This window comes from Trachurus trachurus (assembly GCF_905171665.1).
Source record: "Trachurus trachurus genome assembly, chromosome: 13".
NCBI lineage: Eukaryota > Metazoa > Chordata > Actinopteri > Carangiformes > Carangidae > Trachurus > Trachurus trachurus.
The window spans coordinates 31478930-31623108 of record NC_139892.1 but is presented as its reverse complement, the minus strand read 5'-3'; the positions used below and the strand labels follow the sequence as shown (position 1 = coordinate 31623108).

At 40.4% G+C, this 144179-nt stretch overlaps 3 protein-coding genes across 9 annotated transcripts; 2 read left to right on the top strand and 1 right to left on the bottom strand.

Annotated features, from left to right (window-relative positions):
* Positions 1–8698: 8698 nt before the first annotated feature.
* aadac (arylacetamide deacetylase) lies at positions 8699–22300 on the top strand. Its single transcript, XM_083984716.1, has 5 exons — positions 8699–9014; positions 10722–10950; positions 11520–11589; positions 16789–16960; positions 19894–22300. Exons 1-5 carry the CDS (start codon positions 8874–8876, stop codon positions 20518–20520), a joined length of 1239 nt encoding a protein of 412 aa, XP_083840842.1. The 5' UTR covers positions 8699–8873; the 3' UTR covers positions 20521–22300.
* A 3037-nt stretch (positions 22301–25337) lies between these two features.
* LOC310996355 (succinate receptor 1-like) lies at positions 25338–33384 on the bottom strand (the record flags this gene model as incomplete). The annotated part of the gene is made up of 2 exons (XM_083985731.1): positions 25338–26279; positions 33370–33384. The coding sequence occupies 2 exons, from the start codon at positions 33382–33384 to the stop codon at positions 25338–25340; spliced, it is 957 nt and encodes a 318-aa protein (XP_083841857.1).
* A 17455-nt stretch (positions 33385–50839) lies between these two features.
* LOC310995909 (muscleblind-like protein 1) lies at positions 50840–123756 on the top strand. 7 transcript variants are annotated; one of them, XM_083985111.1, is made up of 10 exons: positions 50840–50954; positions 71059–72114; positions 99718–99888; positions 107448–107666; positions 110847–111086; positions 113971–114121; positions 115930–115965; positions 117992–118083; positions 118424–118497; positions 120020–123756. In XM_083985111.1, the coding sequence occupies exons 2-9, from the start codon at positions 71941–71943 to the stop codon at positions 118478–118480; spliced, it is 1140 nt and encodes a 379-aa protein (XP_083841237.1). In that variant the 5' UTR covers positions 50840–50954; positions 71059–71940; the 3' UTR covers positions 118481–118497; positions 120020–123756. The 7 variants fall into 7 exon arrangements, with proteins under 7 accessions (XP_083841237.1, XP_083841239.1, XP_083841236.1 ...); XM_083985113.1 differs by lacking the exon at positions 50840–50954 and adding an exon at positions 56263–56475 and having other exon boundaries at positions 114004–114121; XM_083985110.1 differs by lacking the exon at positions 50840–50954 and adding an exon at positions 56263–56475.
* Positions 123757–144179: the final 20423 nt, after the last annotated feature.

Here is a 144179-nt window from a genome sequence, read left to right as displayed (position 1 = left end):
TGAGCTAGTTAAACCCTGAGGTTTTGTCATAGTACAATTTGAATGCATTTACTCAAGTTGGGAATCCTGGATGTATCAAAATAGCAGTTTTAGGACCGTAGATGCAATATACAGTACTGTGTTTACCATGTTGCCAATTCCGTGAAATGTTTTATAAAAACTGAAATAACCTGATAATATCAGAAAGACCAACAAGCCAAGAATACTATGTCATCAATAGCTAATAGTTGTGCTACATACAGTATGTAGGTGTGTCTGCTCCGATTAGTCTCAGCTCTCCAGTATCATGACTCTGTTTTTCCATCTGCTCCATTCAGACAGAGAACCAGACTGTGGAAGTTCAGCTACTGAATAGGAAGCAACATTTGAACTGAACATTCAAAGGTGACTCACAAGTGTCAAGGGGGAAAGCTATATGTTACATGGTATACTCATTATTGGGCACCAGTCTGAGTCAGTGCTTCTTTACTGCATATTTTCACCATTAAACATACTACAGGCCATCTGTTTTTCTAGATTTATTGGGAACCAATTCCTGACCTTTCATGTATTTATTTTTCTCTGCTTATGCTGATTACTGACCTACATCTGTTTGTTTATTGATTTATTTATCTGAATACTATTATTTCTTTACATTGTCCATCTCCGGGAAAGTAATTCAGTTCATGTACTGTAAACACCCATGAGTATAAACTGCCATTTTATACATTTGGTTACAGTAATTTGGAAGAGCCCTAGTTAATTGCCTGCCGCAGTATCAATGTACACTTAAGGCATACCTGCCAGTGACCGTTATCATAGTTTTACTGCTGCCAGGATTTTTCTGACATCTTAGTGTGTGTGTGTGTGTGTGTGTGTGTGTGTGTGTGTGTGTGTGTGTGTGTGTGCGCAGAGTGCAGTAGCACAGTGACGAGTAAGCTGTAGTGCGTGGGGCAGGTTTTCACAGTTTTGACCTTTCACCTCCAGGGGTCAGCAAAGGAACACATCATGACACCTCAGGGATCATCAGAGGTCACTGTAACAAAGGGAAACAACAGACCATCAAGTCTGGGAGAGGTGGGATAATAAGGGAGGACAGATATAAATTAGATAATTGTGGAAAGTAAATATTGGAAATATACAGTGATCAGGTGAAAACATATCATATGATGTGTGGCCACTGGGTGGCCTTGTTTATCCAGCATGTGTCTCAATGGAGTGAGGACAAAAGAGGCAGATCTATTATCTAGACCAGTCTGCGCCCTGGAGGCTGGATATGTAGTTTCTGGGCATATCCCATTCAAACACAAATAGTTCAAATGTTAAATTATGATAACAATGAACATGATACATGTATCATGTTCATTGAACATCATGAACATGATACATGTATCATGTTCATTGTGCAGTTGGTGCCAGTTACTTGTCTCTCCTCTGACCAGTTTACAAAAACAACACATGCAGTACAAAGTCACTGTTGATGATGGTTTGATGATTTCATGCTCAAGAAATTTTCTCCTCATCTCAGGCTTATCAATGATATCTGACACCTCTTTGTTGTTGTTGTTGTTGTTGTTGTTGTTGTTGTTGTTGTTGTGAGCCCTTAAATAGTGTACATTTTTTAGACACAGGCATGAAACAGTTGGTTTTGGTTTAGGTCATAGCACCATCTGCTGGACAAAAAAGTAACAATAACCCTAGAGGGACCGACTAGTTCATTTGTACTTAATTTGAAATCATACTTTTTACCTCAACATGTACTTAAAGTTAGTACCAATGCACTGCAATTTCCCTGGTAGATGACAATCAGTAGAAATCAGTAGAAGCTCTGCTTCTATTGTTAGTTGTCTACCCCTTTCAGTAAAAACAAATATGATGTACTGGAATAATAATTTGACATTTGCTTTTTGAGCAAGTTGCCCAGCTTGTTTTTCATGAATGTGAAGTAACAGAATAGTATGTTAGTCATAGATAGTCATTCACTGGCAGGCCTGTTAAAAAAAAAAAGAAAAAAAGAAAAAGAAACAGGTTTGGGAGGTAGATTTAAAAACATGGACTAGCTGACTGTACAAAACTAAATGGACAAACTGGCAAAGCGCCAGTAAAAATAAATAAATAAAAACATAAATAACCAGATCTTTGAACTTTGAAAGAACTACACTGAAAAGCATTACGGATGTTGTGGATGTGGGAACCTATGAACAAAATGTTGCTAGCTGACTTTTCAGTCAGAACAAGATAATGTGATAATGTAAGCAATGTATATAAATCACCATTACTAAAATACAAAATGGCTGCGGCTACTAGCGGTGTGGCATGAATGGCAGTGTTTCACAGTCTGCCACTTTGGTTAACACTACAATATTACAGACAGGTATTGGATAGATTGTTGTGTAATGTGTTACAGATATGTTTTGTTGACTGTGTTTGTTGACAGCATATTGGCTTGCTGACTTTATCATGTATCGTAATTCACTGCTTGTGCCTAAGTACAGCCTGATAAAGTTGATCATGAGTAAGCCTTTTTCTGTTATGTTTTTGTTATGATCCTAAGCTATAGCTAATCATAGCACCATACATTTTTAGAAACTGTTTATTTGCCTAAAATATGAATGAGTCGTCTTGTCAGCCTGTAGCCAAATGCAGAATACCCTCTGTTATCCTCGTATCTAGTGATAACACAGAAGAAATTCACATGGAATGGGGTGAGAGGCCAACATTCCTTATGACAGAAGTGTTGCATAGGCGTCTCTTGATAAAGAGCTTATCCACTGCTGTTTCCTACACCCAGTCCCATGATCATGAGGCACAGTGTGGAAATAATAAACCTCAAAATCCTTACAGCTGCTTTGGTTACTAGTCACGTAGGGAAGATCTGGTGAAGAAGGGTGATGAAAATGAACGTTGAACACGTACATAACATTCATGAAAGTACATGGACTGTATGGTCTGTGTGTTGGTTAATGGTTTTGCAGGTAAGAACGTTACAGGTATATAAAAAATGAATATGGCAGACAATAACAACTGTATTTAACAAAAGAAATCACATAGGCATTTTTGGCATTGTCTGAACAGTTTCTAATGCCATGCAGTTTTGCATTTCTCTCCCATGAAAAACATTTCTTTAAATATTTTGTGATGTGATTTATCATGTAAAATGGGAATGGTGGTAGCTGACAGATGGCAATTTAGAGGGTAATGTTCAAACTATCCTACATTTTGTTATTGTCCGCAAACCCCCTGAAAAGACCAAAATATATATTTTTCTCTGAATAATACTTCATATTCTGCTACAGTGTGGCACTCAGGGCCAAGTGCATTTGTTTCTTCTAAGAACATAAATATTTAAAAATGGATCACAAATATATATTTAAAAAAGGTTCAGCATTTTCCTGAACAAATGCAGTGTTGAGGCCGGTTTTCAGCCCTGGATTAATATACATTTGTTGTGCAGCAGTATTGTACATGTAGGATTGTCTCATAATAAACTGCAGTTCTCATATTCATTGTAATGAAGAAACACAACAATGTGTTTCATTCATGGAACACTTTGTATCTTCATGGAGCCATTTGTAAGTTTCCCTACAGCTTCATAGCCAGTGTGAGCACTAACAGCAATAACTTACCTTTCTTATCAAGAGCTTTAGCCGTGGTTTACCGGTAATTTACAATACAACAATACGCCCTGTGATCAGCACTTCTTTTGCCATATTGTATTTCTGTTGCTATGGACAGGTTGACTGTAGAAGTGATTTGCCCTTCTGGGACTAATGAAAGAATCTGAATCTAAATCTGAACTTCTTCTCGGAAAGTGACGAGATTGTACAGTAGTTTGCTGTAGCTAGTTGCCATTCATGTTAACTTCAGCAGAAGAAAAGATGTCATAAATAAAAGCAAAACTAGAGGGTTGCTTTCTTCCACTGGAAACGACTTTGAAGTACAGAAGTAGAAAAGGATACTGAACTAAACAGCTGCTAATGCTCTTTTGTCTCCAGGAAACATCTGTTGTTTTGCATTTTATAGACAATCTTAGTTTCATATGCTGCTTTAAAAGAAGGATATGACGGCAACAGATCATTCTCAAAACAGAACAAAATGGTGATTTTGAAAAATGAGTTTAGTTTGGCTTGTAAGCTGTGATATTTTCCCTCTCTTTCTCTAATCTGAAAAGCTGCTGCATCCTGGCTCCTCACTACCCTTGATAGAGTGTGCTGTGCAAGCAACTAACACTGTCTTATTAACTTAAAAGGTTGGTTGCAGATTGAATATCTTACTCCTCTTCACTGCCAAATACCGTCCTCCATTGCCCTAGGTTAATCATACGGACGTGCTGACTTTCAGTTGTGTACATAATGACATCATTTGCTCACAAGGGAAAACTATGTAACAGGATGCTTTGGGGATAAACATGTTTCTATCAAGCACACTGGCAAGTCCCATACTCTTTTGGTGCAGTTGTTGACACATCTTTAACAGGATACAACAACTAAAAGTGTTTACTGAGTGGTACAAACTTACATGATTGCATTCGTTAAGTAAGGATAAGAGAACAACTAAGATAGTGAAAAACAATCAGGAGGCTCAGAACATGCCTGTCATTGAGATGCACCATTGCGCAGTGTTTTGGTTGGCTTAGTGACAGGAGGATGGACCAACAGCACAAGGCACTCTGCCAGGCTCATAATGCCAGTTGATTTACCCTGTTCAGTCACAGAGGATTACTGTAAATAAATACAATGCACGACAAGTTTGTACTGTAGGTGTATTGTGTTCTGTTTAGCCGAATAGATGACGAAGAAAGGAAACTGTTTATCTTCCATCCCCCTATCGTAGCTTGCATAATCTGACGCTGTAAGTGATATTCAGAGTAACTGCCAGCATCTGATATACATCTTCTCCACTGTATTTCTTGTTCAGCCTACATTCAGTTTTTTGTATTACCCAGAGTTATTATATAAACATGATATTAGCACCTTTAATAATTTAGCACTGGACTTGCTTATATCGCACTCACAGAGTCTTAAGTTTATATGTTTGGAAACTGATTTGTTTACATACTGCTGAACTGAACTCTTTAGAGATTTGATTTTATATCGTTGGATGTTGGACTTTTAACCATGTAGATGGTGCATGTGCCTCATAGTCTAGATACCAGATATTGACTATATGCATATTTGACTTTGTTCATTGTGGGATTTATACTGTATTTGCGGGAATCATTATATGCCTTATTCTAAGTTATCTGTGTAACGATCAGGAGGACCCACAAAGCAGGGGCACAGACAGATGAGTGGCAAGTGGGCAAGTCAGTTGAAACCAGAAGGTCAGTCCAAACACAGGCAGAGGTATCAAAATCCCTAGGCTAAACTCGTTGTCAGACTAAACTGGGTCAAAATCTCAAAAGTCAAGGAATCACACGAAGAAAGGCTGGAAACGCTCACTGAAACAGACGAGACGATCTGGCACAGAAGGGAGGGAGCTAGGAGAGCACAGCTTACGTAAAAACACAAGGGGTTGGGAGACAATGACACACAGGTGAAAGACGTCAAGATAATCACAAACAGGAAACTGGACAAGAGGGGAATGACATACAGTAGACAAAATAAAACAGGAAATAAACAAGAGACATAACATAACATAACATAACATAACATAACATAACATAACATAACATAACATAACATAACATAACATAACATAACATAAAGGGTCCTGACAGTCTGGAGCATTTAGGTTGATGTCAATGAAACGTGTGTCAGAAGCTGCCTCCATCAGCTCTTAACATTTCCATGTAACCCACATTCTTTGTTATAAACTGTTTTCTTGTCTGTAACAACATCTATTGCACGTCTGCCCGTCCTGGGTGTTGCTCACCCTGAGGTTTCTCCGATTTTTCCCTGTTAAAAGGGTTTTCCATGGAGTTTTTCCTCAGTGGATGTGAGGGTCTAAGGACAGAGGATGTTGTTATGATGCCATGTAAAGCCCTTTGAGACAAACTGTTTGTAAAAATGGGCTATACAAATAAAATCGCCTTGCCTTGCCATCTTACTGTATGAAGTCAAAACACTCACTCCAACATCATAACTATAAAATAAACTAAAGAATAAATGTGTTTGTATACTAATATGCATTTACAAAAATTGCTGTAAGTGACACATTTACTTAGATTAGAATGGGATAGAATGAATAAAAGCTGCACATACTATACATATATATCCACATACATTCATGTCTGTTTCTCACTATACAGAAACAAAGCTAGTGTTAACAGCTTGTTTACAGGCTTCAAAGAAAATAAAGTGATTTAAACATATGTACTGTAGGAGACAGATGGTATTTTTTAACAGGACTTTTGCATGCACAGAGTTAGTCCATGTATAATACTGTATTATATTTGCAAATGTCAAGTAAATGAGGTTGTTAGCACATTAAGTACAGATTTTCAATTTATTGATAAACTTTTTAAATGAAAGTCGTGTTCAACATTAGTCGGACAGAGTTAGCAATGCACTCAAGCCCATTTCTTGGTTATTTTAATCAAAAAATGTTCCCTCCACTCATCTCAGCTTGAACTCAGAATAGAGTGCCTTCAGATGCCTCTTGTCATGCAGCCCATCCACTCTGCCTCACCAGGGGCTCTGTGAATTAAAGTTACAGCTCATACTTATAATTGGCAGAGGAAGTCTGGATTGGGTTCTTTAATTATAAGAATTTGATATGCCTCTGTAGGGGCGTTAAACTCAAGAATGTGCATGCACCAAAGAATTAAATGTGGCCTATGTGTATGCACACATACAGGCATGTGGGCTTTCACTGGCTTACACGGGAGAACACTCAGTGCATCAACACATGATCACACTTCAGTACTCAAACTCCTTGTTTGAGTCAGTGCAGACACAAAGTCACATCTGCTTGAGCTACCCCCACATGCAGCAGGGTGTTTGGCAGCCACGTGGCACAGTACTGCACAGCATGGTTCTACGTAGATGAAGACAACATCCCCACCCACGCACCCTCTGACACCCGTCCTCCCCACTTACAAGATGCAAAGAGTGAAGCAAGCTCCATGAAAGATTTACCAACCAACTGAGGTGGTCTCCCTTAGAAGCTGAGTGGAGGCCGGTGGTTGGAGGCGAAAAGGAGGGAGGGAATTCCAGGGAGAATCCCTGAGTATCTGATGTGTGATTTTGTATTCAGAGAAGAGATTAAGTATTCTACTGCTCAGCAGTGATCAGTCTCACAGAGGCTTTCACCAAGCCTCCGTCACACGCTGGATTCTGCAGATTGCATCTTAATAGAGTTGGATGGCTGATAGAAGGAGACACTTGCCTGCTTCTGAACACAAATTCCAAATTCCTACTTCACTGAGAAAAAGTTTGAAAGGGTCATAACAGAGGTTAGTACAAAGTCACGTGTAGGCATGTGGCTCATGTTTCTTAGAAGAGAACTCTAAGTACTGTAAAACACACAGAACTAATTGCATTGAAAGCAGAGAATGTACAAAAGCACAACAAGAGCCCTCACTTTGGCCAAGACTGGGATTTAATCTCTGAAATACTCCTATGTGTAAAAACATGAGTGCCTGAAGTTAATTTGGAGGGTTTAAGCCATCTCTTGTTTAAATTGCCTTTTTTCAGTGAAACCCTACACTCTTCCATTCTTCATCTTGTGAACTGTGTGAAATGGCTTTGAGGGGAAACTCCAGGATAGCTAAAGTCTGCAGCAAAGCAAATCCCACTTATGTCATGAACCTGTCATTTGAGAATGTGTTTAAATTTGTTGTAAGAAGCTTTTCCTTTGTAAACTTTAATATGTGATTTTCCTGTATGCTCTAGCCAAAGCTGCCCCTGAGGGACTTCAGTAGGCTATTACTTGAAATAATAAGATTCACTCTTGTGCAGACCTGTTTAACTGCTTGCCACATAATGTCAGCATTGCTGATCCTCTTGCATGATAAGGTGGGTGTAATATTGTCATTACACTAAACAAAATAATGTGCTGCCATAAAGAGAGGAAAATAGCTCTCATAAACAACTTCTTTGTTGAACTCCTCCAGCTCTAAATCAGTTCCTCGTGCATGAACCTTTCAAAACGTGAGTGCATGAGAGTCATATTGCCTTGCCACTCATCCCTGCCAGGAAACGAGACATCTCATCTGGCTGTGTCACAAATAATATTATTAGCTTAGGCTGCCTTGCAACCATAGCTGCACTACTTGTTTTTTTTTCATTTTGTTGCGGCCACAACCTTAGGAGTCACATCGAGACTGGCGGCTTCTCCCGTTGAAAAGCGAGAACTTACACCCGAGAATCTCAGGAGATCTATCGCGAGGGGCTCACAGCGGACACTTGAGCAGGATTGTGGAGTGACTTCTCTGTAAGAAATCAATACAGGCCTGATTTTTCTGACCTGAAATATGACTTCTCGTTAAAACTGTTCAGTTTCATGCACGAGCGACTGCTGCATTTCAAAGCTGTGCATCAGTCGCATCTTGGCCTAAAGTTTCGTCGCACGTCCCGTGTAAGCGCGTGTACGTTCAGCAGGCACCTGAGGAATTTGCGGTGCGGGCCAACGTGGGACCGTGTCTGCCTCGTGAGTAGACGGCGTGCGCGCTCCTGTCTCCATATCACTGACACTTCAATTAATTCCACGGCTCCACGAGACGGACATGCATTTCGGCACGCGCACGAGCAGCAAAGAAAAGCTCCGAACATGCACGCCGATAACCATCAAATGACACCAGACACGTGTTGTCATATTTAGCTGGTCTGGATCCAAAATTAATTCCGAAGCTCAAGCCTGGTCGCGCACCGGAGTGACTTGTTAACAAGCGCAGCTAACAGCCTGGTTGTGTTTGCACCCTGCAGTCAGTTGCTGGGGACGCACGTTGGAAAATGAGGTTGGGAAGCATCATTTTATTCGTCGCTCTTTGCTCTTTCACCGCTTATTATATTTATGAGCCCATTCCCGAGGAGATAGAAGAGAGATGGAAACTCATGCTGACCAACTCCTTCTTCAGAAGTCTCAGCCACCTGGTAAGGAAAAACTGTGTTGTTGCAACATCGCTTGGTCTTCTCATACTCACAGTTACTTTGGAATTAAATCCCTAAATGCTATCTAGTAGGCTACCGTGGGTTAATATGGGCTACATGTATTGCTTATCTCACTTTACGACACACGTATTTAGTTCGCAGATTCTCTTGCTTTAGTTTGTGCTCAGAGAGGATAAGGTTGCACGTTAAACATTTATTGTATTTTGCTGATGTAGATATACATGCTGGTTACACCAGATTATGTCAGATGATAATCCATGTGTTGTATAGTCCTACTCACCTGTTCTAATAATAGACCCTATTAAGGAAACTGGACACTGTTTATGGCCGGTAGACGCCTGCGGTTTACTGTAGCCCACTGTGGTGTGGTTAATGCAAACAAGTAATGGGTTTCAAACATACAGTAGTATGGTAGTGCATACATGGTTGTAACATTAGTTTGAGAATGAATAGTCGCTTTATTATGCCAGACCTTTGTCACTATTAAAAGCTTATACCTCATACATACTGTATATGAATCAATATATCATTTAGAGTCTGTTGAAAAAATGCAAGTGCAGATTAGTCCCTCTTAATAGGCTATAGGAAACTGTTATTTGTGCAATGCTCTTTAGTAATTAAATATGATTTAAGGAAAGCTGTGAAGAACATTATAAATGATAAATTCTGTTGGTTGTCATCATATAGTGACATAATAACATATAATATATACATTGTTGCCCATAAAGTTAGAATACCCTATATTGTTTTTACCTCTTATCATGAAATTATTGCAACAATGTAATTCATTCCTAAAAGATAAAATGTGTATCTTCTCAAAACGTTATTGATCAATCTCTTTCAAACATATCACTGGGAAAAATAAACCACAATTAACCTTTATAGTAAAAATAAAAAGTAAAATGTGTCTGAAAACAAAATTATTCCAACTTAATGGGCAACAGTGCATATTACTGTAGTTAACAGTAGCCATATTTATATGCTCACCAGGAATTCTTTGCATTACCTTTTGTATTCATGGTGTTTAAATCAGTCAGTCTTGAAGAATGTGTACATGGATAGCAAATTACAGATATATCCTTTGTGTACTTTTTTTTTTTTTTTACTGTCCATTCAATTCTCATTTGACTATATTTTTATGAGATTTTACTGAAACCTGTTCCATTAGACTTTTTCTATTTGTATTTCAGCCAGTGTTGTCTTTAGGGAGATAGAATGCCTCAGTATTTCCCTTTTTTCCAGAGCTCAGAGTGGATGTCTGTTTGATGTCTTTGTTGTGCTCACAGTAGAAATGCATCAGCTGATAAGCCTCATGTCAGCCAGTGACTGTCTACCTCATAAGACATAATGGACCATGAGTCATGCATTTATAACTTTTTTTAAATATCATTTATGAAAAATGTATGACCTCTCAAAACAAATAACTGTAAGTGGCTGTTGACATTTTACCATACAACATTCACACGACTAAAGTCTCTCTCTGTTATATGGCCATAGAGTTTGGTATCTTAGCTCTTTCTGTTTTGAATATTATGAGCTTTGGTCAAGGTAGGTGTTTACGTAGGATAAACAGGCTATCAATAGCTTCATTATATGTACAAAATAATGATAATGGCTCAGGTTTGATTATTTTTTTTATTATGACTGTCTGTACTTCACATCTCATACTGTCTCTTTGCTTCTTTTCAGGCAGACCTCAGTGAGTTACTGGGGCTGAAAGACTACATGGGGGTAATGTACTTCATTACTCTGGCTGAAAGGGTAGTGCCTGTATCTGATGAGCATGTCAAGGTGACAGAGGAGAGGTTTGATGGAGTGGAGGTGGTGCTTTACCAGCCAAAACAACGGGGCAGTGACACTGAACTCAGAAGAGCTGTCATATACCTACATGGTGGAGGATGGTGTCTGGGGAGTTCCCGTAAGTTGATGGGTTGGACTGTCATCTCTTTTATCACACATAATTATGACTATGACATTTAAGGTTGGAGATAAGATGGATGAATGGGAAATACATGTTCTTGTGACGTATTCATCACTCAGTAATCCAACTGTTACTCTGAGAAAGTATTTTAAAAATTCATAATTTGATTGATGTTACAAATTACTTTACAGCTTTATACAGACTCCCTATGACAGCTTTTGTGACAGGATCATAAATAATAAGCAAACTGTCAACTACAAGCCACAAAGCTTTCACAGTTGTTCGAGAAATAACATGCCGTCTGCTGGAGTGGTGGGGACCTCAGAGGGTGGTTACCCCTGCTAATCCAAAATGTGTGAAATGATGTACAGTGTGACACATGTCATGCTGTTATTGCAATCTGTTGAGTGCTTGTAACAATTACAGTAACATGGATTTTTCCAAGAAGTACCAGGTTCTACACAAGTTCCACTACTACCGTTACGTAAGGTGATGGATGATGTCAGGAATTGGTGGATGTCAAATCTCTGTACTGATTCTTGTCTGTCTTCTCTTTATTTATGCAGGAATGAGTCCATATGATCTCCTGGCCAGAAGGATTGTTACCGAGCTAAATGCAGTTGTTCTTTCTGTGGAGTAAGTATTTTTTTAATTTATAGCTACAGTATATACATACTGTAGATATAATAGTGCACAGCCTGTTGTGTAATTTTTTATTATTTATTAACACATTTTAAATAAGATATTAAAAGTGTTCCAAGGGCAGGATGGGCACATCTTATAAAGCTACCATAGTTTTAATTTTTATCATCAATAGTGAAAAATGCTCCTTCTCTTTGACTCTCACACACAGTTTTCTTTTGCCATATATGCCTGTCCTCCTGATTAATCACAGGCTAGATGGACGTGCCAACTGGTTTTTACTGCTAGACTCACTGTTGTTTTTTTGGCACTTCCAACTCCAACTCTGTCTCTCAGTTCTGTAACTTTCTTTTGCCTGTACTCTCTCTATCTTTAAATTCACGACCCGTAGTTTTTGATCTCTTGCATTTAACAGTGAGGTGACACACTAATACTCAGCCATTAAGTGATGTACTTTCTTTCATGTAAAGTGGTTGTGCTTGTTGATATACTGTACTGTCGTTGACAGTGGGAGCTGGGTGTATAAGGGCATTGCCTTATCTGATCTGAATTCCTGTCTGCAATTTGTTAAAGGTTGAATGAGCAATTCCACCATTTCACAATCCCAGAGTCAGCCATGTGTGACAGTTTATAGATTAAAACATTTGTAGAGATGAGACCAACAGGGCAACAGGTCAGTACAATTCCGAGTGAATTTATTTAATGTCTCATTTAAGAAATGCAGGTGTGATTAGCAACAGTTGCAACAGTTGAAGCCAGAAACTTTTGAGGTACTTATTTGAAATGAATATGAAATAACATCAGTGTGACTTCAGAGCTTAAGATCATTTAACTAAAAAGTTATGTCTCTTTATTTCACCACATTCCTTTCATTCCACACCTGTGCTAAAATATATTACACTATTGCAAACACTGGAATGGCAAGTAATGAAATTTCTTGAAAGCAAAGATATAATCATTCATCCAAACAGTGTTGCAGCATGCCATACTCTTCCTCGTCTGAACATTAAAACAAAACCGGCAATAGTGGTTCGCTTTGAACCGAAAGCATAAAATTGACCAATTGAGACAAGCAAAGTATCTGAAATGAACGGGTGTGTACATAAATGAACATCTAACGAAAAAGAATGCTGAAATCGCCAGACAGGCACGGTTTTTGAGAAAACTGAACAAAATTCATGCAACATGGACAAGAAACTGTAAAGTAATGATCTGGCTGAAGGGAACACCAGAGGAAGCAAAGGTGATTGTGATAAGAGAACTAAAAGAATTTGAACAATATAAATGAGAACATGCTGAGGTCACTATCCAGGGAGTATCATTGCCAGAGTTCTAACTGTGTTTGATACAGTAATGATACTTACACTGAAACATGGTCACTTGTGTTAGCTTAGTAGAGGATTTAGATGATAAGATATACAACATAGATAGGGACACAGACCACAACTATTCAGTCCTAGACAGCAACAAATGTGATTATTACACTGAGAACCAATTTATGGATAAGATAATGATAAAGGGAAACCTATCTATCATTCACTTTAACAGCAGAAGTTTAAATAGTAACTTACCCAAAATAAAAGACTACTTAAAACAGTTCAAAGAAAACTTTACTATAATTGCTGTGTCTGAAACATGGATAAAGAATGATGAGTTGGATGAACTTCAGATTGAAGGATATGACTTATATAATGTAAATAGAAGAAATAAAAGAGGTGGGTGGGTAGCTTTGTATGTCAACTCGTCCTTGAGGTGTAAAGTCTGGACACTCACTCATGCAACAAACTCCAACGTATCATAAAAAAAGCATCCTTAATCACAAACACTCCTCTCCCATCACTTGACTCACTTTACCATAAACACACAATAACAAGAGCATAAAAATAATCTCTGATCCAACACACCCAGCCAACCACCTGTTTCAAAGCAAATTCTGCCGACTTGTTGTGCAGTCCTTAATAAATGAATTGAATTGAATTGAAGTTGTTAGTAATATGACAGCAATGGTTGATAACATAATGGAAATTATAACTGTGGAAATAGTAAATGAGAAATCAAAAAATGTATTTGTGAGCTATGTCTATTGAGTCCCAGGAACCAGTGTAGAGTCATTTACTGATATTATAACTGCTGTTTGATCAAAACCATACTAAAGAAGTGTTTTTTTGTGGTGATTTCAACATTGATATGGATAATCCTGGTGGACTTAACTCTTTATATGATTTTTTCAAATGCAATGTATGGTCTGGGTCTATTTCCAATTATATCTAAACCAACAAGAATCACTTCTCAGAGTAAAACTGTAATTGACAATATATTTACAAACATAATCAATGGAAAAGTAGTGAGTGGGATCTTAATTACTGATGTGAGTGATCATTTACCTGTTTTTGCTATACATGGAAATTATTGCTATAATGTCAAGGAAACAACCACAAAAAAAGCATTAGAGGCACTAAAAGAAGACCTTAAAAACCAAAATTGGGATGGAATATATGTTAATGATGTCAATGAAGCATATGATTTATTTATGAAAACATTCTCTGTGCTGTATGACAAAAATTGTAAACTGATGAATTCTACCAAGAAGGATGCTATTGACAAACCATGGATGACTAAAGGGTTGAGAAATGCCTGCAAAAAGAAGAACTATTTATACAGTATAAATGTTACTTAAAATCAAGGACACAAGAAGCTGAGGATAGATATAAGAAGTATAAAAATAAACTAGTAGAAATAATAAAAAAGCATAAAAAGGAGTACTATGGTAAATTACTCGATGAAAATAGAGAAAACACAAGAGCAACATGGAGAGTATTAATAATGTAATAAAAAAACACAAAAATAAACAAATTATTCCAAATTATTTTGAGAAAGAAAATGTATGCATTCAAGATAATACTAAAATTGTGAACAGTTTTAATGACTTTTTTGTAAATGTGGGCCCTAATTTAGCTGCTAACATTCCAAAAACAAACGGTGACACTACAGATGGAACCAGTCTAATCATGGATAATGTAAATAGCATCTTTCTTGGAAAGGTTGAAAAGGAGGAAATACTGAATATTAAAGGTTGTGCAAGCAAGGGATCAACTGACTGTGATGATCTAGACATGATTCTAGTGAAGAACATAAATGAATCTGTCATTGTACCTTTCACTTATATGTAATCTGTCCTTTTCAACAGGAACTTTTCCTAATAGTATGAAAACAGCGAAAGTAATTCCTCTTTATAAAAATGGGGATAAACATGTTTTTTTCCAATCACAGACCAATTTCCTTTCTTCCTCAATTTTCCAAGGTACCAGAGAAATTATTTGTAGATCAGTTGGATGAATTTCTTGACAAATGTAACATTTTAAGCAATAGTCAGTATAGTTTTTGAACCAATCACTCTACAGCAATGGCAATCATAGAAGTAACAGAAGAAATATCCACTGCAATAGACAAGAAGGATTACTTTGTGAGCGTTTTTGTGGATTTAAAAAAAGCCTTTGATACCATTGATCATACTATACTTCTTAAAAAATTGAGCAAATACGGAATCAGAGGGGTTGCACACAAATGGGTATCAAGCTATCTAGACAACAGCAGACAGTTTGTACAGATAAATGATGTCAAATCTGAATTATTAAATATAACCAGGGGTCGGTCCTTGAACCAAAATTGTTTATACTGTATCAATGATATTGTTAATGTATCCAAGTCAGATATTAAATTGTATACAGTTTGCAGATGATACCACTTTTTTCTACTCTGGTAAAAATATAGAACATGTGTTGAGTGTAGTTAAACAAGAATTTGAAGGAATAAAAACTTGGCTTGATATTAATAAATTATCACTTGACTTTGATAAAACAAACTTTATGATATTTAGCAATAGAGAAAAAAGTATACATGCTCCAATTATTATAGATGGTGTAGAAATTAAAAGAGTCAGAGAAACAACATTTTTAGGTGTCATGGTTGATGAGAACTTGAGTTGGAAATCACATATCAACTATACAAAGAAGAAATTATCAAACATTATTGCTCTGCTATGTACACAAGACAAAAGAGTTGTTAGATGAGAAAAGATTGTACTGTTCTACATGTGACCTACTGTATTGAAATATGTGGAAATGCCTGCAAATCATTTACACATTCAGTTTTCATTTTTACAAAAAAGAGCCATAAGGATAATTAGTAGGAAGCATTATACATATATAACACACAAATCCAATATTCCTTCAGTTACATCTGATGAAATTTCAGGATCTGGTTGACTACAGTATACTCCAAATAATGTTTAAGGCTCACAAAAAAATGTTGCCAACTAACATCCAGAAAAAATTTGAAAAAAGAGAAAGTCAATATAATTTAAAAGGAACAGAGATATTTAAAGCAGAAGTAAGCGATCCGGTGGTTTTGGCTAATGCTGCGTTCCAGGCAGGCTTTTGAAACCGTAAATTACAGCTTCAAGTCACGACTTATGACTTTGTAGCGTTCCAGGCAACCCACTCGTGTTTTTCCGACCTGTTTTACCTGTGAAAGTCACTATAACGGCCACTCGTAACTTCTGACCTGTGAACTCGTACCAGATCGAACTGGTACGACTTCACAGGTCGGAAAAACATGAGTTACGAGTTTCCTTGAATGCACCATAACAGTCCTCGTCCCTACATAACCACATTCACGCGCATCCCTTGGCTGCACACACAGAGAGGACCGCCCCTTTATGCCGTTCTCTCTCCTCATTGGATAAAACTTGTAGGATACGAGAAAAGTTTTCTCCTCGGCTCAGAGCAGAGCAGAATGACTGACAGACCCGTGTTTCAGACCAAACACTCTATATAAGTGATTGCTGTCGGAAGATATAACTATTTAAGACTTATATTAACACAAAAATATCACTTACTTCTGCTTTAACAAACCGCCGCGCGCGAGGCGCAAGTTTGATTTCAAACGACTGGATCGCTTACTTCTGCTTTAAGATATATCTATATGTTTTTAATGGAACTGTAATTGAATGTCAGACACTTGGGTAAATAGTATGACAAATGTATATCAAGTTGACAACTTTTCCAGTGTGATTTCTACTTTCCAATGACAATGCGTAGATTTTCCTTGGCTCAAAATATTGTCTGTGACGTTGCCTTCAAACCTCATGTTTATTTATAATGTAGCTTTAATCTGTACCTTTCTGTTTTTCAGGTACCGTCTTGCCCCTGCTCACCACTTTCCTGTCCCATACGAGGATGTATACCGTGTGGTCAAACATTTCTTCCAGAAGGGGGTGCTGGCCCAGTACTCTGTGGACCCAGGACGCGTTGCTGTGTCTGGGGATAGTGCTGGGGGGAACCTGGCAGCTGCAGTCTCTCAACAGGTAGGCCTACTGAATCTGTTTTTTTCTCAGCTCGGTTTTTGTGGTACACATTGGGAAAAAAGAACCATAGGAAGGGATGACATAAGACACGTTTAGTGAGCCACTTAAAATATTGAACCATGCAGAGTAATAGTGACATTTAAGTTGAGTTCAAAATACTACTGTTTGTGTACAAAGATACAAAGAATGCACGCATTGCAATAATTTTGCATCCACGCACATTGGAGTTTGCATGCATGCACTGAGCCAACATGGCCAGATTCAGCACTGGGGAGCTGGCAGTATGAAGACAGCAGTCACCCAAGTCTTCCAATGCTTTTCTTCAGCAACTGTGACGTGAGTCTCAGAGCCAAGAATGGCTTTACAGGACTCTGCATGACTTTCCCTTTCATGGCATGTACAGTACTGTATCAGCATATTATTGGCCCTGCACCAGGTGCCCATTGCTGCTGGCATGACAATGTTAGCAATGGTGAGGATCAAGTCCTCTGTTTCCTGCACCTCAGTTAATCGAGAGGATAATCATGGAGATCTATGATTGCACATGAAGAAACAGGACACAAACAAGAGGGAGAGTTATCTCCTAGTTTCTAGGAAAACCAGTAATGCTAGAAACATCTTTTACCTACAGTATGTTGACTGACTGCGTTTACATGCACTTCAGTACCCCGGTTTTAATCGGGTTTTTTAAGTACCCCGTTTTTTGATCAAATTCGGGGTATGGTGTTTACATGAACTTAGAGAAACCCGGTTATTCAGTATCCCTGTATACATGATAAATACAGTATCCCGGTTTCTGATTACTGCGTCTTACGTGCGTATGTGTGTTTCATTCATGTTTATTATTTACAACAGGAAGCGCAACTACTAGGAAATATAGGTCCGAAAATTTACAAATTAAAAATGCTGCCATGTTATATAACTTAATAAAAGAAAGGTAAATTCAATGCAGACTGATCGGTTCATTGTAAAACATGCTTTTATTGATGTAAAAGTGGTGATTTCTGTACACACGTTAGGCTACAGAGCCTCCAGGCAGCGCTGCTCCTCCAATACACACATGAAGCTTCACTTTTCATTCAAACAAACTAAGGCAACTGCCACAATTATTAGATTTCATCAATGAGACTAGCATTTATCTCCTAAAAATAATATAACCAGCCGGCAGTAAACATCTAAAAACCTACGGGTAAGTTAATTAACGACCGTCTTCTCTCCCGAGGTGACGGAGTAGTCTGGCCGGCGAGCACGTCAGGAGACGGGGCTGCTGTCTCTGTGATGTCCCGGTCACAGCTCACACACAGGGAGCTTCACTCCTCCGAAAAACGTCGTAGCAAACTTGTACACAGCCGTCATCTGGATAAACCGGCCGCACATTGGGGATCTAAACAGTTACTTTCTCGCATGAAAAAAACTAACAAAAAAACGTAACGTTGTCGCCGCCATTTTGTACGTAACGTATCTATGGTAACAGTTACGTCAGCTGGCTGAGCAGCTTTCAGATATCGGGGTACTGTGTTTACATGCTCCAGTATCCTGATTTCTTTCGGAGTTCTCCGGGCAGCAAAATCGGGTTTCTCAAAATCGGGATATGAGCTTATCCCGATTTCTGGAATCGGGAAATGGTGTTTACATGCGCAAACACAAATTCGGGGTACTTAAAAAATCCGATTGAAATCGGGGTACTGAAGTGCATGTAAACGCAGTGAAAGCCTGTCAGACACATACAGTTCCATATACCTGTACATTAAAGACTGATGTCTACTTCCGTGTTTCATGTTCCCAGACACAGGAAATTCACCTTTGTTTTGCATTGCTTTTCAAGAGCTGGCTTTTAACACACCTCTAGAACTACTGTATTGCAACAAAGAGGGTTGGGAATTTTACTTGTTCAGTAAAATAATATAATCTGTGGATAATCATTCTGACTCATTTGCATGTGTGTGTTACATTTACGTATATTGTATACATTCTTGGTGTACGTGTTCAGTACGAGAGAAATGGTGTAGTAAACCAAATGAGAAGAGCATGTAAGAAGTAACTGTAAATATAAGTAAGTCAGGTAATGGGAATCATTTTTAGTACAGTACAGTACAAACAAACCACTTTATTGGTGAAATAAATGTGAAAGGAATTTAATTCAGTATATCATATAAAGGGATGGCACAGTCAAGACAAGATATGGAATGCCTCAACAATAATTTCTGTCTGTGCTCTGCTAGAGGATCATTTATGACAGTACTGTGGTGAAATGTATACCAAAGAAAGGTTCCTAACAGGATATTGGACTAGTCAGCTTACTTATACAAGTTTACAGTGTATGTAGGGAAGTCCAATAATATCGGCCAACTGATAATATCAGCCGGATATTAGCAGAAAAATGTAATGTCTGCAGTGGCCGATGGTTTAGTCCATCAGTCAGAGCGCTTTGTGTGTGTGTGTGTGTGTCTGTCTTTCTTTCCATCTGTGTGTCTGTCTGTTTGTCTGTCTGTCTGTCTTATTACACAAGTGATGTTTCTATCTCTTGCATTTTTAAGGCCCTGAATTATGCTCTTGTAAAAAAAGATACTAAGAAGTTTTTTGGCAAATGGGTAGGGCAAGTTTTGGTGGTTTGTTGGTCAGAAGTACAGGCATACCAATTTAGTTACCTCACTATATCCATGAGGTAAGCCACTTGTAGGTTAGGAGACAGTTGCTATGCATCACTAAAATTCATGGCTTTGATTTTACTGAACTGAATCAACAGCACTGTGAAGAAACGGATAAACATGGAGTTGATGTAATTCTTCCTGTAAACAACAGTGACTGGTACATTTGATCAGATGATATTTGTGTATTAAAAAACTTTCAGTTCATATTTTATCTCATTACGAAATATCCTACTTTTTGAGTTTTCTTTGAATACATACCAAACTCTCTGTCTCTCTTCACAGTTACAAAAAGAGTCTGGAAAGAAAATTCAGTTGAAGGCCCAAGCACTGATCTACCCAGTCCTGCAGGCTCTGGACCTTAACACTCCCTCATATCAGCAGAATCAGGACATGCCTATTCTGCCCCGCACCTTAATGGTGCGTTTCTGGAGTGAGTACTTCACCAGTGACAAGGCCCTTTTCAGAGCCATGATGGCTAACACCCACAACAACCCTGAGTCTTCCAGCTTGCTGAAATTTGTCAACTGGAGCGCCTTTCTGCCAGAAACATATCATAGAAAATACAACTACAGTGCTCCTGCTGTGGTGCAGGGAGTTGGGGTGGAGGCAGTTGGGATGGAAGGACCGACTCGATCTTTTGCCGACCCAAGGGCATCACCCCTGCTGGTTCCAGACACAGCCTTGCGCTCTCTTCCCAAGGCATACATTATAACATGTGAGTATGATGTTCTCCGAGATGATGGCATCATGTATGTCACACGGCTCCGTGCTGCTGGCGTTGAGGTGACACATGAACACTATGACACGGGATTTCATGGAGCGCTGATGTTCACTGTATGGCCAACTGACTTCCTGATTGCACGTCGCATGACAGACAACTATATCAAATGGCTAAAAGAAAACTTGTAAAAACTCTTTACTATCAACATTCATTCCAGTTTTTCAAAGTGCACCAATGTCTGTTTTTTTCCCACCTGATGTTCAACATTTTCTCCCTCTTTGTTGATACTATTGTTCTGTAAATATATTGAGGACTATATTAATTTCATTTATTTCCCACTCATGCATTTTATTACATTAATTACCAGTACAAGAAACAGGACTTAGTTTAGTATAGTTAAGATTTGTTCACATATGGTGGTTTGAGTACAATGCCATTTATATGATGTTATCACTCATGCACACTAGTGGTATTGTGTTTATTGTCCAACAAATATAATAATATTCGATCTGATGTGAAAAACCTGCAGTATTATTAAAGTTTTATTGTAGATGGTTAGTATTGTCTTTCAGCTGGTCAGCTGGCCCTGTGTGGTGCTGTCTATCCTTATTTCATACCCCAGGACCTAACACCTGATTTGATGTCCTCTGCATCATTGTCAATGCTATTTATTAGCAATGCATACCATTAACAATGTGAACATAACCCATTAGAAGTTTTAAGAATCCAGTATTAGTCTTGACAAAGTAGAATAGGATTTTCACAACAAAAGATTGTATTTGTTTTAGCCAAAATTAACATTTATCACAGAGGGCAGCTAAGAATGAAACCTGGGATTTTTTTTTTAAGTGTTTGCAAAACCATAACTCACATGATGACATTACATCAATACTGATAAGTACTAGTAGTATCTTTATATACAGAAACACTGTGTTTCACCAGGACAGAATCATCCCTTAGTTGTATAACCATTCATGCGAATGTATGCGATTGTATGGTAAATGATTTAAATGGCATCTTCACTAGCACAGCATCCTCTTGCATCCAGTCATGTTTCCACCTACATTCATAAGAATAACAAAGAAAAAGATTTGCTTCTTTGTACTGGTCGTACCTTGACTCCACATTCCATACAGAGTATCAGTATTTAAAAGTAAAAAGCCATGCTATAACAATGTGCATACCTCTAAATATTCTTTACACCATGCATACACACATATTTGTGAGCTCAACTGAATGTTATTTAGTAATTTGGCAAAGAGAAGAATAATGGCCAAGAAGGAACATGGGTAACACTTTAATTTGTCTTGATCTTTACAACATCAGTCTCTGAAACCCAAGAGCTATAATAAAATTTATACTGTAGGTGTGTGTGTATATTCTATTCCCTTCTTTTTTAAAGCATGATTGTGTTGTAATTTGAGGATACAGTGTTGTGTCTCATAATCAAAAAAGTGCAGTCATTTGCACAAGGATAAAGCTCCTTGAATCATAAATTTGACCCACTACATGCTGCAATAAATAAGAAAATGCAGACTTTGCCTCTGTAAGAGGAAGTTGCTAGTGCAAGACCTATTGCCAATTTAATGAGGAAATTGGTATCGTGGAACAGTGTGTAAACAGGAGACTATATAAAGACTGGCAAAAAGACTGTGTGCATACTGTATCTCTGATCTGTGCATGTATGACTGTGGTTTGTTGCAGTCAATTTTTATTTATGCAGTCTTTTTTTAATCCTTCTGTCTGTGGCTGACATTACCTTGTGACTTCTCTGCACATGGGACAGCTATCTTAAAGACATCATTGAGGTTATCAAAAAATAATCCTTGACTGCCTCTGGCTAACACTGTTCTTAAGCTTTACTGCTGAAAAAGAGTTATTGTATTACAAAACAGCTGAAAGTCACAGTGTTTGTTTGAATGTCTTTTTTTTTTAAAAACATGTTTCTCTTTTTTATATACTGTACACTATCACATAAGTATGTAACTTTTTGAACAAGTGACAGCTTTATAGAGAAACCTGGCTCTTTTACTTAAGCACTGCTACATTCTTAGTTGTAAATATGACCTTCTATTTTTGTTTTAGGTTCCCTCTTTGAGAGCATATGATGTGCACCATTTTTAATTTAAATGTTATCTGGCAATAAATTCACTTGACCTGTCACTACTGATTAATTGTACTGTGTGCAATCATGTTTTGAGTAATGAAGAGAAGGACAAAATAGTATACTAAAATAGAGAGAAAAACAAGTAGTAAAAGTGGATGATTTGGTGAGAAAGATATTCTGTGTAGACCGACTGATACGTTAAACCCACTTGGCGCCACTTAGGTGAAGCATTCCCTGTTTGGATCTGTTGAGGCTTCATATAGCTGAGGGAGAGAGTACAGTTGATCTTGTTTTTCTCTGAATAGCAAAGAGGATGATGCATGAGTGTGAACAATCCATTTGTACAAAGGGATGATTCACATAGGTCAAAGTGGTTCATCAGGACACTTAAAAAGAAACACCCTACGCCTTTTGGGTGTCAAGATTATTTCTGTGCTACACTGTCATATTCGACTGTACTGTATGCTGGCCTTGTGTGCAGGTGTGGATGCAGGTACTTTATGCACTTATGTATCCCTAAGTATGTGGAATAGTGGGACTGTTCCCTCAGTGCTATGGAGGGCTAATAACAGTAACGTGAAATGGATTATAGCAGGTGATTCCTTAAAACCTTTGTACAGTGGTTTTGTACAGATTATGCCTTTATACAGTATAGAATTTGCACAAGTACTTGCTCTGTTCACATGGAATGTGACTACACATGAGTAAGCAACCATGCATACTTCCCATGCAAATATGGGCTTTGTGCACATACCCTTTGTACCACACTTAATGTAAATACTACACTCTTCATATGGATTAAAAAGTGTTTTCAAAGGTTGAATTCTAAAAAAACAGAAGCAAAGCCTGTTGAGATACTTTCTTCATTCATTTTTACTTTCAAACTAAATTTGATAACTCGCATTGCATGCATGCATTCTTACACCTTTTATTTTATATATAGCCTATATGTAAAAAAAAAAAAAAAGTTTTAACACCTCCTTAAATTCTGTACAAAGACCATGTGCCCTATTAAGCCATTGTTACATCACTGGCCTTAACGGTCTGTAATGCAATATTGAGTTATCTTTCAAAAGCATTATTGCATTAGAATATTACATTATACGTAATATCGAGCTTCAAGTTTTGTATTTATCCTCACACGTACCTTTCTGCTGTCTTTTCCTCTTTGGCTCTGGCATCGTACCATTCCTCAAGCTGTTATAATGAAACTTGAAACTCTCACATGGCCCAATATTTCATCCTTGCTTCTTTTCTTTCCTCATTCCAGGATAGATGCCAATGTAAATGAGATGATGGATCAAGCATGGTGTGAATAGTAATGACTGAGAGAAAGCACCTGATCCTGTCTGTTGTCTTAACGCTCTAAGAAGTAAAGTGTGTGTAAAGTGAGGATTCAGGACTTAAGTAAACAAATACATACTGTATATATTACAGTGATTAAAAAACATCAGGGGGTTTTGGTTGACCAAACAACACTAAAGATGAGATTTATCGTGAAAGATAGATATTGTATCAAAACATGGGCCTGACTCTCAAAACATTTCCAAACTGCAATATTTTCACAGCAGCTGGAGTTTGTATTTTTGTGTCTAGGAATTCAAAAAAACAGCTCTAGACTGACATTATAATGCATACTTTGCAACTACACACATTCACACAGATAAAACCAAGTCTATTGTACATACTTTCTGATGCAGTGACAGTGATGTACTACTTACACATCTGACAAATCCAAAACTGTCAATTCTCTGTACTCAATCCTCTGTCACCCATGTAAAAATGCTCTTAAATCTCTGACTCTTCTCACAAAATTGTACAATAAACCATTTTTGGAAAAACAAGGGGCTTCTTGAAAATAAAATCCCTGCTTATGTCAGTCTAAAAGGTCACAGTCTAAGGTGCTGCATAACTCAGCAAGCTTAGATCAGATAACTCCAGGAAAAACAAAAATAATAGAGATCAAATAAGGTATCTGTTTTCCTTGGATGATTTTCAAGATGGTAAATGTGTAAATAGTAACAAATATGCTTTTTTGACTTGTAGATGTTTGACATGTTTCAAAACATAGATAAAGTTCTTAAACGGTTCTGAGAAATATACAAGTTCATCAAAACCGTGTTAGTCAGTCCAGATGGGGATCCTTTGTATTTGAGAAATACCAGTACTGATAATGATCAAAAGGAAAAGTTCAGTCAACCAACCCTAATGTGAATGCAATGTAGTTGATATGGCATCCAGGCCCCTAACTTTCCATTGGTATTATGAGAAGAACCCAATTATAGTAATAGTAGTAATACAGTAGTTATAGTAAAAGTAATAATCATTACATTTTATTTAATTGACTAAAAAAAACAAAAAACAATGACAAAACAGGACACCTTCAGTTTCTTCCGATGACAATGTTAGTAACTGTGCATTTTCAGCAAATCCAAATAAAAACAGCAATACAATATGTGCAGGTACGTTTAGATACTTAAAACAAAGCAGGCTATGGCTTCTAGTTTACACTGTCAATAGGAAATGTAACTCTGCCTTAGTTCCTCTTCATGGTTGTCGTGTCATGTTTGTTTTTTAACACGCAAAATACATAATGGTGTGTTTTCACTACAATGAAATATCCACATCATTAATTGGCATGACCTATACAGCATGTTCTGCTAAGACCAACAATGTCATATGGTGTTAATAATACCAGATCATTTGACAATATCCAAAAGGACAACCATTCTATCATTCTATCAGTGAATATATAGAACAATTAAACACAAGTTAAACAAGGAAAGCTTATCAACAAAACGTTTAACAAAGTACAATATGCAAAGACAGTTCTGATTTACAGGTGTTGATATACTATGTTGATGGGTGTCTCTTGTGTAGGGATAATGTTGAATTTTTTCAGGTTGGTTGTCTTTGTTGCTCTGTCCGTCTGACCAGCTTTCTGAGCTTAGCTACCAATAGCTCTCTGAACTTGTCACCCATTAAGAAGTAGAAGACAGGGTTGATGACACTGTGCAGGAAAGCCAATGGTCGGGTCAGGATGTACATGCCCTGTATGTACATCTTTGGACACTCTTCAAGTCCTTCCCAGGCATGTCGAGATGCTATTGAGACATTTCGCATCACATGATAGGGAGTGTAGAGAACCAGAAATATAGCTGCAGCTGATGCCACAACTCTGAGAGGCCGCTTGAATGATGTCCCGCGCTGCAGGGCCCTTTCTTGGACACGGAGGAGATGTGCAATTTGGTAGGAAAAACCACAAAGTGCAATCAGAGGAATAATGTAACCAGTTAAGGTTAGCCCCAGGCTGTAACCTAATAGATTAACATCACCTTTTAGGCTGGAGAAATCCTTGCAAAGACTTCCATTCTCCATGTCCTGAACCATCAGTGCTATCATTGGAGCAACTTCCACGTTGACAGCTAGCCAGCTCAGCCCTGTCACAATCAGGGCTGTCTGTTGCTTCAACATGTAGTGGTCCCGTGTTGGATGTTTCACAAGCAGGAAGCGATCCATGGAAAGCCAAACCATAAAGAGGATGGAAGAGTAAAGATTGACATGCAGGATGTAGCGGTTGATAATGCAAGCAAGGGGACTGGTTTTTGAATCGGCGTTTGCATAAAGGTAGGTGAGGCGTGGCAGTGTACAGAGGAAAATAAGGTCAGATACTGCCAGGTTGAAGAGGTAAATATTCCAGCTCTGCCAGGTTGGCAAACAAAATATGTAACCAATTACAACCAAAAGGTTGCCAGGGAAACCAATGCAGAACTCAATGGCATAAAATGGTGACAAATAGTACCTCTCCAGCATGTCAACTACCACTGTACAATTGAGGGCCTACATACAGAAAAGAGGAGGGGAGGAGAGGAGAGGAGGCCGCAGAGGAGGAGAAGTTAGAGGAAAAGAGAAGAAAGAAAAAGAGGGAAGAAGGGGAGAATAAATGGTTGAGTAATGATAAAAACAAAGTCTTATGATTTGGAGCCATCAGTAACACACGTGCCACAAAAAATGACTGTATGTTGAGAGCTAACCACAATCATCACAACATTGATATTGTGTGTGTTATACTTACCATTGTGTAGACGGTCTAGTAGTTGCTGGTATCCTGAATGGAGAGTGAGACTGCGAACAGGTGCAGCCTCTTTCCGTACACGGCAAACAGTAAACACTAATGCTGAGGGTACTGGTGCCTCTACAAGGACATGGCTGGAAAAACCAACAACAATAGATTACAGCACTTTTACAAGCACTTTGAGTGACATTGCATTTGCATATATGGTATGGGAACTAAACTGTATTACTGTAATATTCTTTGTAACTGCATATTTATGTTTTGTTTTGACCATAAAGTCCAGGAGTACAGATCAGCCCTCACACAAAATTACACACTGGATATGACTAGATACCATCTGTAATCATGGAAATTTCAGTGAGACAAGGGCCACAAATTAACTAAAATTATGTCTAAAAAGTGTTGATTTGGGCTCCGACTTAAACCAAGTCATGGACTTTCATCAATGTACTTCACTACCATCTTTCATGTGAACATTTTGATGCAAATACAGAATAGTAATTAGCTGACCATGCCTCACCTAAATTTACAGTTAAAAGCCATATACATTAAGGATGCGAATTTGAATGATAAATAAGAATAAGTGATTTATCAATCACTCCCTGAACTTTATTGTACTTACAGTTTTTGAAGAGCTGAAGAATGTGGCTAAAGCACACATGGAGTATTGTATCACTGACTATAGCGAGGCTAAACAACTAATTTGATAGCTTTATTTTTTCTCAAGGCTAGTTGTTCACCCCATGCAGTGTGTCTCTTTTTCCAATTCAATTTCTCTGCTACATCTGAATTTTTAGTCTGATCACTTCTTAGAATTTTGTGTGTCTAGAATCTTACCTTCTTGTTCCTATTTCCTATTAATTTCTGATGGTTCTGATGTGGTTTTGTTTCAGTCACACTTTTATTTCCTGTATTGGCATGACAGTTTCTGTAATTAATTTTGTAATTTACTGTTGCAGTAAATGAAACAGTGTAGATAGCACAATCCATCATGTCCTTCTCTTTTTCAATTTTGTCCTACTTTTAGATCATGTTTCATTGGCCCTACTGTGTTTGTTGTGCATCTGGTGTTGTGTTTATGTTGTCTGATGTTTCTGTGCTCTTTGTTGGCTGTATGATTTTTTTTGACCTGGTGGTAAATAGTTTCCCCATGCAGGATCAATTTTCATTTTCATTTCATTTATTGTTTATTTGAACAGGACAGTGCATACTAATGTACAATTTGTGTTTCCATCCGTAGTCCTCACATTAAAAGACGGACAGACATACCATACAAAAAGACAACAATAGGAAGCTTCCTGCATAAGTATGGAGAAACATAATATTAGCAGCAGTTACAACAATAAGAAAACAGATAGCAACCTGCATAAATATAGGAGAGGACAGAGTACTAGCAGCATTTATATTAGTAAAATATATGAAATAAGAAAACAGATAACAATGCCGTGCAGCGCTGCACGGCATTGTTATCTGCATAAATGTTAGAAGAAAAAAAAAAAACAGAATATAATAAAGCTTACCTTACCTTACCTTACCTTACCTTACCTTACCTTACCTTACCTTACCTTACCTAACCTAACCTAACCTAACCTAACCTAACCTAACAGTGCTTTCTAATGAACTAGCTGGTGTGACATTTTTGTGGTGCACAAAAAACCTACACTCTGTGGTCTTTAATCCAAAATATATAGTTAAATATGAAAAAGTATCTAAAAAACAATGTGCAATGCAGTAATTAAAGGTAGAGTCTGTCGGATTTTCCTAAAAAATAAAATATATAGACTTATGCAAAATAAATCCTGCTATATCATAATCTAAATGCTTCTACCTGTACACATGTCAGGTGGTGACTGTGTCCCTGTATTTTGATGTTGACTATACAGTACCAAAACATCAAAATACAAGCAGCGGCGGGGGTGGGGGGTGTTTGTGGGCGCAGAGTGTGTTTTCCGCGCAGGTGAAGTTGGGCGTGTGGATAGCAGTTGGCCCAAATAGAATGTTGTGTTTAAAAACTGCAACAAACTTTAAAGTTGTGTTTGGGCAATGGCAGCCATTAAAAAAATTATGTCTGAAATTGTCAGAAAGCTTTGAAATTCAGCATTGTGTAATTTACATTTAAAGATCATTATATGTTTCTTGTAACATAGTAATAGTAATAATCCTTACCTTTGGCAAACACCTGCTGAGATCCACCAGAAAGATTCCAAAGTAACTTACAGTTCTCATCAAGTTCAGTTGAAGTGTGTAAAGTACAGTGCTGTCAACATTATCAGTTGCTTTACCTAAGTCAACAAACTTAGGTCAACAAACTGAGTAGTACAGTAGCACACACATTCTTAACAATGAGTAAGTAATGTGAATGTGTTTCAAAGTAAAATGTTCAGCAAAACTGGAGAAACATTTGGAATTGGGCTAAAATTATTGATCCGATGTTTTTTCCTCACCTGGTGATGCTAATTATGCACCTTTTTAAACTGTAAGTCATCTAAAGATATGGTTGAGTTGTTTAAAGTTAAATTGAGCTGTGTTTTTAGACCTATGGGTGAAGGTCATGAGCTCCAGGTTTGATAAGATCCTGAGAAGTATTAAGAGGAGGGAACGTAACACAAATTGACTAAATGCACCACTTTGGGACTGGGACTGTAAGGGTGGGGTTGAACAACTTGTATGGTTATACAGACCCATGTGCTCATAGGCTCATATGAATTTGTTCATAACAAACATCTGGCTTTCTTAACCAATGCAATTACTCAACACTTGACAGTGTGGGACTAGGTGTAGACCATCCTCATCCAAATCTGATCATCCTCTTGAACATTTTTGAGCAATTTGGCATCTTCAATTTTGTGTAAACTATTTAGATAATTTAAAATAGCTAAAGTGGTGGAGTTTAAAGTGAATTAAACTCCACCTGTTTGTAAATTGAAAGCTCTGATTATGTGGAAATGATGTCAAGTAGGACTAATTCATTCACCTTGCTTTGGAACATAGATAATAAACCAAAACCACAGTGCTGATTTTTAAATTATCAATCTGTTGCGTCAAGCACCTTTCCTGTGGTTGCACAACAGGCCCTGATCTTGACGATGTTGATTCTGAGAGGGAGCCCACAGTATATTTTGGCAACAAAGCTTACAATGTTGGCCAGCCTTTAGAAAGCACATGACCTACCGCTGAGGAACATGTGAGGCAAGGTTATTTTTTTCTTACCTTGGCCTGCAGTGAAAGTAAGCAAGGTATAACAGAATGGGTATGTCCTCAAAAAACCCTGCCTGGATTGACAGTGGTTTGTTTGGTTTCGGGACAATGGGATCAAGCGTAATCTTTCAGCATTCTTGCACTTTAGTAATGTTGGGCTTTGGCCAAAAGTGTGGGAGTGACCTCTGTCTGTGTAGCATGGAAAGTGGCTATTTTAGGTTGAAGTAATGTACAGTTAATACACATTTTAAAGGATGTGTGATCATCTGTGAATGAAAACAATTGCTCCAGAATTTTCATTCAATTTTCACTATGAAAAGTGTTGCTCATTCTACAGTGACCAACACTTGGTGCTCTCCTGATTTTGTCTTCAATAATTTCATACAGCAGGATTTATGTTATGCAGGTACTGTGCCGGTCATCTGTGAAATGCTGTAAAAAGGATTATTAAAGACAAAGATGCAAAATGTTGCTTTTTTCTGTGAGTATCTAAGTGTTTAATGTAGTCCTAAAGTATAATTTACTTAACTCTCAAATTACCTTGTTTACATTGTGATATACACTATGCAATTTGTATTTCCTATTTTATATATAACGAGAGTGCCCTCTGGTGGCAGGCCACAGCAAGCAAAGTATCAGAGTCTTCACTGCACCAAGTTTTGTTAAAAGGTTGTTGTTTCATACATGAACGTTTCCTTTGACCGATTGTTATCTTTGTGAGAGGAGTCATTTTTCAGTTTTATTGCACATCTTTAAAACCTTTTTTAAGAGTCCAAATTGACTGGTTTCTGAACGATATGTTATGTAGTTATACAGAGAAACTAGTTTTTTGATGATTGTAGGTCAAATATGTTACATGAGCAGAAACACATGCACATTTAGCAAATTGAAAATGATCAAGACTGACTAAGAGTAAATCAGCACTCAGCTCAGTATATACTGGAGTTAGATGAAAAAAAGGTTTTATAATACCATGTATTCCTGGTCAGCAAAGCCTGTTTTTCTCCTCACATTTTTCCCATGACCTCTCTGGGATATATAATGAGTCTGCTTAGTTTAGTTTAGTTTAATAAGTTTATTTGTATCAGGGACAATGTACAAAATAACATTAGTCTTGAAATGAGAAGAGATGCCTTGTACCGGATTTAGCTTAGCTACTTTCCATCTGTAGTCCCTGGGCAGGTGAATAAGAACAGGGTAAGAATTATCAATTTACATAGCGTTCTAAACATCCATACACATGTGCATAATACACCCTCTCAAACAAACACTCAAGACATATTTCATATCAGAAAGAAACATACAGTACAGTTATTGAAATACTTCACACTTTGCCAAGGTTAAAAATAATTTAGGCTCATGATTAATGCTGACATGACTGGTTTGTTTGACTTCCCGGGAAAAAACATTGAAGTCTGTACAAAGTTTCATATTAGTTGGAAGATTGTTCCATGATTTGACAGATTCTATCTGCTAGGCATGGTCCACTGAACGCTGATCTTATCACCATCTACTGCTGTGGTCAGGCTCTCTCTGGAGCATTCACCTTGTGGGGTGCAACAAAAGCCAGGCTGCACTGCTGGAGAAAGTGCAAAAAAGGGCTCTCAGGATTATCTCCAGAGTCCAGGCTCCATCACCAGAAGAACTTGCTTCTCTTCAGAGTACGAGAGAACAGGCAGCCATCCAGCTGGTCAAAGAAATGAGCCATGTGCAACATTCACTCCATGATCTGCTTCAACAGACTAGAGTGGACAACACACACAGATGGCTACAGGATGCCGACCACTTTTCACAGTTCTTCTGCAGAACAAACAGGCTGATAGCTGGGACCTTGCCCACAGGCGTCAGGCTCTACAATTAACATTTTGTAGACACAAAGGATGGCGTCTCACCAGTGTGGGTGTGGCTTATCAGTAAAAACACAAACACAAAGATTTGTTTTCTCATTTTCACTTTTTAACTAGTGTGCGTGTGTGTGTTAATTTGTGTTTCTTAAGCCATCTTCATATCTTTATATGTAAATTACGCTTTTATTCAGTTGTTTTGAGCATGAATAAACTCAAACTCAAAAAATCGGACCAGTTCAGGTAAAGATATTTTTTTCTTGGTTTAATTTTTATACCTTTTAGTGCTGTGACAGTGGAAGTGACATTACCAAGTCATGTGCAAGACAAAACACAAACTGTGGACACGTTTGACAAAACAAAAGTACTTGTTAAAGATCGAATGACTCGAAATCTAACCTTCCCTGAGAATGGAGTTACCATAACACACAACAACCTCTTGTCTACCTGTGTGTTTATGTATCTGTGTGAGAAGAAACATGCACAGGCCCAAACAGACATTGTGTTATACTGTACCAATGTCATCCAGCAGAGGACAGTATTAGCCCAACTCTCTGACAGAAGGTTAAAACTCCAGTGGCGCCCTGTCGTGCGTTTGTGGAAAATTACATCGGTGGAACCATGTAGTAATAACTAAAGATTTGAATAATAAAAAAAATAGATCTAATAAAATAAATTGGAATAATGTATGAAAATTATGAATCAATCAAATGGATTAAAGAGGGACAATACATGTGAGCAAGTCTTGATTGTTAAATAAAGCTGCAAGAGAGGAGACAGAAAAAGGAAAGTGAGACAGAGAAGAAAAAGATAACAGAGTGGATCTGTGCCAATCAGTATGTCACAGTGCCCTCATACAGTAGCTTCTGTGTGTGTGTGTGTGTGTGCGTGCGTGTGTGTGTGTGTGTGTGTGTGTGTGTGTGTGTGTGTGTGTGTGTGTGTGTGTGTGTGTGTGAAATGAGGAAATGAAAAGGTGATGGACTGAATCTGTTACTTTTGCTCGTGCTCATTCTTCCCTCTCCTGAGATGAGCAATTTGTCCCAAATACACACACACATACACACACACACACACGCACACACAACCACAGCAAAGTGAACAACACTTGTTGACATAATAATTCTAACTTTAACTTTACCTTTATCCTCAAACAGCTCTTTGAAATTGTGTAGACTGGTCAGAATGTCCTCACAATGTAGCAATGTCCTCATTACAGTGGTTTTGAGCTAAACTCTCCACACAAAAATAGACAGAGAGAGAGAGAGAGAGAGAGAGAGAGAGAGAGAGAGAGAGAGAGAGAGAGAGAAAGAGAGAAAGAGAGACAAATTAAACACTAAAGATCAATTCTGCTTATAAAATAAGTATACATTATTTAGCCCGACAACAGTGCATGTATGTATTTTAAGACGAAGCGAGAGGTGAATGTGTGTGTATTTAATGCAGGCCCATTGTGAGTGTGTGTCCCCATTAGCCCCTGTAGCTTACGCTGTCCCAGTTCTGGAAGGTGACACACTTAGAGCTTTATCACCACAACTCTGCACTAATTATCAACATGCTTCACATTTGACAGTGAGTTAATTGGATCAAAACCTGATGTAGAACGTGGACTTGTGAGGGTCGGGGTATCGCATGAGATCGGGGCAGAGAAAGCCAGAGATGTGATGGGAGGCAGAGCTTCTTTAAACACATGTTTGTTGAGCTGCATCCAAAAGTTGTCTTCTCGCTCTGTGCTCTCTGCGTGACCCCTCTCCTCTGCTCCTCTGAGTCCTTACCTCCGTCTTTGTAGAATCTTCCCCCTCTCATACTTTCCTACCTTCCCCATCATCATTTCGACCCTGTCTCTCAATCTCTTCCAGTCCTGTCTCCCTTTATTTTCTTCTTAACTTGAAATTCCAACATCTTCTCATAGTCTGGAGTCAGAGGGGGCTTCAATAATTCATTCAGTGTTTGTCTGAGCAGCAGCATGCTCAGGCAAGGGTGAGACTGAGGGCTTCACCTCCTTTCATCCAATTCCTTTTTGTGGTCACAAGCAGGATTGATTATGCAAACTGGTTTAAAATGTCCTCAAAAGCTCCCAAACAGTCCTTGTTTTCATGTTCTTATTGTGTGTGGTCATTCTGACTCAGTGAAATATGATCATTAGCTGTGAAAATACACAGCTGGACTATTGCGTTTGGGCCAATTTACAGTTTCACTTCAGTGAAAGAACCAGTTAGGCTGATGCAGTTTTAACTGTGTCAGAGATACTGTCAAATTAATTCCCCCCTTCCTCTTCCTCCTGACTGCGGCAGAAAGAAAATAAAACTCCACACTAACAAAGAAAGTAATTGCCAGACTTTGGCATGAAGCAGCTTTTTTCTTTTTTGGGGGGAGGATATCTTTTCACTGAAAATGCAGGAGACCTTATAAACCACAAACTTTCATTCAGGTGTATTATAAATCACAGCATCTCAGATTATCTGCAACACAATTATTATGAAAAAGAACAACTACGCTTTGCCTCCTCCACATTACAGTATCACTATTATTATTCTGACCTTCCTGTGTTTGTCTACAGTCGGTCATGTGCACAGCATGTTAGATCTGCAGGTCTTTGCACTTGGACATGTTGGAAAGTTTTCAGGAGGAAAACCATCTACTTTGGGGTTGTGATGAAGACTGACAAGGTGATAAAACCGAGCCATGTCAGGGCATTCATTTTGACAGTTCATCAATTAAATAGCCAGCACGCCTCCCCCCTCCCCTACAGTGTCTCATACCCCTACGTTGTACTATGTGTAACAGGACGTCTGGGACCCTCTCAGCTTAGACCTTGTTCCTGCTGCAGTTCTCTCTGTATTATTTTCCCCTGCTCTGGATCTATTTCATTTCCAGTCACGGCAGCTCCAGAGGCTTGTTTTACACACGCTGGTGGTGTATGCTGTGTCAGGCTTTCTCAGCGTTATTGATATGATTGCCTCTGCTGTCCACTGGGATGTATAAATTCAAAACCACCGTCAGGTCAGCTAACTGTCAGCTAATCGCTACGCTAGTCACAGGACACGTTTGCGGGACTAAGGCTTTCTGGCCTCAGCAGGGGCTAATACCAAACCTTGCCATGTTTTCACTTCACAAATCTGTGTTTGCCAGCTCTCAGGGTCAGTCAAGCACAGCTAATGTCACGCCGTGGTTATATCCAGATAGTTTACATTTGTATGTGTAGCTCATACGAAATCTCTCCTTTATAATTCTGCCTTTGTGTATTTAGCCCAAAGCAAATTTTAAGATAATGCTCGGTTAGTGGATGCATACATTTTCCAAAATGAAAGTCAAAAATGCAGCAGCTGTCTGCTTTTGATTTTCCTAAATAGTAGCTTGGGTAAGCCTGTGTGGATTTTTCACAGGCTATGACAGCGCATTAAACTGGCAGCTGCTGTGACACAGGGTACGCTCCGAACAGCAACATCTGTGTGCGATTTGCCTGTTGCGTCCTTGTCAGACTGAGTTCACGTGAATCGCTATCATTCATTTCAGCAGGTGGCATTGGTTTTCTGTAGAGAAATTGTTTTCCAAATGTGCACACACACACACACACACACACGCGTACAGAACACACACCTCAGGGCCTTTTCAAAGTCTTCTCTTGTTTCATTACCGGCATCACCAGGTTTTACAGATGTGAACATTACCGCACCGCACAGAAAATAATGGCCCTCCTGTTCTGTGTCTTGACTTGATGACATCATACTGCTGCTGTTGGGGAACTTGGGAGCTGTGAAACAGGTTATATTATGTAAAACACATTGTAATGGTTTAGCAGAGTTAGTGAGCGTCTTGTAAGCTTCTGTGGTGATTGTAAAAATACTCATACATTAGTCTTATCAGCAGGGGGGGGGGTACCATTTATTTCACAGATTTCTAGGTACTCTAACAGCATGTCAGCGCTCTTGTCATTCAATTTCTGTGAGGTCTGAGTCGGCAGCTTTGTCAGCTGACAGTCAAGTGAGGGCTGACGACAGAAAATTTCCCTTTGCAACCCTGACATCAGCCGTTCTTCACTCCCTTTCAGCTTTAACTCAATTCCACCTCCCCCCCCCGCCCCCCCTTTTGTCAGGGTTCTTCCTATCCCATCATTGTAATTCTCTTGACTTGTCTCAGTTTTGCTCCCTCACTTCTCACTATAATATCACACACAAAGAAACACAGCTAGAGAGGATTTTCTCTTTGTCAGTTACAGCGTGTGGACCAATGGCTTGTCATATCCACAGCCTCCTAATTGGTGTCACACGGTGTCAGGGGACCGGGAAATCTCATAGCACTACGGAGGACATCACTGAAATCTGTCTCCACACTTAACAAAAGAGAGCTTGTGATAGGCGCTCAGAGGAAAACAATACGCTGCGTGCAGTGACATAATCTGGATGTATTTCACTGCGGATTTGTCAGGATATAAACTGCGATTATGAACTACGTCTAACCTCCGACTGCTCCAAATCGAAATATCTCTCTGTGTCAAAGGTGGAGAATGATGAATATTCTCTGTGGGGTCTTTGACTTCCTGAGTTGTATGTGTTGGCACCAAATGACGGGACACGCTCTGCCAGCCATTGTCAAAGTGGTCAACAGTTCCCCTAAATAACACACCCACAGGAATTTGTCTCAGTCTGCTTGGTTTTAAGAAAATAAAGAGAGGAAATACGGAGAAACCATGTTTGGTGTTCACAAGACTAGAGAAAGAGAACTGCTAACATTCTAAACGTTTGTGCCTTATCCCTGTTTATTTGGATCCATAGATAAATGTTCTGTCATGCACCTGATGCTTTACAAAATACTGCTCTTCTTCCTTTTTTCCATCTTTGTCTTTTCTCATTGGTCAGTAGCTCTTCCTTCACCCCCCCCTACTACTCCCTGTCTGCTGATTATGAGTGGCATTATACTAATGGCTCAACTTTGTGCTCTGCTGCACACAGACAAGGAAAAAAAACAAGAAAAACCCTGAATGAGGGAAGCAGTCTCTCCCATATTCAGCCTCTGTCCTGCTCCCTCTCTCATTGCCTCTCTCGGCAGGTAGACGGGGCAGAGGTCTTGGCCCTGTGACATCACAGCTCTTTTCTTGTCTCATGGTGGCTCGGATTTCAGCACCACAGATTAGATTAGGCTCATATTGGCTGTCTGACTCACTGTCCTTGAGTTTTGTTGAGCTGTGAAGGGAAGGCTGCATGGGTGTGTCAGGGAGGGGTAGATCTTTATTGGATTTTTGCTCAGATGGAGATAAATCTAAAACAAACCTGCAGAGATTCTCTATTCTCCACCCTTTCTGCAGTTTCTCATTTACTTTGTAATTCAGAGCACTGCCTTGTCTTTCATAAAAGTCTCACCTACTTAATGCCTCTGCTTTAATTTATCATATTTCCACATTTTTAGCTGCATTTTTTTTTTTTAGCAGTACTGTATGGCTGTAGGAATAGTAATGTCGGCCAGTCTAGCACATGGTCCAGACTGAAATATCTCAACTGACTGGACGGATTGCCATGAAATGTCCCCCTCAGGATAAACTGTAATAACTGAGGTTATTCCACAACTTTTCGTTTCACACCATCATCAGGTCAAAATAGGAATTTGTCCAACACTTTGGTTTATGACCACATAGCAGGGAACCTATGACACTCCCACCAGCCTCAGCTTTTGTCTCTAGTGGAAATAGGCAAATGTTACTGTTCCTGAGATGCTAAACTGGTGATGGTGAATGTGTTAAATGATCTGCTTGACATCAATATGCTAGCATTGCTAACCATGCCTCTTTTACAAAACAGTGATTCTTGAAATTCTCTCACTCCCTCTCATACAACCTTTCAAGTCAAGTCAAGTCAGTTTTATTTATATAGAGCCAATTCACAACACAAGTTACCTCGTGGCACTTTACAAACAGAGAAGGTCTAGACCCCATCTTCATAATAGTATTTACAGTGACCCAACACATCCCACCAAGAACAAGTGCAAAGCAACAATGGTAGGAAAAACCTCCTCTTAAAGGCAGAAACCTCAAGCAGAACCAAACACAGGTGGGCGTCGGTATACCTAGACTGGATGGGTTAGAGGGAGAGAGAGAGACAGACAGAGGTACAACAGACAAATAAGGTACCATAGAGCTTTGCAGCAGGTACTATTCCTTTCATATCTTCAGTCAAATTAACTTTTTTTTTTAATACCAACATCCTGATGCCACCACCATGATACTACACTTCCTCTTTGCCACTGAATTAACCCCTATGACCCATATTCCATATATACCTGTGTAGAGCAGAGCTCACATGTCCTGAAGCATTTTTCTATTTAAAACTTAAAAGCTTTAAATATCAGCAGAGTTGCCATGACTTTTTTTCCCGATAATACAAAGTAATTCTCATTGAAACATTTTTGGAGTTTATCTGTGTTATTGGCCCTTAGTGACTGAGACATTGAGAATTTGGATAAGGTATGATCTTTTACACACACACACACACACACACACACACACACACACACACACACACACACACACACACACACACACACACACACACACACACACACACACACACACACACACACACACACACACACACACACACACACACACACACACATCTGGCTTGGATATGCGAGTATAAAAATCTGCTCAGGAACCACAGTGATGTGTGAAACAGATGTGCTACTGATAGGTAGCAGGACACAAAGAGGATGAGTGCACAGTGCAGTGGAGATGAGAACGGGTAGAAATGGTGCATATGGGCAAGAGGGGCTTTGATCCAGTTCTAATGAGAGCTTCCCAGATTTCATGAGCTGCATTCTTATGGAGAGTGTAAAACTCTCCTCAATGGGCAAACCGCCCGAGAGTTCTCTTTATGGATACCATTCTCCTCTTTTATTCCCATTCCTCCTGTTTTCTTTCTTTTCTCCATTTTTCCAATCACTGTTTTTGGCAGAGCTCCAACACCTAAGCCTTTTCACCGGCCTAGTCTCCACAAACAGTTTTACAGCATTCCTGAGAACAAATCATGTCTCCTCCTCACCTTTGTGTACACACTACACCTTGCCCCTCAAAATCTCCGATACCCTTTACAAAGACCTCCCAGAAACATCCCTGCCCTCGTGTTGCTTCATTCCTGTTCTGTATTTAACCACAAGCCCCACAGATTGCAGCCTTACCTCCTGCCCCGGTTATATTTCTTTATCTGCTCTGTGTAAACACTGCGTACACATACAAGTGTGCACACGGTCAGCCCAATTCTGTGTTTATACGAGCGAGGATGGAGGCATGCCGGTGGTTTAAGCACTGTAAACACGTCTTAAACGGATGTCTGCTGCACAGTGTGGGTGATGTCATCCTGTGTGCTGCCTGAGCCAAGTTCAGCATTCTGCACATGCAAGCCGGCGAAGAGGGTCGTCGCACACAGGAAAACATATGACCAAAAAAAGGCAATCCAGCATTGGCTGCGGCATCGGTAGTCTGGAGCAAACATCATTAAGCTAAGAACTGTGACTAGCAGAGCAAAGAATTGAGTTAGCTCAGACAGTCAGCTTTCATCTACACTCATTAGGTTACAGCTCATTCTTAGGCCTGACACACAACTGCCTCTTTTTTTTTTTTTTTTAGCCTTCCTTTCCCCTTGATGCCTTTGTAGCTTCCTCCTTGCCTCCATGTGTGTACATTGTTTTCTATGTCTGCCTCTCAAACAAGGAGAAAAGGAAAACACAATATTGACTCTGCATAGTAGAATGATTACTTATAAGCTGATGCTGTGGCAGGCTGCAGTCTGTTTTCAAGTCAGTGACTCACTGTGAGCAATGGGTAACGGCTGCAAGATGGAGTCAAGAAGCAGAGTGGTTGGCAAGCTGGCTAACAGGGGCTGGGAGGAAACAAGACAAGTCCTCTTCTGGTAATACTGGTAGTACTCTGCCTTAGAAGGATGTGGTTTTTTGTTGTTTTTTTGCTCATGCTTTATTTATTGAATGTTTTCATCATATACACAATAAAAGATAAGGCAATTGAGGGAGAACTATTCCAAAGTTAAAATTAAACATTGCAGTACAGTAACAGTTCCCTTACCCGTAATCACCTGCTACTTCCACAGACAATGGAGATAGTTACAACATATTATATGACCCTATAATAAACAGATAAACAAGCAGCAGAAATTCAAAAACAAAAACAGCAACAGAGAAAAAAACTAAACAAAACAAAAATAAGCAGACCACAGAAAAATAACAGCAAAAGGCGAGTGGGGAGTCTCACATAATTAAGTCAAGGCAGCAGAAAGGGAGACTCCAGAGCAGATAGATAAGGAAATTCACATTCATATGCCACAAAGTGATGTACAGTTATGATTACAGTCAGGTGGTTGTAAGTCAAGGCTTTGCACATATAAAAGAAAGGGCTGCCATTTCATTACATATACATACAGAGTCTCTCATTGAGTGTCAGACCTTTTCCTGATTTGAAAACATTAATACATCCACAATGAATGCAAAGGTGTTGTGATTTCCAGTGTCTCAAAATTAGACGACCAGCAATCAAACAAAGAAAAGCAACAAAATCTGCTTTGGGTTTTGATAATAATTAATTAATGGAGTATGGTGAGACACCGAATAGGACTATGAGTTGACATGACTCCATTGTTTTTTGTAATACATCAGAAAGAGTAGAAAATAGGGACCCAGTATGCATGCAGGGATGGACATGTCCAAAACATATGAACAAGTGTACCAAAATCTTGTCGACATTTATCACACAATGAGTCAATGTTGGAATAAATACGGGGCAGCAGGGGCTTTGTCCATGCATGATGTAGATGAAGCTTGCATTAAATAACCCCATGTCTGGCACATACTGTACTATACAGAGGATGAGTGAAGTCCAGGAGGTTGTGTTTTTTTTCTCAAATCTTTTTTGTTTGTGGCTGTGCAGGAACATACAACATGCTTATAACAGCACATACATACATTATAGAACACGCACACACTCAAACACATACATAAATTGCCTTTACATAAGCAAACAACCAACGCCTGTCAGCCTGTCCGCTCTGTCTGTAAATGAATAATTCAGGAACAATGCAGCAAACTCCAAACACACCAGAACGCTGCTGTGAATTCTAATCTGAAACATTATGTTACAGTTTTTCTCATTTGCTTTGGCTCATTTCTCGAATCAGTGTTGACATTCTCAAGGCTGTAGGTGCATTTGTCAAAACAGCTTATATGGTGCCTGCACAACACGGTAGCTCACCTGCAAAAGGTCATAACTCACACAGAACATTTAAGTCATTCTTCAAAACAAAGTTTTTGTCCTGTGTAAAAAGTGCCAGACAATTTCCTTTGACACTGTGTAAACAGTGATGGTCTGAATGTTTAGAGGGTTTTGCTGTATGGAAGCAGACCTTGGAAATTTTCCTTATAAATTTCACATTTCAATCTTGTCCCATTTTTGACACAGTTTACCAAACAAGAATGCTATTTTGTTGACATAACCAAACGCTACTGTGTATGAAACTGAACAATATTCAAATGCAGATTTCAAAAGTAACAAAAAATAATGTTCAACTTAACATTGTAACATAAAGCTTCCTCACATCTGATACTTCCCTGTGCAATGCAACTCAATTCCTGCATATCACAACCCATCCCTTGCAATGTTCTGCTGTGATGGTGTCACAGTGTTGCATTTCATTGCAGTATGCAGAGACATTTGGTCTTGAGATCATTGATCTACATCTTCCACCTATGAGCAGACACTAATTCATTCAGTAAGTCTCAGAAATGGAGAATACGGTGGAAGGAACACCATCAACATCCAACATAATCTAACATAATTAGAATGTTTGCAGAGGGAATATGTGTATATCCACACTACTAATACTGCAGCACAGTGGCCCACCCTCTTGTGGCTTGGTGGCCTGTAACATTTTGACCATGTCTCCTGCCTTTGGCTGGATTCACACCAGACTCACATAGAAACACATTGGAGCAAATCATACACTTACATATAAGAAAAATTGTTCTGTGTTCTCCTCTGTAATGTCAAGTACGTCAAGGAAAACTCACAATATTCTAGTGCAAGAGCTACTTTACCTGTACATAGTGCAGGGCCTTCACTCGGTCACAGTTTCTCTCTCATGGTCATCTCATGTCTTTTCAACAGTCTATCTATTGCAGAGATGCTTACAGAGCTCATATTTTGAAAGACACAATTGCCCTCTGAAGTTGCACTTTGGATCGGGAGCATTCAAAGATACCACCCTGTTGAACACCCATTGGTGTAAAAACTTTTTGTGTTTTCTTTCTGCCACCAGCAAAAGGTCGACTGGTCTGTCACATTGGAACTCATAAGTAGATGATAATACTGCAATGTATTTCTTACAGAATTTAAGGAATGCACTGATTTTTATTCAGACTTTTATTGACTTAAAGGTAGGGTTGGGGATCCTGGAAAAACGGCTAGTGCAGGCCACATTTGAAAATACACACGCCAAAAGTCCAAACCCTTTTCCTTAGACTTCTCTCTGAAGCCATGCCTCCAGAACCCATACACGCACCACTTGCTCAGCGTTTGGTTCACATCAAGTTGAAGCCGCGAAGGTGTCGTGCTCGTGGTGCGACCCAATGTAATCCCATGTGACGCTGCTGTTCCCGATACTGTCGCGTGTCTCTGCGCTAACTTTCCTCCAGCTTTTTCTAGTGATTCATTCATGTGAAAGAAAACACCTAACATCAAGCTTAGAGCTACATTGCCACCTACCAGACTGGAGTGTGGTACATTGTATCACTGATGTGGTCCTTTTTGTAGATGTTACGGTGAAGACTCTGATTGCGCACGCTGCGATAGAGCGGTACGCGCAGAGGAGGGAGGGAGAAGGACGGCAGTTTACTTGACTGACACATCACGATCCAATTGACTTTAACGTAGCGTTCCCAATGATTGGTTGCTGTTTTTACAGGATGGTCCGTCCCACAGGTGCCTTTTTCATTTTTGTGAAAAAGCATTTAATTAATTGGTTGCAATTGGAGTGTGAAGAGGATTTCAAACAATTTTTCAAAAAGTGCTCCAGAATAGGATCTCCAACCCTACCTTTAAAGGGGAATGATGCAAGATTTTTTACCTTAATTTAACAGCTTCAGAGATCAGTGCCTCTGACCTGTTGTCCCAGATCTCATCTTGCAAAAACATGGACCGCTTTATGGCACCACGACACAAACGCCACCTTGAACTTTCCTTCTGACTTCTCCTTCTCTAACTCAACCAAGGAGTTCCCTCTGCTCATTATCTACAGTACCTGGCCAGCTCCTTCATATTCAGAAATTATTTTTTAGTGTGGCCAAGCTCCATTAATGTTGCTTGGAAAAATCCATACTCATTTGTATTAAAAATAGTAACTTCCCATTTATTAGTGACGCTCAACTTATCCCTGACAGGCAATTTACTGATTTATCAGACGGTACAAAAGAAATCGACATTACAGTAATAATATTCTTATATGCCTGACAGATTTGACAGTTGGAAGGATTATTGTGCATGTGATGACTAGTTTAGGAGGAGAAAGAGAAATTCAGATCTGTTGTTAACAAGTGCACAGTTGGTTGGTGTTTTGCGTATGTTTTAAAGATAGTTAAAGCCTTCATTTTATGTTGCTGTTTGCTCTTCTAAACCTTCTTTAATATATATATTTTTAAAATCATCTTTTATAATCTGTACTGTCTCACATAAATAAACAGAAGAAGCAGCACACAGTGAAGACACTTATACAACATCAGCCGACAAATGGAAAAGCCCCATTTAAATATCAGAAAATGTCTGTCTAAAAAAATGAAAAATATACTGTATGTGGCTGTACATTACATTTTAATACTAATACCTGAATAAATCATGCTAAATGACTCATGATGTAGTAGTAATTAGTTAAGGCATAAGAAATCAATACAACACTTCTGAACTTTAATCAGTGAAGCCTGACTAATTGACTTTCTTTGAAATGATTAATTATCTGTTGGGTAAACAAGACAGAGTCTTAAAGGCAGTCTTGCACATCTGTGAGGCTGTAATTTGTAACGCAAGTTCATCATATTGATGTGTAGGTATAATGTTTACAATGGTCAGTATCAGTTTAGTGTGTTAGAATGCAAACATTTGCTAATTAACACAAAGCAGGGAATTTTCCTTAATCTTTCAGGTATTTAGCTGCAAACAAATGTTTTGGACAATTAAAACATTAAACTTCATGACACTGACAATGTCAAGTGACTGTGCAAGTCATTTAGCTTCATAGATTCTAGCTATTGAGATATTTCAGTGGTGATTCATAACTGTATCTCAGTATCTCTATGACAATACCGATAAAGTATTACGCCTGGTCCTCTTTATTCAATCTTTGTTTTAATTTACTTTAATCAGTAATGAGCTGAGTAACATGCATGGATTTCCTGAGGCAGTATGGGTAGCGTAGTCCCTCAGAGTGTCTTTCTCAGTGTAGGTCTGAGCTCTGTGCTCCCTGTCGGGGTACTAAGGGGATTGGATATGCTCTGCTAATGCTATTAGTGCTGCAGCTGGGGATTACTGTCTCAAAAGGAAAGGGGAAAAGGGCGTGAAAGTGAAAAATCATTGCGTCAGGGAGTATGTGTGTGACAGATATTTGCATGGTGTACATGTATTTGAGAAAAAAAGAGAATAAAAAAGGGATATTGCACACCAACAAAAATACTAAGTCGCTGGCTCTACATGTAAAGTATTGTGTGGGGCTGTTACAGTACTCCTGGGATTTGACTTAATTAGGCTATTAAACTGGCTAGCGCCTCTTAGAGACGGACGTATTTTTAGCTAAAGGAGAGATAGATGTCATGATAATTATTGTTTCACAAGGGCCAAAGTTTAAATTGATACAGAAGCAGGGGGTTGATCTGTTTGACCCGTCTTGTGACAGAATAGCCCATTAAAGAATCATGTGATGTGGACAACACAAAATTAAAGTAAAAAAAAAAAGAAAGAAAGAAAAAAAAAAAAAGTGCTGACAACATTGTTTCCAGAACAAATAAGACATGTTCACATTTCTTCTTGTCAGTGTAAGGGATATTACTGAGCCGAAAGGAGATCTTTGTATTGGATAGCAGACGTAGTGTACAGCATGTACAATGCTTGAGATCAATACAGAAGGAAAATGAGAGTCATCCTCATCTAAAATAAGCTACATTGTCCACCACTCAGAATACCTCCCTCCCTCCCTGACATCAGGCAGTTTCAGAAGGTCAGCATCTTGTTTTCTTGCAGGAACGATATAGTATCTTTCTCAGAAGGCTAAGGTAAAGGTAGCCTTACAGTATATGTCACCACCATAAAAAACACATGGAAGACAAGCAGAGGATCATGATGCACTGTATACTATAGTGCTGTATATGAGTGGACATATCAGGGCTTCCTCGCAGCTAGCCTTCTTGATCTGCTCTGTGAATTGTGCATCTCTAACCAGCTACTGATGAAGAGTATGTGTCCTAGGGGAAAGATATTCTGACTTGAATTAGACTTTGAATTATAAATAAGAAACAAGAAATTAAAAAAATGGAGAAGTATTCTAAATCATTAAATACCATGCACTGCGTTTGGTGAATAAGATATCCTAATGAATATGTAGTGTGTGTGTTGAGGATTAAACATTCACTGCTGGCAATATTATTTCATGCGGCATTTGTTTTTCCAATCAAACAGAAAATCTGGATTTCATATAGCCCGGGGAGCTGCCGCAGGTGATTTCTTAAAAAAGAAAAAAGTAACAGTCAGATTGCTGGAGTGAAAACTCTTGAGTCATTTACAATATAGTTGGAATCTCTCAACATCTTACCATCATCTGGACTTTACATTCAACCCTGTTATCACAAACCGTGATGCAGATATGTTTATGTATCCCCCAACAATTTTGTTAATGTGTCTCAAATCAACTATGAACATCCACATGAGCAAAGAACAGTTGTATGCTGCAATAATTGCCCATAAGTTTCAAAAAGTATCTTTTAGACCTCAGCAAAACCAGTAATGAAACCAATGTTCTGTTTTCCCCCTGTTATCCTTCAGCCCTCGTGTCTCTGTCTCAGCATCTGTTCTCTTTCTCAGCACACTCTCCAATATTCATTATCTCCTTGTATCTTTTCCCTCCGTCTCACACATTTACACATCTCTCTGCTAGTTGTGATGAGTCTGGAGATGGTCCTTATGAATATTTACCAACAGTAGGGGCAATCTTCAGAGATTTGTTCACTCTTACCCGGATTCATGTGTATGCATGTGTATGTCTGTCGGCCTCTGACTGCATGTGTATATTATTTCTCAGTTTCCCGTTCCTTCTCTAGTCAGGGCCAATCAAACCTCAGAGTGACCTATGAGAGATGTCAGCACCTCTCCCTGACCTGCTGCACATCATAATGGAGGCTGCTTTAGAGTTCTCTGATTTTCACAGGTTTTTGAAAGGGAAATTCATTTTGGCATCAGTATTCCTCATGTCTGCATTTGATGTACAGTACAAGCTCTTTTCTCTGCATTGATATGCAATTGGCTGTATCTTCAACACTTCAGTGTAGAGCATGTTGCATTGGCTTAGTTGTAATCATGAAATATATGTTGCATTCTGCACCCAACAACAAAACATGGCCACAGACAGGCAAGGTTGCAGCTACATTGCACCATTTTGTCTGAGTGGCGTTAACAAGGATTTTTTTTTCTATTTTTCTATCCAACACTTTTCAACAATTCACATTATTGTCCCAACAATGCAGTGGCATTCATCTGTGGAACGCAGTCAGGGGCAGCGGTGCTGAACTGGTTGTCAAGCTGACAGCCAGAGGACGATCTAACTCGGTAAGCAGATTTGATTGAATGCCTTTTAATTAGAACAAATTGGGGTTATGTATAATGTATATTGAATGCTTAACTTTCCAGTTGTATATTTCATATATTGCTTTTACGCGGACTTCTCAACATTTCAGTTTATGACATATCATTTCTTAAAAAAAAATTAAAAATAAAATGACTGAGCTGAACATGTTTCATTTATTTATGATGATATCCTGCTCTTGTTTTTAATGAATTTTAATGAAGTTTTTGTTGCCAAGTCAGTGCAATATAATTGTAAGCCTTGGCATTTCAAGGTGATAGCTCATTTAGAATACACTACATGAGTCCTTTAGTTTTTTAATAATTAAATGTTACACCTAGCTTTATGTCAAGGTATATCTTGGATGTGTTGTTTGTATGAGGTTTTACTGAGCTGCTGAGTTGGTGTTGAGAATATTCTGACTCTTGCCAAACTCTTGAGATTTGTTGCCTCTTGCTTCTGTGACTTCTCTGGTCATCACAAAGGCTGCACTTGGAATTTCATTGGCGCTGTGTGGTGAATGCTTTTCAGCTTATTCTCAACTTTAAATTTAAGTCTGACAAAACTTTTTGACAATCTCCTCTTGGCATGAACCTCATCAGCAATCAGATCAGTACATGCTGCTCGTCAGGCTCCTCTTTTAGCAGGTTTTTGCATTTCTTTTGTTTTTGTTTGTCACAGAGATTAAGAAAGATTTGTTTTATTGATGTTGTCTCACTGGCCAGGTACAGGTGGTATTGTTGTGTTAAGAGAAAAGAATGATGCTTTATTTTATTGGGCATGACTAAGGCCTATATTGTTGGTGGCATGTCATCCCCCCCCCTCAGACATTGAGCCCCTCACCCATCTGTACTCCATCTCATAGACACAGATTAGGGAAGATGTATTTAAAAATAAATGGGTAAATATTTTTTTGCTGTCAAATGCGCTATTTGAAAAACCTGTCCAACTTGACACCAGCAGCTGTAACTCAAGCCTTAAATACTGCAGTTGTGATTACACCCAGGAACACCGTGTTTAAATTGTGGCTTGAAATGCAGTGGTGTTTAGATGCTCAGTGGTACTGAGCCTTTAGAGATGTTTCTGCCTCAAGCAATTCTAGATAATAAGACAATAGTTAAATGAAAAGCTTTGAAACTTTCTCGGATATCTACTGTATCTGCATATGTATCATGAACAGAAAACCAATGGTATTCACAGCACAGATGAATTCCTTTGTTCAAACCTTCCTTTGTTGTGCATACAGTACAATATGATACAGAAGCTTAAAGATCATATGAGTGATACCGCCTATATACTGTAAGCTCACAACTGCTCCATTCAAACTTAGATAGATTGTAGAAGCTACACAAAGAAAAAAACTACCTTACTTTATTATATACAGCAAGAGGTGGAAGTCGAAGGATAGTTTCTATACTTCAACCACCGCAACAGTAAATGCAATGACCACTTATCTTTCACAGATTAAATTACAGGTGCAATGCAAATATTTCAAACAGCTACTTTCCAGATCTGTCTCGGCTGATTTGATCGCGGAACAAAAATGTGTTAAGCAAACAATCTAAAACTGTCTTTTGTGTGTGGACCTCCTCATGACTGTGCCCAAAGTTCAAATTTGATGAACTCTGACCCAAGTTGCACTGACCTCTGCAAGCTCAGCCAGTAGCTGGAGGATACTGGTGGTGCTGAGAATAAGGAGAATGAAATAACAAGGAACAGCTCTGAACGTTTTTCATATAATATCAAGTCATCACCATATTTAAATGACACAAAACTAAGTATTTACTGAGAGAAATAAAAACGCAAAACTAAAATAAAAGTCTCTGTTGTGAGGTAACTATACTGTTGGCAGTATTCGTATTTTAGTCTGTGTGCCTTTGAAATTGAAACCCGCTGATCACAGTGGATTATGGTACATAGAAAAGTCAAAAATTAAAGTTATTTCATTTACAAATTAATATTAAGCAATAACTTAATTCTGCAGACTCACTGTTTCACACCCACACTGAGAACAGCAGCATGTGCAGCTTTCTCTGTTCTGCTGTGAATATGATTTACTGTAAGTGTTACTCTCCTTTAACGCAGCATCCACACATTACTGCTGTATGGAGGCTCGATGCCTATACAGCTCACATGTGCTGCAAAAAAAAAAAAAAAATCTAAACTGAGATGAACAAAAGTCTGAGGGCAGTAATAATTACACCGGCAGTCCCGCCACCATCATTATGCATAAGCCTAATCAATGGTCATTGCGCTTAAGGGGAGCTGCGACATTGTTAATGAATGGTTCCAATGAGCAGTGAGCTCTGTGTGTGTGTGTGTGTATGTGCGCGAGTGGTTAGTGTTAATGTCTCTAATGAATAGATGTGGCACAGGGAGCCCGTGGACACCTGCTGTTGCCATTAGTCCCAAAGAGCAGACTAATCACCCTGCCTTTCAAATCTGAGCAGGTTATTCAGTGTCCCTCAAACTCAAGGACCCTTCATTACTTGGTCTACATGAGTGTTCAGTGATAATGCCAGTCTGTTCAGATATACTGTATGCTTCTTCCAGACACAGGAAACGCTACGGAGAAGCCCCTGTTGTTGACTTACTGCAGTTTTCTCTCCTGCACACCACTTAGTGCCTGGAGGAGTAAGCTATAACTTCGTGGCACATCCTGCACGCACCTAAAGAATAAAGTAGAGCAGCACATATCCTGGCACCTTTACGCTCACTACCACCTGTTGCCTCCCACTTTGTCTATACCTTCCTCTGCTCCCTTTTGCCAAGCTGACTGATAACATTTCAACCATCAGTGCTCAGTGGATCCCAGTTCCTACCTGTTCCCATGGCTACTGGGAAGACAGAGAACAGGTGTGTGGGAGATGTAGTTTTGTTTTTCTTAACTGGTTGACTAGCTATTTCTCTTTCTAGCTCCAGTGACATCGTGGCATCTTATCTAAATGTATGAGTGTGAACATGCACATGTTTTGGTGACAGAGGATTCTGGCAGGTCAGGTTGGATTTGGAGCATGACAGGACAGAGCAGCGAGACGGTGACGGCAACTGCGAGAAAAACAAACAAACAAAAAAAACAAAAACAGACGGAGAGCCAGGCCAGGCGTTGAAAGACTGAGCATCAGGGGTTGCCAGTGCAATGGCTGCTCTGCAGGACTCTGCTGTGAGCTGCTGATTTACAGGGCCTGAAGGACAGCCACGGCCTTCCACCCACTCTGTCGCCATGGGAGACAGCGGAGAGGAGGTCTAGTCTCCTTTACTTCCTCACCTTCATTCTCTCTCCTTTGCAGTAATTGTCCCTCCATTTCTCTTTCTCTCCCTCCGTCTGTCTGTTCCTTCCCTGTCCGTTAACCTTCCCCTCCTTGATAACCCACTGGTCTCCAATACAGTAGCTAGTGTGAATCAGCGCACTAAATAACAGCTAAGTCCAGGAGGGTTAATAATGGTGAAAATTGAAATGATTACACCAGAGGGCCCGCTCAGTCTTCCTATGTATCTTTCTGCCTGCACGTGTGTGTGCATACGAGCCTTTCATTGCATTGGTCAGTGGAGCTGTACTTCCCTTGTTGGTAATGTGACTGAAATGTGTGTTATCAAAGGGCTGCAGGCCTTGCTGCACTGGCAGAAACAATGGAGAAATGGAAAGAGACCACAAATAGGAACTACAGTCTATTTCCAGGAAACCACCAGATCAACCCACTCACTCAACACACACACACACACACACACACACACACATTAGATTAAAGACATACAGTGAGGTCCAAAAGTGTGAGGCCACTTTCTCATCCACTTGCATTGCGCATGTGCATTTATACAAACATTAGCATCTGTCTGTCTTTATTCCCTCTGACTACACACCACCCCTCTCTTTATCTCACAAGGCAGAAGCAACAGTTATCGATCACATGACCTCATGAGTCTCTCCTCATGTCTGTGTTACCAGCTACTTAGCTTAAAGGCTCTGAGTAAATATTAAATGGCAGAAGCAGGAGAGGGAGATAGAATGAGTGCAGTTGGTGAAACGCTGTTTTTTTTTTTTGTTGCCCTCTATCTCACTATTTAAACAGAATACACCGAGGGGGAGCCAGTAGAGCTACAAGAGCAGGAGAGGGGTGGAGGGAGAGAGGGAGGCTGTTGCCACAGCAACCACAGCCGCGGCGGTCGTCATCATGAGGCTTCTTCTGCATTGTGTGTGTGAGCGTGTGTGTCTGTGTGTGTGGACAAGAGCGTGTGTGAGTTCACCCTCCTCTCTCCAGACAGGAGGCGAGGACATCCCCCTCTAACACTGTGCCAACAGAGAGAGGAAGAGAGAGAGAGACACACACACACAGCGGAGAGAGAGAGAGAGAGAGAGAGAGAGAGAGAGAGAGAGAGAGAGAGAGACTGAAACCCCATAATGCACTGCACGCTGCAGGGCTGAAGTCGTGCAGATTCATCAGTTCCTGTTCGTGGGGACTGTGTGTTAGTGCACACACACTTCTACACCCAGACCGAGTGCAAGAGAACCACACTGACAACCAGGCAGGTAAGACAGCTCTTCTCTGACCAAGCCGACAGCTACGGGCTTCATGAGACGCTCGCTTCATCTGTCTTTATCCATCTGCCTTTTGAGAGGAGGAGAGGGGAGAGTTGCTCGACACAGGCGACAGGGTGTCATTAATATTTGACATGTTATGATTCAGACAACTTCCCTGCCTGTTGCTAGAGATTGCTGCTTGATTTCTTTCCTACTTGGAAATATATATATTTTTTTTTTCCAAAAGCGAGGATATATCTTAGAGAGGAGATTTTGAAATAGCTGATAGGCATGTGGAATATTTGTCAGCTTTTTCTATTACTGGGTTTGTTTTTGCATAGTTTTTCCACCTTCCCGCTTGCAGATACTCTGTAGCTGTAGCTGATTTGAATATGCTGGGGAGGTTTTGCATGCTGATATTTTGAGAGTGCTGGTAAACACTGTAACTTTTAGGAAAGGATAACTTCAAGACTCTTTAACTTTTCATGTTCATGTTTGTAATGTTTACTTTTAAAATAACAAGTCAATATTAAACGACTTTGTTTGATATGTTTCATGTAGCACTAATGTAGGACTAATTATGCCATATGTAATGTAAGCCTAAAGTGCTCAGTCAAAAACAACTTAAACCAGTGACACTTCACCACGAGGGGTTTCCAAAGCTTTTAGTAATTTGAAATGAACTAACAATAGCTCAAATACAAAAAAGCAGTGCCTGTTTCTGAGTTATCCTCATATTGTGTCAAATGACTGCAGTGCAAGCTGATGGGTGGGTAGAAGTGTGACTCCTCCATTACGGGTCATTTTGTGGTTTAACGGCCACTGAGGCTTGTGACCATATCTGTTGCACCAGAAGCCCAGACAGACTGGGAAGCGCGACTGCGTGCAGCAGCTTAGGGAAGAGACTCTTAAACTTTATTACCTCAGGTCTCAAATGGGAAATTTCAGTCCTCCACCCTGGTAGCCTATTGTGAAATCATGTTTCAACACTGTCATATGGAGACACACAGGAAGGTCGAAATTAGGGCTTAGAGAAGGAAACAGATTTCAAATGAAACTCTGAATTTCTAAATGAGACATTATCTAGATCATTTAAAGTCAGACATCCTGTATATTGACACCGCGTATAAAACGGTGTAAGTTTCTCTTACCACTACAAGGTCATTTTATTTATGTAATCGTGTATCACGTGAAAGGCCTCTGGAGCTTTAAGACCGTTTAACTTGTATGTCATGTTTGACAGTGTGTGTTATGTGGACGTTGGAGGCTGAACATGCAAAACGCTGTAACAGACAAGGCAAGAGCATTTGTGGCTGAAACATAAAATGCAAAAAAGCCATAATGCAGATCGGATGAGAACTCTTTTGAATATTCAGTTTGTCTCCATTTAGCAGACATCTGTTCTCCCCCTGCAGAAATCCACCTGTCAGGAGCTCAAAATGGAGAGGCTCCTCCTTTTGATTTCATTTCATTATGGTTGCTTTCATTAAGAGCTCCCCATCACTCTCTGTGACGTCACGTGTCAGCATTATCCACACGACCCCTCTGTGATAGCAGTCTCTGCAATTCAGCTCTCATCAAACTGTACATGTGTGCGTATACATAGTTGTATGAGTGTATCATGTGATCTTGGAAGTGTGTGCAGTTGAGTGTGCTTGAGAAGAAGCTGAGAGATATTGTAAGTGGCTGTTTTTTTAATGCTGGCTCAAGCCGATCACAAGAGTAAATCCAGCAGAGTAAATCCAGCAGGGCTCTGTGAAACAGTGGTCATACCACAGCTCTTTCAGTGGGGAGTTTCAGAGTTTAGCAGTTTTTTTTTAACAATGGTAATTCATTTATTCCACTACTAGTCTGTTATAGAGCTCTGTGTTGACATTAGTCGCACATTTTCCACTGAGGTCACATCTTGGGGCCCCAGAATAATATTGGTACCTGAATAGGGAACTGTTCAGGCTGGGGAGAAAGGTGCAGAGGCTCTGCAAGGTCGTGGCTGTTTCAAGGGATTGAAATAGCTGCTGTTGTTTGAAGATGATCCTCTTAATGATTTGACCTTAGATACTCAACAATAGAGCAGTGGTCTTGTCCTGAATGCAAAAAGCTCTCAGACACACACTAGGTTGTTGCCCTGCTGGATTTTCCATTCCATCATAAGATGCTTGAGGTTCTCCAGTAGATATTCTTTTGCTCTCTGTCCAACTCTGGCCGTGCGAAGCAGCATGGATCAGTGGTGATATATAGATCCAGATCTCCTTGTCCAACTTCAACTCCTCCTGTCTCTGTTTTTTTTCCTCACCCCCCCATCCCCACCTCCCCACACCTCCCTACTTCTGGTCTCGACAGGAACACAAGGGACACATGTTCATGGATGTGTGGCCTTGTTTCAATGTGATCACAATGAGCACGGATGTGAGGGGAGATGGCTCATGTTAGAAAGCAGTGGCTCAGAAGTCCTTTCCATTTTCTCATCTGTACACAGACATCAACAGAGCAGTGCGCAGGAACCTTAGTGTGCATTAAATTATCTGCAGTTGCAGCAGTTATTTGCAAGTCCAAAACCTTTCACTGCGCTGTTTCTACTTTCCACTGGAAAGTGTATTTACTCCAATACTGTTCTCAAGTATAATCATGTAGCAAGTACTTTGCTTTGCACTTTACTAGGCTTTACTAGTACCTCACTTTGTGAACTGTTATAGTAAATTGAACTACAACAGTGTATAAGCTAGTTAAATGTTTTGACCAGCTACAACATTACAACAATTAGTGATACTGAAGTAATATTATCTAATACTGTGTAACACTGCCTCTGTAGTGAGTAGGCTACTTTTTCTTTTGATACTAAACATATTTAACTCTTGATCAAATGTAATATGTCACTGGCATTGCTCAGAGCATTTTAACTTCTTTTTGTGGCATGTAACTTTATTGTTCTGGTTCACTCTCAACATCACCCTTGCTGCTCTTCATGTGGAAACATCTCTAAAAACACAAAGACACTGTGCACTTCCAATCCACCACTACAGGGCAGACAGACAAAGCTTAGCGAACACAGCAGAACATGTTACAGCTGAAGAGACATTTTACTCTGGGAGTAGGTTGAGACCAAAGTAGAGGTTAAAGCAGAGTGAATAATGGACAGACATGACTCCAAATGAATGATACTCTGTATCTGATGGATGTTTAAATTGGCAACTGTTTAATTCACCATTATAACTTTATAATGTGATAATATGTCAGGGTTTTGTGTACAACTCATTCTCAACAAGATTTTTTATTTATAATGGAGTAGTTTACTACTATGTTGGCAAATGTAGGACAGCAGATGACCTGCTGAAGTCCACAAGCATGATACCAAATCTGTATCTGGCATCTGTGTTCTAAATAGGGCATGTGAAAAAACATTTCCTTAAAGAGTATAACTCACTACTTTATAACAAACTACATGCTTATGTATGTCAGCATGTATTCTAGATGATCACAATACAACATGTACAGTAAGAGCTTGGAGGCGCCTCATCCCGTTCCCAATTCAGTGTAATACTGCAAGACAACTGCAGGGCCTTTTTTGGGCACAGCGACTTGCCAGTGCTAAAATCAAAGTTCCATATTACGGGTGTCTGTAGTGTGTTGCTTTGTCTCTGTGCGCGGATTGATAAATATTTATAGAAGCTGGAGCTAAACATTAACACTTAGAGCAGCACAGAGATCCATCAGAGATGCTTTTGAGGGCCGGCTGCTGTTCAATCAACACCTTTCCCTTAAGCTTGTACACACACACACACACACACACACACACACACACACATACATGTGTGTATGCACACGTCAATACAGTGATAAATTCCAAACATCCTGATATATTGCAGCCACAAGTCAGTGATGTGGCTCTGAGTCACTTGGTAACACCCACCTGACACATACACACACACCTACACACCTACACACACACACACACACACACACACACACACACACACACACACACACACACACACACACACACACACACACACACACACACACACACACACACACACACACACACACACCTACACACACACACACACACACACACACACACACACACACACACACACACACACACACACACACACACACACACACACACACACACACACACACAGACCATTCATGCACACATGCTCACATAGACACGTATGCACCTGACGTAGTGTTTGATGGAGTCAGACACCATGGCAACAGAGCTGTGACTGTTGCTGTCCTGTGAGTGGACTGAAGCTGTGGAGGAGGGAGGAGGGAGGAGGAAGGAGAAAGCTATCAGCTAGCACTGCTACTCAAGTGCAGCTATTATTATTCCCAACCTCTCTTTCTCCCTATTGTCTTTTTCTTCACCACAACTGCATTCTGCATTTCTGTTTTTGTCTTTCTTTCAAGAACAATATAAAGGCTGTGGATGGAGAAAAAAAAAACTCAACCAGAGGAAACAGAAGAGATGGAAGTGGGGTTAGCAGGCGTGTGTGTTTAAAGCCATCGATTGTACAAATCCTGACAGATGATCAGAGGGAATTCAGCTGATTCTTGCAGCTGCAAGCAGGCAGAACTCCAGGTGGCATCTTTATTTGTTGACATATTATTTTTATCTCACCCTCCTTTGCAGTCTCACTCGCTGCATCTCTCTGCTCCAATCACAAACAAAAAGGTTTAACTCCTCCTTAAAAAAGAAGAAGAAGAAAAAAAATCAGCCTTGCAGTTTTCTCTTCTCTCCCTGCTCCTGACAGTCATGCTTTATAGAGGTAGTAGTGCAGATAAGGAGAGAGGAGGGAGGTGTAGAGAAAGAGGCTGTGCAGGTGGACAGGTCTCACAAACAGCATCTGTATGAGATTTACTGTCTGCAGGTACAGATGGTCCAGAGACAGGGCGGAGGAGAAGAGGGAGGGGGAGGCGTTAGAACTGTGCAGGTGAATTGCATTTTGGTCTCCGGTAGCATTTTCACGGTCTGATTGTCAGCATTTGTTAACATACACACATGCACGTAACCACACACACACACACTCACGCAGTGTGAAATTGTGAGAACGTGGCTGTTGACAGTAGAAGTTAGTCTGAGTTAAGTTCCCCTGCGTTGCCCTCCCTCCTTCCTCTCCCCTCCTCTCCTCTCCTCCCTTTTTTGCATAGGATCCAAGCGCGAGCTGTGAAAGGTGAACTTGCAGCCTGCTGTGGATAAATTATGTGTGACATGTTTAGCTGTGCTGCCTTTTATGGAGACTGGTGTATCTGAATACAGTAGGGCTCTGCCAAGAGGGAAGGAGAGGGAGCGAGGGAGTGAAGGACAGGGAGGGAAGGAGGAAGAGGAGGAGGAGGAGAAGGAGGAGGAGGAGGAGGAGGAGGAGGAAGGAAAAGAGGCAGGGGAGGGAGAAAGCAAAGGAAAAAAGGAGGTAGGAGGGGGCAGTGACGGAGGGAGTGAAAGAGAGGAGTGCCGCGAAGCAAGCATGAGGTTTTCACTTTCCATTCTCCCCTCAGCAGCAGTCAGATGAGTCCTTGCAGAGATACAGTAAGTCTTTGCTGTTTACTCTGTGTGTGTGTGTGTGTGTGTGTGTTTGGTGTGTGTTACTTTACATTTGTTTAGACACAAGGCAGTGTTGTCACTTCTTACGTTTACTGCTTTATTCTGCCATATCGCTCTGGAATTTTTAGTTGCCATCTGGATGTTGAGTGTGATGTGTTGATGATGCCTCTGTAATATATTATGTGTGTGTGCCTGTCTGCGTGTGTGTGTGTGTGTGTGTGTCTGCGTGTGTGTGTACACATATAGATGGCCATCGTGACTGACTTTTAATGTGTGGTGGTTTGAGGCAGGACAGTTTTAATGTGGAAAAGAGCTGAGCGGACAAAAGAATGGTTAACGTTAGTGTTTAATGTTCCACAGAGTAGTTAACACACACACACGCCCCCCCCCCCCCCCCCCCCCCCCCCACACACACACACACACACACAGACACACAAACGCACACTGACACACATTCTCTTTTTCTGGCAGATTACACTCTGTCTCTTTCTCACTTGGACTACACTGAAATCCCTGTTGTGTGACTCCTACTGTTACCACTAAAGCTAAATATGCTCTCACGTTTATGGATGAATGAATGAAAACAAAAACACACACACACACACACCGACTCGCCTAGACACACACTGACACATATGAACAGCCCCTACACTCCTCCTGTGTAATGACAGCACTACTGGTGTTTACACTACAGCTGCCCTCAGGAAATGATTAAACTCCCGCTTCACCCGGGCTGTCTGCCACTCAGACACACAAAGGTGTTTACACACACATACAAGTGCACACACAACCTAATCACAGAAATCTGCATTTCATATAAATGTCAAAAAATGTTAGCATAATTTAGACAAAATGGCTTAATATTCTTTAATAAGTTTTGTGTAGCCATTAAGAAGTAAATGGGTAAATGAGCGTAGCTGTGTGTATAGGTGAGGTTCTGTTTCTGCCATGTGACAGATTGTGAATGATGCTGACTGGTGATACAGTAGGATGGAACAAACTAAAAATAATGGGTTCATATCTGTGTCATAGTGATGGACATTAGAATAGACACAACCATTGTTTTATGTTTTAGAGCCCTTTTGTTTGTTCACTGAAATAGATTGAAAGTGTCTGACGATGAGGGTATAAATACGTTTCATTTGCACAAGTCATTTGCTACTTTTCCAAATGTTTTTCTCACCTGCTCAGTGCTGGTGATTTTGCACAGTTACCAAATGTGACTTCATCCTCTCTTTCATGTCACTTTTGCCATGTTCAAAACTGACTATGTGACAAAAAGAGAAACATACCTATATGAAGTCCTTTTTAAATACTTGCAATGGCACCTAACCTAACCTAACCTAACCATTTTGACCAAAGCATCACTGTCTCTAGCTACTTACTTCACAATAAAGGCCTTTTAGCGGTTTGCAGGTGAACAACTTTTAATTTGAAACTGTAACTGAAAGTGAAATGGATAACTCAAAGAAGGGAAAGTGAGAACCTTATGTTTGAACACTTTGAAACCTCGATATTACTTTGATAATTTACCAGACTGATGCTGCGACACACACTTCATATACCTGTGTTTTCCTACTATTTTGTGTGCACACCCTCTTCCCACCCACTAATCTCAACACCTCTCTCTCTTTCACAGTTTTCACTTCCTCAGCCCCCTGTCTCTCTCTCTCTGTCCCTCTCTCCTCTTTGTCTCTCTTCTTTCTTATGGCTCACTCTGTGTTTCTCGTTCGGTGTCTGACTCTCAGTGGGTTGAAAAAGCTTCTCTGCAGATCAGAGCAGGCAGATCTACAAGGTCATTAGAGTATAGAACAGGGAGAGAACAGAGGCACTCCGATACATACTGAATTTCACAGCACACCCGACTGACTAAACAACTGTATGTGAGAAAGAAAGACTTTAACAGGGGGGAGAGTGAGGGTGAGAGGATGCTTGGTTACCTGAGTTTGACTGGGTTCATTTTTTTCTTTAAACGAGGAATGAGGTTTTTCTATGACTTTGTGTTCTTTTCTTTTCCTCCCCCACCTTCTCGTTTCATCCCTCGACTAATCTGTCCTTTAGAAGTGATGTCATCTTCCTGCTGTCCTCAGCAGACACGGGGCAGTCTGTCGAATGCAGATGAGCAGCGTGTTTGTGTGAGAAAATTTGTGTGTATGTGCATAATGGCACGAGCACACCCATACCCTGATTTACATGATTCAATTATCGAGATAAAAAAAAAAAAAAAAAAAAATGAGGTGGATGCTGTGATCAAGGTGACAGCAGGAGAATGTGAGTGGAAATGACTTTGAGTCCCCAAGCCTCAGAAATCCAACACAGGGCATTTATCTGGCAGATAGATGGTCAGTCACTCAGACAAATGGTTGGGGGAGTCCTACGAGGCCATTTGGTGAGTGGCGAAATCACAGTGAGTCAGTCAGTGGTGTATGATTGCTGTTTTCCCTGCAGTCTGCAGACCTGTCACTGGACTAATGCACACTAGTGGAAGATGTAATCTATAGTAAATACAGTTGGCTCCATGGAGGAGCCCTCTGTGATTTCCGCAGATTAAGGTGTCAAACTGAATCACTGGTCATAGACAGCTGAAGAGTACAGATTATCCCTGTTTGGCCAAATGCTGCACTGATGACAAGTCAGGGATTCTGCACTTCAGTATCCGTGTGTGTGGCTGCGATTTGGAAAACTGATATTTTCTTTTGGGGAGCATCCATTGCTTTGGTATTTCCTGATGTGATCAAAAATACCAGACTGTGGAATGTGAAGAATTCACACAGGGATAAATCATTAGTGTTACTCATCTTCAACTATTTCACTTCATAATCTATACAACTACTTTACTGTTAAGCTTTACACCTATTCAGCCTGTAATCATCTTGCTGTATAACTGAACAGTCTCCTGTCAAGGATTTTCCACTGCCCAAGTTTGTCATAAATTATTCTTATCTTGCTGCACTTATTGTATCTCCTTGCCTGAAACCCCTCTCTCACTCTGTTCCCATCTCATTACATGCTGAATATCTCCACTCCACAATCTGAGGCCATACAACCTGCACCTCTCCTCTGTCTAACCTGTCTGTCCATCTGTCTGCCAGCCTGTCTTTCTCCCTTTCTTGTTTTTTTTTTATCATCCTGTTTCACCTGTCTGCGTGCACTGTCTCTGCAACTTGGCACTAGTCTGTATGCGTAAAAGTAAAAAGTGAAAGACTGTGTGTGTGTGTACTTTTTGTTACCTTGTCTGATAACGGCTCCTGTGCTTGAAATGCCACATGCGGAGGTGGTAAATTTACACATGGGAGCTTTTTTTTCAAAGTGGGCAGACTACTTTTTCACTGGCACCTGTCTGCCTCCCTCCTGCATTACATCTATATCACTTGGACATTACTCTCTGTCTCTGTATTTCCCTGTCCGTCCATCTGTCTATCACCCTGTCTCTGTGACTCTTCCCCTTCTCTCTTCCTGTTTTCCAACGTCTTTCGATCTACCCCCCCATCCACCCACGCATTCTCTCTATCACACACATATTCTCATGCACACACACCTCCTCCCATTGCTATTCCTGAGACGAGCAGACTGGTCTGGCAGTGGGTTGGTTTATGTCCATGAACTCAATGACACCCTCGCTGCCACTGCATTACACCACACTGGCACACAACCACAGCCAGGTAGTCCACACTGCAGAGAAGATATGAGTAAGGACTAGTTGTACCGATGAACAAAACGTACGCATATATACACGACACATGTAATCCCGCTCCCCCCCTGTCTACCCCAACACACAAACAAACACACGACCATGTATTTAAACACATATTATCTCACATCTCCATTCATGTGGGTGTCAACTCTAACAGCCTTGTGCCCCGTCCCTGTGCGTGTCAGGCTGTTTAAACACTTGCACTGATATCACTGTTCAGACGACAGCTTGCACACGTGCCACTTGACTGCTCTCGTCGCCTCCCCTCCCCTCTGTTTGTCTTACAGCTGAACGAGGGAGCCATAGATTGTGCGCGTTTATGTGTGTGTGCGAGATGGAGTGAGTGCGGGCGGGACAGAGAGAGTTGATGGTGTGCATATGCGAACATATTACTCATATGACTGTGTCCTGAATATCAATGCAACTGACTGACCTTCCATTCATTTCTGTAGTTGTGTACCCTCTGTGCGTGATACAGATCTGCTGTCTCACGGTTTGTGGTCAATACTAATGTGTGTGTGTTTCACGAGCTAGGGAAATGGACTCAAGTCTAAGATTACCCTGATGGTACAATCTGTGGAAATATCGTGGTAATAGAGTATCATTTCAGAATGACCAGCACTCAGCTGGAGACTGTCAGATCAAATCTCAAGCTTGGGAAGGGACCGAGCTTTTCTGTAGCAGGATTCTTGCGCGAAGCTGATTGAGTCTGTCATCCCCACAGCAAGGGTTTTGAGCTCATTAATGTCACAAAGATGTCCGTCACCCAACAGTTTGGAGAATTTTAAATTGTTGTTGTTGTTATACAAATAGATTTAGGTAGACAATGCTATCATGTGGATATTATGTAAATCTTATAAATCTTAAATATTCTTCTATCATTTTAGTTTTTGAGGACAAGAGCTAGCTATATAGCTGAAAGTACCACAGGAACCATGTGTTTTATGGAGAAATTTTCTTGCCTTTTGAAACTTGTTATATTGGATATTCTGCTACAACACATAAGCCAACTCACAACTTTTGAGACAACTTGAAAGAATCATCATCCCCATATTAACTGAGCTAAACAGCTGTTATTAGCATATTTTTACACCAACTTAATATGTAATTATACCAAAGCAAATAATAAAGTACAAAATTTCTTGGCATAAATAAAATGTAGTGTTACGAATATGTGTAGTCAGCTGTTTTTATTCATATTCAAATGCGTACACTAGACAAAGTGAACTGGCTAGCTGTTATGCCCCCTGCATTAGTATTACTACCCATTTGTAACCTACAGCAGTAGTATTGCTGGATAGTTGAGTACTGTATCAATTTACAGTAATATGTTCGATAATGTGGAATAATGTGGGTCACAACAAATTATGATAAACTGAGTTTTGTTATGTCTGTCAGACAATTTCTTATCTACTGTGACATTATGTGCTTGGCTCTGGTATTTTCTTTTGATCTTTGGTCATCTCTATGTTAATCCTAGAGTCACTCCCACTACTTGTCTATAAACATGAAATATAACACTTGATTATCTTGCATTAATGTCAGCTTATCTTTTAAGAAACGTCTGTTTGCTGCTCTGCCTGTTTCTGTGGTTGGTTGCAGCTGTTTTGCTGCTGTCTTCTTGTCTAAATCTCATTGGGATTGTAGAGGAATTTAGTCCATAAATCAGTTGTCTTTTCTTTCCAATAAACAGTGACATTTGGTAAAATTATTGGCAGAAACATGACGTGACTGAAATGAAAGAAGCTGCTTAGTTTTGCAATGGGTCAAGCACCTAAGACGATCTCTGAGACAGTTCAGGGCTGTGAAAGATATGTTTTACACATCAGGAGCGTTTCAGTGTGTGTTGCTGCAAATTTTGGAATAAAACAATTATTCAATTGTTTTTGTTGTTCATTCATCAACAAAATGTACCTAACCTAGTCTTAATTGTTTTGTATCCTCTCATTCTACATTAGCCATTTCTCTGTCATAGAGAAGGGAAAGTTAATATTTATTGTCATAGTTTTGTTGACCAGCCTGACTGATCTGAGCTCATACAAGGCAGAACTTGTGCCAATTTGAGAAAACATGGCTCAAGTGTGAAGTTGGACAATATGGGTGAGGGATGATATCGAGCAGCCAGCAAAATGGCAGGGTCAAGCTCTGTTGACAGAGCACTGTGAGATATCTCTATGTCAGATCCTCTCATCTTCCTGAGTGCAGTTGGGCACAGGTTGAATTGTCATTCAGGGAGGTTGTTGATGTTTCTATCGCTGTGCGGTCACATCAGTGTGCAGGCACCAGTTTGACTGTTGAACCAGTACACGATCGTGACATTGCACAAATTGTAACCTAACTCCTCACATTTTGTGACATCACAAAGTAATTTCAGATGTTATAATAATAATAAAAATAATAATGATGATAATGATAATAATAATACATTTTATTTGTTAAACAAAACATCCAAGGTCACCTTATAGATAAAAAACAAAAGCAAAAAAATACATACAAAAATGACAAAAAATACATATAGACTAAACGAATAAGAGCATTAGGGGCCGTGTCCCCTAGACGTGCTTTTAGCGCTCTGAGCACCCACGACCAACGGCCGTGTCCACCAAACACGCTCTCTATCTCTCTTAGAAGGCTGCAGTAACCAGGTTATAAAAACAAGCCGTCTCACGTCCGAGCCGCTTGACGAGCGGCGTGCTGTTCCAAAGGTTGAACAGATCTCAACTCTGAGCGCTCTGAGCGCCGCGACAAAAATGGAAGGGCCCAGAGCGTTTTTTCCACCAAGGGCGCTGAGCGCTGTGAGCGCCGAACTCCATAGGATCTGAATGGAAAGTAGACGCCCAGACCGCTGAAAGCGCGTCCGGTGGACACGGCCCCTTAAACAGGTGGGATACGTGGTGCAATAGGGAGTAAGTAACTTGTCATGAGGTGAGACTTGAAAATAATAATTGAGTCCATAATACGGGTGTGTAGTGGGAGTGAGTTCCAGAGTCTAAGTGCCGAGCAGCTGAAAGCTCGAGCACCCATTGCACTGAGTTTAAATGGAGGTTTGGAAAGCAGAGCAGCAGATGATGAACGGAGTGAACGGGATGGGATATATGGGAAACACATATCAGAGAGATATGGGGGAGCCAGGTTAAGGAGAGCTTTGAATGTTACCAGGAGGAGCTTCTATTGTATCTGTTGCTGGACAGGGAGCCATTGGAGCTGAATGAGGACTGGTGTGATGTGATCAGAGGACTTGGTAAAAGTGATCATTCTGGCAGCAGAGGTCTGGATGAATTGTAAACAGTGAATGAGGTGTAATGTCAGGTTTAGTGGTAATGTAGATTTGAGTGTCATCGGGGCAACAATGACAGTGGATACCAATATAACAAAAAATATTGCCAAGAGGAAGGATATGGATGATAAACAGTAGAGGACCTAGGACTGAACCTTGTGGAACACTGTGAGTGAGTAGTAAAGGTGACGATCCGGTATTTTGTCCTTGGATGTACTATGAGCGGTTAGACACGTATGAATGGAACCAGTGGCAGAGACTCCAGTGCCATCCAAACAATGTAGGAGGATGGTGTGAGACTTTTAAGGTGAAGGATTTGTTATTTTGCGCTGATAAAGGTAACATTTCTCACCAATTTTAGAGTAAGTGATAAGACGTAGGGGATCGGCATTGTATTAAACTAACTTGTCCCCGAACATGTGTTTAGGTTCAGGTTCAGGCTACTCTATTGTATCCGTAGGTAAACTTGTTCTGTAGTTAAACCAACACTAAGGATCTTTTCAACCTTCATATAATATTTTCATAACTTTTGTGATGATACATCGACTTACAACAAGTTGAATGACACCTCTGTCATGGCCTGAGGGGGTCTGTATCGCCTTCACTGGCACTAAGCAACTTTGAGGTGGATGGTAGGAACCCGGCTCTCACTTAAGTTTCACTTTCACTTTCACAAGCCACGACGAGGAGGGAGCAGGCAATGCCTCACGTTCCTGTCGGATTGTGTATGTGTGTTTACTGTGAAATGATCCGCTGGAAACAGAAACTTAGTTTGGACGTCTTCTGTTAATTTCCATGCACCAGGAGATCAGAATGTTTACGGCGCTACGCGCTAGTGCTCATGGGAAATGGAGTCTTCCTTCAGGCAAATCACTACCGCTTTGGTCCACTGGTGCCGCCAAGCTCAACCAAAACTGAAAGTTCTTTAGTACTGCTTTAAAGTGTAAAGAGTCCACTTCAGTCAGCCTCAAACAGGACATAAGATAATAAAATCAAACATTCAAAACAATGAAGACCAGTCAAAACAGCCAAGACAATTAATGCAATTAAGACAAATAAATTATAAGTTAAAATTCAATTAAAATGAAATCATATTGTAGCGACCCTGCAGTAATGTTACCGTTATAATGTGTTCTGTGTTCTAAAGTTCTGTGATTTCTGACTGTCAGTGAACGTGTTTGGTATAGACAGGTACTGTATGTGGTTGGATGAGTAAGCAAGGGGGCGGGGTGAGTGTAGGAAGTGAGTGTGTGTTTGCATAGGAGAGTGAGTGAGCGGAAAATGAAGGAGAGCTGTAAGACAAACTCGGCGCTGTTGTTATTTTGGCGTAGTTACGGCCGACAGTAACTGTTGCGTTTCTAATAATAAAGAAAGGTGAGACCAACTCCTCGTCATTCTTCTGACGTCCGGTCGGGCGCTACAATATTAAAAGTGCTTCTGTGCTAATCAAGATGCTAAAATACCCAATAAATACTGATAAAAAAGCATTTTAAAAAACAATAAATAAATAAGCCGCCAATAGATACATAATTAAAAAGTCAAACAAAGGTTTTTGTGAGTTGTGCAGTGTTTTTGAGCTTATAGGTTGTTCATCAGTATAGCAGCTGTAACAAAGCTATTTTTTTTTTTTCAAAAACTTAACTTTTTTTGTGCAAAGGGTGCAGACTGTCATTTAAAATAGAATTGGCTAGTGTTGTCTCTGGCTAGTGTTGTCGCACCACTTTAGCTTCTCATTCTAGCCTCATTAGCGCACCGTCTCTGAGTTTAATGGGCAATGCTGCTCAGATTTTTTATAGGGCATTTGAAACCTTTCATATAATTTTAACCATTCTGGTATGATATCAGGTGGGACCTGACACCATCATCCACTTTATCCTTGCTTTAAGCATGTTTTCTTTTTCAGTTGCCGTGGCGATGATGACCTTGCAGCACATTACTGTGGCACTGCAGCATAAGGTGTTGTGTGAACAAGGAAAGAGAGGGGAGACAGAGAAGGAGAGATAGAGGGGGCCGAGACAGTGGGCGAATAAAATGAGGACAGCTACTATTAAAAGACGTTCACAAAGTTGTTTATGTCACATGATACTCGGAGTGCGACTTAGTGGAAGGCGAGCAGATTTCTAAGAAGAGGAGAGATTTGGGGAGAGAAGAAGCAGAAAACACTGGAGCACGTGTGTGAGGGGAAACAGAAAAGGAGAACAGGTGTGGATCAGAGAAAGATAAATGAAGAGAGATGAGAAATGTCAAGATGGTATCACAGTGGAGCGCCAGCAGTGCTTTGAAATGGAACAAAAGCCTGCTTTTCCCCTCCCCGCTCTTCCCTCTGATTCCTCCTCTTTTATACCTGCCAGTGCTCACCTTGTTTTCCCCTCTCACTACCAGACACCCACCTCTGCCTCTTACCAACTTGTACTAATTACCCCTGTTTGCTTCCCATCACTCTTTCTCTAGCCTCTATCCTTTCACTGTCACCACCTTTGGTCTCCTTTACTCTATTTGTCCCTCACAGCCCTCCCCCCTCCCTTCTCCCTGATGCTCCTATCAGTATAAAGGGCAGCTCAGGTCATATATAGATGATATCCTGGTCAGCCGGTGATGCGGTGTAATATGAAACGGCGAGCATCTGCTTTTTGCTGCTGCAGTCAGCGCCCTTTAACCTCTCACATTACTGAATTTCCCCTCCCTTCCTTCCCTTTTTCTCCCTTTTGCTTTGTGGAACGTGCGGCCACTTACACCACTGACTTCTGACCGGTTGTATAAACTTGCTGCATAATTACATTTCAGCTGAATTATTTCAATGCCCTCTAAATCAGCTATATTTCCCAACATCCCCAGGGAGAGAGCATACAAATCTGATTCTGATCCCTTTACTGAATTTGTAACACTTAAGGAATGTCTGAGCCGTCAACTCGCCGCCTAAACAAACAAGACCTTTTGATTGCTGGACAGCTGCTCCAAAGACACTTCACCAGATCAGAGTTTACACTCTGACCCTGTTGGAAATGTTTTGCTTTGTAGCAAATTATTTCCTATTGCTGTCCACAAAGTTGTGACCATCACTCTTTCTGCTTCTTGGGCTATTATTTTTCAAAGGTCAGCCATGGGAAATCAAACATGCAGGAACCAGCTTTCTTTCATTTTTTCTCTTCACCTTTCCCTGCTTTTTCTTCTTCTCTGGAAGTCATTCAAGGTGAATAAATGACTCCTAACCGTGGCGCTCGCTCACTCCATTCTTCCTCATTCTTTCTACCTGTGTGTTGATCTCAGACGCAGGGCTGACTGTGGCTTGTGTAACAGTGTAATTCCATGTGGCTTACACTAAGCACTACATTAATTTGTGAAGAAAAAAAAAGAAAAAAAATTGTGCTGGCTTGGCACTGTAAAAAAAAAAACTCAAGTATAATTATTATTTATAGCCATGCTAGAGATGCTAATATTGCTCCTTCAGTCAGAGTCTACTTTGGTCTTGACTATCAAAACAATTAAAATATTATTTATTCATTATATAATAGATTCCCATGACATTTTACATGGACATTAATGGCACCCACAGGATGGATCTCACTGACTTTGTTTGCCTGACTTTTCTAACAACAACATTTGTCATTTAGACCAAAATGTCTCAACAATTATTGGAGGGATTACCATGAAAGCTGGTCCAAACATTTACGTCCCTCTCAAGGAGAATTTCAGTTTGCCCGATTCTTCGCTTTCTGAGTATAAAATTCAATCAAAACTTTCACAGCAGCCTCACTGTTTCCACAAACATGAACATCCTGAGTATTGTACCCGTTTAACATCAGCACATCAGCGTGTTAACGCATTGATGTTAGCATTTAGCTCAAAGCACCACTGTGCCTGAATACAGTGTCTCAAAGCTTTTAACATAGCTGAAACTCCTAATCCTGTTTATTGATTAAGGATGATGAACAAAATCCAGTTTTTGCTGTGAACAATTTGAAATCCATGTAGTATATGTGAAAATTATGAAACTCCCGAGTGTGTGTAATAGTCAGTATTTCAGCAGCTGTGGTGTCACTGGAGGCTAAAACTATTTTATTTTTTCCGTGGTGAGTTGTAATAGACATGAAATAATCCAGAGTTCGGCTAAACGAGTGGCACCAATTTAGCAGGAGGATTAGCACCGGATCAGGTGGCTTTCTTTAAAGGAGATACATGAACCCCAGTGACACTTGGCATTACACTCCGCATTGTGTGGACCACATGCCAACACCTGACGCTGGTCAAGCGTGAGTGGAAATGTTTAGGCAAGATTTATTCTTTATACTTTTAATATGTGTGAGTGTGTCTGCTGTTTTTGTGTGTTGAGGGAGTTGGGCGTTAGGCAATTGGGGGGGGGGGGTGCGTAATATCCCCAGCCTTCTCCACCCCCCCCTCTCCTCTCCAACTTATTACCTTGATCTGATGGTGTAATAATATCTCCTGCCTCTGGCTACGGGAAATGGCCACATGCATTATTCACACATGCTAAGATACTTATTGATGACTCCTTTATTTATATATTTCCTCAACGGCAGAGACATTTCTCACATTTTCTACCCCTTAGTTTTAATCCTGTTTTGACGTGAGCCTAGTCCCACTCACTCTTGGCTTTAAAATGTGTTTAATACTTTGGTATTCATTCCGTTGAAGATTTTGGCACGAGATATATCGGTGTTATAATACATGTAGGTGGAGCCCAATTTATTAAATCTACTTTATTTGATATTAAACATCATGGATCATTTTATCATAGCTCTTTCCAACAGGGGTATTATGCAAGAACTGTATGAAAAGCCACAGAAAACATTACTCCCTTGAGAAAACTAGCATGACATTGCCTTAGGACTCTAGGGCAAGTTTGTCTAATCTAATTTGCGTACATTCTCCTGCTATTTGCTTCCTTTTCATTCATGCAGTCATTTTAAATTGAGCATATTCTTTTTTATGTGCATGCCAAAGTGCAGCACTACTGGGTATTTAGTGGGTTTTCTCTCTGAACTCACATTTCCTCGGTGGCAGCGTGTGCACAATATCTCTGGCCAAAAACGGGAACTTCAGGTGTCCAATATAGATAGATAGATACAATACATTAATGCAGTGTGGTAATCTGGCACATTTCAGCAAAACAAAAGATTCTCCGTGTAATTTGCTACAAATTTCTTGGACAGACTTGAAGACAAGTGTTCATTAAATGGAGTTTTATTTGGAACGCTTTAGAGTTGTGTTTCCTGAACAGGCGGTGAGAGTAAAGTCTTACCAAAGTGAAAATTACACCTTACAGCATGTTAGCAGACTTCAGCCTTTGTAGGGTGGGGTTTAAAATTAGACATATACTGATTCAACATTTTCCTCTCCAACACACTTCCCAGTACTTCAGCTCTGCCGGTACCACTTCCTGATTTAACAATATTTTTGTTCCCGTCTTTATTGAGATTTGTCACAGCAGCGTATACTGTAAGTAGTCCACTTGAGTCAATGTAACTGATTTATATATGACGATGACAAATAACCTGTTCATCTGACCAATAAGGTCACTCGGTGAGCAGGTCAGTAAGCAACAGTGTTGCATTGGATCAGTGAATCCCTAATTGAAGTGTATTTATGAAGTTAGACACACATTAATAAACACACACCTTAAAAACACGCATAGAAACGATCCAAGTTGAAAAACAACATTGGAAAAAAATAAAAATAAACTAAACATTTTGTGAAATTTTTTATGTAGGTGGTCCTTCCTTTTTTTGGGTACAGGAAATGCCACTGACCATGTGGGATTTTGAGATGCAATTGAGAGAAAAAGACAAAGTGACAGCAGAGGTCAGGTTGTGAGAAAGGCCAGCCATGCAGAGGACGGATTCTGCCACTCCATATTTAATGCACTGGTAATAGTAACCCTGTCTGTATTCTCTCCCTTACCACAATCTTCCTGCCAGATACAGTGGGCTGCCCTGGCCTGTTGCTCGTGTCCATAAACACACACACACGCACACATGCACACAGTCACACACACAAACACTGCCCAAAATATCAGCTTTGGCCTGAAAATGTAGTTTGGGTCAGTGACTGGCCTAAATAGGAGACCGGAGTATGACACATAAGCAATCAATGTTTGACCAAAGGAGTATTTTTATTTCTTCCTTCTTCTCTCATGTTCCTCCTTTTTTGACCTCACTTTTCTTCAAGCCAGTTTTTTTGTAGCATTGGACATTTCATATCAGGACAAAATCAGTGCTTTCATGCTCTATCAGTGTTAATCATAATCAGTCTGTAATGCTCAGTAGGTTTCACTGTTATTTTGTGACAAGTAGCTTTTGTGGAAAAGCTCACCCTCTTCCGATCTGCATTTTTGACTCATGACTGTTAGTGGAGCTATGAACACACATCTGCCCCCAACTATAACACAGTAGATCAGAAGTTAGGTGGAGGTAGATATTAGATGTTATGTATTCTTGCATATTTAGGTACAGCACTACTGTGTGAATAACAAATACGTTATACCATAAATAAGGTCCTTTTAAAGTTGCCCACAATCTTCTGTCTGGATCCCTGCTTTATAAAAAGATGAGTTCAGCGCTGCATATTCACACAAAAAACATCACTGTACATCTGTTAGAGTGTGGGGGACCTGAGAGTGATGTAACTGCATGGGCGACGTAGGTTTGAGGGCACTTACTGTGAGTGTAGCAGCTGTAGGAGTCTGTTCTTTCAACATCCGGATGTGAGCAAAGAGGTCAGAGAGAGTTTTGGATGAGAGGATTTAAGGAGAATCCAGCAATAAAAAAGAGAAAAGATTTGTCACATTCTTTCTCTCCTCCATAGTGACCTCATCTCATCAGTATCTCTCTTGTCTTACCTGGCCACCTGCCAGCACCGATGCTGGAGCTATCCAGCCAGCAGATTGGCCATTTCCAATCTCACCAGGGATGGAGCGGATTGATAACTCACTGATCGATAGTCTGATCCTCTAACATTTGTTAATTTGCAATGTTCTCTTTCACAACACAGGCCCTCTTGTTTTTTTCTTAACACTGGAGAGGATTAATTGCAGCTGTTTTGAAATTATGGCTTATGTATCCATTAGAGAGATGAAGAGTTTTCTATGAAAGCCAAAGTGTGTGTGTAATGGTTTGATTTCATGCACTTTGTTATTTTTGTCCTGTTAAATATGATTTGTAATAAAGTTTTAAAAGTTGATTATCTCTAATTATATCTTTTGTGAGTAAAATTAATATTTAATTAATATTGTTACATAAAACACCCACACACATGTAACCAACAAACAAACAAACACTTTCTGTCCTTCTGTCACATTCTTTTACTCTCTCACTGCCTTCCTTTGAAATAAATTGTCCGCGCCTGAATGCGTGAGCTTTACAGTTAGCGATATGGTATTTGATTTGATTTTCCAGCTGAGAGCCTGGCAGTCTCTGTTAGGGCCGCTCTGAGGGAGAAAGAGCGAGGGAATGAATGGGAAAACATGTTCGAATGAAGCTGTGTGTATGAATCCAAATGTGTGTGCCTGAGTTGTGTGCGTGTGTGTGTGTGTGTTTGTGTGTTGACCCCTCCACTGACACTCTTCCCTCCTTCTCCACAGAGAGAAGTGCCTTGTTTCGCTGACCCCTGTGGCTGTTTGGCTCCACTGAAGCCACCTCTGCCTCTGTGCCTGTCCATGTCTGCTGGAGTTGCCAGCCACACGAGGATCCCCAGGACTGCCAGGACTGCCAACCTCATCCACTGAGCCACTGACACCTCCCCGCCTCCCTCCATCCATCCTCTGCTCTCTCCGCCAGCCAGACCTGTCTACATCCATGCCATCCAGCCCTCCTGTGTGGAAGTCGACCACTCCCCACCCCTCTGCGGACAGAGCCTGATACTGAAGACAGGCGGCTTTTATCGGCTCCTGTGAGCAGACGGAGATCGTCTCTTCGCTGTCCCCCCCTCCTCCGCCACAGCCAACTCCACCTCATCCTTCTCAGCCTCTTCCTCTTCCTCCTCCTTCCTCCTTTACTCCAGCCCTGCATCTTTTCATCATGGGCCAACTCAATCGATAATGTGTTTTGCCATTCATCTCATCTGACAGTTCAGCTGTGGAGCGAGGCGATAGAGAGAACTGGAGAGAGAGAGAGAGAGTGTGTGAGTGTGTGTTAGAGAGAGAAAGCAAGGGATTGCCAAGCAAACCTCTGTGGCCGTCACCAGCCTAGGCCCTGGGTGACAGGCGCTGGAGGATTCCTGTTACAGCCCCGAACAGACTCTTAGGATGGACTGCAGGTGGTAGGCAAGACCCAGGCCTCACAGGCTTCACCTCAGAATCAGAGCTGCAGGACAAAAAAACCCTTAAAACTGGCTGTTTCCCCATGTCATTTACTTATTCATTCTTCTCATCCATCCAAGTGTCATTAGAAACATACAGACGCACACATAACTGCATTTGCTGGATATCCGTTCCCCTCAATCGCCCCCTTCTGCCTGGTTCAAAATGGCGGTGAATATGACACCGATCCGGGACACAAAGTGGCTGACGCTGGAGGTTTGTCGGGAATTCCAGAGAGGAACATGTTCACGACCGGACAGCGAATGCAAGTTCGCCCACCCTGCCAAGAGCTGTCAAGTGGAAAATGGCAGAGTCATTGCCTGTTTTGACTCACTCAAGGTGAGTATGACAAACACCTGTGATATTCATTCATCCCCTTCTTTTTCTTTTTTTTTCCTTCCTCTAGCTCGCAGGGTTGGCGAGCATTGTCTCACAATGTTGTAAGCTTTTCTTTGGGCTTTTACCAGACTCAGGCCCTGATGCAGAAAAGATCAGGGAAACCTATGTCACTAGTTGCGACCCTACTCCTCAGAGAACAATAATCTTTCTTCAGTTGCAAGCAAACAGCAGTGGTTTTACTACTGAGACATAGTTTCTTAAGAGCAGCATGAAGTTAAGCGATGGGAAGGGGATAAATACATACAATATCTGTTATGATACCTTTTAGAGAGAGTGTGTGTGTGTGTGTGTTGGTAAGCTGAGACGTGGCCATAATCACATTAACATCTGTGAATCAGACTCAGAGTTTCCTTAACTTGCACACAACCTTTAGCGCTGAAGTGTCTGTTTGCACATTGTGAAAGTTTCTGGGTGATGGTCAAGTCAACAGGCTGACTGGGAAATATGGAAGTAGGACAGCATACAGTGCATTTCATGTTTATATGTGAGTCTGTGAGTGTATGTCTGTGTGTGTGTTATTTTGAGGTCATGCAGCACAGTGGGGTGTTCTCAGAAGGCTCTGTAATTTACTGTCTATTTTTGCCCTGGCACTGAGACAACACACTCCCACTATGCAGCTCCTCTCTTTCTCTCAGTGGGTGGTGCCGGTGCTGGTGGTGGGGTGGGATCAAACAGAAGAAAGGATGAAAAAAAAGGAGGGAAATAGAAAGGATCAGGCCTTGAAGTTGTGACAGAAAACAAAAATATTGTGTCAAGGGATTCAGAACAGAACGATACATATTCATCGTGGCAATAACAGTTCACCTGATGCTTAGAATCACAGCTGAGTAGAGGCTTTAAAGTGTCAACAGACTGTAAATAGTGCTTGATTTTAGCTTGGTCAAAATATCAATCATTATTCATACTGAGTTAGATTTTTGTGTCATTCATTTTTGAAACATTATTGCAGCTTGGAGTCTGTTTTTGTCTGTCCAGGAAGAGCGATATTTCTTTACTGCACCCAAGTCATTGGAAAGTGTTGTGGTTGATGAGCTTGACACTGGAGACTGGGGTTTGCGTCTTGAGTCTCACGTGTTTTCAGGCCTAGGCGACAAACAAACTTTAATTAGACTTGGAGACAACAGCAGCTCTGCGATGATGTTCTTAATGTCAGACATTATGTTTACCAGTCTTCCTATCTTACCTTTGGGCATTAGCATGCAAACATCAGCAGCTAAACACAAAATATGGCTCAGCCTCATGGAAATGTCAATAACTTTGCAGATATTTTGTCATAAACTTAAATATTCAACACAATTGACTTTTTAAAAACTGTATACAAGATCCCTTTACTTACTTTAATGATCAGAATCAGAAATACTTTATCAATCCCCAGCAGGAAATTGTTATGTAACTGTTCTTCATTTCACAAATACTGTAGTTCTCGGATAGAAGCCAGGCTTTTATTTGCTTCAACTGCTGAACTGAACTGGCTTATGGGACAGGCTTTTAATTCATTTTATTTATTTGTAAGTTTAATCGGCATCGACTTGTTCTTGGGTCGGTCAGAGTTCTCAACAGGCCTGACCAACCTGACCAACCTGACCGGATGCACTGGTTCGGACCGGGTTCAGGTTGAAAATATATACAAATAACTCGGGTCGTACCATGGGCTTAAATGAGCAAATAAATAAGTAAGCAGCTTAGACACTGTTAAAACGTGTGATAATGGGCTTTGAGAGATTTTATACAAGAACAGAAAATAGAAATAGACCCGGCTTCTTATTGAGACAAACCTGTAGCCAGACCTGGCCAGTGAAGGGGACCAGCGTCTATTGAGACTCGACTTTTATTTGAGAATTTATGGTAAAAAATAATGACATGACCTCTCTACATTCAAAATATAAATATGAAAATATAATTCGTCAACAATAAACAATATGTAATATGTCACAGTGTGAATTATATACAGTATATAATATTTTGATAAAATTGTTGCTCAGGTGATTGCGGAAATAGAGGAAGAAAACTGTCCAGGGAAGTGATATTAGAAGATTAAGAAGATATTGTAAAAAAAAAAAAAAGAAATATATCATAACTGAAACAACATTTCTTGCAAATATATACTTTTTAGTATATACAGTACGGTAAACAAAGTCAGAAGTCCTCTTCAACTAAAAAGAGACGATAAGGCAAGAAAGAAAACCAATGGAAAACAATTAACACATTATCCCTCATAAAGATGCCCAACACAAATTACACAGATGCCCAGACACTGAGTACACATCAGTTCGCACGTTAAATTTACCAACAATAGTGAGAGAGTGAGGAAAAGGTCATGAAGACAAGTGCATGCGCATGTACATACAGTATGCAGGATGACACACACACACACACACACACTCAGCATACACACACACACACTGCACAGACCTCACACTGCAGTACTTCCACCTGCTATCTCATTATTCCAGATACTGTAAATGTGTTGGACACAGCGATATCAGAGAAGTCAATCTGGGTATTTTGGCTCAAGTGGGCGCAATGATTCTGGATCCTAGTCCTCTGTCTGCTGTGTTGTGCACATGTCCTGTAATTTGTCTCCTATCTGATTGGCAAGCATGGTGTTATCCAGTGTAACTGGAGACCAGGGCTGGAAGTCAGTCAAGCCAGCCCAGGCCACAGCTTCACCTTTACTGGTGAGCTGTGGGGTTATAACCAGTGGGGTAAGGGAGGGATTTCTTGTTAAACCAGGCACTGTGTTATTACAGTTATGGGCTGCTTGGTTCGGATTGCTGGGGCAGGTTGGGTTGGTACAGGTAAGACAGGAATGGATAAGGGGGCCTGCTGGGGCACTGCATGGATCATGAAAATAGACGAGCAGACTGAGCCGGAGAGGGTGCAGCAGGGAATGTGCGAGGAAGCGTAGCACTATGCTTAGAGCCCTTCCCTGCTCTCGGTGCCAGGGCATTCCACAGTCTACCTCCCTTCCCTGCCTCCATGACAGAATGATAGATCTGCTTTATCTGCAGATGAATTCATAACACATAGCTAGGCATGGAGAGAGGGGCAAGGGGATAGGGAAGGACAGGCTGCAGGATGTGGAGAGGGGAAAAAAAGGGAGTAAAGGGATGGATTGTGGTACACGTGGCTTTGCACTCCTGGACAATTTGTCATACCACCCGGCCTTCATTCCTTTTCAATGCAGCCTGGCAAAGGAGGGGTCGGGGAGTCTGTATAGCAGGAGGAATAGAAAGGCACATGAGTAGCTTTCTTGCCTTTTTCCATCTCTCTCTTTGCATTCAAATGCCTTTCTCAGATTTAATAAATGCTCTTTGTTCCTTATCTGTTTCATTCTTAAACCGCAGCCTCAAGTGTTCTTGCCAGTATGCCTGTTCACACGGACGTCTTTATTGTCCCATTTCTCTCATAAACTTCATTCAGTCATTCAGCGTTATCTCAGAAAAGGCGTTAGTGGAAAGTTCCATTTGATGGGTGGCGTAACAGGGGATGGAGTGATAGAGGCGACCAGGAAACGAGTCAGAGGCTGCCTCTGTAGGATTGGCCGACATTGCAGGAAAACTGACCCTTCCAGCCTGGAAGCAAACGGTTAAAAAAAGAAAATCAACCTTGCACACATGTGAGGACACAGTCGAGGCGCAAATTTAAGATCATAAAAACAGAGAATTCATTTTTTCATTTTCAGTCAGCAGGAATGCAGCTAAAGATTTTTTTGTTGGTGTTGCTGATCAAACTGAATTGGCTCAGCTCTGATAGTTCAACCTCTGCATTGCTTCTTTGTTCAAACTCTTAAAGCTCGATTTTTTTTTATTTTCCTGAAAAGTAACTTTTGGCTGCCGAAAGGTGTGTTTAGACAAAACTCTAAATCTCAAAGCTCATTTTTCCCCTCAAGTTATTTGCATGAATTCGACTGCTCCACTGTGACTTAGTGGTTGTTCACTACAAACAACTAATAGTGTATGTTCACAAACTGTTGCTAAGCTAGGTACGTTCGTGTCAAGCTTGTGTGTGAAGCGAGCTTGTGCCAGAGCTCACCAGGAATTCCCTTTTCTGTTATTTTCCGACAGCCTCTCTTTTTTCCTTTTAGTCTCGGTACATTTATTAAGTGGATTCAGAAAAGATATTTCACCTCAGTCGCACATGCCTTTGTCTCAGTTCACCTTCCTACGTTCAGAAATTCTCCTCATGCTTTTTCTGGTCTCACCTTAAGAATAATGACTACTAATGATTTGCAGTTCTCAGTAGTGCATTGCTAATATATATAGAGTGGGGTGGGTGCATAAACTCCCGAATGCCTCCGTACCATTGAATGTGCAAGTCTCTGACAAACAACAGTTGCTTGTTCTTCAAGCTCCTTCCACAGGAATTCAGCAGGTTGTTGCTATTAGCAGCTGGAGACAAAGCTGGTTTCATTGTAAGTGAATATAAAGCAAATCTGGAGGGGATTTCGGTTGACTAAGTAAAATAAACTCACCATTGAGCTGTGATGGGAAACAGGTGAGAGTGAGCCAAAAAGCCACAGGGCCTCCACTACAGTGTGATGGACTGGCCGATGATGGCTGGGCTGAAATTGTCTGACAGTGGGTTGGCTATCTCATTAAGATTTTCATCCTTTTCTAAGGACATTTTGATATTTTTGCCCTGCCGTAAAATCTCGTCATTATTGAAATCCATTATAACTGTCCAAAGCCGCTGTCTGCTGTGAAACGAATAAAACTGGCATCTTACTAACAGCCATATTTCAATCCCACAGGGCTTGTATTAAATACTGAAAAGATTTTGGGTGGGTTATGGCGATGGTGAAACAGCTGACAAATTTGTAGATTGTAGAAGTTTACAGAATTGACAAAAGTTACTAATTTGCTTATTAATTTAGTCTATGGGGAATGTATTCTTTTAGAAATAGATAAAGGAGATTTGATTCCAGTTTCGAGGAGTGTGGTTGGTGCAATTTCTGCTCTTCTATTTACAATGATCCTCTTCCTCTTGTGCTGATTATATTTAAACCCTGAATGAGGTTTGTTACTGTATGTTTACATGAAGTGTAACAAGCCCGCTGAGGATTTACCAATTTACTTGTTTCCCAGAAAACAACATTACATGAAAATCATCAAAGTGGTCTGGGATATAGATTTGTAGTGATTACTTCATGTGTGTAAGGGGGATGCTCGGGGACAAGGCTGGCATTGAAGGAGCTATATACATTGAGGATGTATTTCTCTCTCTTGTTTCTCCCTCTTCTTCTAGGTTGGTGCACAAACTATTTATTTAGATCTTTTACATAAAATAATTGGAGTGGCAGTTTTTTAATTTAACCACTATTCAAACTCTGTGTCCTCCAGCCCATAATCAAGACCACATGTTGGCAAATATTTGATTCAGTTATCACAATGATTTAAATTGCAGATACGAGGTGAAAAATGTTCCCACTACAAAATTAATTTGAAGAAACTCCTACAAGAGACGTTTGCCACCACCTCATCATCTGATCTGTGAGAATGCAAACTCCCCATGTATACTGTTATGCTTGAATTCAAAGAGAAAATATTATCAACACTAAAACTAATTGTAACTAACTGTAATTAAATATTAGGCTACTTTATTTCAATGAAAAATCATACATGTGTTGTTAACCATCAGCTGTTAATTTATGCTAATTACCTAATCAGACAGCAGAGGAACTAGAAAGTTTATATTCTGACTCTTTGTATAGAGCCAGTGCAACATGCAGCTAATGAGAAATGTCTTTGATAATGAGGCGCTGGTCGGGTATAATTTGATTAGCATGGTTGCCAGAACAGCAAAGATCGACAAAGAAGCTCTACAAACACCCCTTGTATTTGAAGTACTGAAATTGGCCAGTGAGACGTCCGACTGCTGCTGAAGCCAAACTTGACTTATATTTGGTGCTCCAGGGTTTTAATTTCACACTGCTGCAGTGGTTTAACGGTGTCATATGGAGATTGGATCAGCAAATTGGATAATGTGCGGCTGACCAGACAGGTGCTGTTTCAGGCGTCTTGGCCATTTAGCAAAACACTTTGTCACATCGTTGTCACAGATGCTGGTCAGCTCTAGAAAAGCTGGACTATAAAATTGTTGTTATTGCCTGAGTGTAGTGACAACGTGTTGCTATGCATGTACAGCACTGTGCAAAAGTTTTAGGCACTTCATATGTTTAGATTCCTATCCATTATGCAATACCATCTGAGAGGCCTCTGATCAACCTGCAGCATGACAATGACCCAAATATTACAGCCAGTGTCAAAAATAACTATTTTAATTGACAAGAAGAACATGAGCCCTGCAACAGATGGTATATTCCCCCCACAGAGTCCAGATGAAAGCCTAAATCCACACAGGAACTATGGCTCCAAGGTGCCTGAACAACCTGCCAGTCAAGTACCTTGAAAAACTGGAAGGAGAACTAGTGCTGATTAAAAGAGAAAATGTGGTCACACCAATTTATGATTTGATTTAGATTTCTTCTCATGACTGAACTTCAAGTTAATCGATAAATAAAGACACTTGATTGCATTATTTTTGAAAGCATCGTCACTTTACTTGTACTGCCTAAAACCTTTGCACAGTACTGTATATCAAATGAGTTTTGGAAACATTATTTTAAGGTCGAAAAACGACACGGTGGGGCCTTACAGTAATACTGTTTTTGTGGTGATGCTGCTTGTCTATTCAGCACCTGTAATCCCTTTAAACAGCTTGTTCACGTGCATAATCTCTTTTAAAATGGAGCCAGTGCTGTGTTTGTGTTTTTTTAAGATTTTGAATAGTTGTGTATGAAGCACAATAATAGCACCAAAGAAAAACACACTTTCTTCGAAGGGTCGTCATGGCTGGAGAGTGGCTTTCATCCATACCAAGGTTTTCTCTCAACAAAGTTCCTATTGTCTAATGACTTACACACATACACACACATACTGCCCTACAAAGCAAAAAGGCAGTAACTGCATTTTTGGTCGAAAATTAGTTATTATCATTTTCATGACATTCAAGGCATCCTTTGTTATGTGACAAAATATCTTATCTCAAATGTGTGTCGTTTTGGAGAAAAAGGGTAGTCGTTTTTACAGCAACTGCAAAAAGCCCTAAACAAAGCAAGAAGGCAGTAACTACCGTTACTCTGTCAGTAACTGTACTTTTGCTTTGTTTTACTTAACATAAAAACAACCGTGTTGCCGCAGAGTGAAGTTACTGTTTCCATGTTTCCCATACCCCGGTTTCCTCTTCTGAATATAAAAATATATTTATGATTTCCAATATTTCCTCATTATCATTACTCAATCAGAATCATTTAGTTCTGCCCTGTTGAATTGGAGTTAGCCTAACTTGCCTCTATTGCTTCAAAGTGAAGTTGACAGTGCTTTAAAGTTAATGTGATTTGTTGTAGATATAGGCGATACATTAGATAAACACACCCAGATACACATTAATCTAATATTCACACATAAGAATGTGGTACTATTCGAAATAAATTGTCCTAATTTGGGCCTTGATACAGCTTAGGAATGTGAGACACTTTAAGCAGCAATTTCAGCACCAGAATTTCCGGGTGGAAAATATTGGCCTAAAATGGTCAGACTACTTTGGGTTTGGTATATCCATGTTCAGGGAAACAAATGTTTCCAATTAGTCCAAATACAGTGTATCTAACACACCTAGAGCACAAGTTGTGACAGAATAGTTTTTGAAGAATCTGCAGTTACTGCCTTTTTGCTTGGTATGGTGCCACATTTTTGGCAAGTAATACAAAGCAAGAATACAGTAACTGCAAAATAGGGGTAAAACATCAAATCAAATATGAGAATTAATATGTACAAAGAATAAGCTAATACAAAGTATCAAAACTGCCTCATGTCCAATAATCTACCTACAACTACTTAGGCTGGACAACAGGATAACTTTAAAGTCATTTTTCTCAGTTCGGAACTCTGCGTATTTTTGCTTTGTAGGGCAGCATACTGTACATACATATTTATACATAGAAAAAACAATGCTTGTCAGGACATTATTAGAACAGTACTGTAAGATAAAGATACAATATTTTTTATATCTGTTCAAGATTTCCCAAAGTTCCCTGTGTAAATTCAAATTATTACAGTAAAAAAGAAAAAGAAAAAGTCTACTCCAGCGTTTGTAAATTCAGCCTCTGAAGCCCTAGCATTGACTCAGTTTACAGTAATGTGCTACATGTGTTGAATCAATGTGGTATGTTTAGAAATATGTTTGTAACATATGTTCATGTTTCCCACTGCTTTGTGTGAATTATGAGTGGCATTCCTTCTCTCTGTCTCAATGATCAATGATCACAGGCTGTATCTGAGAGAGCAGCGCTCACATATGTACACCATGCTCTAAATTTCCACATTGCACAAACACAGCCACTCAGATATGAGCGCAGCAACACTGGGAATGTATGGTGACCTATATGTATGCTTAGAAAGACACTGAAAATATATGAGAGTATGTGAGGGTGAGCTGAGAGAGAGTGTGTGAGAGAGGAAAGCAAAGAGAACAGATAACAGGAGAATAGGTAAGGCAATATGTATTGAGATGAGAACCCAGTTGAAAACAGAGGCAGAGCTGCGTGATGTGTGTGTGTGAGTGTGTGAGAGAGAGTGTGTGTGTATGCAGTGCAAAGAGGGATGCAGTATATTGGATAAAAAATCTTTGAAAGGGAAACGTACTTCAGCAGTGTTAATCACACACACACACACACACACCTTTTCATTTCCATTTCACACACAGTGATTTTTACATATACTGTAGCCTATATTTCATTTCAGACGTTTCATCACATTTTGGGGAGACATTTGTTTGTCTCAATCTTTTTTTCTTTTCTTTTCTTTTACTACGGCCAACCATTTGAAGAGATGAATCATAACTCCATGGAGGACACTTCCTACTTGTCTCCTTAATTGCGTCTCATTGGACGTTTTAGGCTGTTGTGTCTGAGCAGTCTTAGCTTCATTGTTCTCATTTTCCCTGGCCGCACAAAAATGTTACAACACAGTTTTTGCATTTATCCCTTGGCTTTTGGTCATCCAACAATCATATTTGAGAGGTGATATTGTGATGCGTTACTTGACATGAAATAAGTCATAATATAATAAAGGTTTACATCAGCTTTCACAAACACCACTGATGTAAAAACCCTTTAACAAGGTCAGATTGTTAGAGGACACACTATCAAATTCATGGTGCGCTATTAACAGGAGCACGTCACACTGTGTTGCTCATGAACGCTGATACAAGAAGCCGTCGCCCACACTTTTTCAACAAGCCCACATAGCGTTGCCCCTCGTCTGTCTGTCCCTCACACCATGCAACATTTGGTAACACCTATAGTGCAGCTATCTCCTATTCTACTCAGCAAGTGGATGCTAGTTAGCCTAGCTTGCTAGCGTTGGTCACTGGTGAGCACTTAGGTAAAGAGAAATAAACAATATCTTAATGCCAACCAAATGAGTCAAAAGAAACAACCAATTTATTGATCCCCCAGCTTTAAACAATTCTGATTTCAGCTTGTTTTGTAAATTGATTACTGAATGATAGCAGTTTCCATACTTCCGGCCTTTGTTTTCTTTGAATTTGAAAATTGTGCCTTTAAATTAGTGTGTGGACATGTACTGTTTTGTGAAGCAGTGTTACTGGATAGTCAAAAATATTAATGTTACCATGTGGGTGTACTCTAACTGTTATCATCTCTGCAGATCCATTTATAGAATATATTTTTGGGCCTAACTCAACAGGATACAGTATACCCTGATCTGATCTCTCACAACTCAGTGTATGCAGGACATTCTGAAGAGGATTTTTATTAGCACACTGCCGTGAAGTAAGCTGTGAACACACAGCCAGCAGCTATTAACTTTGTCTGGCTCTTGTTGCGCGAGTCCTCCCTTGAAAAGTCTCCTCTAAATGTCTCTCTGTCCTCAGAGAGGCCACCATTTCTTCATCCATCTGTGGATACGCTGTCTCAGCATAGACACACACACACACACACACACACACACACACACACACACACGCGCGTGCGCACACACAAACACAAACAGACACACACATCCATCTTTAAACATGCTGCATCAGCATGGAGACATGACACAACAGCATCAGAGCCAAAATACATACAAGGGCATTCAGGAATAGCCTTCAACCGCATGCAATGGTCTCGCTTTCACCTTTTGGCACATTTCATTCTTAACCTTTTAATCTTAATGTTACCTCAAACTACAGCTCTCTTCACATATGACCGAGAAAGTTCTCGAGCATTGCGTATGTGTTTTCGTACGTGAATGGAGGGCCCTGGACATTTAGACAGTCTGAAGGTAATATCAGCATCTCTGCGTGCTGAGTCGTGATGTCCCGATGCTATTGCTGCTCCTGCTGTTGTGAACAGAATATCTAATCAGTTATGCCCTGATCAATTCCGGTTAGTCTGCCTCCCTCCCCCTCCCCACCTCTCTAAACTATCCCCCTGTCTTTCTCCAAGTACACCAAACACCCCTCCTCTTCCTCTCCCTCCTCCCAACGTCCTCAACTTCCCCATCGCACGACCGCTCTTAAAGCACGCCATTTGTAATTCTTTGAGAGTGATGCGATAAAACAAACATTTAAATTAGACTGCGGACAAGTAAGGTGTATGGGGGTGGAAGGAGAAGTAGATGGAGAGTGGGAGGAACGGAACATTAATTCACTCCAGGACAGCGAGGCGTCTGCCAGCTTGTCCTCCTGCTTTTGTCGTTCTGCAGCGCTGTAAGTCTGTCTGCCCGTGCCCTACCTTCCCTCCATCTCCTCCTCTCCGTCACTGACCCCTCTGCTCTCCATCTGATCTCAGGAGTTCGGGTGCTTTGCGGTTGCACTTCCGAGTGTGTAATCCTTCACTTTCAACCCCGAACACAAACAGCAAACGAGGGCTTACTCTTTACCGCAGTCACCCACACGCACAGCGACACACACACACTCACTGATCTCAGTAAAGCAGAAAGAGTCCTCTGAAATCATGAGCTATCACCTCAGGTAGATAATCACGTTAGAGTGGCTTTGATGCCTGCTTAATATTACAGGCTGCAGCAGGCAGGGAGTTGGAGGCTGGGACAGTCTCTCTCTACTATGTTGTTGGACATTTTGAAATGATTAAATATTTGTGTGTCGTGTGTGGAGGCCATTGCATGATAGCTCTCAAACCATGATGTAATAAAAGAAAGACATTTAAATGGGACAGGAGGAGAGAGTTTGGATGACCAAATTGGAAACAAAGGGTGGATCTGTTATAATTTTGGACTGAACCTACTATATGGGTTAGCAAGACAATGCAGTGGTTAACTCTGTCTCTTTGTAGTGTTTGAATCCAAAATTGACTGCATGAGACGTCTGTGTGGAGTCTGCGTGATCTCTTCACACCTCCATGTGTTTCAAAGACATAAGCAACAACAGCTTCATTAGCGACAACAAAGCCATAGATGTTACTGTGAGTGTTAATTGTTTTTGTATGTGTGCAAGCTCTCTGAGAAAATGGTGAACGGTAACCTTCCACTCAATGAGTAATGTTTTAGGATTCTGCCACCCCTGCGGCTGACGGAGCCCGTAGCGAGGGTGCCAACTCTTTGACTTGTTTATGGTTGGGTTTAGAGACTCACTGCAAAGGATGGTTGGGATTAGAAAATCATCAGAGCCATGGTTAAATATTGAAAAAGTACAAAGTGACATGAAATACAAGGCACAACCTAACCTTTACCAGTAAGCTGAAATTCAGCGAAACCACATGTCCCTATGACTCTTTCCTATCAAACTGAATTGGAACACTGTCTTCACCAGGAATAGTTACGTTCCCAGCTAATGTAATCCAGACAGCAATTATGTTGCATTTAAAAATTCAATAGTTTGCCTAAACTAATTCATGTTATTTGAATTAAATTTTTTAGAAGACAGCATGACAGAAATACTAAGCAACTGTATTGAATCTTTTTTCTAAACCTCGTGCTCTATCAATGGAAAGCATGTTTGCTGTTAGGTTGTCAGCCGGGATGTCCAGTTGCAACTAAAGCAACAAAAATGGAAATGCATGTATTACATAATAGACATTTAACATTTATATACACAAATAAGCAAATTTGATTTTAGATTTACAATTTGTTTAAGCATTGCAAACATTTCTCTCCTGCCAAACAAACTCCGCTCCTGAGGGAGTGCAGTAAACAAGGCTCGACTGAGTATGATTTCTGTCTCTGCGTCTGTCATCAGCGCGTTTGTTGTTTTATTTTTTCCCCCCGCAGTTCTAAACATGCATTCATGAATTTACTCATTGCCCCCATCACTCACTCCTTTAATTAGAAAATAATCAGAGTTGGATGAGAGGTTCATTAAATCTCATCCTTGAGAGCCATCAGCCACAAACACGGGAGTGGGGTATATATCAGGCTTATGAAAAGAACTCAGATACCTCCTCTCGCTTTGTTTTCTCTGCTGAGAGAACATTGGTTGGGAGGACAGAATCAACAGACTTTAGACGGAGGAATGAGCGAGTGACGAAGCCAAAGAAGGAAAGGGTTTTAATGGAAGGATGCAATAAAGTGAGAGTGGGAGGGAAGTACAGAAAGCGGCCGAGTAGCGAAAAAGGAGGACGGGGAAAAAGGAGAGATCATTATAGAAGTGCTAATTAACAGAAACCACACTGTTTAGCAGCACTTTGTCTCCATGCAGTATCGATCCTTCATGACCATTATGAAGCGGATGTTTTTTTGCTGCTTTCAGCGTGGGTTTTCTCTTTCCCTCTTTCTTTCCACAGAAGTTAATACATCAACGGTGAATCACAGTCTTTTGGCAACCTGTGAATTCCACTTGTTTTTGTTTTTTTTCCCACCCTGATCTCATGCAAGTCTGCTGCAAATAACAAAATAAGCCGTGAAATGACCCAAGAAGCCAATTGTGTTGCGGAAATGCCGGCATCTGTAATTGCATCATCATGACATTAAATATGAGGCAAAGAATGTGATCCCTGCAGAGACAGACAGGGGAGGGTGGTGTCAACGAGCAGATTATATCCAGGGAGGAAAGGGGACTGTGCAGCCACGAAATGGAGTGAAATAGAGTGTAAGAGTGATGGATGGGTGCACAGACATCAAATGGTGTAACATGGATAGTGATGGACAGATGGAGAGGACTGAACAATAGAAAGATGGTGCACGGGATGGAGAGAAAGTAATAAAAGAGGAGGAGAGCGTAGAATTGAACGAGAGTCGTGTCAGTCGTGTGTTCGGCGCGCCAAGGATTGAAGAATGTCTGTAATATCCCTGTATTGTTATAGTGCATGTCGCAGGGCTTGCTGTTGGACATTGTGATTCTTCAAAAGGCTTTAACTGGATTACAGCGCTATCAGGCTCAGCCATCAGAGAGAGATAGAGCAGCTCTGTTGTGTTGGGTCTGCAGTGTGTGTGCTGTCTGTCACCGTGCTGTCTCTCACTGCTGCTTCCCCGCTGATATTTGAAGTCAAGACAGGACTACTGTACGTATCACAAAATATTTGATCTACATGACACAGAGATGACGATCAGATCCTCAGCGGTCATGCAAAACAAGCACTTCAAGCTCCAGTCTAACCTCAGTTCAATTTAAGGCCAGATTTCTTGACATTTTCCTCTGACCTTTATGCCTTTTTAATGGCTCTGGGCTCCTGAGATAGACAGCGCCACTTTTGTGACTACAGTACGTGGCAGTTACATCTCTGACAACAGATGAGTCCATTGTGAGAGAGGCTTAGAGGAGGTGATCACCCGGCCCACTCCTCCCCTGCTCTTTGCCGAAGTGGTACAAGCCGACTTTGATCAATGTGGATCGATGTGGATGAGTGTGCAGCCGGAAGGCGCTACGTGGAGGGGGGAGGGAGGGGGGGGTGATGGCCCTCTGCTCTGTCGCACAGTCTGTGTATGTGTGTGTGTGTGTGTGTGTGTGTGTGGGAGGGAATTAAGACACACCGTGTCATGCTTCTCTATGTGATGTATCGTGCTAACAAAATATAACCTTAACCTACAAATGACTCTGTCTCTGTTTCTATTCTCTCTGTCTGTCTTTGCCCCCCACTTTCACTCTGCTGTGTGTCTTTATGGGAGGCAGTCCTTTGCAGTGGTGAAGCCAAGATCCTGAAAGAAAATAATAATAAAAAAAAACGTTATTTTACTCATTTTTTTTCTCTATGTTTCTATTTTTACAACTTTTACTTTTGTGCTGAGCATTCTTGGACGGAAAAGTGGCAACTTCAGCATGAAACTAATAAATTAAAAACCCTGATATCAAATTCTGAAATATAAAATGTTTTGCTCTCTTTCTTTTCTATCGTTGTCCTTCTTTCATTTTTCTTTCCAACACTGTCAGAATTCATCATGAATACCCAAGGCTTCAGTCTGGGGATTTTTCAGCTCTGCAGTTGTCAGTGATACAAAAGATTACATGCTGTTGGTCTGTTCTGTTATTTCCCACTGCATTCCCCTTCGATTGTTACTGTGATGTAGTCTTCTAAAAGACAAGATGTTTAGTGGCTATGGAGAAACACTGTGTCCATTTTCCTTATTTTCCTTGTTTTTGGTGTATTAGTGCCTTTGGTATGTCTGCGCATCACTGTGTGTGTGTGTGTGTGTGTGTGTGTGTGTGTGTGTGTGTGTGTGTGTGTGTGTGTGTGTGTGTGTGTGTGTGTGTGTGTGTGTGTGTGTGTGTGTGTGTGTGTGTGTGTGTGTATGTGTGCTTGCGGTGGGTATCATCTCTTCATGGTGTAATGAATGCTAATCCTCTCTTATCTGCTTTAACCTCGAGGCAATGACACTAGCTACTGATGCCAGTACAGTGGCACTCTTCGTCGGAGGGTGTGTGTGACTGTGTGCGCTTGTTGGCCCGAGACGTGCACCACCACATGTGCATGGAACAAAAGATGTCTCTTCTCGCATTTGACAACTTTCTCCCAGTTTTTTCTCACTCTTGTCAGGGTGTGGTCTCGTGATTATCTGCCACGTCCCCCATGACTCATCAGAGGTAGAACAGAATAGAACATTCCAGCCCTGTGACTCCACTGCATCTGATCCCAATTCATTTCACCCAGAGAGCAAAGCGTCATTTGATCCAGAATCCCTCCTCAGATCATTACACCAAGAAGGATACGTTAACATTTTTTGGTCACTCGTGCGGCTCTGTTTGTTTGTGACCATTAATGGAGTTTTCACTGAAGGCAGCAGCAGCCTGTCTACTGCCAGCAGCGTCTTTTGTTTCCACTTTGGAGCAACTTTATATGGCTCCTAGAGATCACAGCGCAAACCAAAGGCAGCTGCCAGTCTTTGTCAGCACGAGTCTTTTGTTCATTCACAAGGACAACTTCATAATCTCCTTTTCCTTTTTTCCCCCCGCTCTGATACAGTATGTCTCACTTCAGATAGTCTCAAGCAAACATTTTGAAAAAAAAAAAGATGAAGATGGTCTTTGCCCAACTTGTGATGCACACTTAATGACAACGGCCGTGAAGCAATCTGTGAAGATGAGTGTGAAGATGGGAGAAGATCGAGATGTGAAAAACGGGGGGAGGTTTAGATTAAAGAAAAAAGAAAAGGTCTATTCCCAGCAGCCAGTGAGGCCCGTATATCTGCAGAATGAGCGTTAGAAAGATGGGCAGAAAATAATTAGGCCTAAAAGCTGTTGAATCCTGTGTGCCTGTTCACCGGTCTTTCATTAAGAGTGTTTTAATGGCTCTGCTCTCTGCCTGCCTCCTTGGCCCAGTCAATAGGAGATAAAACTGAATTAGTCTAAACTTTAGAGATTGTGAATAGAGAACACTTGAAGGAGTGTTGAAGGAGAGATGAAGGCAGAAAGGAAAAGATGAAGAGATAGAGGATGGATGAAGAGGGTTAATTGAAAGAGAAATAGAGAAGAAGGGCCAGATCTCAGGGGCTGTGGGGTGGCCCGTCTCTCTCCTCTCTCCACATCACTATCTATATGTGTGTATGTGTGTGTGTCAGTGCATGCATGTGTGCTGGCGAATGTGTGTGTTTGTCTGTCTGAGGGGAGATAGTGTTGTAGACCTAATGAGAGCAGAGCTAATTAGAGATTTTGCCTCACATAATTCTACAATGAAGTTCCCGCAGGAGCCAGAACAACACTTGCCACCTATACTGCACCCTCCTCCAGAGAGGGACATACACTATAGACCTTTTCATCTGAACCTTTTCATCCTCTGTTTCAAGAAGATTTTACGAGTCATGACTATCTTGTGTGACAAAAGCAGGTTGGGTCAGCCAGTCAGGAGCACGGTGAGGCTCACTCTGTGACTCTGACTTCACCACCGGTTTTCTTTCTCAAAAGCTAGTGGAGACTTTTCTGATTATCAAAATATCATAATGCGTTCATTCTCGAAGCACCCAGCACCGACTATGTATGACTGATCCTGATTGGTCCAACCCAAAGAGGTCTGATCGTCCCATGATATGCAGACCCACATTTTGCGGCCCACTTTTATTGACTGCTAAAGGCTCATGAATGTCCCACTGTGAAATCAGCAACTGAGCTCTCCAATTAGCTTTGAGTCCTTTATGTGCTTTAAACCATAATTGACAGAGGAACTCCTGAAGCACGAAAAAAGGGAAAGCAAATAAGAAACAGAAGAGGTTGACTAGATAACATCTCAGTAGAACTACAGACACAGCAGCCTTTGTACTTGTTTGTTTCATGATGGACAAATATGTATTGTTCTGCTTACAACAAAAGAGGAAACAGCAAACACTTTTGATTATAGAGCAGGTCTGGGTACTTTACCTAACAACACACTCAAGTCTGTGTGGAAATGCACATAACCTGTATTCAGAAACTTGAAATGAGGTGTCAGGACATCTATAAATTTGTTATATTACATCTATAAAGTCACTGCCCTCAGTCAGTCCACCTGGACCCAATGTCCAACCTTGCAGGATTTGGTTTCACTGAGTTTACCTGAAATTTGCTGTAATTCTTTTTAATTTTACTTTTTTAGTGATTGTCACTTCCTATTCATGAATCATGTTGTTTAATACGTTACACTGGAACTGAAAACCAGCCATTATTATAGCTGTCTGTGACTGTTTGGGGAATTTAATCTGAACCGTTTACACAAAGTCAGCATTCCTTATGGGAAGAACTTGAAAATCTCCCATTATTTCAACTTTTAAGTGTTCACAAATTACTCCAAGATGGTTAACCCTACTGCTATCCTTAAAGTCATATAATGGAAAAAAAAACTACTAAATGAGCTACTTAGCTAGTTCCACATTTGTAGCACTTTGTTAACAAGTGACAGCAGATACAACCTAACAGTTTACGGTTCACTTTAAATGAGCTGAATCGTGTGTATTAGTACTGACAGTGTGTTTCATTAACTACATCTACTGGTGACCTTGCAGTTATTCAGTCAAAGCTTTGTTGACACTTAACAAGTTATTATCACCCAGCAGGAGTGAGGGAGCAGTTACATTAACATTTTTTTCCTGCTCATAGTTATGGTCTAAAGAATATTTTGTGACTGCAGTATACACTCCCTCGTGCTCAGACACTTGCTTTGATCAGACAGGTCATTGAAAATGTGTGAGCATTCAGTGCTTTGGGTTTTAGGTAGACATCCATTATGTATATCAGTTCATCCTTCTGCAAGGAGGTGGAGTAAAAAGCAGTTTTAGAAAAATGTATCTATCACAGGAATATTAATCTGCAACAACTCTGATGATTAATTAACTGGTTGAGCCTTTTATCGCTTTTTTTTTTGTTTTACTGCAATTCTCTCTTTTAGACATTGGAAATCTAAAATCTTTGTGTGCCAGTTTCTTGGTCGGACTAAACAAGCAATTTAACATTTGGCCTTTTTGCTGAAATCGTTTTTAAATGCTTAAATGTATTTTTTTGACCACATGAATATGCATTCAGCTTACATTATGATGATGTAATCTAATTGTAAACTAAAATTTTTTTTTTATCATCCACCATGAAAAACATTGATGATCATGAATAAACATGAAAATCAAATGTCAATTTAACATTGACCACAATACCCAGACATTTCAGGCATGTATACATCAAACAAGGAACAGATCAGCCAGTCAGTGGCAGAGTGCTGACATTACCCATGATGGCTAATGGTTTTGCCCCATCATTAGTTTCCTGTGCTAACGATTTTGTACCCGCACCCACCTAAAACATGCTAACACACTGTCAGCCTAAGTAGTGCTTTTGGGGGCTGTAATTGGTGTTTTGTCTAATTGAGCACCATGGCTAAAAGCTTTCCACAGACTCTGCATCATTTGTGACGTGGATGAGTTTCATTTTCTGGAGCAGTGTTTTCATGTGAGCTCATCTGTAGTTTTATTCCAGTTTTACGAGCTGTCCTGCGTCATCTCTGTCTGTCATTGCCTGTGATACCTCCCTCCCCCATATCTATCGCTGTCGCTGCCTCTTATGACTCTTAAGGACTTATCCTTTTGCCCAATTAAATGGGATTTTATGGTCATTAACTGATCTAGGCTGTTACACTAATGCACCAGGGTGGTTCTGGATACGGTAAATGATTGGAGAGATTTAATAAGATTTACATACTGTAGACATCTAGCATCAGCAGTGGCACATGGAAAGACAGAGAAAGACACAGGATGTTTTCACTAAACCCAAACCAGACACTGCTGGAGCTTTATGAGTCCCCTTTGCATTTGGAGCTTCTCTGAACAATTTTCAGGTGTGACATAAAAATTCATGCAGCTCCACTGGTTTTGAGCTTACAACCTTAAAGTAAAAGCAGCCCTTTAAAATCTTAAGCTACTTTGCAATTTAACTTTTCTAGGCTTTGAATGTTTTTGTGCTGGACTTAAAAATCGTCTGCAGATCCTGAGGCTCACCTCCCAGAGACCAGGGTAGCTGTCTTAGTCCCTGACCTTTTTGGACAAACACAATGTAGATTTTGATTCTTTCTTTTGAACAGTGGGTATCAAAATTTAAAGGGATAGTAGCATTTTTTTAAAAGTGGGGTTGTATGATCTACAAATAGCCCCTAAGTACTTTAATTGCAGTAGCAGACTCTCTACACTCCTCCCGTTAGCAACGCCAGCCCATAGCCCTGCCCAGAGATTTACAACATACATTGTTGTGAATGGACCCAAAGAAACGGCCTATTTTCGTGGCCTAAAAGAGGTTTTACCTGAAAAAAAAATACACAGTTCAATTGTTCACTATAATACAATTTTTTCCAGCCCCTCAAAGTGCAGGAAAAACGCAGTTTTTATTTGGACCATAACCAACTCACGTATCCCTCCGGCCCAGGGTTAGCGCCCGCTGATCAGCAGTTGGTTAGCTCCAAATAAGAACTGTGTTTTTCCTGCACTTTGAAGGGCTGGAAAAAAATATATTATAGCGAACAATGGAACTGTGTATTTTTTTTCAGGTAAAACCTCTTTTAGGCCACGAAAATAGGCCGTTTCTTTGGGTCCATTCACAACAATGTATGTTGTAAATCTGTGGGCAGGGCTATGGGCTGGCGTTGCTAACGGGAGGAGTGTAGAGAGTCTTCTACTGCAATTAAAGTACTTGGAGGCTATTTGTAGATCATACAACCCCACTTTAAAAAAAATGCTACTATCCCTTTAATGCATTTCACGGGGATCAAACCCACAGCCACAAAACTTTTAAATGGACCAGTTGCTTATATACCTTTGCTCCTGGCCACCATGCTCCTCTAAAGGTGGTCCCAGCTCTCAAAGCACCCAACAAGGAAGCAGTCGAAACTCTAAGAAAAGGATTGAGACCATCCTGAGCTACAGCCCAGCATGTTAGAGAAGAGAAGTTAGAAAAGAACTAAGGTTTGATTTCTATGAGGTCTCAATGAATTCTCAGTGAGTCAGTGACTCACAGTGGTGATTCAAAATCTCTAAGAAAGAAATACAGCTAGCAAGAAACTGACTAAGTGCCTCATAGAAGTGAAATGTTTAAATTGTAGGTTCACTCTTTACAGTATCTGACTTATTGAGTTTTCATTGTGTGACTTCCAATGGACAAACAATAAAGCCCATTGAAAGACACTGTTCAACTGGTCGTGACCACCTACCTCAAGCAGCAAGCTAACTATTGAGAACTTCCAAGGTCAAGGGGTGATCATTGGGATGTCCTCTGAATTTTGAACTCCTTGTCCAAAAGAAAGAGCTCCAGAAAATAAAGTTCAAGTGTGTTTGGTTTGGCAAGAGGTTCACCGACCTTTGAAGTCTTGGGTTCTCCAACAAATGTGCAACATTTTCCTTTAGGTTACAGGAGAGTGCTTGGAAATGTTGGGGACATGGAACCGTTCATTGTTCTCACTTAATTTTGAAGTCCATAACCAAAAGACAGCTTAGAGGTCTCCGACCCAATGGTTCAGTGTGTCAGAAGACCAAAAATGTAATGGTGTGGGTTTAGTCCTCTGTGACTTTTTAAATCCAATTAATGCGTTACCATGGTGTACACTACACATAAGTATCAATTGATTATTTTGATTATTTCCCTGATATTCCTACCTCTTGCTACTGTAATGCAATGCTATGTTTGTGAAAGCAACATACATTTTAAAGTTTAATTAAAAAATAATTAATTTTTGAGAGATATCAAGAAGGCCTTTTTAAATTATTTATGTCTCAGTCTGATTTCACTACAGATATTTCCACTGCAGGCTATGGAGGTCCCTCTTTGATAGGTTGACATCAGCCAGGGTTGCAAATCTGTGAATTTTTAAACAGAATGAGTAAAAAAAAAAATTAAAAATAGTGTTTAACACTTGGTGGTGTAGTCCATGTGTGCCTGTGTGTGTGTGTATGTGTTATTGGCCAGTCTGGCAGCACTCTCAGTCCTCAGACAGGACGTTCTTTGTGCTGTGTCTGATGTCATAATTTGTCTGACGTATGCTTGCCAACAGGGACCTTTGGTCAAGAAAGTACATGCCTGTGTGTGTGTGTGGGTGTGTGTGGGTGTGTAAGGGCAAGTATTCTCATCACGGACCCTCATCCAGACGGTGCTTTCTTGATTGATGGTTGTCTTTGGGAACAGGAGGGAGAGGCGTTGCCATTGGGAGAAAATTGATAATGCACAGGGGTTTGGGACGGTGGCTGTCCACACTTGAGCTCTACAGTTGTCACACTGGTCACGGTGTTCACTGCGCAGTGAAAGCCACAGTCTGAAGGGAGCTCAGACACAGTGAGAGCAATGAGAGAGAATGCGGAAAAGATCAGAGGCTGTTGGATTACGTGTGGTTAAACTGAAATGAGTCATTCTGGATGGGTAGATTAAAAGATCATTTTGAATCAATGGGTGATTACGCGAGTGAACGTGCAGAAGGGACTAGTGGAAAGCAATGCACCATTCATCCTTTTGGAGGATGTAGATATCTGCCAGCAAAGACACTGCTGAAATCACTCTCACAGACTGCTTTGATTAATATTAATAGGGAAAGCACACTCTGCATCTGTCTGTCTCTCTCTCTCTCTCTCTCTCTCTTTCTCCTTTTTTGTTTTTGTACATCTCTCTGACTGTCTACCTCCCTCCTCTTCTGTTCTTGTTTTTGTCTCTGTTGCTATAGTCTGTGAGAGGAATTCTGCCATGGGTTTTATTCTCTGGGATCTCACAGACTCATCCTTCAGAGAGCTGCCAAAGTACCAGAGGCAACAAATAAGACTGTCAATGTTAGGTTTTGATCGTACAGCCTTCAAGCACAAATACACGCACAAAATAGTAAGTGAGTGACTTCATAAACATGTGACAGCGTCTCATGCATTTGATGATCATTAACAGGAGCCTTTATTTCACTGACTGTCCTTTAATCTTAAATCCTGCGTTCAATGACTTGAGCCAAACAGATGAAAGCAAGCCTGGGGAGAAAAGAGGGACAAAGCAAAGTGGGGCAGAATGAAAATAACTGAGGTCACGAAGGAAATGAGTGACAGAGTAGCAGCAACAGGAGATATCTTTGGGATTACGTGATGTTACTGGATAACATACAATAACAGAAAAAAATACTGTTTACAATGCTTTCTCATGAATTTGGTGCACATGACCTGCATTCTATCTGCAAGAAAACACAAAATGGCAGAGAACACAACTGAAACCTTTTTCTGAGAACAATACATTTGACAAATTGAAAAAAAAAAAGGTGTTGTAGAAAACATGTTGGCAAACAAATTACACATCTGGCAGATACAGAGCAACATCAGTGTTGACTTTGGAGTCACGAGTCTAATGGGTACAAGTCTAATATTTGGTTTTGGTGTCCACTACTGTAACTCTTTAGCTGTGCCACTGTGTTCACCTGTTAGCTGCTGACTCTGGATGAGACTGAGCAGATAATGTCCAGTTGATTTAAAAGTGTTTTACTTGTTCAAATCAACTTGCTACAGCTGGGTACAAGGTACAGATGAAAGTGGTGGGACTTAACTATGATTCATAAAGCCGAAACAATAGGGAGACTGCAAATCGTGGATGCCACTTTGCGTGCGTCAGTGCATGAATGGCATAATATCATCATATTATTGATGTGAACACTTTGATTAGAGCAGCTTTAAAAGTACAGTATGGTGTGTTGAGAAGGCGGGCATTGAAGGGTTAAAAAACAACCCAGTACCCACTGTCCTGACTCACTGTTGTTTTTGTGGATGGCCATATTGATGTAACCTTGTCACTGAGGATTACGTGATGCTGATTAAAACCATGTTGTTGCTGAGGCCAGAACCAGCCACACCGTACCTGAAACTGCAGTGAAAATGCCGCAGTTGTAATTGAAGTAACTCAAGGTTAGGAGATGCATACAGTATGCATGCATATGTATGTGTGTGTGTGTGTGTGTGTTTCTGCATTTGTACCTGCATATATATACATAGAAAAATCAGTTTTGGTTTGCAATGTACTAATTAATACACATGAATAACATTCTGTCATCCCAGAATGTTTGTCATATTATCCTACAAAGAGATAATGAATATGTGTGTGTGTGTGCGTGCCAGTGCCACATTTGTCTATACATCTGTTTGCATGTGAGTGTGAGTCCAGGAGCCGAAAGTTATCTAGTGTAACGAGGCCAAGGTGATTTATAAGAGCAGAATGCTCCATTACCTTGCACCTAAATGCACCTACACTTAAAAGTAGGGCTGTGACAGCTGGTTCACTTTTATTTTAAGGGCTTGCCAATTAAATGAAAGTGAAAATGTGGCATTGGCACAGCCAGAACTCTGCAAATTTGTTCAAGTTTCAGAATCTGTGTTTGGTGATGAGACATGGAGCCTGTTTACCAAAACCTCACCCCGACATGTTAAAAAGATGTGTTGTAGCTTTGGCTGGAGAAGGAGTATGATTTGTTTGGTGAAGGCTTAGTGTGAGAACTGACTGGTTCAGACTATCACCTGCGGTAGGGCAGGAGACAGACAGAGAAGAGACATGGGGGAAGATAGAGCAATCGAGAGTGCATGAGAGACAGATGCAGGTAGTCTGTTAGCATATTAGCGTCAGAGTGGAGGACAGACAGACAGACAGGTGAAGGTGGAACAGAGTCAGCTTGAGTGATGTCTGGTAGTCGCACCACTCTAGCCACAGGGAGAACTGCTTTGCTCAGACACGCTCACCATTAACCTGTACTGACGTTGTTTAGACAGTGGGGAAAATAGCAGTGAAAGGAGGCAGGAGAGAAGCCAGGACATTAGCATCGCAGGCAGTGATCAACAGGGACTTCAGACTCACGCAGCACTGAACTGTTCAGACAATAACAACGCAGCTACAGGTAATTGCACCACTGGTGAAAGCAGAGGTGTGGATGAAGTCACTGACCTTTCTGACTGCAACTGATAAAATGCACAGAGGTGAATTCTCATTACTACAGGAATAATTGTTCTGATTTAACCTTTATCTTGATATTAGTGCTATATCCTCACGATATGTTCAAGGCAGAGTCAGTCTCCACAGAGATAAATAATCTACAATGTGTCCGTCGAAAACACAATAATAGTGGCGATACACATCCAAAGTTTTCCAGATCAGATTGCACTGCTTTATAAGTGATTCTGGACCAAACTTTAATACTGTGTCTTTGCACAGCTCCAACGGATTGAGCAGGCAGATAATCACATTAAAACCAATGACCTTGCCCTTTAGAAGATTAGAGGAACATAACTATCATAGTAAAAACATTCCACAACAAAGCTCCTTTGATCCATCACAATGTTTTCTTTCCTTTCTTCCAGGTCTTCTCTAAATTCAAAAATGTTTTGGGATTTTTCTTTTTGATAGTTCATGAGAGAAGAAACTTCTTGCAGTGTGTCTACAAAGTGCTAATAGTTTGGCACTTATCAATTGCATTTAAGGCACACAACAACAAAAAAAACAAGAAAAAGGTTTTTCAAGTTTTTCCTAACAAAACAAAATGAGAAAATGATGAAGCACTGTGGTCAACTTCCCAGATTTGGTACAATACAGAAAACTTGCTCAAATGGGAATTAATGTGGCCACTTACATAACAACTACAACAATGTTTTCTTACCAGTCCTTTGGCTTTCTTCTCAAAATGTTAGATTATTTTGCCACTTATGTATTTATTTATAATTTGTAGTTATTTATCATTATTCCCAGTATACCACTGTCATAGCAACATATTGATGGAATGATGAAGTGTTTATGGTGTCCACTGAAAGTTAATGTAGAGAATGTTCTCAATGAATGTTTGGAGGATTTTATTCTATATTGTCATAATTAATCACACACACACACACACACACACACACACACACACTGGAGTTGACATGTTCGTGTCTACTCCCCTGGAGGGAATGTGCCCTGAAAATCAAGAGACATTAACCAATTAGTGCTGATCAATAGTCACAGCCACACGGGGATGAGCCGTACTAGGGGCACTGTTAATGCGTGCCTCTAGGCCAATCAGCAGAGTGGGAATACTATTCCTCTCAGCGAATGAAAATGCTGGAAGAACTCTTGACATGCTGCTGCTCTCCAATGCAAAGTGCCTCTCCTGCTGTTGCTAGGCAGAACGGCCTGCGTGAGGAAATAAAATAGGGAGCAATGGAGAGACAGAGCGAGATGAGGTGATGAAAGAGGAAGAGTGGAAGAGTGTTAGGTTGCGAAAGCAGGTGTCATAGTGGGCCGCAGTGGGTAGCAGGTAATCTCACCGAGATAAGCAGTAGCATGACAGCCAACCTTTAATTCCCCATGGGAGGTGGTAGTGTGGAGTTGTTGCAGGGTTGGTCTCCCTGTCCCTTGGAAGTAGATTTGTATAAAGGAGAAATGGGAAGAGATGGCCAGAGGATGCATCTTGATGTGGGGGGGGGGGGGGATTGTGGTGTGAGAAGAAGAAAGAATGAAACCGACAAAGGCAGAGGGAGAGTATTACTTCTGTTTTGCACATTCTGCACATACACATGAACATGTTCACATACATACATGGGATCACAGCAGCACCACTGCATCTGCACTGCTCTGTATTCATGATAAGGAGAGCAAATATCAGCATGGGGCTCAGAAAAAGAAGGAAGGAATGAAGGAGAAAGGGGGAGTAAAAGTCTAAGATATTACACCTATTCGGGGGAGTGTTCAGTGGAGCAGGCATTATGAGAGTGTAAATTACATTCCCTCCTTCTCCCCTTGGGCTGCCGGCTGTTGGATGAATATAATCACCCACAGTAGCAAGCACCCAGACACCCATCTCACTGTCTAAAGACATAGGCAGAATATTAGTTTGAGTGCCATGATGTGTCTATGTTTATTGTCACTGTAGTCTCCAGCCGTGTATCGATCCTGGATCAGTTCTCCAGCTGGTCTTTTTCGAAATGATGTAAAATATTGACACATAACTCATTTATCTCAATTGGGGGAGATCAATAGTGATTCACCGAGCCTTGTAAAACATCCGGCTTCAAGTGGCGCAGCTTCTGAGGTGGTAGGACAGAGGAGAGCGCGGCTCCTTCCTAACTGAAATTGCCAAAACAATTCCCTCTTTGGTTAGAGCAAGAGTGCAGCGGCAGTTCAGGGGGCAGGTAAAAGGTTTTCTCCTCCTTTTCTCTCTCCTTTCATTTCCTGTTCCTGTCCAACTGTTATACAAAGAGATAATTTCTTGTCCCTTTTCACCTTAAGCCTCTTTTCCTTGTAATGTAATTGGTCTCAACAAAGGAAGACATTTTAAATGTAATCAGACTGACAGCTCTTTGAGGTAGAGGAATTTAGCTGAAACAATTGCTCTGTTCATGGATTTGTTGCCAGTACAGTGGCACGGCGGTGAAGTGGTTAATAGTTTTGCCACACAACAAGAAGGTTCTGGGTTAGATTCCCCCTGTGTCTGTACCTCACTAGGTTGATTGGTGACTCCAAATGTCCTGTAGGTGTGAATGCCAGGGTGTGAAGTTGTCTGTCTCTGTATATGTCAGCCTGTATTGTAATTGCAATTTGAAAATGGATGGAAAGAGTACAAATACTCATAGTTCACAGTACAAAATAAGTGAATTAATAGGTATTCTGAATAAAAAATATTATGTTAGATTTTAAAATGGGGAGGGGTTAAAAATGTTGTATGCAGTGATGATGACCATCTAACAGACCTACTGTACTGTATGTGGGTTGATTTTCAGTGGTAAACACCACTCCCAGGTGAGAACCGCACCGAAAGCAACCAATAAATTCCTGTCAAGCCGGTGCATTCAACTGATAATTACAACACCACAGTGGGTGTCCGAAGACTTTATGTTGCAATATTAAGCAACATAAATCAAATAGCTGCCACTTCTTGTAGAATTAACAACCTGATAAAGCAGCAGAAAATGCAGAGATGCATAAACAACTTTAAGCCGCTGCAGTGGTTGCAGCTGACAAACACAGACAAAATGCTACGTTTCCAGGCAACAAAGTAGTTGTTGATGCTGTGCTTTGAGTTACAACAATCAGCTGTCTGAACGTCACTCAGTCTTAAGGTCTTCAACCGTCTGCTCTACATTCAGCCTCACTGTCGGTTCACTGTCAAAGCAAAAATATAAGCAACCCATACTCCATAAGTAATGGATAATAAATAAATATTGATCCCAACCATAGTGAACAATGAAGAGTTAATACTAAATAAGTATAAAGAGAGCAGACTATCCATATCCTCATTCAGACAGTGATGTCTCTTATTTCACTGTGTATTCCAATCTGTTAGCAGAGGCAGATAGACAACTAATCCTCTTTATCTTTGCTCTTGAAGCTAATTTGTCTCTCGATGGGACCTTGAGAAAACAAAGGTAGGTAGCGAGCGTGCAGCTCAGGTCGCAAAGGGGGAAAAGCAAGCCGAACTGATCGTTCTTCTTTACGACAAACCCAGATGTCAGGGATGTTAGGTCAGCGGCTGCTAAATGAGAGGGCAGCAGCTTGGGTTAAGGCTCATTACTTCTTTACATTAGGAAGCACTATTCTAATTCGCCTCTTTCCATGATTGTACCCGCCCTTATCCCTCCCTCTTTTCTCTGCTGTCCTCCTCCTCTCTCACTGCAACAGGGCCGCTGCTCCAGGGAGAACTGTAAGTACCTGCATCCTCCTCCACACCTAAAGACGCAGCTGGAGATCAATGGAAGGAACAACCTCATCCAGCAGAAAAACATGGCAATGCTGGCCCAGCAGATGCAGCTTGCTAATGCCATGATGCCTGGCACACAGCTACAGCCAGTGGTGAGAGGACACATATGCAAATGCAACTATACATACTATATATCTGTGGTTGGATATTTAATTCCCACACAGGAAAAAGGAAGGAAAAGTAATATATTATTATAAAATATAATTGTCAGACCTCATTCTCACAGGACTTATTTTAGTCCAGCCACCAACTAATAAAATAAAACCAAAGTTGTAATAAACTGTGGTTGTCTTTTAAAATGAAACCTGTTACCGCGGGTATATTCAGATTATTTGGATTAAAAATGGATTGTCACAATATGCAGCAAAGTACATGATAAAAGGTACAAGGCAATAAAATGAAATCAGTCCTATCCACAGAAGAGATGAATCAGCAAAAACTTTCTGTTTTAGGATTTATTTTATGACATTTTAACAAGAAGAGATTGATTCTTGAACTCATAAGGACTTCAGAAGAACTCTGAAGAAGTTGTGCCATTGCAGACAATCATGCGTGCAATCATCATGATCAGCACTCGGCCAGTTGCTGCTCTGCTGATGGTTACCACTCTACCTGTTTTCTTCATTTCAAATTAACTTCAGCCAAGACAAAATAATGAGTTTCCTAATTGTGTCTGATGCACCAGATGAGCTGGATGAGACGTAACAAAGTCTCAGTCTTGACCTTAAAAACAGTAGCTTCACGAACACAGTCTTAACTGATGATTCTCTCACGATAACCTTTTCCTGGAGCAAACTACAACAGCAACTGATAGCCACTCCAGAAGTCCAGAAAGTTTAATTAGTTATTCACTTTAATTTTTTTATGCCAACCTGGGTTAAATAATCAACATTTGGAGAAGAGGGCTCAGAATTGAATTACTACTCATGGTGTGGGAGTTATTTTATTCAACAATGTGAAATAAAGTATCATGCTGTTATTGTACAGTTATTAACAGAGCCACATGCACATGCGCTAAATTACCTCAGCTATCTGACTCCGCTGCATGCTGCAAGGACCCTCAAGGTGACGGCCGGGGGCTCAGTCTTACACTTCAAATGAATCCTTCCCCGTCCTGTCCATGAGACCTTACAGAGTCAATGAGACCTGTCAGTCACACTTGAAGTCATTCCTATGTCTTCGCCGCTGTCCCTTCATGTTTATGCGAGAGCAGTGTCATGAATTTGTCCCGCGCTATTCAGAAGAGCTTCAGATGCTGCATGCTTGGACACACACACACTGTATGTGCACACTTGGCTTATCACCCTCATCTGGGGGGGGGGGGTGAGAGGGGCTGTGTCGAGAAGCCCATTTAAAGGAACAGAGAAAATCATGAAAGGGTTTAAAGAAGCAATAGATCTCCTTGGGACTGCAGAGCTCTCCCTTTCTGTTTGTGTCATGGGGAGAGAGAAAGTAAGGAGGAAGAGGAGGAAGTAAGACAGGCTGACAGAGAAGGACACAGCAGAGGAAGAAAAGGGAGGACTGAGTGAGGCAGGAAGAGATAAATGGACAGAGAAGAGAAAGATGGATAAAGTGAGGTAGATAGGACGTCAGGAATAAGGAGAGACGGCTTTAGACCTGCACTACAAAGAAGAGTTAAGAATACAGAGCCGTGGTGTTGTGTGCAGGGGGAACAAAGGGTAAGACCGAGTGCTATAGCCTTTCCAGGAATCAGGCTTTCTTCCTCCATCCCTCCCCTGTGTCTTTAGCTTAGTTTCCTGCCCCCATCTTCAATGTATCTCCACCACATTTCATCCACTGCTCTCCCACTTTTTTGTGTGTCTTTACCTCCCCTCCATCCTCCAAGTGCGTAGGAGAGTGCTTTCATTTCACGCATGGAACTGTGCAGAGGTTGAAGTAATTAGGGTCCATTACAGCTGGCTGTGAGTGATGGTGCTCATGATGCTTTTTATTACAGACTCATAGTAATATCTATCTACAGCACTCACTCACTCAATAACTCACTAACTCAATAACTCACTAACTAACTCAGTCACTCACTCACTCACTCACTCACTCACTCACTCTCGTGGTGTCTTCTGTATGTAGTTCCGTGTTTCGGCTGTGGGTCAAGTGTTGGTAGTCTAGTCCTGAAAAGTGGTTGCAATCATAACAAACAGCTGTAGCTGATAGCAATTCAATAATATTGAATTCAGATTTCTTCACAGTGGGTTAATTTGATGGATAAACAGCAGAAATCTGGAACGCATTTTACTTAATTTAAAAATCTGTCTTTTTTTTAAGGCTTTTATTAATGTTAAAATAAAACACATTAAAACATTTCTAAAAATGGAAGAACACAGTCTCTGTAAAGTTAAATTACTAAGCACTAAACAGTTTTGTTGCTTCACCTGTACCTGTCTGAAAAGTGTTACAAAGACATTTCTAAAGCTTTGGGACACCAGTGAACCACGGTGAGAGGCGCCTTTATCCACTAAAGGAGAACGCTAAGCTTAGAACAGTGGTGAAAACCTTCCCTAGATGGCTGCCATACAATAAAAAAATAAAATAAAATAAACATTTAATTGTGACAAATCTGCAAGAAAGACATCCGGAAGGGGGCAAATACTTTTTCACTGCACTGTATGGAGAGGGAACAAATACCTGATGGCTGAAAAAAGGCTGAAAACCACAGGACAAGTCTGTCCTGCTGGTCAGCGGTGTAAGGCTCAACCAGCCTCCTTTCATACAGTAGCCTAACTAATACTAACCCCCCCCCCCCCCCCCCCCCCCCCCTCTGCCCCCCCCTTGTTAAATCATGAACTAACTGTGATAATGATTTTTTTTTTGCATGGGGTTAAAGAAATTCAAGAACAGATGAAAAAACTAATAAGTGTTACAAGTAGAGCACCCGCCCCATGTGTTCAGGCTAATAGTCCTCACTGCAGGCGACCCCGGTTCAAATCCCGCGCTGAGTGGCCCTATATCCTGCCCCCCTCTCTCCCTCCCATTTCCTGCCTCTCTCAACTATCCTGTAAAACAAAAGTGATGTAATTATGTACAGGTACTTGCTAACTACTAGCTAGAGGGGTCTAAGTTATGCATAGTTTTTTGTCAATAATGTGAACATTTTCCACATGTTCACAAAACCCTGGCTACGGCCCTGTCCTTCAGGGGAAATGTTTAAAATATTCATCTCTTTAATTGTTATCAAATGTTTAAGTTTACTTACTTAAGTCCTTACAAATGACATGCTATTTTTTTTAGATTTGTGGGGTAGAGACGCAAGGTGCTAAGGGAACACAATGAAGGTAAACGGTACAGGTCCTCTGTCCCTCAAAACCTATCAAATACACAATCCAACCATCTTTGTCCACCTCTCATGGATAAGTTGTGAGCTGCACATACACCACGCAATGAAATAATCATGTAACATTACGTGACAGAGTTGTTTTCGAGACAAATGCATAGCCAGATCTTCAGACACGGCTGCTGGGCAGAGTGATTTCAAAAATGTACTTTAATTGTGTTCACTGAGCAGCTCACGTCTCTGCCCCGCAGATCTCAAAACATACACCGATAATTAAAGGGGATGAACCTACTCCTATGACTATAGTGTAACCACTGTCAATATTTTTAAACTGCGTTGTAAACTCGACGACATTGAAAATGAGGGCAACCTCAATGTCTCTCGAGAATAAATAAAGGTTATAATAATAATAGGGATTATGGTGATAGGAAAATTTGCCAAAATGTTGAACCATCCCCTTAAAGCAGAAGTAAGTGATATATTTGTGTTAATATAAGTCTTAAATAGTTATATCTTCCGACAGCAATCACTTACATAGAGTGTTTGGTCTGAATCACGGGTCTGTCAGTCACTCTGCTCTGCTCTGAGCCGAAGAGAAAACATTTATCGTATCCTACAGTTTTTATCCAATGAGGAGAGAGAACGGCATGCAGGGCTGTGTGTGCAGCCAAGGAACGCCGTGAATGTGGCGACGTAGGGACGAGGACTGTTATGGTGCGTTCAAGGAAACTCGTATTTTTCCGACCGTGAAGTGGTACCAGTTCGATCTGGTACGAGTTCACGGGTCAGAAGTTACGAGTGGCCGTTATAGTGACTTTCACCGGTAAAACAGGTCGGAAAAACACGAGTGGGTTGCCTGAAACGCTACAAAGTCGTAAGTTGTGACTTGAAGCTGTAATTTACGATTTCAAAAGCCTGCCTGGAACGCAGCATTAGCGAAAACGACCGGACCACTTACTTCTGCTTTAAATGGGAAATTCCTGAAATTCAGTGTCTTTGCTTTCTTATGCAGTGGAAATGAACATGGTCAAGTTTTCTATAATGGTTAGTGATTGCATTACTAAACAATGACAAAGAGGACTGGATGTAAATAAACTCTGTAGAAGGGAGTTTTTCCTCAGTTGATGTGAGGGTCTAACAGCAGAGGATATTGTTATGATGCTGTATATAAATGAACTTGCCTTGCCTAATAACATTGTTTTCAACTCAAAACATTGCATGGAATACTATATTTATTATTTTATTCAAAATCCTCCAGTAATACAACAAACTGAACAAAATACCATTCACATGGTGACTACAATTTACTCCTGCAAAAAAGAAAAAGGGTTAGATGATTGGATGCTAGATTAAATTAATTTTGCATCCAATCAGGTGAATAGGTACTAATTCAAATGAAGCCCTGCCCCATAGGTTAACCTGTTCAGTGGATGCTCGAGCACCAGAGCACCCAGGAATTGGCACCAATACCTAACATAACACTGAATTGGCAGGAATTTCAAGGAATAGCTCACCATTTTGGCAAATTCGACTATTGCCATAATTCCTATATATAGGGGTGTTTGTAGGGGAAAAAAACTAAACAAAAAACATTTGTTGACAATTAAGGACTTGAATATTTCAAACATTTCCACATGAATAATTGGTCCTATATTAATAAATACTTAATATATTTCTTATTTAATCAGAATTGTAATTATATGTCTACTGTAGCAATTTGATTTTACACATTCATAGTGTTTATTTGATGTACATGTATAAAAAACATAATAATCGTAAACGTGAATCCTACCAAGAAAATCTATAATTGTGACAGCCGTCTTGAATCTATCTCTTTGTAAGCAGAATCTTACTAATACAGTTGTATGTAGAAATTTTAAACACTGAACTGTCTGCCATGGTGTTGCAATGTTGATCAACAATTAACAATGGATCATGATGATGACGTTCAGCATGACAACCTTAAACCACAAGTTCAAAATGCTCAACACCAAAACCTCCTATCTACATGCAGATAGGAGGTTTTTACCTAGCAATAGTTAGGCTAACAAACACGATATTTACAAAATAATACTTATTTAGTATGCTCAATTATGCAAATTATGCAATTATGACATTCTACAGTGCTGTTTCAAGCATTATTTCCTCAGATTTTCGATAAACTCACCCTTTTGATGTGCTAAAAGTTTCACCACTGGGTGCTAATATGCTATCCTGCACGATTCAGACTATTCTTATCATTAACTTGACAAAGATATTATCAAATACTTCACTAGTACGGTTGGAAGACACGTCTTATTTAGAAAACAATGGATTTTGAAGTTTTTTTTTGAAGTTTTGCACTTCAAAATTTTCCCAGCAAACCTGATAGGAGGTTTTGGTTAGGTGACTTTTCTGTCACAATTAAGGGCAGGGTTATCTTGCAAACAGACTAAATAGGAGGATCCTTCCCTGTTCTCATCATTTTAAGTGAAATCCACAATTCGGAAGTTTTGCAGATAGGAGGTTTTGCATTTCGACCATCGATATTATACATTCTATTTGTCCCTGTTGCTGTTTCTTTCCCTCATCATTTTTTTTTTACTTTTATTTTCCGTGTTTTATTTGTCTAATTATTAACATTTGTAGACCTAAATAATCAAATTTGCATCCTTACAAAATACACTGTGAATTACATTGTTTTATATTTTACATCAATGTATTATGAAGTAAATAGTAAATATTAAAGATATTCCAGTGAAAGAGAAAATGTGAACAAGCCTGGTACATATAAAAATGAGCAGCAAAATAAGGATTATTATATAACTTATGTACAAGACTGGAGCAGTGTAGCATTTTAAGTATTGATTGCATGATGTTTTCAAGTTTGGCATCAGATAAAATAAATAAATAACATGACCCAGAATGACACTGAAATGCTGCCCTAAGTCATCACATTGGTTTTGATCTTTCTAAATGTATTTAGTTCTTTGAAAGCAACTTGAGTAGTTTTCCCTACACATCTTAGTATTAGGTTGTTACATAAAATTTTGATGTGGAAGGTTTTCTTTCATCTGGAATCTTAAAATCAAGCTTTTAATTGAGTTGTATATGTAACACATTTCAAAATATTTGGATTCAGAATAAATAAAAGGGGAACTCTTTGCAACTAATAGATTGTCTAAGAAAAAAACAACACTGTTGTGATACAAATTGCCGACAGGAAGCATGCAGGGAGTGATCTTGTTTTCTTTCTGCTACTGTGTAAATATGCTCAAACCCATATAATTGTTGCGACTGTGATTTATAGCAAGAGTTAGCTTGGTCTTATGATTATTGGAAACGATTCAATGTCAAGTAAAGCGACATCATAGAAAATGCTTTTAACAAGGTCACAAACTTTTTGCAGGATGACATCACCGCATAGTTAAACCTCATGACTGTGAGTCTTTCTCAATGACATCATACTTATCTTATCCCAACCTTGAGCTATGAATGTCTGGAGCTGATGTCTGAGCACCTTGAGAGAGGCAAATCAACCTCTCCGGAGCATCTTGTGATAGGACATGACTCTTCAAACATCCCAGAGAGCAGCAGTGGAAGGATTAGAAAGCCCTCGCCACTATTCCTGACTTTTCTGAGTCATCCCAGTGCAGCGATGAGGTTTTGGGAGGAATGTAGATGTCCAGCTCTGACTGCTGCTGTTCTATTACTCACTGTGTCGTGTTGGCAGGGGCTCAAGAGACAATCCTCAGACTGGGGCTGAGGTCAGGAACGTGCAGGGGGAAGTTTTGTAGTGTGCTATGTCAGCTAGCTGTACTCTTTAGACTCCCTCTTGGAGAATGTGGAGAAAAGCCTTTTCCCTTTCCAACAGCAGAACAACACGTATATATTGTGGTATAGTGTCGCCCCAGCTCCCCCACTCGCATGCACACACAGCTTGACGTCCCTCATCCTTATTACTCTTGTCCTTATGATCTCTGGTGTATGAAGTGTGATTCCATCTGATCCATGTAGGGGGTAGCTGACACCACATACAAAGCCTAGGCCTTCTCTTTGTGTCAGAGCAAATGAAAGACAAGCAGCCATCAAGCGAGGCACATTGTTTTTCCTCAGATATAAGCCCATTAATGGTCTATTTTTGCCACCTTCTTTCTCTCCACATCCACCACCACACTTCCTATTCTCAGCTTGGTTTTTGATAATTGCATACATCTCTTATTTCACCCTCTACTGTCATACTGTTACTGCTGTGGGAGTCAGCAGGGATGGCGTTATACTTATTGGCAGATGTAATTAAATATTATTTTTTGTTTAAATATATATAGACTGTGAGAATGATTTTCAATCCTGAACAACTGTCTCATTTCCATGTGTCCACAGCCCATGTTTTCAGTCACACCCAGCCTTGCAACCAATGCCAATGCTGCTGCAGCAGCGGCCGCTGCGTTTAACCCCTACCTTGGCCCGGTGTCGCCCGGCCTGATGCCTGCTGACATTTTGCAAAGCGCCCCTGTACTGGTCACCAGCAACCCCAATGTCCCTGTACCTGCTGCTGCTGCTGCCGCTGCACAGAAACTCATGAGGACAGACAGACTGGAGGTGAGAAACGCATGCACACTGACGAGCACATTAGCAGGGATAAATGGGGAAAATATGACCGCTTTAGCACATACACACACACACATCACTGATCACACAGTTGAGAGGATTTGCATAATTATTTCGTCACTTTCATATCAGTCACAGATAAAAAGACAGATTAACAAAAGTCTAGTAAACAGTGCACCCGGTGCCTTTTATACAAACAGATTGGGCTTTGAAATGTGGGCTGTGCTTACTGTATATGAATATTAAAGGCATGGACTGGAAAGTCCTGCTTAAACAGTTACTGTTTGTAGACTTTAATTATGTATCTGGTACACAGTTTCTTTTACAGTAACTATATCCCATTACCATAATACAGTCATTACCCAGACTTAAGTAAAGAGAAAGAGACGTTAATGAGAGTATCTCTCCACAAACATTAGTGCTGTCGATGCTGCATCCCATCAACAGGCGGGAGACAACATTGTCTGGCACAACCTCAAGTTATACTGTACCGGGGTGTAATTTTCAGAAAAATCTTTAATTCTTCTATGAAAGCAATCAGTCATGAAACCTGGTGAGCGCTGTTCTTCTAGCTGTTTTCAGATAATCATTAATTGGACAGTAAGTCAATCTCATCCATTATGTAGCCCCACCCGGGGAACACTCGCAGCAGAATAATGGGGAAATCGTTGGAGGCAGGCAGGAGGCGTGCAAGAACGTTAGGAAGGTTACATTTAAAATGTAACGTTGGGTTGCTGGGTAATTAATGGAGGTGAGGCTGAGGAAGTCTCTAGGCCCGATTAACGAGTGGACGACATGCAGAGTGAGAGAACAGGCCGATCAGGGGGAAAAAAAAGATCAGGGAGTCGATTTGCAGGTTATCAAGGGGAGGGGCCGGGGCAAACAGAGACAAAGACAACAGAGACAAAGGACAGACGGGTGTCTGAATTTCACAGAGGAGTCGTGACTTGTGAGAAACTATAAGTTAAAGAAAATTGGAGGCAAGAAGTTGTAGTTAACAGAGGAACATGCAGGTCTTGATGCAGACCGATGACTGAGGGGATTGCCTGGCAAAGGATTGATAGCATTCTGCACCAAAGTCCAGTAAACAAACAGATATGAAATATTTATTTGCCAAATGCAGTAATTGGCATTGGAGGAAAAAATCTGCTCATTTTCTGAGTTTTTCCCTTCTAGATATTTGGGTGCAGTGGTCAACGCTGCTTGTAGTGCTCAGCCCTGTGTGTGTTTGTGTGTGTGTGTGTGTGTGTGTGTGTGTGTGTGAGGCAGCTTGATTGGGAGATTTCACATCCTAGCCTCATTTATCAGGAACTAGGTTTGCTAAAAATATCTTAGAGAGAAAAAGGCCAGCCATATTTTAGTTTCTAGTGTGTAGTTCAAAATAAACATAGCTGGAATTCTGTGGACTGACACACATAGCAGTCGGAAGATATGTTACAGACCGTTTCCTTGAGGCTGGGAGAAATTCCTATTTTAGAAGACAATCCTCCAGACTGTTTTCCCGAGAAATATTTTCCAGCAGTCTCTCTGTCTCTATCTTGTACGAGCCATACAGTACTGCAGCATTTGCAGCGTGCATAAAATCATATGTTGCTTACCTGAAACCATGGTGGTTACCATGGGGACAGAAATATGATTAACAGGCCATTTATTTGTTTGTCCAACACAAACTTCTTTGGGGTCTGCTCTGTCTGAATTCATGATTAGCCACCGTTCAGAGAAACACACCAGGATGAGAGCACATCACACATACTCACCTTTCTTTACTCTCGTTTTTTTACTTTGCTAACACTCATTTGATCCCCAAAGACTCTTACTCTGTCTCATTGATCCTCATCTCTCTCTGTCCTTTAGTCTTTATTCATCAGCCACTCTTACATTCTCCTCTCTCTCTCTTGTTTCCTCCCTCCCTCCCTCCCTCCCTCTCTCCCTCCCTCACCTCCCTCTCTCCCTCCCTCACCAGCCTCTCCAACATCTGCCTGACAACAAGGCAGTCTTTTTTTTTTTTTTTTTTTAAATAAGACCTATAGCAACACTGGTGATCGTAGCAGCGGTGGGGGAATTAATGTGTGTGTGTGTGTGTGTGTGTGTGTGTGTGTGTGTGTGTGTGTGTGTGTGTGTGTGTGTGTGTGTGTGTGTGTGTGTGCATTTGTATGTGAATGTGTGAGTGCGTGAGGGACGTGAAGGAGAGGTGCGTAACAGAAAGAAGACACCACCCTGTCTGTCGCTTACGCAAATCAGTGATTGTGGATGATGAGCTGTCATGACAGGAGACAGAGCAGGGTCAGTTGGTGGACAACTGCGCTGGTGGCCTTTAGTCTGGTGGCCGGTCCACCACAAATCAAATCCTTTATGTATGCAGACGGCGAGACTGGTAAACAGACATTTTGTAAATGTTTTTTTTTTTCTTTCATAATAACTGATAGATCGATACAACATACCATGAAATTAGATTTCATCGGGTGTAGGGTATAAGGCAGACTCAAATGGAGATCTTAAGTTATTGCACAGTGCTTTAAGAGTCAAAATTTAATTCTGTAAAAAAAAGAAATGCTGCCTTATAAATTGCATATGCACCCACCTTGTGTGTCCGTGTGTCTCTGTCAGTCTGTATGTGTGCATGTGTGTGTGTGTGTGTGTGTGAGAGTTATTTTGTGTGGGCTGCTGATTATGCTGATTGTGTCAGCTACAGCCTCCCTTGGGGGTAACCAGACTCATATTTCCCAGGAGCCTCATTGAGCTCCCACATTCAGGCTGAGGTAATGGCTTTCCCAACTGTTCACGCAGGTGCTGCCCCCTTCTGTTTTCTATAGGAAAGAACATCAACGCAGCTGATTTGAATAATGGATAAAGTTGGTATGATTGATGAGTCTGTAAACGCTGCTTACGTTCTCTTCTGCTTATCAATCAACAGTAATGGCCAAACCTGTCATTAAGATTGGTTAGCTCTGTCTGGTAAAGTGATTGTCAAGTTCTGAAATGACTGCACAGATTGATTACTTCATCAAATGTGAAGTAAAGTGAACAGTAACTTCATAATGTGTGAGTGGGTCTGGTGTTTGTGTGCTTTTCTGTACACATTTACTCTGCATTTCATGTTTATGATCATATCTGCAATGTCATGTAAACACAATAAAAAATAAAGAGTTGGAATGCGTGTTTGTGCTTCAGGTATGTCGGGAATACCAGCGGGGCAACTGTACACGTGGGGAGAACGACTGTCGCTTCGCCCATCCTTCAGATAGCACTATGATTGACACCAACGACAACACAGTCACTGTGTGTATGGACTACATAAAGGGCCGCTGCTCGAGGGAGAAGTGCAAGTACTTTCACCCTCCGGCTCACCTGCAGGCCAAGATCAAAGCCGCCCAACACCAAGTCAACCAGGCCGCGGCTGCTGCAGCCATGGTAGGTATCTGTCCACAGATTACACCACCAAGAGGGACGCAAGCAGAGGGACATCTAGAGCATCATGGCCTCCTGAGCCCAGCGCGGCCGGAGGAATTATTGTCATTAAAACAAATGTAACACAGAGTAGCTATTCCAAAAATCAAGGACAAGCCAGTCTTTTATGTTATGTGATGACCTAAAACAAATCAGATCCTATAATGTCCATGTGGGCCAGATAAACATGAGAGGGGTAATTCTGGCTGGGTTTCGGGTACATACACTGAACTACAAACACTGATTCAGTCAACATCTTTCCACCTGTGCACACACACATATACTTCAGCCTCCACTGCTCCTGCTCTTCAGCTCTGACTCAATGTGCACTAAGAACATCCAGAGTCGATGTGTGCTTTATTAGCAGCAGGCTGTAGTGATCATGCTAGTATGTACGTGACTGAGCCTTCTGCTCCCCTCCTCCTGCTGCCCCTTGTTTTTGCTGCTTTGTTAGTTGTACACTATACTTTGCTGCTGTTCAAGGTCAGTGGCTACGTTAAATTGTTAACTGCCGTTCATCCTGATCCTGTTTCTGCAATGCAGTGATTTTTTTTTCAATAAAAGGACACAATAAGGTTTTGCTGAGCCAAGTATAATAGATGGCATTATGCGGCAGGTAATCCAGAAAGGAGGGTAAGCTTGATTTCAGTCAACCCCTTCACCTTTACATTATTCAATATAGTCATAATTTGATCAGGTCTGCCTCCACATTTGAACATTACCAATACTTTTAAACCTTTCTTTTTTATGATGTTAATTCTTTTAGTCTTAATTATCTTAATGACATTTAAAATGAGAATTAGTGGTGGAAAAGCTCATTTGACAGTGTGGTCACAGCCTCGGATAAAATTATCGGAAGTAGTTTAAAAAAAACTTTATGAGCACACATAAATCGTAGAATAACACGATTCTAGTATATTTAAAAGCACACACATTAGATGGATTAAATTGAGCTAACATGATCAATGTTAAACACCTCACTGATTTGTTATCTGCCTCTTTTAACCCCTCCCCTATTTGTATAGCACAGATTCAAAGTGCTTACACAAAGGATATGAAATACATCAATAAAATTATATGGCAAACTGTAAAGCCCGATAGATGAGATACAGTGAATATAATAAAACAGCATAATATACAGCACAAAATATAAAACCATTGCAAACTGTGCTGAGTAAAGCTGTGTTTTATTTGATATCTGTATAAAAGCACTGCTCACATCTAGACATTTTCTGCTGAACTACTTAATGTTTGTTCTCTTGTACATATTGGCAGGCCAAACTTAAGTTATAAATGATTAATACAGTTTTGGAACATATTATTGAAGCACTAAATAAAGAAATAATGCTTTCGAATACACCAGTTTGCTCTTTAGGTTGTTCATGGTTGGTATCTATTTAAATTGTTCCAATTTAACAACATTAATCTGTAATTAACACTTAAGGACATTGTATCTATGTGTGAAACATAATGTGAATGTTTGAATCTGTTCAGATAGCCAGGTCATAGCAGACTGTAACCCAGTGTCTAGAGCAGGAGTGAGGTTTATATTACAGGGTAGCTTTATTTCTAAACAGTGATATAAAACAATTTCCTTCCATTTGAATTCAATTAATCTGCTTAATCCTCCTTTCTGGACCAGAACACCATTTAACTCAAAGTTGTAGCGCAAGAAACAGAATTTGCAATTTACAATAAATTATGTGAAGGGCCAAACTTCTTTTCAGTAACCCTACAGCCATTAATGTGCATGCCCTAGTCTTGTTATTGTTGTATATTGCATTTCAATGATTTGTTTTTTTATTTGTTTGTTTGTTTGTTTTTTTGTTTGTTTTTTCTCACCAACCCACACTGCACTGCTGCCCCCATGATGCACCTCCGCTTGCTGGTTTATGTTAATGCGCTTGAACCCCATTGGCCCATTGCCATCATGTGCTCGCTGCCTGCTAATTAAGACTCAGTCGGCTGTCAAATCACTGAAGCGACCCCTCGACGCAACTTTTGACCTGGTACTTTGACCTTTCACCTTTTAGCTTGGCATGTAGCTGTGAATTAGTAGATATGCTCTTGTAGTTCTCAAGTACAGTAGATACTTAATAATGTGAATAAAGGAAACACTGCGGGGTGATGAACTGATCACAGCCGTAAGTTGTGCAACAATAAAAATAAAAATAAATCATTTTGAATATTAATTTTAAGCATCAGTGACCAGGACTTGAATAGGAAACCCTCCACAATTTCCGCTGTCAATGGTCAGTTCATCACCTCCAGTGGATATCAAAAGCAATTAATTGGTGGCATGACGATATAGTATTTTAGAGTCTTTAAAGTATCTTTGCATGATTTTGTCACTTCCCATAATGCATGTGTGATTGTTTAAGAGGTGTCATGAGAGTCTTAACATGGCTTATAGTGTACTATTATCATGGAGTTGGCAGTGCAGCTTTCCCTAACTACATCATTTCTGTTGACGGTCCAACAATCAATACAATAACTTTTATCAAATCTGTCATTATAGCTCTGTTGTAGTTATGACTTAGCCAGCGAAATGATATTTTGTACTGTATGTAAAATCATGAGGTTGATAACTTTGTGCTGAGGATTGTGTTTTGTTGTCGCTAGCGAAAAAGATGTCACAGTTTTGTCAGCTAGCACCACAGTCCTGTCTTGCTCTGACAGAGGTAGTGTAGTCCACTGCTTGCTTGCCAATGTTTTTAATTAATAGCTGTTTGAAAGAGCAACTTTATCCTCTAATGAAATTCTTTCTTCTCTCTGTCCTGAATGTCACTGCTATCATCCTTTTTCCCTCACTTCCCACCCCTTTATTTTGATGTTGTCCCCTCATCAGGGGCTCCCTCCCGTCTTGCCTCCTTTACCAAAGAGACCTGCACTTGAAAAAGCCAACGGTGCCACCACGATGTTCAATGCTGGCGTATTCCAGTACCAACAGGCCCTGGCCAACATGCAGTTTCAGCAGCAGGCTGCCTTCATACCATCAGGTAAGGCCTGACCTTTCCTTAACCCATCATGATTTGTCATCAGATCACATGTAGTTTCTCATTAAACTTATCAATTATGTTTTTGGATCAGCTGTGAATGGCTGGATGACTGTGTGAGTTCATTGTTGCTGACATAATGGAAACTCATGCATGGACTTAATCGCACATGTGTGGACAGCATGGTCGTCAGGCTTGTTTTTTTTTTTAGGACACTGTGACAACTTAACTCTGTTGAAAGCATTGACTCAAACACACCATAAACAAGAACGTATTTGCTTTTACATATACAAGGGTTTTTCAGGACCCAAATACTGACACGAGTCGCAAAATGTTCAAAGAACAAAAGAAACTTTAATGATTTACGGAGAGAGAGCAAACACAAAAACAGCTAAAAGAGACTGGAATGTCCCAGGTCGAACTCGAGTCCAAAAGAGAGATGCAGAAAAGACAAAGAATAACCCAACAGAAAACCAGCAGGGACATAGGGAATGAACTCAGAGAGTTCAAACTCAACAGCAAAAACCACTAATTTACACAGAAAACTAAATCAGAGCTACGAACGCAGCCGGATTACAGGAAACTGGTACAGAAGACCCAACAATGATTAAGGGGAAAACACAGAGGCTGAATACACCAGGGAGATATGACACACAGGTGAGACACATCAGGTAATCACAAGTGGGAGCCCACAGAAAGAAACACAAGACATTTACAAAATGAAACAGAAACATTAGCTGAAACTGAGTGAACACAAACTACTATATATAATTTCACCTTTCTTCTCCTGCCTCATTTCTTATGATCTGTTTTGGCTTCTTACTCCAAACCTATCCCAAAAACATTGCAAAGGGGCTCCCTTTATGTTTAGTCAGTCATAACAAGTGTCTGCAGAGCTTCCTGTCTAACGCTGCATCCAGTTGAGAAAGACAGGGCGTCCTGACAGGCAAACCCACAGCAAAGCATTGTGGACCTTTTTTTTTTTTATTGTGAGCACAGAGTAAAAACATGAACCAGAAGATCGATTAACATTTTCATCTACTCTTCTTCCCTTCTCTTCTGGATTTTGGCATCTGGACAGTGGAATGACACAGTTTAGAGAGGTTTTATTGAGTGAAGTAAAGCTGTAAAATGTGGGAACAAATCAGGACGTTTAAAAAGTGAGAGAACCTGTAATATACAGCATATACAACACACACACATGCACACACACACACACACAGACAGTTTATTTGAACCACTCTCCTCTGGCCGCTGCGTAGTCATCTTACACTGTGTCCCATATTCTCATCTGACAGCCTAAGAATAGCCTGCCATCGATTCCCGTCTGTGAGAGATTCGGATACTCAGATCCTCATATGTCCCACGCTATTGGACTGTCAGGTCACTGCAACACCACACTTTGAGGATTTTGAAAGGAGGTCACTGAGAACTACCAGTGTGCAAACAGCTGCTGACAGGAAAATGGGACCACTGGTAGCGTTTAATTTGCCCCTCCATTTAATGGAGCAGTCAAACAGTAAACTGGGGCTGGACATGCAGATTATGATGTCTCTCCCCACTCAAAGCTCTCATGCATATGCCTCCTTTGCCGTGCTGTATGTGTGGTGACAGTGACTGTGATATGTGTAACGCAATGATTAATTTCTGTATTTATCTGTATTCAATTTTGTTACATTTTCCAAGGTTTAACATAATCAGAGCACTGTTTGATCCATAATTGTTTGACTTTATAACACTTGTAATGGGTTTTCTTGATTTTCTTCTCCTCCCTATTCACTCCACTCCCTGTTGCAATGCATGATGGGCAGGCTCGATATTGTGCATGACACCTGCAACAAGTGTTGGTAGGTGCCAGCTTTCCTTACTGATGATCTCTGAGCCCATTATTAGTCACTCACGTTTCATTCAGCTCACCACATAATGTGACCACATTCTCCATTTTGTGAATTCCTACTTTGACATTACCCCAAAATGGCACATGCAATCTCTTTTCAGTATAATTGACAGGATGGATGAATTAAAGTATCAAATGCAAATTTTGATTTTGAACTCAATTGTGTGATTTCAATTGGGAGCTATGTGTTTTATTATACTCTGCAGTACATCTTTGTGGTATGGAATGTACCTCTTCTTGCTCTGCCACAGATCTGTCTGTCACCTAATGCTTGTTGCAGTTCAAACCCCCCTGACCCCTGCTTCATTATCCTTCCATCCTAAGCTCTCTAACCTTTGGAGCACCTCATTATACTATCTGGCTATGAGTGGCGTATAAACATGAGGAGTTATTATTTAGTAGTGTAAGCAGGGGTAGAAGCATAGACGGATTATCATGACCACGGGCCCTGGACACAAACTCGCCACGGGCCCCTGTCTACACATGCAAACAGTGTGCGCGCAAAGACGCTCTTCCCATTACGCATATAACAACACCGGGCAACACACAACAACACAAAATTACTGTCATTTTAGGTCTTTTTGCGCGGGGGTTGGGGGGGTTGTGCTCCCCTGAACCGGGCTCTACTACAAACACTGGTGCGCATCATGCCACGTAGCAATGGGATTGGATTATTATTAAGAGCCTATTGCACAACTGAAAAACAGAAAATATTGTAGCGACGCCGCAGTTAACGTTCTTGTTATGTTTAAGTTCTGTGATTTCTGACTGACTGTGAATGTGTACGGTACAGTACGGGCAGGTAGGGTATGGTTGGATGAGGGGCCGGGGTGAGTGTGAGGAGGACAGAGTCCTGTGTGTGTGTGTAGGTGAGTTAGTGAGGAGGAGCAGATGACGAAGTGAGAGCTGTCAGATAAATTTGTGTTATGTTGTTATAGTTACGTCGGATCGGACACGACAATGTCAATAAAAACGTGAGTTTACCATAGACGTCGGACGTGAAATAGCGGCGCAGTGGAGCCTTTCTGCGCCGTTAACAGATTGTGCCAGATGCGCCAGAGCGCGCACCTCTGTGCCAGGCTCGCGCTCTGCAGCGGTTTCTGTTTATTCATTTAACAGAGCGCGAGAGAGATTAACACACAGGCTACACACACACATAACCAGGGGGTCGTACTGCACTCGGATGCCGAGTAACCTACTCGAGTACTTGGATATCGGCTACAGCCTATAGAAACTACTCACCAAAACCACCGGCTTTTTCCTGGAAAAGTCCTTGATAAGGTAGTCCAACTCTCGGATCAGTCTGTCCTCTACGGCCACTTACATAGCGCAGTTTCAGCCGTTTCAACCGTTTCAGCTTTTTCTTTCCTTTGTTTTCGTCTAGCAGCAACAGCTGATCCACTGAGCGCCCGCGTCTCCATTTTAAAAACGCACTGTACATTTGACCCCAGCGCACGTAGGCTACGTCATTGTGTCATATAATTTCTAAAGCATTCAATTGATTTTATAATCATACTACATTTTCAAAACCACATTCATTCCAATATATATATTTATTTTTTTTGTACAAAAAAAAAAAAAAAAAACTCTGAAGGCCAAGGGCCCCTATTGGATCTGGGGCCCTGGGCACACGCCCACTTTGCCCATGCGGTAATCCGTCTATGGGTAGAAGTTTCATTTTTTAATTATTTTAAAGTTGAGTATTCTTGCAATTTTTTATGGAGGTACAGCCATATGCAATTATATTTTACTTTTCAATTTGTCTGGTAGTTTTCCTGTTCATTTCACTCATGTTTCTCCCTGCCACAATCCCCTCACTCAAATTTCAATGTTACAAAGGTCACAAAAAATTCAAACAACTCATTTTTTCATGTTTAGAAGCGTTCCATAGACAGATGTAAAAGTGAAGTGCTAACATAAAAAAAAAACTTTTAATCTGCTCTGGTTCAACTGCCTGTGTGATCTTTCCCTCCAAGTACCCATGATGCACGGTGCTACTCAAGCCACTGTGTCTGCAGCCACCACATCTGCCACAAGTGTTCCCTTTGCAACCGCAACAGCCAATCAGGTTTGCTCCTCTCCTGTCTCCTCTCACTCTCTTTGCCATCTATCAGATCTGACTTCTGAGCATCTGTTCATTTGAATTCATTAGTTTTTTCTTGTTTTATTTTCTTTTTAATCTTCAGTGTGCCTCTTAATGAAAAATGCATGAGGCTCATCTCTGATCTGGGCAAACTATTCAGAGCACCCAATACTGTGATTATTTAGATAATTACTATGCTTATCTTTATTATCAATTTAGGTTGAAGTGGTGTTTGTCCTCATTTCAACTGATGTCTCTGTCTCCCTCCCTTGTCCCTCTTATCGCTGTCTGCCTTTTCCTTCTCTCTTTCCCCCCTCTCAATCAGATTCCAATAATATCTGCAGAACATCTGACTAGTCACAAGTATGTGACCCAGATGTAGGAGACTCAATCAGAACAGTATGTACTGCACCTCTTTTCAACATCTCACACACTGCACTCAGACCAGTACTGTCACGGCTACTTTCCCCCAAAACAGCTATGATACTGTTACATGAAGGAGCAGCATGTTTTACAGCTGGCATAGTTGTTTGTTTGGGCCGTCACTGTTTTTTTTGTAAACAACTCTACTATCCATTTTATTAATGTAATAGAGCAAAATTTTATGTCTTTTTTATTTCCTTGATGACAGTTAAATGAGACCACTCTCCTGTCTGTAGGTAAATATGAAGCTGCCGCCAGTAGCTTAGCAAAGCATTAAAGACTAGAAACAGAACAAAAGTGGTGGCGTGGTTCGCTCCTTAAATCTGCCTGCAGCTTTACAGCTTATTCATTAGTACATATCATTACATGTTTTTTTCTATACAAGGACCTGACTGTAAAAAAAACAAAAACATTTTTGTTTTATCTGTATCTCACAGTAACTACAAGACTCCAGAAACAGTAAATGCACACATTTCCCCAAAACATCTATCAAACTATTCTTTTGAGTGAGAGGCTCGAGCTCAGAATTCAAAGCCACCAGACAGCCATTTATTTTCTGGTTGCTCAATGTACAGTAACTTGGTCTCTGAAGTTTTTGGGGTCACGCACTGCCAGTGGTGAATCTGACCTCTTTGCTCCCCTAATTCCCTCCTGATGTGGCTGATGTTGCTTCATGTTCAGTGTGCGACTTGGCAAGTGCGAAATGGATAAAGAGTTGATTGCAGAAGTAAATGACTCATAAACGGTTGAAATCCAGCACAGGAATGTATTTATGTTTTTTAATGGCAGTGTTCAGTGCCAACACAGGAAGTAATGAGCCCTGAGTTTTCCTCCAGACATGCAATTAACCCCATGTTTGCCTCTTTACTAACTGTAACCATGACCTTTCCCTAACTGTAACCAAGGTTGTCCAAGTTGTCCAATTAATCACAGTAACCATACATATCATAGTATAGGGCATATTATAGAAAACAAGCATTTGAAAAAAGGGTAACACTTTATTTTAAGGGGTCCTTGTTCCTGTGTATCTACCTAATTAATTACAGTGTAATTACCTATGTAACCGTATGTAATAACATGTACTTACATTGTAAATACATAGTGTTTTTTGGTGTACTTACAGGTCCTTGTTACACTTGTAATAAGAAATGCCAAAGTGGCCTCTCTCTTTGCACAAGCATTACATACGGTTACATAGGTAATTACACTGTAATTAATTAGGTAGATACACAGGAACAAGGACCCCTTAAAATAAAGTGTTACCGAAAAAAGTTAGCAGTGGACATAAAAGACAAACGGTAATTTTGGTTTTTGCAGAATTCTCCAGTATTGATGTTTGAAGGGTGGAAGCTCTAGTCTCTGATGTGAAATAAAGGCTCAGATTTCAAGACAATAAGAAACTCAGGAGGCTCAGCTCAGCTCAGCTCTTTTGTTTTACAATTTGTCCTCACTTTGTGACTCACAGGTAATTTGTTGTGTCTCGTCAACTTATTTCCAGGTGGAATTGGTGTGTGGTGCATGTCGAGTCCAAGATTACCGGTCACCCATCATGCCTGTAACATCAAGAGCAAAATGGAGAGCCAAATCTCACCTGGTTTGGAATAAATCTGCATGTTAACATAGGAGGCACAGTTTGTTAGGATTGTTTTCATGTGTACTTCATGCACACTATTACACAACAACAGAAAAGAACATCATTTGCATTACAGACTGCCTTTCGCTCTGTAGAGGCAACTTACCTTTATTCACCGGACACACTTTGAATGTTAAAATGAGGTTAACGCGTGGAGCGGTCGTTAAAAAAAAAAAAAGAAATCGACTGCTGGATTGGTACGTCCATTGACCAAGAATCATGACTTATGTTGTTTCTTTGTTCATTGATTGTTGGTCTTTGACTTAAATGTGTTCATTTGTTTACACAAAGGCGCACCTTGTATTTCAGTTTGAGGTAAAAGAAACGAATAATCTGACTGAATCACATATGCATGCACAACGATTTTCTTTACGATTTTCTTTTGTTAAACCAGTGATAAGGGAAATTACATGGGTGCACTCAGAGGCAAAATAGCAACTGAATGTCTGTGAGGTGTCTTTCAAACCTTTGTAGCCTACCTTTCTATCTCTTAAGCACATGTCTTTAACCTTGCAGGCATCCCTGTAAAGTGCCATACATCTCAAAAATACATGGATGGTATTCAAGCAGTGTTACAAAGTATTAAACTCAACACTTCCCTTTAATACGTCTCTATTTTCTCCCTCGGACAGCATGTAGTGTCCAATGTCGTGACCTTTCATTACCTGTGATTCCAACTAGCACCACTGCTGATTAGATGACCCTCCCCAGACTGTCTGCTTTTCTCAAATCTTCTACTGAATGACTAGATTTTTAATTTTTCTTTTCTTAGATCTTATCGTTGATGCCAGTTGTTTAGACAGGAAATGACTGGATCTGTGCGGACACAGATCTCTCCATGTTCATTAAGTCTATTGACTCTAAAAGTCAGATGAGTTGTTTGTTTGTAGGGGGTCTCGGCCTGCGCGACAGACCAAAGACTCTCCCAATGATGGAGATAGCTTTCAAACAACAGGGTGGTCAGTTGGTATCCAAACTGCTGTGATACAGAAGTCAAAACCTTTAGGGCAACTGGTGACGGGCATGTGATTTGTATGACCTGACTTGTTTTTCATTTCTATTGGTTACACATATTTTAAGGCAGGTTGTAAAAGTATATTTAGTGTAGTGTATATATATAGTCTGACATGTTTAAGAATATTTGTTAAATACGTCTACCTGAGAAGAACTGTTTTCAGATAGTCAGCCAAAGTCTTTTTGTGTCACTGTTACTAGATATTGTGGGTAGACTAGTGGGGCGAGCCCAATGAAGGATCGGGTTGTTTAGAGTAGATCTCTAGAACTCTTTGTTTTTGTTGTGTTCTGGGTGTTCTTCAGGCATATATTTAATTGGTGGATAGTACAGGGAAAGTGGCAAGAATATAAACGATTGTATTACTCATCCAAAGCCTTAGAATGTACCATCGGGTCAGCACAATGCAACATGCCATTTTGAACCATCCAGATGCCTAATCCACGCCATATTAATTAACATACACACAGAGCACTATGTAATTGTCACTTTTTTTGTCAGTGTTTTCTTAACTTTCTTGTAGTTTTTCTTTAGACAAGGAGTGTTTTCCTTTATTTTGTTTGGATGATATTTTGATATTAGTTCAGATTTTTAATTTTGCTTATTATATTTATCTTTCTTATAATGAATATAAGGTAAAAAAAAAAAAAAGTGTGTTTGTGTGTTCCTCATGCACAGTTTCCTGAAATTCCATGTAATGTTGATTTTAGTATGATTATGATTGTAAACTCAATATTTTCTACGTCATGCATATTGTTGAACTGTATGCATATTGTTCATTTCTCTAGTCTTTTTGTGTTCTTTGAACAAAGATGTTTTATATGAGTATCTAACAGTGATGAAACAATAGAACAGAGAGGCTGAGTTGTCACTGTGGCAACCGTTGCCGATAACCGAGTAATATTTTAATGATTGTAAGGTTTGTAACTAGTCATATAAGAAAAAAAAAGACTATTATAAAAAATCTAGTTCTTAGATGTTTAGAGTAAAGATGTTATTTTCTACTGTATCCATTTCAAATAGTAACTATTGTTTTAATATTTTTACTCTCCCTGGAAATTGGGCCATGTTGGAAAACAAGCTGCATATTTGATCACTTTTTCAGGGGCGTTGCTGGTGGGGTCAGGTGAACGTGGTGAGTAGGGAACTGAGTCTGCACACTCATCTCTTCCTCAGCCAACTGCAAACAACAAGGGTGGGGTGGGGAATCTTGAGGCGATAAAGGTGATAAAGGTTGACTTTTTTGCACTTCTGTACATAGTCAAAAAAGAGAGAATCATGTATATTGAGATCTTATTTTGAATAAAAAAAATTATGTCTATAATGACAAGGAATTTTGCTAGGATAACAAAAAAAAAATCTTATGAAAGGCTGAACAAAATTGCTTGCATCAAAAGGGCACTGAGTTCTCACTCTCCTACCCGTTTCAGAAATGGCCAAGTGTTGCTCTTCTTTTTTGTCAGCAGCTTGTAGTTTGCCAGGTAACCTTCCGGAGGAGGCGTCCACTAGCCTCCAGCGTGAGGGCCTGACTGGGTTTGTCTGGTCCCCTAACCTGCCTGTACCGACAGGTCTGTGTGTCATGGCCACGCCCTCCCAGGCCCAACCAATCACAACTCGTCCTGTCTCTTTACTTTACTCAGAGAAGAATGCATGTTAAAGGAAATACATATACCGTTTAAAAAAATCATGACACAGTAATACTGAATAAGAAAACATGTTACACAGAAAGATGTATTTACAGTATACAATATTCTATCAATGTAATGGAATAAAAAATATATAAAAATACAAAAATAGAATAGTGGTTTATTTAAAAAAAAGATTCCTGAAAATATACTCACTAAAGTTTCACCACTTGGAGAGTCAAAATACATGCAACACAGACACCATAGTTATAAGTATGTTCTTTATGTTAATGTAAGCTGTGCTTCTAGTAGATGAAACTGACCAAACAGGAATGTAGTTCAACATCAGGCAGAATTCAAGAATAATTTCAGATTGAAATAATTTTTAGCAGTTTGGTCATAAACTCGTTAGTTTGAAATTTTGTCCTGATCATCTTTGTCATCTCTCATCTTCTAAAAGCACGCATGCTTACGTTTATGATATAATGTAAACTGAACTTTTTTTTCGTTTGTTGTTTGTTTTCTCTGCTTGTAGTGCTAATATGATGTATTCTGTCTTCTGCTGCAGTTTGTTTCTGCTTGTTTTACTGTTCCAGGCCCCCTGAAAGGATGTGTCATGTTTGCATACCAGCCACTGGTAGAGAAAACCACTGATTGCCACAGTCTAAAGCCATAAAATACAATCTCATCAAAATGAAATGTGTGTGAAGAAACCAGAAATGATACAGAGGTGGGAAATGGTGCCCTCCGAACCTGGTTTGAATGAGTTTGCTGGGGTTCTAATAACTACATCATATAATAATCAAAGCCATGAATGTAATTGATGGTGGTGGTGGTGTGCCATCTTTGATGGATAAGAAGTAAGAAGTAGGTTCCTGACACATTTTTTCACGCGGCCTGTATTGCTATATTGATTCTTGCTGTTATGAATAAAAAACATAATAAAAATTTACAAATGAACTGAAGTGGAATTTCCTGAAGATACATTATTTCATCTACAGAGAGACTGTAGCTAAAGGTTATATAAGCATTTTAAGGACTAGTTTAAAGCAGAAGTAAGCGGAATATTTGTGTTATAAGTATAGTATAGTTATATCTTCCGACGGGAATCACTTATATAGAGTGTTTGGTCTGAAACACGGGTCTTTCAGTCACTCTGCTCTGCTGTAAGCCAAGGAGAAAACTTTTCTTGTATTCTACAACCTTTATCCAATGAGGAGAGAGAACGGCATAAAGGGGCGGTCCTCTCTGTGTGTGCAGCCACGGGATGCGCGTGAATGTGGTGACGTAGGGACGAGGGCGGGGACTGCTAACTCCATCGGCTGACAAGAAGTTAGCCAAAACGACCGGATCGCTTACTTCTGCTTTAACACTTAATGACTAGCAGACACTTCCATGAGTCACTGCAACTTGTTTATAAACAGAGAGCCAACAGCCAGTGATGGAAGAAGTTCTCCATTGCATAAGTAAATCCATCAATATAATAGTGTAAAAATATTCTATTTTTCTATTACAAGTAAAAGGCCATAAAATCAAAGTATGTGGCTGAACAATTTGTCTTTTCCTCTTATATATTACTGAATGACACAATACATGACTGATGCAAAAATGTTGCTTTCCTAAGAAATAAAAGAGGTAAAAAAGAAATAAAATGACCATCTTCATTGAATCACTTATTATAGTACTACTTCCGATGCCTCCTGAAACCTTTAGTCCTGTCTTATCAGCAGCACCTAATGGTCTTCCTTGATTCTTCATGAGTTAAGATAGAAACTGTAAATTATATTCTTGAGTATTCATCCAAATTGACGTTATTTGATTTCTTTGATTGCTGTTAACAGTGTTCCTGCAATCTCAATCAAAACACTTTTGTTTACTGTCTTGAAACCCAAACACTATGCGTTTGGAAAAATTGAGATAAATATCCTCATTTATATGTAAGAAGCAATAACAATCAGACCAAAATATTACAGATGTATTTCCACTGCAGTCACTCACTCCACATCTGGTGATGTGTCAGTGTGACTGACCCACTGAAGCTTCTAATTGAGAGCAATGATTTTAATTGAGATACATTTCTTTGAGGAACATATGTCGCTATATTACTAAAACCTTTTTTAATTTAGATGCAGCTCTTCAAGAAGCACTTTCAGTCCATGGGCTGCAGAATATTTTGTTGTTGTTGTTGTTTATGTTTAGGTCCTCAATTCACCATCATTGTTTCAGCATTATGATGATAAGAAACGAACCAGAGTACATCTACTGCCCCGCCCCCCTCACTGACACAGGTGTTTCCAGTTAATGTGGCTGATTAGACCTCAGTGGGTGAAGTGTCGTCTCTGCACAGCCGCAGTTGTCAAGACGACTAATCAGCCTAAATAATTGAAAACACCTGCACCTGTTTGCAGGGGCTTTATAGGTAAGTGCTGTGTCTCACATGCTCTTTATTTATGTGTGTTCACACTGACAAGTACAGCAACATGCAGTGCACTACAAGTTCCCAGTATGGGTGCATCAGAATGGATAATAAATTGAGTATAAAAAAAATGAACACACTTACCCTCAATGGATGCCATCTTAGCGGATGCACAAGAATGCTTTTTGAAGTCACGCTAGCAAAGCAGTCGACAGCTGCTGTGCCACCTGTTCTGATCTTTATTTCAGGTGAGTCCACTAAGGCGATGTTTGTTTGATTTAGGACAACATTACTATTGAAATTCATGCATTAGACCGGTGAGTGTACTGACTCAAGTATCCACGTGTGACTCAGCATATGTTCCCTTAACAGCAACATAACCATGGTGCTTGTTCAAAGATGTAATGCACAGTGAAACCACCAGATAGCAGCATCTCTTTTTTAATTGAGTCTTGCATTGCATCTGCATTGAGTCACTAATAAGGACACATAAGCAACTCCTGAAACACTTGAATATATATTTGCATAAATGCAGTATGTTGATGGATCATTAGAGTATGAACTATTTTGATGTGCATTAACTTATTATAAAAGCGTTTGAATAATCCGAGAATATTGGTCTTGATGGTTTATTATTCTTGTGATCATGCCACAGTTGAATCAAATGGAGTAACAGCAGCACTTATCAGTGAAAACGAAGAAGGACAGATGGTTGGATGGAAATTATCTTCTGAAATTTGGATGCCGTGCGACACTGGAGGAATTGCCAGCACACTGATTGGGTTGTTGTGGAAATGTTGACCATGAAGGCAGCATTAATAGGAAGCTGCAGGCCATTTCCCTAATGCATTGTTTCCATACTCTCCAATTTCTATGTCAGATTATCTGTCTGGGGGATAAAAATCAATAAGTTAACGTGAATTGTAGAAAATTGTGGATGAATTTGTCCATAGTGTTTTTTTTTGTTTTGCTTCTTAACAATTAATCTAATTCTTTCTCTCTTACCTTCTAGTGAAACTATTGGCTTTCTTCTCTCCTTCACTGTGTCATCAGCTTCCTTTGCTTCCTCTTTCTTTCCCTCCGTTTATTTCCTTCACATCTCTTCCCCTCCCTGCTTCTGTCCTTCCTTCTCACATCTCGCTTTCCTGTCGTCCCCTCCCTTCATCTCCCTGTCCACAGGCGTTGGTAGCAGACTGTGTCATGTGGCGACTTAATGAAGCAGTGCTGATCCAATAATGGCAGCTTCTGTCGCCCACCTCGCAAAGTATGATGTACGACCTCATGTCTCCAACGCGTCATGAATCTCACTTACCACTGCCCCCTCAACAGGCATAGTTTTTCAATTAGGCTCCCTTTAAAACAACAAAGATGGCTGAATAATGTGTTGACGTGTGGGTGATTCTGGGTGTTTGACTATAAAACGATCTATCAACCAAGTTGTCATGTGGGAAAAATAGGGAATGAAAGAGTAGCGCTGCGAGCACTCGGCCGTAAGTGTCCATTAATACACAATAAATGCCAGTTAGTTAATTACCTCACAGGGGAGGGGAATATTGGGACATCCAATGGAAATTTCAACACTTCAATGTCTGCATTAGACAAAACAGTGTTGGTGGATGACTGTTCAATTAAAGGGTCAGATAAGCAATGGAATTTTTGATGGGTTTTTTTCTGACCCCATTATGGAGGCAATAATGAGGAAAAAAGAGGGAGGGACTGAAAGAGTGTGAAATGCAGTAATTGAAAGAAGAAAGGGGAAAAAAAGAGATGCTGAAATGAGGCAGAAGTGAGTCTTTGAATCACTGAGTGGTGGATGTGGCAGGAAGTGCAACAGTGAAATGTGAGTGCATAAAGCAATAATGATGATGTGTTTGTTTTAAGATCAGAGGTAAGCAACAGATGAGAGAAACCAGACATCATAAGAGGGTTTTATGTGTGAACAAAAAGCGGCGGACAGGTAATTCCAGGGTTGATGCACAGCCATCAAAAAGGTAGACATCTTAGATTATCATTTTATTCACTCTTTTGACACCTTCGCTTCAAAGTAATCATTTCATTATTTTTATGCACCATCCTCCCTGCTTTGACTTAAACCCTGTCGCTGTGTCTCCCTCTCTGTTATCTGTCTGCTGAGTCACCACTCGACTTTCAGTGCTGCTTGGAGCACGGCTCAAACATCCAATTTTCTCTTGGGTGAATGTGGGAGTCTGTGTATGTGAGTGCATTGTCTGTGTGTGTGTGTGTGTGTGTCTGCATGCATCCATGCATATGTGATGACAGTAAGTGTTGTTGTGTGTATCTGTTTACGGTAACTGTCTGAGAGTGTTTCCTTGTGCTGATGGAAAAAGAGAGTGGGAGTGGGTGCGTTGCAGAAGGTTAGTCTGATCACATCTCCTGGAAGAGGAGAGGTATCGATCTGACCGGTTGAAGTCCATCACTGGATTTAACGCCAACCGTCTGCTGCTCTGCCCGTCACAGGTCTGTGATTTGGTTGTGTTGTGATGGAGTAATGTTACTGAATCATGTTCAAAGACACTTGGGGAAAATGTCAGCTCTGTCAAGGCTTGGCTGAATGTCTTTCACTTCACGTGCCGGCCTGTAAACACAGGTATCTGACATTTACCACTTTGCTGTCAATTCCAGGGAAACTTCCTGAAGGTACACATGGAAAGGTACAACGATAACATTCCAAGAGGACTACCTGACTTCACCAGGTTCAACTGCCTCCATGCAGCTCTAAGAGGGGATGGGGCTTCAGTTGGGCTGCAGGGAAGGTTTAGGTGAGTCAAATAGAAGCCCACAAACGGCTTTACATTCAGAGACAGTCTAAAGAGACACAAAAAGGAGACACTCATGTCATGACACATCTAGGCCTTTAGCACACTTTACAATGATGCAGATTTAATTTGTTATTGTCTTGGCTGTGTGTTTAGACTTAATGACTACATTAACATGCAAACTGCTATACTGTAAGCCTGAATAAAGTCATATTCCAAATAAGATATTGCCATGCAGCAAGTTTCTGACTACGTTAGTCTGAAGTAGTAGTATGAGTATGCCTGAGTGTAGTCTGAGTGTATAACAATTGAACTGAAACTGGTCTAATCACATTACTGAGACATGGACATGTCTGAGTTTTCACAGCAGTTTTTGCCAACGCTATGACTGTTAATACTAGCCCCTTTACTTACTAACTAACTAACTAACTAACTAACTAACTAACTAACTAACTAACTAACTAACTAACTAACTAACTAACTAACTAACTAACTAACTAACTAACTAACTAACTAACTAACTAACTAACTAACTAACTGAAATATGGGCTCTGCAAAGAAGAGGTGCCATATTTGGGGAGAGGAAGAAAACATTAATGTTCTGAGAACAATGAATATTGTGAAGTATTCGGATGGGTGGAAACACTGCAAGGATGATAGAGCACGTCTTCATCATGACTTCAAGGACGTCTGTGCATTTGGCAGCAATCGTCCTTTCAGGTGGAACCAGTATCCCTGTCTCCTTTCATGATAAACATGAACGTGATGCTGCCACCACCACATTTCATCATAGAAATGGTATTAGCCCGCAGGTGAGCGGTAACTGTTTTTTTTTTTTTTTTCTCAGATTTGGTCTTTGAAGTTCTGATCAAAGGGCACAATTTTTGTCTCACAAGACCCGAGAATATTCTCCCCTGTGCTCTCAGTCCTTTTAATCCCATCTGGTAAACTCCAGGCAGCCTGTCATATACCTTTTACTCAAAGTGATTCCAATCTAGCCGCTCGACCATAAAGGCCAGATTGACGCACTGCTGCTGAGATGCTCATCTTTCCGGCAGGTTCTCCCTTCCCATCAGTGGACTTCTGAAACTCTGTGAGAGTGGTTATTTAAAATTAAAATCTAATCTGCAACCATGAAGTGTGTAAAGGGGTCTGAATACTCTCTGATTCCAGCGCAATCAGAAAGTCCATCCTTGTGGACAACATGAGAATCAATCAGTATATAAAAAGTATATAAAAAATTTCATTCATTTTTGCCCTAGAAGCAGGAAGTGTTTGCTTTGTCCTTTTTTTTCTTTCTTTTCTTTTTAAAAATAAGACTTTAGTGATGCAACAAATAGTTCAACTTGACTACTGCCACATATCTTTTTACGACCTTGAACCTCGACAAAACATCTGTGACAGAATTTGCACTTCACTGAATATCTCAGCTTCGTAGCAACTGTTAGGGCATTTTGCTGTGAGAATATGGTTCATACAAAGAGGGCACTGAGGGCACAGCTGTACCCAGAGATGAACAGCCACCATTCACTTGGTGACAGGATGTCCCTCGGCGTTACGTGTAGCACACAAAGACAAGAATAAAAGAAAGAAAGAGGAGGTCAGCGCAGGCACGATGTAACGTTCTGTAAGATATCCTTCATTGTCAGTTAATTAAGCGGTTGTTTGTCTTTATAGGGCCGTCGTACTGCTATTTGTGGATGAACGCAACTGAAGTTGAGGGAACTTGACAGAAAGTGAGAGCAGTACAGAGAGAGACAAAGCCTAAAGAAAGATCCCACTGTGATACCAGAGCCCACAGGAAGAAAGAGAGTGAAAAAAAAATCTGTTGCAACAGCTGCGATTTAGGCTAAACCTCATTTTTATGACAGGACTCTGCTCAGCTCGGAGGATGAGGTGAAGGATCACATGAGTGAAGAGCCACAATGGATTCAAGTCAACTCTGTCACAGTGTCACCCTGCTTGTTGGTGGAGGGGGGGGCAGTCCATTACAAGCTTTAATATAAATCTTCACTGCACGGGGCATCCTAGGTGTAAATCAGTATGCTGCTCACGTTATGGGTGTGTATGTCGTCTTATACCCTTAATCCATCCCTCTCATTAATGAGTTTCCTCAACAGCCCCCATCTCACTTTTTCTCCCTCGCCCTTCCTTATCTCGTCCATTTCTGCCACCCATGTTTAGCTCATAAAGCAGCCTGTTCACTGAGGCTATCAAGATATCGGTACAGTGGCAGTTGGCACCTAAATCACCAGCGGTGTAATTAATTCACAGTGATTTAGGAAGTGTGAGAAAGGCCTAATGCTGAGACAGGCAGTTTAGTGAATAGGACCTATATGCAGCACTCACCCTCTCCCTCTGTATCTTGTTTTAGATGTATTTTTATCTCAACAGTTTTGATCTCATCTCTAATGGCTGCTGCATGCTGCATTAAATTAGACTCAAATTAATTATTCCAGTGGTGATTCTGGAGCTGACCCTTTCCTGAAACACTGACAGCAAAAAAACACCACCAACTTTTAATTATACAAAAGATTAATCAAATTAAAGTGTTAATAAGGTGAGCCTTAGATGTGCTGGTAAATGTCTGTGTCTTCCTTTTGAACTTTGTCTACTGAGCTAACAGCTAAGCAAACAAACATGATGCAGCTGCATTTAACTGCAAAAAAACAGCTTGATTGATTGATTGATTGATTGATTGATTGATTGATTGATTGATTGATTGATTGATTGATTGACAGACATAACATACTAACATTGACAGCCTGATGACTGAGGTGTTCATTGTGATGAGCCTGCACAGAAATTTGTCTGGAGTTCGGCTCAGAATAGCTGAGCTTCATTATGAGTTTCAGTTCCCTCTCAGCTGTCTGGCCTGGAACTTCATAGTTTTGGTTCACTGCCTGTTTTGGGACACATAGGTGCAGCTGTTTTCAGTAAAAAGGCTAAAACCCCCAAAAAGACTTGTTGAGCATGGTGCACATAGCAGCTAAAGAGCCTGGTATCTACCTCAGGTGTTGGTTAAGACCAAAAGAGAGAATGGATCCTGGACAGATACAAGCATTGGCCTAACTTTAATTGATTAATAATGCTTTTCAAACACTGGATATGTTTTTAAAAAAAGTTTACCATATTACTTGAGATAATGTCTTATTTGTACTATTATGTCAATGTCGTGGTGACAGTTTCTGTCTGTTACCCTGAACTAACCAAGAACTCAGTTGTTGCAGTTTTATGGGACCTTTTATGAGTCCACTGCAAAGTGTTTAAACTGGAAATACAGGTGCAGTCTAAAGAAGTTGGTGGTGGCCTGTAAAGAAGAACCAGGGTGGCTGGTGCTCTTGTGAATACAGTTTTAACTTGGTACATAAATCGAGTCATATGGTTTACCATTTGTACTATACTACAGTATGAGCTACAACCTGCTTCATTTACAGCAGGCTGCTGTACAGTGGTTTCGGTCATTTCAACTAGTAGTGGTTGTTACTGTATGTGTCTGACAGACAGACAGACAGACATGATGTTATGATAGTCTCATCAACTTGAGCAATAAAAAACAAATATAGACATGTATTTCCCAAAATCACAAACCATTTCGCAAACACACCTTTACATGTCACTGGATCATTATGAAGCATTTTGTTACACATACTTCCCAGTGTGTGGCCATTACATTGTTCTAACATCTTAAATGTTTGATGCCACACAGGAAACAGGAAATGCTTGTGCAGTTTATGCAAAAGATAGGAATCACTGTAGAGCAAGACAAGCCCCCATGCTTTCATTTCTCTCCCTCACTCTTTTTTTTCCCTCTAATGTTTTCCCCTGGAATGAGACCATCTCAGGTTGAAGTTATAAATGTGTTTAAAATGTGCTGGGAGTTTAAATGAGGTAAGGAGAAACACTGAGTTGCTGTTTCATCCAGGGTCACCAACTCTAATTTCCCAACCCATCGCTATGCTGCTCGATGTGACCTTCAGCTTGAGTGTATTCATGTAGTCAGCCAAACCTGAGGCAGTCACTTTCACATGAGCCTGTGTGTGAACAATTCTCAATCGCACCCAGGCTCAGACAGACACTCTATCACACACACACACACACACAGAGCACACAGTTGCTCAGGAGGCTCTATTCTTATCAGAGCTACCGCTGGATTGAGCAAGTGAATCCGTTTAGAAATTAATCATATTTACACTAATCTGTGTGTTTTCAAATCTCATATCAATTAGTCAATAGTAACTAGCCAGTAGATGAAACTGCAGAGGCAAAGTATTTGAAGTTGTGCCGACTTCCTCTTGTAATCCTTTGTGTCACCTTATTAGGCCTGGAAAAATTGTGCTCAGCAGACCATACGGCTATCTAATATGAAGTTTAAAAAAGTAGCATATGCTCTTCGGTTTAATGAGTTTGCGAGAGTGGGTGGGGGGTGGGTGGCAGTGAGGATGGGAATGGGGGGGGGGTAAAAACTGGGGAATGTGGGAAGGAGGAGGAAACAAAGACATTAATCTGCTGAAAGTTGAGGGGAAGTTAAGTAGCTTAATATACAATAAGTTGCAGTGGTTGCAAACAGTTCAGGTTATTTAAACACAGGAGAGTCGTTGCTTAGCATTTCTGAACAAAAAAAATCTTACACATACAGCATATACCAGTGGCAAAATGTAGTATTAGAGCTTTGTTTCCAAGCCACCATTGCAAAAGTTACAAATGCTTTTAGCTTTTCTCAGTAATGATGAGCTACATCATTAGCTCAAATAGATTCTTCAAGATTCAAATTTACAGAAACAGACGACAGTAACACTGTAGTGCAAGTCAAGTATAGTTTATGCAGATTTACTCGCATCAAAAACCAGCAAGATGGTGAAAAGGTGGTGACTGCCTACTACCTCTGAAACAGTCTCACTGTCTATTCCTCAGTTATCTATGCTCCTTTAGCCTGCAAACATCGCCAATCAATTAGTTTCCATATAAGCATTTCAAGTTATTAACTCCATTGCAGACAGTTTGGCAACTTTTTTTTCTTGACTTTTTCCACTATGAAAATTATGTTTAATGTTGCAGCTGGGGGTGTGGTACATGGGTTACATTGCTGCCAACAGATTGGAAGTGTCCCCACAATGTTCTGTTGAGTTGTCACCCTTGAGGGTCTTATGAAGACAGGGAGCGCACATTTTCAAAAAGCTGATTTCCCTTGTGCAATAGCTCTAGGTTTGAGCCAAGAGGTCTGGGCAGTGGATTTTAGTCCCTCTCACTATAAATCAAAATGTGATTGGTTAATTCACCTGCCACGTCCTTAACAAAGACGTGCAGCCATAGGGGCTTCAGGCCCTTTGTTCCCATCATAAAGCCCTAACCATTGAGTCAGCTACCTAATCTTTTCTCTGCCTAGAGACAAAAGGAAAAAGGGTAAAATCTTACCTTAGAGAGTCGGGCCTTGAAGGTCCTGACAGTTCAACACGTTCTCCTCATTGATATAGCGAGTAGAAGTTATGCAGCACCTCCAGGCTAGCTGATGTTAGCATCTGTAACTCACTGAAATGCCTCAATGGACATTAACACAATAAAACCAACTCAGTCAGCACACAATATACACCACCCATGCTTATGACCTGCCACATTAGTTATAGATAACAATTGTAATATTGTCTAAACAACACTGAGTGAAATTCATATCAACTTCACTTCATATTTTAGCACAGTTCAAACGCTCATAATGAAGGAGGACGTGGACGTCTGAATTTGCCCAAAACAAACAAACAAACAGCATATGGTGACCTCATGTTGGTGTTTGATGAAAAGCCGGGGGATCATTAAACTTGTTAAGAAATTGTGTTTGGGAACCAACCAACAGACTGACACTGCCATCTGTAATATGATCATCATTAACAACTCGTGAAGTGAACCAGCTGACACACTGTTGAGCATGAATAGCACCAATGTCACACTTTGACTCATTTGTTATGTCAGTGTGATTTTTTACGTGAACTTTACTCACTGTGGAGTGGAACTGGTTTCACGAGGCCCAGTTTAGAGGGAGAAACTGGTTCAAAGTTCATTTTCGACATCAAATTACACTTCTATTCAGTTTGAACCTGGTTGTTGGCCTGCTGTTCCTCATCTCCAGTGAAATGCCACAACTCCCATGGTGCACTGCTGCTTTCCTGTTCTTTTCTTTGCCTCCAACAACTAGAAAGGATGGATTGTTTCATTCTTGGCACTCCCTTCTCTACCAGATGTAACACACTGTTACTTCCTCTCTCTTTTCATATCTGTAGCCCCCTCCCCGCCCTCTTTTTTATATTCATCCTCCCCTCTCCTCTTTCATTCATTCACCCTTCAGACCCTCTCTCTCTCTGTCACTAATGCTTGCCGTTGTCACATCTCTCTCTATGGGCTGTCCCTTCATGTGCCTTTTAAGTCTTGCTGCCTTCTGTGCTTCATCCATCTCTCTCCCTCTCCTGTCACAGTGCAGAATATTGATAACCAGCTGTCTGACAAGGACAGACCCTTAACGTCTGAAAAACCACCAGACATCCCGTTTTACTTTAATTTCTCAGGCATCGACCCAAGACTTGTTTGAATTGGCGAGCTGCTTTGTGGCTTCATGTGAGCTTCGCATCGTCCTGCTTTTATTAGTTTTGTGTGCACAGCCATTTTGCTATTGTGTCGTGGCAGTGGTTATTGAAAAGAAGCACTCATGTTACTTAAGACACTGAATATAAAAAGTGTGCGAGTCAGCTAAATCACTGGAATGTGGTAAATCTGCTCTGCACATTTCTTAAGAAAAGATTGTGAGTTAAGTGCGAAAACCTGTAAACTTGTTGCATCATGTTGTTTTTTTACCTCTTCAAGTCACTGTTTCTTCATTCCCGTTTTTCCTTCCCTCTGTTTTACATAACATTAGTGTCAAGTTTATGGTAACCCTCCTTAGCATGTTTAAACAAGTTAGTTTACACAGGAATGATTTACTGCTCACATTTTTCGCTTCGTCTCAAATTCACAAAACATATGTGATAGTTGACGGTCCTGTCACTATGCCTCCAATTGATCATGTGCCCTGGCTACATGGCCACAACAATATCCCTTTGGTCGAATGATCAGCGCACATGACTCTTACCAAGGAGACTAGGGTTGAACCCCACCCAGGCCCTCTTTCATACTGCCACACATACATTGTTTTTTCATCCCTTAAATTTCTCATGAAATGCATCTCATTTGCTTTCCACTCTGAATCTTAAGCAATTTTACAGTGCCTTGGTTGCCTATAGGAAAAGTTTGGCAAAATAATGTCCTCCTTTCTTTTCACCCCTTCCTTCAGTACCGTCTTTCATCATTGGGTTTTATTCCATTACGTCTTTCATCATTGGGTTTTATTCCATTAAGGATTTAGTGAATCACAGCCATTCTGACTATGGCGCGCAGACAGGACGATAATGATAATGCTGTAAAGGTACTGTACGTTCAGATGGTGCCATTCAAGCTGCTCATTTATCTTCTTCCGCACAAAAGCTGATATTTGCCCAAACACTTACACACTCATATACTGTATTCATACAGAAATACAAATACAGCACTGACACAGGCACACACTATAGTTGTGTTGGTTAAAAATGGAAGTCATCCAGAAAATATTTAGGCCTATTTATCCATCCGCTGGGATTCTGGCAGCATACAGATTGATGTGGAGCTATCCAGGAAACATGGTAATGTACATCCTAGATGTCTCATGCAGATCCTGAGTCTGTGTGAGTCAGCAACAGCCCGCACAAAGAGCTTTACTCTAATGTGCACCATTAGCCCCCACTCTTTCACCTCCACTTTGCTTTAAGCATCTCAGTATGTAAGCATCCTTTTTTTATTCTCCAGCTGAGGGGGCAACAAATGATCGAGTAACAGAGAACGCTCTCCATTAGACAACATGTCTCCTCTACAATCTCCTCCATCCCTGCACATTCCTCACATTTCACACTTACAACTCTCCACTTTGGAAATGTTTCGTCATTTGACCCGACTTCTCTCGTAAATCAGGTTAAGTGCATGGCTTCAGTGTGTTTTTACAGATTTAACAGATTTAGTTTCAAATTGTGTTTGAAAAAGTGCTTGTTTTGTCATTTACATTGAAACTGTTGTTCCTCAGGGTAAACAGACTGGACAAGCTGAAACTGATTCCTTTCCAATACTGTACATCCTTATCTATTTGTTCACAGCTCATTCCCAGGGCACTAGTTGCATCTAAAACTGCAAAACAGGTGCAAAAACGTTTCACATGCAGCAAAATTGAGCAATTTTAGTATCTTGACATGTTTGTTATTTTCATGTTGTGTATTTCAGTCAGCAAACTCATGATTCAAATGTTTATTGCAGCTTCAGAGTATGACTTCAGGATGGTGTCTTGGCTCTGGCTCATCATTCCCTGAATAAGATTTCATCATAGTGATGCGTGAGGAAATATATCTTAGAGGACAATTCCAGGAAAATTCAACCCGGGGCTATTAATTTCCTAATATGTTAGGTCTAAAAGAATGAATCTGAAGATTTTCTTTTTAATTGCTCCTGTTATGCAGTAGCTCAGTCTGTCCCCGCTTCGCCACACCAGCGTATAATGGAAGCAGGGAGATACTGGCAGCAACAGTTAATTTTACAGTTTCCTCCTGTTATGTATCCATGAATTACAGTAGGGGAGAGTGGGGCAAGATGGGCCACTTTTCATATTCAGGATCACTAAGACAATTATAGTTTTGTTGCTAACTAATTTATCTGCATATATTTCAGGATGTTGTGCATCCCCACAAACAGAGTGACTGTTTTGAAATTAAAGTGTGTCCAAAAAAAGTGGGGGATGGGGTAAATTGAGCATAGGAGCAGGGTCAGTTGATCCACCCCCCTCCTTTCCTAATATCCATCTCCCACCTCCCCCTTTTCTCTACTCCACCTGTCCAGGTTGCAGGTGAACACAAACTGCTGAGACCTCTGCTGCTGAGCCACCAACTCACTGAGCTTTGGGGAGTTTTGCGATTACATCACATCTTGGGAAGAATCCCTCATCTTTCTCTTTGAAAGTAAAGCTTGCTTTAGCAACAGCTGTTTTCAGGAACAAACTTACTGTAATCATAAACATGCAGGATCTTGATTTCATTATTAAGACATTAACAGCCCAAATACATTCATGTATTGGGCAGGTGGCTCAATTTACCCCTGGCCAAATGGCTCACAGCTAACTTATTGGCTATACTCCCCACAGCTAAAATGGTGCACTTTCATGCTAAGTTTACTACCTCATAATGTAGCTCATAGATCCCACAACTCATATATAAAACAAATTTATAATTATCTATTTTGGTCTAAACACAATTCTCAGGAAACTTGATCGATGAAATTCACTTTAAAGAGTGAAAAATAGTTTTTTGGGCATAAACGTTAATTTAATAATCAATTTTACCCATGTTGTTCCTACCTTCACAAACTCCTTGAAATTATGCCTTCCTCCTGGTGGCAAAAAATAATATGGAAAGATTTAGCAGTTTAAATACCATGCTAAATTGAGAAGGTGTGTATGATGGAGTGAGGCTTGTCACGTGAGCAAAGCAATGCAGCTTGAATTGCCTGCCTGAACTATAGCTCGCAGGCTTCGTTCCAGTTATTGTTTTTGTAGTTTAAGATTCCTCTTTGGCTTTTTTAAAGTGCATTTATGTTTCATGATTTATGATGGCAGGTTTACTTAATTCTTAATTTGTCATCATAGTTTGTTCATGCAATGTTGCTACCCAGCTTGCCTACAGCATTAGGTTTTAAGTGAAATTAAGTATATTTTTGATACCCACACACTGACAACAGACATTGATCTACAAACAGAAAGCTGGTGTAAATTTGTGTTGCCCTCCATGGTGAGGACTACCATACAGGATAGTTTGGTCTTTTTAAATGCTGCTGCACAGATGTGATATTTTTCCTCAAACCCATTTGTGCCTTGATTAAATTACTCCAGTAACCCGCTCCATTAGAGCCTTCACCTCCTTAATTGCACGTCGACTTACTCCCAGCTCGTGGAAGGAACAGTCACCACTTACCCTCAACAACAGCACTGTACTTTTAAAGAATGGAGAAAATAAAAACATAGCGGGACACAAACCCATTCTTTTATTCACCCTATTTATTATTTCCTCTTTTCTTTTCTTTTTTTAAAACTTGTTTATCCAGTACTTATGCCTTGATATGACACTCTCAGTCTTTCCTATCATCAGTCTTATTGGGATCTGTTAGCAGATGGTGTGGTGTGGCAGGTTGGTGCAGGTGGGAATGTAATTTAGCAGAAGATGTGTCATATAAATGGAAAGTGTTGATTATGTATTTATGTAAGTACACAGCCTATAGCCTATATTTCGTTCTCTTTATCACTTTGTAAGTGAAGAGAGAACCATTGGAAATTGAAAAAGAAATGTTGTGTACATGTTTGCAGAATTTGAGTTCGCTCTTTAAAGCAGAAGTAAGTGGTCCGGTCGTTTTCGCTAATGCTGCGTTCCAGGCAGGCTTTTGAAATCGTAAATTACAGCTTCAAGTCACAACTTACGACTTTGTAGCGTTCCAGGCAACCCACTCGTGTTTTTCCGACCTGTTTTACCGGTGAAAGTCACTATAACGGCCACTCGTAACTTCCGACCGGTGAAGTCGTACCAGATCGAACTGGTACGACTTCACGGTCGGAAAAATACGAGTTTCCTTGAACGCACCATAACAGTCCTCGTCCCTACGTCGCCACATTCACGGCGTTCCTTGGCTGCACACACAGCCCTGCATGCCGTTCTCTCTCCTCATTGGATAAAAACTGTAGGATACGATAAATGTTTTCTCCTCGGCTCAGAGCAGAGCAGAGTGACTGACAGACCCGTGTTTCAGACCAAACACTCTATGTAAGTGATTGCTGTCGGAAGATATAACTATTTAAGACTTATATTAACACAAATATATCACTTACTTCTGCTTTAATTGGAGTCACTGTAATGAATGTGTGTTGACTTGGTGACATAAACTTTATTGTTCTGGTTGATTGAGGTCCTGAAAGATCTCATTTGGCTTAAAGGAAGAAGAATGAAAGGAAAAAATAAACAAAGGAAGAAAAATACACAGAACTTTGTAAGGGAGGATCAGACGGAATATGATGAGTAAAGATCCCATCAGGATAGTCAAGCAGGATCTTATAATTGAGCTCTTTGCCAGAAGAAAAAAACATAATCTAAACATCCATTTAATCAGCATTTACAAACAGATACTTTTCTATTCTAATGAGGTGTCGATGACCTCCATGGAGCCTGTGAAGAAACTGCAGCAGTATGTAATGGAAAATCATCAAACTGGGTTTAGCAGCTGTGTTTATTTTTAGTCTAATAGATTTTGACTAGGTTCATTAATAACACTAAATGTTATTAAAAAAACAAAACAAGATGTGAGTGGTCAAACATCACACAGCATCTTCTGCCACAACTGTGCCTCATCATTCAGTCGGATCAGACTTCATCTTATTTTCATTCCTAGGAAAAGATAAAATGTATTTACAACACATCGCTTTATAAAAACACCACCACACTTACACTACTTGGCCTGTAAAAGCATGGGAACTACGTTAGTATGGTGTTTACACAGAATCCTTTCTGACCTTCTCTCTGCTCGGTAGAAAGCCTCTGTGACATTCAGCTGCATTGATCAGTTCATAGAAAAGTCAACTGCTCAATGTGAGTCAGCTAAAGTAAATGATACTTTGCCATTTGATTAAGATGGACAGCTATCAGATATTAGAGATGCAAACAGTACTAATTGTAGTTTTAGAACAAATTGTCCTAAGAAATGAAAAGGTTATTGTTCTAAAACTATGAAAATAGACTTATCCATGAATGGTAATTTATTTTTTGTCAGTGAACTGGCTCACCCATTGGTTGAGATTTCAGGAGAGAAGTCCTGAAGCCCATACAGCATGCGTTTGTTTAGAAAGTGTTAGGTGAATTAACTAATGACATTTTGATTTAGTGGGTCTAACAAAAGGTCATTGTCACACAGGCTTTTCTGAGGGCTCAAACCCAGAGATACCTCAAGATTCACCTTTTTCTGTCCAGGGTGATGAGCTATAGAAGATCAGTGACAGCACAGATAACAATTTATAACAACAACAATATATATATATATATATATATATATATATATATATATATATATTTCTGTTAAATGCACTGAACAGTCGAATTGTGGAGAAAGCTGAGCTAACGACATAAAGCTTGTCAGTATTGACAAAGGTTTAAGACCTTACATCATTATGCATGTTGCAATGCAACAAGCTTTAAAATGATAAACAAAATAAAAAAGACTAAGCTGTTAGATAAACTGGATCCGTCACATGTTTCTGGTTTGGTAATTCTTTAGATTGTGATGTGTTGAAACCTATTGAGTGTGAAGTGCAGCTAATTCTCAGTGATAGTTGTAGCCGTTTGTGGTTTACCAGCACTGCACTGGGCGGATGAAAGGTCTGTTTACAGTGTTTGTCTCCTCTGAAAGACGGCACAGCACAGAAAAGCGGCAAAAAATTGGCCTGTTCACCCTGGTGTCATGTTTATATCAGAGCTTGAGCCGTTTACCCATGACCACTGCAGAGTCATTTGACCTGGTCTGTTGGTTGAAGGTCTCGCTCTAATACTCACAGTTAACCACTGGATAGAACGATAGGAAGGCAGAGAGGAGGACAAAAAAGAAAGAGAGAGAGAGAGAGAGAGAGAGGAGAGGGTGAGGCAGAGGCTGCATGTGGGGCTGGTCATAAGGTTTAGCCTGTTGATCACAGTTGCAGCCTCGCCGTAGGGTGCAGCTGACCTTTGTGTGGTACTGTGTATGTGTGAACACTCCTGAGCTGTTTACTGAAAACTAAAGAATGCACCTGACTCCACTGACCTTTCTTTTAAGGTCCAATCCGGTGTGAACGCTGCTTCTCTGGTAATCAGGATCAGGAGAGCATGATGCTTTTTAGATGACTTATGAATGTCATCGAACATTTCTCAAGGTTACTACGAGTCTGTCCAGAAATCTGTCCAGCGTATCTTTAATTCATTGACTTTTGGCTGAAAGAAACGAGCTGCGGATACAGCGCTGACATGTCATCACCTTTTAAGTCGATATGGTGTTAACAAACAGTCGGCTGTATACACATTACACAGCAGATACGGAGAAACATTAGAATTCATTTGGAGTAGTGTTTCTGGCCACCTGGCAAATGTCCAATATTCAGTTTCCTAGTCCGTTTTGATCTCCACTGACTCTTGGTGGAAATTCATTTAGTTCTTTAGCAGATAAATGCTCCACTATGTTTGCCGGATTTCTGCTTGTTTGTCTGGCACTTGGCATTGGGCAGGTAGTGAACAGGGTTTCCAGAGATGCTTGGAAACCAAAACAATGAGCTGAAAGACATTAAAAACCTTTATTTTATGGTGTGTGTCTGCAGGGCTGGGTGATTATTCTCTGTGGGACTGTCCCCACCAGTGACCCTTTTCATATACACACTAAGTTCTGCTGTGATCTGCTGTTGATATAAAGAATATCAAGTATAGCAGCTTTGGAAGTAAACGGTGTTCACTGTGTCACTGAATGAAAACTATTATGATTCTTATTACACAACATGAGCTGAATGTTTATTCTGCAGGAGATCTGATCTCGTCATTAGTTTTCCCAGGACCACTTTGTAATCATGGAAAGAAACTCCTGTTTAGAAAAGGTGTGAATAGAATGAGGATTAAACAGATCATCATGATGTTTATTCGTGCTGCAAGTTTGCACTGTGTTTTTAGCAATCTTCCAAATGGCATGTTCTTTGCAAGACTAAGAGGCCTGAGCCTAAGTATGTGATTATAAATACAAGGCTATGTTTTTGGTTCCAAATATGCACGCTTAAAAATGCCACTGTGATCATGAACCATGCTCCAAACACAACACTGCCATTTTTAAAAGCTGACGTATGGTGATCACACTGTGTTTGGTACCACGTTTGTGAGCCAGTGAGCCATGCAGTGTCATTACAGCAAGAGTCCCACAGGGAGTCAGCCAGGCTATCAGACATGCTATTACTGGATATGTGGCAAAATGTTTAGTTCTCCAAGTCCCCGGGTATTGAGCACCAACGGTAAAGGGTGTTTAGACTGGAAACACAGAACAAGCATGAGAAAATACAGGCCCCTGAGAGTTTCCATGTGGGTTAAGTCCTCTCTGCAGGCGTTAACTCGAGAAGGTGGGTGAGGAATGTGGATGTCATCTAAAACATATGGGAATGAATGGAAGGGAGAGCAAGGGAAACATAAAAAGAGGAGCTGCAAAAGGAAGCAGAATGGGGGAGTGACAGAAAAAGAGAGGCAGAAGAAAAATTAATTATTTTCCAGTCTAGTCTGTTGGACGGCTGATAAGGGAGATCAATACCAGCAGAGATGCTCATCAGAAATATGCATGTGTTGTGTGTGTAGTATGTGTGGTGGCTCAGTTATGGGCGAGTGATGAGTCTGGAATTGGATGATGGAAAAAAATACAGAAGCTAGTGAATTTAATATAAAACTATATATAAACTGGACACAAAGAAAACAAAAGGATGAGAGGATGGAAACATAGCCCGCAAGGAGAACAAAGGGGATAAGATAGGGTGCACGCGCTGGAGCTCAAGAGATTTGTAACAGCAAAGAGGGAAAATACATTTCTCACAATTCCACTAATTTGTCAAATTAGGTTTTCCTAATGAGACAGATGCATGCTGGTCTAAGTGTAGTACTAATGCAGCTTATGGTCTGATTTTCTTCACTCAGTGTTGCTGCAGAGTCCCAGTTCAACTACAGTTAATGAGAATGACACAAGCAGGAAACTGTTATGGCCGTAACAGAAACACTGTTAGCCGTCCCCACTCTGATGGTGATTGGGTTGTCAGAGGAGCCAGCGGAGCGGGATGTAAAGAGATACAGGTCAGAGCCTGAGACAAATAGATTTCCCCTTCTGTGTTTTACACTTGTCATTATGATTACATCTGGGACATGAGAAGAAGGGTTATTACAGCCAATCAGACTTTTGGTGATGGGGCTTAAACTATAGTGCACTGGTGCAGCTGAGAAACAATAGGACTCAGTGGGCTTGTTAAAGTTTAAAATGTGTTCTGATGTGTTTCAGCTGTATCGCTCAAGTAATGACCTGTTTTAAAGTGTCTGCAATAATCTCACACATCTTGGTAGATTTCCTTTTACTTTTTACGCACTTGAGACCAAATGAAGCGGTAGTTAGAGGAGGAGGTTTGGACTGGAAAGCAGCGATCCATAGGCTGCACTGACTGAGGCGATAGGAGTTGCAGAAGGTAATTTCAACTTTGTCCTTATCTAACTTCACACCTGGAAGCATGTGCAGGGCAACACTGCTCCCTCAGACATGGATTGGTTCTGACTGGGAACACCTGACTCACCAAAATCTGTGACAGTGTGAGCAGAGTAAATAAAATCCAGGCCAGGGTTATCCATAAATAATGTCTGACATGCACCATGGTCACAGGCAACACTGATGCACTGGTTTTGTATTTGTCTTACTAGAATTGATGGAGAATTTTCTGAATGTCTTTTTTGTGTTTGTTTAGGAACAGCAACCTCTGCAGCCTGTGTCTGTTTATTTGTCAGCACAACATACTGAACGGATTTGCACCAGACTTGGTGGAGGGGCTGGTTATAAGCTTGGAGAGAAGCCATTAGATTTGGGTGCGGATCTGGTTAAAGGGGCAGATCCAGGATTTTTTTTTTTTTTTTTAATGTAATCACTCAACAGTTTATGAAATTCAAACCTACAATGTGTAGGTTGTTTGGTCTTACTGTAGGCATAAGTCATTGTAGTTATTAATATATCTCTTTGTGGAACTTGGATTGTTCTCTTTCCTGCTGCTAATGTTAGTATTTTTGGACTTGACCTCTCACACAGTAATTGTTCTATATTTTACCCCCCCCCCAAAAAAAAAAAAAACCCATCAAAAGTGCAAATATTTCATGGATAACAGTTAAGTCATTTCAAGTCAGTCTCTGTCTCAAGTCTCAAGTGTGAAGTCACGAAAACCAAGTCAAAGTTGAGCAACGTTTCCACTTCATGGTAAAAGCTCGACTCATTTTTGTGTTTCCATTGTGTAAAAGTACCTGGAATCTGGTACCTGGCACTAGGCAAG

Bases quoted from the DNA above. Each gene is read 5' to 3' on its own strand.
- aadac (XM_083984716.1), top strand. From the start codon at position 8,874: ATGAGGTTGGGAAGCATCATTTTATTCGTCGCTCTTTGCTCTTTCACC. The intron at 11,590-16,788 runs GTAAGTATTTTT...TCTGTTTTTCAG, and splicing joins GCAGTTGTTCTTTCTGTGGA to GTACCGTCTTGCCCCTGCTC. The intron at 16,961-19,893 runs GTAGGCCTACTG...CTCTCTTCACAG, and splicing joins CAGCTGCAGTCTCTCAACAG to TTACAAAAAGAGTCTGGAAA.
- LOC310995909 (XM_083985111.1), top strand. From the start codon at position 71,941: ATGGCGGTGAATATGACACCGATCCGGGACACAAAGTGGCTGACGCTG. The intron at 111,087-113,970 runs GTAGGTATCTGT...TCCCCTCATCAG, and splicing joins CCGCGGCTGCTGCAGCCATG to GGGCTCCCTCCCGTCTTGCC. The intron at 115,966-117,991 runs GTAGGTGCCAGC...TTTCCCTCCAAG, and splicing joins GACACCTGCAACAAGTGTTG to TACCCATGATGCACGGTGCT.